This window comes from Pelobates fuscus, chromosome 7 (assembly GCF_036172605.1).
Source record: "Pelobates fuscus isolate aPelFus1 chromosome 7, aPelFus1.pri, whole genome shotgun sequence".
Classification (NCBI taxonomy): Eukaryota; Metazoa; Chordata; class Amphibia; order Anura; family Pelobatidae; genus Pelobates; species Pelobates fuscus.
In genome coordinates, this window is record NC_086323.1 from 138,680,031 (window position 1) to 138,824,209 (window position 144,179).

At 42.7% G+C, this 144,179-nt stretch overlaps 2 protein-coding genes across 2 annotated transcripts; one reads left to right on the forward strand and one right to left on the reverse strand.

Moving 5' to 3' along the window:
- The first annotated feature begins 16,643 nt into the window (after positions 1-16,643).
- On the forward strand, positions 16,644-29,282 carry MGST3 (microsomal glutathione S-transferase 3). Its single transcript, XM_063426697.1, has 6 exons — positions 16,644-16,751; positions 22,998-23,121; positions 24,688-24,761; positions 25,600-25,657; positions 27,004-27,076; positions 28,981-29,282. Exons 2-6 carry the CDS (start codon positions 23,005-23,007, stop codon positions 29,100-29,102), a joined length of 444 nt encoding a protein of 147 aa, XP_063282767.1. The 5' UTR covers positions 16,644-16,751; positions 22,998-23,004; the 3' UTR covers positions 29,103-29,282.
- Positions 29,283-29,607: 325 nt separating this feature from the next.
- ALDH9A1 (aldehyde dehydrogenase 9 family member A1) lies at positions 29,608-77,734 on the reverse strand. The gene is made up of 12 exons (XM_063426696.1): positions 77,655-77,734; positions 60,412-60,600; positions 55,445-55,590; positions 49,949-50,078; positions 37,416-37,550; positions 36,919-37,115; positions 36,413-36,553; positions 35,157-35,345; positions 34,758-34,845; positions 33,545-33,686; positions 31,021-31,133; positions 29,608-30,153 (listed from the first exon to the last, which is right to left on the reverse strand). The coding sequence occupies exons 2-12, from the start codon at positions 60,590-60,592 to the stop codon at positions 30,059-30,061; spliced, it is 1,557 nt and encodes a 518-aa protein (XP_063282766.1). The 5' UTR covers positions 60,593-60,600; positions 77,655-77,734; the 3' UTR covers positions 29,608-30,058.
- Positions 77,735-144,179: the final 66,445 nt, after the last annotated feature.

Below are 144,179 nucleotides of genomic sequence, written 5' to 3' on the forward strand. Positions count from 1 at the left end.
TGCCATCAGAAATTTTGGGGACCCTGACAAAGCACAAAGTCTGGGCCCCCCCGCCACCCGGGCCCGTCCATGCCCTACCTAGTCCGCTGACAATGATGCGGGACTGAATGCGGTGTGTATAGTGGAAGTGAATTAGAATGTGTGTAATGGATGTAGTGTTTGTGTGTATTAGATACTGTTTGTGCAGTGAATGCAGAGTGTGTGTTTGTGTAGCGGATGCAGTTTGTATAGTGAACGCAGAGTGTGTTTGAGTAGTGAATGTAGTGTGTGTATAGTGATGTAGTGTGTGTTTGTATGTTCTAGATGAAATGTGTTTAGTGGATGCAGTGTCTGTAGTGGATGTAGTGTGTGTATTAGACGCAGTGTCTGTGTATAGTGAATGCAGAGTGTTTCAATTTGTGGTGGATGTAGTGTGTGTACTGTGAATACAGGATGTTTGTGTAGTGGATGCTGTGTGTACAGTTAATGCAGAGTGTGTGTCAGTATAGTGAATCCAGAGTGTGTGCATAGTTTAGTGAATGCAGAGTGTGTGTTAGTGTGTAATGAATGCAGAGTGTGTGTTAGTGTGTAATGAATGCAGAGTGTGTGTTAGTGTGTAATGAATGCAGAGTGTGTGTTAGTGTGTAGTGAATGCAGAGTGTGTGTAAATGTGTAGTGAATGCAGAGTGTGAGTAAATATGTAGTGAATGCAGAGTGTGTGTTAATGTGTAGTGAATGCAGAGAGTGTGTTAATGTGTAGTGAATGCAGAGAGTGTGTTAGTGTGTAGCAGATGCAGAGTGTGTGTTAGTGTAGTGAATGCAGTGTGTTAATGTGTAGTGAATGCAGAGAGTGTTTGAGTAGTGGATGTAGTGTGTGTACAGCGATGTAGTGTTTGTATGTACTAGATGAAATGTGTTTAGTGGATGCAGTGTCTGTAGTGGATGTAGTGTGTATTAGACACAGTGTCTGTGTATAGTGAATGCAGAGTGTTTCAATTTGTGGTGGATGTAGTGTGTGTACTGTGAATACAGGATGTTTGTGTAGTGGATGCTGTGTGTACAGTTGATGCAGAGTGTATGTTAGTGTAGTGAATGCAGAGTGTGTATTAGTATAGTGAATGCAGAGTGTGTGTTAGTATATTGAATCCAGAGTGTGTGCTAGTGTGTAATGAATGCAGAGTGTGTCAGTGTAATGAATGTAGTGTGTGTGTAAATTTGTAGTGAATGCAGAGTGTGTGTTAATGTGTAGTGAATGCAGAGAGTGTGTTAATGTGTAGTGAATGCAGAGAGTGTGTTAATGTGTAGTGAATGCAGAGAGTGTGTTAGTGTGTAGCGGATGCAGAGTGTGTGTTAGTGTAGTGAATGCAGAGTGTGTTAATGTGTAGCGAATGCAGAGTGTGTGTCAGTATAGTGGATGCGGTGAGTGTGTTAGTGTGTAGTGTATGCAGAGTGCATGTTGTATTAGTGAATGCAGTGTGTGTATTGTATTAGTGTATTAGTGTATGCACTGTTTTAGTATATGCAGTGTGTGTGGTGTGTTAGTGTATGCAGTATGTGTGTTGTGTTAGTGTATGCAGTGTGTGTATTGTAGTAGTGTATTAGTGTATGCACTGTTTTAGTATATGCAGTGTGTGTGGTGTGTCAGTGCATGTAGTGTGTGTGTTGTGTTAGTGTATGCAGTGTGTGTATTGTATTAGTGTATGCACTGTTTTAGTATATGCAGTGTGAGTGTTGTATTAGTGTATGCAGTGTGTGTGTTGTGTTAGTGTATGCAGTATGTGTGTTGTGTTAGTGTATGCAGTGTGTTTTGTATTAGTGTATGCAGTGTGTTTTGTATTAGTGTATGCAGTGTGTGTTGTGTCAGTGTATGTAGTGTGTGTGTGTGTGTCAGTGTATGCAGTGTGTGTGTTGTGTCAGTGTATGTAGTGTGTGTGTGTTGTGTCAGTGTATGTAGTGTGTGTGTGTTGTGTCAGTGTATGCAGTGTGTGTGTGTTGTGTCAGTGTATGCAGTGTGTGTGTTGTGTTAGTGTATGTAGTGTGTGTGTTGTGTCAGTGCATGTAGTGTGTGTGTTGTGTCAGTGCATGTAGTGTGTGTGTTGTGTCAGTGTGTATGTAGTGTGTGTGTGTTGTGTCAGTGTGTATGTAGTGTGTGTGTGTGTTGTGTCAGTGTATGTAGTGTGTGTGTGTTGTGTCAGTGTATGTAGTGTGTGTGTGTTGTGTCAGTGTATGTAGTGTGTGTGTGTTGTGTCAGTGTATGTAGTGTGTGTAAATGTGCAATCTGGGGGGAGGGGGAGGAAGGGGCATTTTAACATAATTAAAAAAAAAAAATCATTAATAACTCTTGTTATTGCTCCCCCCTCCCTGCTTACGTTTGTCCAGGGAGGGGGGAAATTCCATCCCTGGTGGTCCGGTGGGGGGCCCCCTGGCTTCCCTGATACCACAGAGGGGGCCCAGGCAGCACACAGCCTCTTCTCCAATAACTCTTGCGAGACCCGCGGAGCGTTGCCATGGCAACCGGGTCTCGCAAGAGTTATTAGCAGAGAGGAGAAGAGAAGAGGCTGTGTGCTGCCTGGGCCCCCTCTGCGGTAACAGGGAGCCGGGGGCCCGCGGCTGCACACATAAATAGCGATATTCGCTATCTATGTGTGTAGAGAGGGAAAGTGGGGCCCAGGACTGCCAGAGCAGTCCGGGCCCCCCAGGGCCGCCGGGCCCGTGACAACCGTCATGGTTGTCACCCCCTGATGGCGGCCCTGCCAGGAGGGAGTGGTTCCAGGGCCCCAGTCAAGCCACGGCGACTGTGGGCAGAGGTGCTGGGGTTTTTCCCCTGTTCCAGCTAGGAAGTGGTCCTTGGCAGAGGTACACAGCCAGGGGTACAGGGAGCTCCGTTACATTTGCTATTACATAGGCTGAAAACAGATATGCATCCATCAAGTTCAACCTTGCTATTTAAAGATCATTTATAAACATGTCAAATAGAAGTGGTCCCAGAACAGAACTCTGAGGGACACCATCTACCAGTTTTTATCCAGCTTAAAAATTTACCATTAATGACAATTCTCTGACCTCTGTCTTTAAGTCAATGTTGTATGTTCTGACCCAAGAACAAGAATTTTCATCTAAACCAATTTCTTTTCATTTGAACACTAACCGATTGTGTGGAACTGTGTCAAACGCCCTGGCAAAATCCAAGTACATCACATTCACAACACCCCGATCTAGTCTGCATACTTCTTCATAGAATGCACTTAAGTTAGTTTTACATCACCTACTTCGCAAAATGCAATTAAGATAGTTGACACTGCAGATTTTTGCCAATAACAATGTTATCTCAATGAATTTCTGAATATTATCCCTTAATAACCCTTTAAATATTTTCCGAGCACAGGTCTATAATTGCCAGGCACAGATTTCGCCCAGTATCACACATTTCCCTGTACTATTATGTATCTCCAAATAAAAAAAAAAAACAAGTCCTGCGCTCACTCCCATCACTCCTGGGCAGCAGCAACGACCACAGTACACATCAGCCCCAATACATACAGTAAAAACCAAAGAAAAAGTTACCTGCACTCTCTCCTAAATCCCTATGTATATTTAAACAAACAGAGGTCATTTAGTTACTCCAATGGCTTACAATGCTTCTGCCCATCCCATGTGGGGGGGTCTGCCTTGACGTTGGCAGGCGGGCATTCCCTCCAAAGGCCATTGCAGTAACGAAATGACCTCCATTTGTTTAAATATACATAGGGATTAAGGAGAGAGCACAGGTAACTTTTTCTTTGGTTTTTACTATTCTGTATCTCTTCAGCCCTTTTGAGTTAGGCTGTGGCTATTTCTGATGGTTTTTATCAGAGGGATAGGTCTGGGGTAGGGATCGACCGATTATCGGTTTTACCGATATAATCGGCCGATATTCGGTATTTTCGGCAATATCGGTATCGGCCAATATAGATACCGATATTGCCGATAATACCTCCCAGGACCGCCAGGCTCATTACAAGCCCGGCGGTCCTGGAGGGGCGGGCAGCAAGCGTTTACTCACCTCCCAGCAGCTCCTCCAGCTCCCCAGTGTAAATCTCGCGAGACCCGCGGCCAGCTCTGACGCGAGATTTACACTGGGGAGCTGGAGGAGCTGCACGGAGGTGAGTAAACGCTTGCTGCCCACCCCACTTCCCTCCCCTCCCCCAGCTAAGCCAATGCCACTGGACCACCAGGGATTAACATATCCCCCCTCCCTGGCAAGGCAACAAGCAGGGAGGGGGGACAACAACAAATAAATGATAATAATTCAATATATAAAAAATAAATAAATAATTTAATATAAAAATTAAAAAAAAATGTTTTAATAAAAAATGCCCCCTCACACACACACTATTATTATACACATACACTACACAAACACACTGTGTTTATAATTCAGTGTGTTTGTGTAGTGTGTGTGTATATATAATGCAGTGTGTGTATATATAATGCACACTACACAAACACACTGCATTATATACACACACACACTATACAAACACACACACTGCATTATATACACACACACTGCATTATATACACACACACACACTATACAAACACACACACACTATACAAACACACACTGCATTATACAAACACACACTGCATTATATACACACTGCATCCACTACACACACACACTGCATCCACTACACACACACACTGCATCCACTACACACACACACACACTGCATCCACTACACACACACTGCATCCACTACACACACACTGCATCCACTACACACACACACTGCATCCACTACACACACTGCATCCACTACACACACACTGCACAAACACTGCATCCACTACACACACACTGCACAAACACTGCATCCACTACACACACACATACACAGCTCCCCTGTCTAAACACACTGCATCCACTACACGTGGCATGTATATTTTGTGCATTTACCTTTAGAAATAGTTTTTTATTTTCCAAAATGGTAAATGTACAGAATATCGGCAAATTATATCGGCTATCGGCCTGAAAGTTCACAGGATATCGGTATCGGTATCGGCTCTAAAAAAATCAATATCGGTCGATCCCTAGTCTGGGGGCACTAAGGGCATTATGTATGTGTATTTAACTTTTGTGTATGGGCATAGGGAGCGCAGTGCGCACGCGCAGCTCGAGTGCCGGACAAGTATAATGCGCATGCGCGGCTGACAATAGACTGCGTACACGTGGCTGTTTCAGTGCCAGCGATTAAGATGGCAGTATGATACTACACGCCATATAATGCGCATGCGCGGTAATAACTCACAGATGTAGGAATTAGCCATCGTTTAATGTTTATTACAATGTATATAATATTATTATGATATTTATGCATATATGTCATGTATGGTGTGTTTTTCCTAAGTATATTTGGTGTATTGTAGAAGCACCTGAAGTCATGTCACTTCCGGAGATGGTTATAATTTCAGCTGTATGAGGGCTTTAAAAGCAGACACATGAGAACTTGGATACAGGTACCCTTGTTGTAGAATTATTAAAACCTTTATTAAATTTACCCATTAACTCCATTAACTTCATTATATGACAGATTTTCCTAACAGCATTTAGAATATTAGAAAGAGAATGTATTTTCTAGAAGGATATGAGTAACACCGGAATTGTCAAGTTCCTGTAATAAAAATGTATGCCATAGTTAGATCATGAGAACTGTACTAATGAAATGTCCATTCACTAAAAAGCCTTGAACCTGACCTCGAATCTAACATCACTAACTACTCAAAATGGCGCCTAAAGCCCCCCTCCCATCGAGTAAAGCCTCGTGCTAGCAAGATGGCGCCTGGGCCATCGTGTCCACTCCCGTGTCCAAGATGACGCCACTCTCGGTGGGAGGTCATGTAGCCGACCACTTAACACTTAAGCCAATTAATAATATTGATGGGTGGGTATTGACATAGCCACTTAACACCTAACCCAATTAATGATGTTTATTTGTTGTTATCTTGATATTCTATGATGATGTAATATTGCTCTTATAAGGGTCTGCGAGCCCGCTTTTTAACCAGATGCCATTAAATTTTCTCGAAGTTCTTTTAACCTGAACTCCGTGTGTCAGTGTGAATTTACTTCTGCGTATACGCAATTTAATCATCTCAGATTTGGACAGGAACAGATAGTCATTCAAACATATTTGTTTGCTTAAAATAATCTATATCAATTGGCGCATCCAATGTGGGGCACCGGGTTATGGCCTTTGGCCGGTAAGCCGTCCCAGAAGACGCTGCTGGACGGAGGAATCTTGGGGGAAGGAAAGGAGACTGATCACCTCCCAGTACACGGTAGAGACTGCTGCAGAGCCTAGCCGGTATGTTCCAGACCCTTAGATTGACCCGTCCCAGTGTCTGTGACTGCTACCGGGAGGACATCAAAGTCAGGTAATAACTTGCCCGGTGCCTTATTGTTACCCACCTGTTTACCTGCATTTTGCCTATCTGTTGCCTGGGTGTGTTTGTATTGGTCTGTCTTTAGCTTAAGTGCCCGGGTAGAGTGTTTGCCTGTTTACCCCTTTTGGGATAAAGGGGGGTGGACCTGTGGTAGTTTTCCTGGGGGTCCTCTGTTGCCTGTTTACCCCTTTTAGGAGCCACGTGGCTGTGGCTGTAAGGAAAAAGGGGGGTGGACCTGTGGAAGTTTTCCTGTGGGTCTTCTTTTGCCTGTTTACCTCTTTTAGGTGCTGGGTAGCTGCAGCAGTAAGGAAATAGAGGAGGGGGGAATCTGTGGAGGGGTGTAGACTCACTGCTTCCTGGGGATTCCCCATGGTGTCACTTTGATAGCCTAGCTAGCCTCATTGTGCACATTGCTCTGCTTGCAGAGAGGTGGTACCCTCCAGCCTCGAGCGCTGAGGCTGGTGGCATTCAAATTTTATTTGTGGCGCGTGGATTCGGGCAGGCATTGCTGTCTCCATCACCACGTGGTAGTGAGACTTACGGGTGGGTCCGTAGGGGCACTACGGGAGTGAGGGAGGTGGTGGTCACGTTTATCGGTCCACTTTAACGGGGGAGGCTTACGGATCTCGGGCCGGTGTTAGCTGTTTTCCGTGGCCGCTGGTAGTGAGACTTACGAAAGTCGTTCTCCGAGCGGGGACACTACGAGGTTGGGGGACGTGGCTTAGGCCACATGAGTAAAGGAAAGGGATTACTGTTGAATTTATTTGAACTGTGATGCATGCACTGTATTTCAATTGAAATGTTGTCTTAATTGGGAGTCATTCAAACTCCTGTGTCTGTCTCTACTTTCACCCATCCCGTCATCGCCCCTGTTTGCCCGGTCCTGAATTCTGATGGATCTTTATTCTCCCCCCCCCCCATCATCCCTACAACTACCATCACCCTCATCCATCCCTGCACTAACTTCCCTGTCTAATCCAGCTATTTCATCCGTCATTCCTTCTCTACGCTCTCTCTCTGTCAATAATCCTACCCTAACACTTGCATCCACCCAGTCCACTAACCCCTCCTCACTTGCTATTACCCATCCTACTACACCCGCTTCGGTCCCTCCTACTACACCTGCCTCTGCTAATCTCTCTCCGTCCTCCCTTCTGCCCACTCCTCCCGCAGCCCAAGTTCCCGCCTCCCCACCTTCACTTCCCTACCCCGGATATCCCACCTCCCTTCCTAATACCTGCCCAGCTATCCCGCCCTCCCCAGGTTCCGCCTTAGCCCCTGCCCAGATGGCCTGGCCATACCCCTACCCCTACCCCGTGACCCTGTCCTATCCAAACAATCCCTACTTCCTTTCCCTAGCCACACCCCAGGCCCCGTTCACGCCCTTCCCGATACAGTCTGCCCCGGATGTGCCCACATCCAAGATGGCCGCCACTACCCTTCTTGACGCTAACGCAGCTTCCTTTCACGCCTCCAATATGGCGGCCCCCAGTGATCCAGCACCCCTAATGCCGGTACTTCCTAATGATTTCTCACCCCGAGCTCATAACCCATTGGCCACCCCGGCATCCGGGATCCCCTCATATCCCCCGGTCCTGACACCTCAAGTGGCTCCACTTCCCAGAGGGGTCCAGGTCACATACGAAGATGAGTATGAAGAGGCTGGCTCTCATGGTTACCAGGGCTCACCGGATGCCATAGAGCCTCAGCCTCGCTGTTCCCTCGATGATCCCTTCGGACATATGGGCCGGGGAGAGCAGGCCCCTCCTAAATATGTTTCTTTTAATCCCACTCAGGCTAGTGCCCTGATGAAATCACTCCCTGACCCAGAAAAGCAACCAATGCCTTTTTACCGAGGGATAGTTCAGATTCAAAAGACCTATTCCGCAGCATGGCGTGATTTACTAAGCATTTGTGCCATTAAGGCCGGAGATGCATACTGGCCTAGCATAGCCCGCCACCTCAGCACAAACTTGCTTGAGACTGATATTGATTACTCTTCAGGAATAGCATTCTGCAACCAGCTAAAGGACTGGGCTAAGGATAAACTTGTGGATCAGGCTGCTGGCCTTACTGATATTGTACAAGAAAAAGGAGAATCAGTGGAAAGGTTCCATGCAAGACTGTTTCAGGTGTTCACAGATTTGGGATTTGATCTTACTAATAAGATTCATTCTCAAATGCTGTCCGGTGCCTTTGTCCTAGGTATTAAAGAATCTATACGCAAGAGAATCATTGCTGCACGCCCTGAATTTAGAGTTGTTCCTCTGGATACATTACTCCAAGTTGCTAGGGGACTAGAATCTGCTCAGACTCCAAGAAAGCCCAATTCCCCTTATGGTGTCCTGTCCTGGCACTGTTCCCAGAGCAACCAGACCCGAGGATGGATTCTGCTTCAATTGCAAAGCAAAAGGACACTTCAAAAATGAGTGCCCAGAACCCAAGAAAGTGATCAAGTCTGCTCCTGCCCCCAAGGCCCCAAAAGCCATTCCACTTGTTGAGGAGCCAGATGATTAGGAAATTGGCAAGCCTGTGTCATTAACCCCTGTCATGGCAGTGTCTTCAGGGGATCAAGGGGGGCCACTTGCCACTGTGACCCTACCCATTGAAGGACAACCTACTACATTTCTTGTTGACACAGGTGCAGCCCGAAGTGTTCTACGAGAACAAGACCTGCCAGACCCTTCATTTCTGTCAAAAATGGATGTTTCCTGTGTAGGAGTGGATGGCCTACCAAGACAAAGTCCTTTAACAACTCCCTTACGGGTTGGCAACTATCCTAGCTTGCTTGCTCGTTTTGTGGTGTCCTCCACATGCCCCATTAACCTGTTAGGCGCTGATGTTCTTTCACGCCTGCAGGCATCTATCATCTTCACTCCAGATGGACAGGTAGAATTATCTACCCCTCTGTCTGTTTCTGACACCTCAGCCTTGTGCTCCCTGCCTCTGATGCTCCATTTAGAACAACCCCGTGGGGATGCAAAAGAACTGAGATCTAATTTCCCTGATTCACTAAAGACAGATGTTCCTGCAAAACTATGGTCCACAGGCCCAGAGGACATAGGTCACCTAAAAGTCCCAACTGTGATGGTAAAACTCATTCCAGGAGCAAAGTTACCAAGGAAATCACAGTACCCTTTGAAACCAGCACAAGCTGCAGCTATCACAATTCAAATCCAAGCACTCCTGGAGAAGGGTGCTCTTGTCAAATGTGAATCACCATGCAACACCCCGTTGTTTCCTGTGAAGAAAAAGACACCCAAAGGAGAACCAGAGAAGTACAGAATGGTCCAGGACCTCCGTGCAGTGAATGAAGCAACAGTCCTGGACACCCCTATTGTGCCAAACCCACACACTCTGCTCTCTGGAGTTCCACCTTCTGCAAAGTACTTCACAGTCATTGATCTGGCCAATGCCTTCTTCAGTGTACCCCTGGATCCAGTCTGTCAATACCTGTTTGCCTTCACACATGAAAAACCACAGTATACACGGACTGTCATGCCCCAAGGGGCACAAAATTCCCCAAGTCAATTTGCAAAGGCCATGTGTTCTATTCTTGATCCATGGCAATCTGACCATCCAGAGGTTGTCTTGCTTCAGTATGTGGATGATTTGCTGCTCTGTGGAGATGACATACCCACAACAGAAGAATGCTCAATTAATCTCCTTTGCTATTTAACAGAACAAGGATGTAAAGCTTCACGTCTCAAGCTTCAATTCTGTCAACCTACTGTTATCTTCCTTGGCCATTGCCTATCTCAGGGTACTAGACATCTCACCCGTGACCGAGTTAGAGCAGTACTGGATATTCCACCTCCAAGGACTTCAAAGTCTCTATATGCCTTTCTAGGCCTCATTTCCTACTGCCGTGCCTGGATCCCAGAAGCTTCTCTGCTCATGCAACCACTTTATGATACCCTCAAATCAGACCCATTCTGCTTGACCACAGAGGCCCATGACAACTTCTGCACTCTAAAACGTGCTATTGCATCTGCTCCTGCCCTTGGCCTTCCAGACTATACCAAACCCTTCAAGTTATTTGTCTCTGAAAGACAGGGCCATGCTACAGGAGTTCTTACCCAAGCACATGAATCTAGAGGACGACAAAGGCCTATTGGATTTTTCTCCTGCCAACTGGATCTTGTGGCCAGAGGAACCCCTTCTTGCCTTCGGGCCGTTTTTGCAGCCAAAGAACTAATTGAAAGAACTGCAGACCTGGTCCTTGGCCACCCTCTAGTTGTTTTGGCCCCTCATGACATTTCTGCCATCATCAACCAAGTACAACTCAAGCATGTCTCTCCTGCCAGACACCTCCGTCTTCAATGTCATCTCCTGTTACCTGACAACATCACCATCCAAAGATGTCAGGTTCTCAATCCATCCACCCTTTTCCCACTTCCTGAGGGGGGGTATTTACTATGGGTTTATCATGGATGAAACCTATATTTTCCTTCTTGCTGGCACCATCAAGAAGATGCATCCCGATTTATCCTTCTATGACGGACAAACACTTCTCTGTGATGGAGCAGGATATGCCTTCTGTACCATGTGGTACAAGCCAAACATCACTCCTGAACCTTGCTATGAAGATGAGCTCTATCATCTGGTAGAGGTGAAACTTACTTCACAAGACTTCTACTGTGACTCTGAAGGCAACAGCATGGTCTTGATTCATCTACCTTCAGAATTCAAACATTTGTATCATCATTGGGACATTGCCATTCCACATGTCCCTGTCACCAAGTTAAAGACAAGATCATGGAATGATCTTGGGCCCATGGCAAAATTATGGGCCACCATGAATGAATCACAGCTACAGGAAAATGGCGTTGTCAAATACCCAGCAACTGACCATCTAGAAGCATGGCCACGCCACTTCCTGGAAAATGAATTTCAAGATCTGGTCATAGTAAATGACTATGACCCAGAGACACCTCATGACTGCTTTGAACAGATGAAAATGGAGACAACACATCTACCAACCGTGCATGAGGATCCACTAGTAGATCCTGACCTCACTCTGTTTGTGGACGGCTCAAGGTATGCTGATGAAGAAGGAAAATACCACACAGGATATGCCGTAACCACAACAGATGAAATTATCAAGTCATCATCTTTACCACCAACAATGTCTGCACAAGAAGCCGAATTGCAAGCCCTGACTTCAGCGTGCAAGATCTCTGAAGGAAAGCGCGCCAACATCTACACTGATTCAAGATATGCATTGGGCGTGGCACATGACTTCGGATTAATTTGGAAAACAAGAGGATTTCTTACCACTGCCGGTACGCCAGTCAAACACAGTTCTGCAATCAAGGAACTAATGGATGCCCTCCTACTCCCAGAAGAAGTGGCCATTCTGAAAGTGAAGGCACACGGGAAATTGGATACAGATGAAGCAAAGGGCAACCATTTAGCTGATCAGGCTGCTAAGCAAGCGGCAAGAGAATTGCAGGAAGTGGATGAAGGGGTGTCCGGACACAAAGAAATTCCTATTTTTACCTTGCAGACTCTTCCTACTGACCTAAGAATCCTACGAGAACAGCAAGCTGCAATTGCCCCTGAAGAAATACAGAAATGGAAAAAGAAAGGAGCAGTCCTAAAAGATGGAGTCTACTACAACAATCTTAGATTCTGCCTCCCTAAGAATTTATATCCAGCAGTAGTCCAATTGGCACATGGACCTGCACATCTGTCAAAAGACCTAATGGCTGCCCTCATACAGAAGTATTATGAAGCACCTGGAATTACTACACTGGTCAACAACTTTTGCAAGGCCTGTGTTATTTGCGCAAAATGCATCCCAGGAAAACCAACCAAAGTGCCCTTGAAACACCTGGCTAAGCCTATGTACCCATTCCAGAGAATTCAGATTGACCACATACAAATGCCAAAGAGTGGTCCCCATGAATATGCACTAGTGATAGTGGATATGTTTTCAGGATGGCCAGAAGCCTATCCAGTGGCCAATATCACTGCCAAGACAACAGCAAAGCGTCTACTTGCAGATATTGTATGTAGATTTGGACTCCCAGAAGTTATTGAGAGTGACCAGGGCCCAGCTTTTACAGCAACAGTGACTAAAGAAATTTGGACTGCTCTGGGGGTGACCCTAGCTTTCCACACCCCTTACCACCCACAAAGCAGTGGCAAAATGGAACGCATGAATGGTACCCTAAAAGCTAGAATGTTAAAAATGTCACAAGAAACAAAGATGCCCTGGCCAGAAAGCTTGTCAATAGCTTTATTCAGCGTTAGACACACACCTAGAGGGAAGCACTCACTATCCCCATATGAGATTCTATTTGGGACTGCACCCAGACTAGGTTGTTACTACCCCCAACAGCTTCAGCTTCAAACTGATGTTTTGGTAGATAATGTGACTGAACTTGCAAGTGCTTTGAACAAAATACATGCCCAAGTTTTCTCTTCAATTCCAGATCCCGATTTTGATACGGGTACCCACAGCCTGCTTCCCGGAGATTGGGTCCTGGTCAAGAGATTTGTGCGGAAACACACCCTGGAACCAAGATTTGACGGACCATTCCAAGTTCTCCTGATCACTTCAACCTCCGTCAAGTTGGCTGGCAGGCCACATTGGATCCACGCTTCCCATTGCAAGAAGACTCCTGCCCCAGAGGAAGCAGACACCGCACAACCATGTACCCCTGGTACATTATCACCTTAATTAGCCTAATTAAGGCCCAACAAGTAGCCATTACTAAAGATGCCAGTGGGTATACCTTCTGGTACAATTCCTCATGTACCCGAGTGGCTACATATACTTTTGACTATTGTGACATTGTAGACTGCCCATTTCCTACGTCACAAATTCAAACCATCTATAGAGATATACCTCATGTAAAAGACCCCTATGTTTGTGTAGTTGACAAACAATGGGGGCATAACTGTAACCATTGGGGGGCTGCAGGGTGGAATGCTGGGCCTGCCTGGGGTTACAAGCCCAAAAGTGCCTTATCTAAGGTAGATGACCATGGTAGATCCCTCCTCCAAAGAATGACTTTAAGGAAACCTGGAGGAGGTACACCCATGAAATTCATTCTAAACATAGAGCATCCCAGTCCAACGGATGCAGACCAGTATGTAATGGGAATGTATTGGAAGAAAGGTTCCTGTAATAAATTAGGGCACTTCTACCTAAAAGATATGTGCCACTCTCCAGAGTGGCAAGGGGCTACCCACATGGTCTAAAACCCATTAAAACCACACATCCAGTCCTTTAAAGACATGATGGCCATTGCTAATCCCACCTTTGAAGATACCATGGCCGCTGAAACAGGTTTTAATGATGTTAATTTATGGTTGGAATGGATGAAATATAATGCCAACAAACATAACAGAACCGCATGCTATGTGTGTGGTGGCGCCCGGCCTCACCTCGGCACTGTACCCTTGACTTTGCCATTAGAACTAGAAAATTGCGTCTTAAGTCTTTTTGCCTACCATTACAATTATAACAGGTCCCTCTGCAAAGCATGGACAGTAGAATACCCCCTCCTAATCAAAGATGTCAAACCCCCAGATGGTATTACGATCTATAAGGGAAACTACACCTGTTATGCCAATTATGACGGAATTGGTAAGTTCATGGGTAACTTCTCCGAAGGATATTGTGCCACCTACTGAACTGTCCCTATGTACCTGTTACAATTCCATACTAGGTCATTAGGAGATATATACTGGTTGTGTGGGGATTTACAGTTAAGATCCAGAATGGACAAGGAATGGTGGGGGGAGTGTACTCTGGCTAAAGCCATCATGCCCATACATATTATCTCTGACACACACCCTGACATACATGAGTCCATACACACACCAGCCAAGGTTAAGCGTGAAGCCCCAGTAAGAGGCAGTTTTGACCCCCACATTTATATTGATGCCATTGGGGTGCCTAATGAATTTAAAGCAAGAGATGAAGTTGCTGCGGGGTTTGAATCACTTTTTACCATAGTTACTGCAAACAAGAATTTAAATTGGATTAATTACATTTATTACAACCAACAACGCTTTGTCAACTACACCAGAGATACCCTCCAGGGTTTAGCCGAACAATTGCAGGCCACATCCCAGATGTCCTTCCAGAACAGAATGGCCTTAGACATTATCCTAGCTGAGAAGGGGGGGCGTATGTAAAATACTGCCCGACACCATGACCTGTTGTACATACATCCCAGAAAACACAGGTCCTAATGGTAAAGTCGCCTTGGCCATAGAGAAATTAAATAAGCTCTCTGAAGAGTTAAAAAGGAATTCTGGGGTAAAAGATCCCTGGGAAAGGTGGTTTGGGTGGATGACAGGGTGGCAAAAAGCTTTAGTTCACATTGGTATGGCATTACTAATTTTTCTTTTTATTCTCGCTCTTCTCGTTTGTTGTGTCCTCCCCTGTCTGAGAAAAGTCCTACAGAAGACTGCAGACCAAGCGGCACCAACTTTTGCACATCTGACAGTTGATGACCAAGATTTCCAAGATTTCAATTCACCCTGTATACCGCTGCAAACTATCCCTTTTACTGATAAAGTGCAAGAGTTTTAGGTAGGGAACCAGCTTAGGGACAGCGTCCGTCTCTATGGATAGACTGCCGTGCGGAGATGTGGTGGGCAAGCCACTGCGGGATACCAGCGGAGTGAAGAAAGTTCCTGACCGTATTGACGGATGAGCTGCAGCCTATTAGGGACAGGAAGGGACAGAATTGCACTTTGCAATAACACCTAGCTAGCGGTCATGGGGTTTCTGTGCCTTTGGGCTAACACGTCTTCTGGTATTAACAAATAAAGTTTATCTTTTTAGTGCCTAACATTTCATAGGGGGGACTGTTGTAGAATTATTAAAAACTTTATTAAATTTACCCATTAACTCCATTAACTTCATTATATAACAGATTTTCCTAACAGCATTTAGAATATTAGAAAGAGAATGTATTTTCTAGAAGGATATGAGTAACACCGGAATTGTCAAGTTCCTGTAATAAAAATGTATGCCATAGTTAGATCATGAGAACTGTACTAATGAAATGTCCATTCACTAAAAAGCCTTGAACCTGACCTCGAATCTAACATCACTAACTACTCAAAATGGCGCCTAAAGCCCCCCTCCCATCGAGTAAAGCCTCGTGCTAGCAAGATGGCGCCTGGGCCATCGTGTCCACTCCCGTGTCCAAGATGACGCCACTCTCGGTGGGAGGTCATGTAGCCGACCACTTAACACTTAAGCCAATTAATAATATTGATGGGTGGGTATTGACATAGCCACTTAACACCTAACCCAATTAATGATGTTTATTTGTTGTTATCTTGATATTCTATGATGATGTAATATTGCTTTTATAAGGGTCTGCGAGCCCGCTTTTTAACCAGATGCCATTACATTTTCTCGAAGTTCTTTTAACCTGAACTAGTGTGTCAGTGTGAATTTACTTCTGCGTATACGCAATTTAATCATCTCAGATTTGGACAGGAACAGATAGTCATTCAAACATATTTGTTTGCTTAAAATAATCTATATCACCCTTGATTGTAATTTGCCTACTTATGAAAGTTTTGTATGATAATTGTGGTTGTTATATTGCGCATTCTGTATTATATATGGACCAAAAAGTTTTTACACCATGGCCCTCTCTGTTAGTTCTGCCACTGCATCCAGGCATGCATGGCATGTTGGAAGATGTGAATGGAGTCCAACCTGCAATCTTGCCAACGCCCTTTTCCCACACCCATTCCATTTAAAAAAAATAAAAAACTAGTATACAGAACAGTAAAACAATAATTAATGTGTTGGTTTAAACTCCTGTTTTTCAACTCCTACTTAAAAACTAGCCTAATTTAAAAACAAAAAAACAATTTTTAAACAACTTCAAATGAGTATAAATTCTCCACAATGCTCTTTCTAGTGAATAGATAAGTGGTTGTGGTCTGATGTGTGTGTGTATATATATATATATATATATATATATATATATATATATATATATATATATTATATGTGTGTGTGTATATATTTGCTTATAAATGAATCTCACTTTTATCGAATCATTGAGAATATATTTACCATTGGGAGAGGGAAAGAGCAACTCTTCTGTAAAAAAAAAAACCCGACATCAGTGATGGTTAATATTTGTGCCTCCAGCAGCAGTTAAGCGGCTGGCTGAGATTTATAGGGGTTGCTGGAAGGGAAGATGATGTCTGTCACAAACCAAAAGTAATAGCGTGGGAGGGTTTTGAATGGCTGCCTTTCCAGCCTTCCTTTATATCTCCGCCTCCTCTTCATGGTGTGACTAAGCAAGCTGTGCTTTTGCTTTGCTTGGATCAGACCAGACAAGTCACTAGTAAGTGCTTTATCTCTATTTGTACATTTAACAGTTTTTATGCCATTTAGGTGGAGAATTTTATGCATAGCATGTAAAGGGGTAGAGCGAGGTACTGTCCTTTAAATGGCCACCACTTTCTCTTTCCGTAACCTTGACTAATGTCACGCCTGCACTGTGCTCCATTCCCTTCCTGCATACTTGGAGAGATCATATGTCCCCTCTAACTGGTCATGCTTGGAGAGATCACATGTCCGCTCTAACTGGTCATGCTTGGAGAGATCACATGTCCCCTCTAACTGGTCATGTTTGGGGAGATCACATGTCCCCTCTAACTGGTCATGTTTAGGGAAATCATATGTCCCCTGTAACTGGGCATGTTAAGAGAAACTCTGCGCTGCAGAACTGCATTGCACTCACTGCTTGATGCATCCTTCATAAACATCCCTAGTTCATTTTAGGGGTTGCATGATATATGGTTCTGTGTGTAGATGGATTTGAACTAGAGAACTTGATAAATGGCCATATTTACCAAGGCAAAGTAGGTGATGTTCTAAATACAGTGAAACATTCTACTGATATATATATATATATATATATATATATATTAGCTCGTAAGAACTGTAGCACGCCTGTTTTTATTATAGGTGAGTAATAAAGCCGGTAGCTTTTTAACGTTTACCTTGCCAGAAATGTAGTAGGGTGCAGTTTTGGAAGCCTGTCTAAGCTGTTTTAGGAGTTTCCCAATTGGTTGCTTTCTAGCTTCTGTTGTACTTGTCATATGATGGGTGGTGGGAGTCATGAGGAATGTTTGGAGAATTTTGAGGCACCACACCTTTTTGTGTGAGGAGATTTATTTTATGGTACAAAGTGTTTTGCTATCAAATAAACTATCTACCTCCCCTTAAATATATTAGAATGGCTGGTGGTAATGTGGAAAAGTTACTAAAATTGCATGAGTTTGCATATGATATGGGGCTATGGTTGCCAGATTAAAGTTCAGGTAATCCAAAATAGCATGCCTCCCAAGTGTCCCTATTTAGGAGGGACAGTCCCTAGTATGGGCCCAAATCCCTCTGACCCTCTTACCTTGCCGGTCCCTACTGTTGGTGTGTATAATAACAGAGCTTCACAGCAATAATTCTCACAGTACAATAAATGTTTAGAAATCAGTCTGTGTAAATATGATATATTGTTTTTGTTCCAAATTATATTTTAGTTGCATAAATTGTACTTTAGTAAATCGCCTAAAATTTCTCAGCACAGTCTGCCCCTGGCCACACCCCTAACATTAAAGTGTCTCTCTTTGTCCATTTGAAATTTGGGGAGGTATGAAACGTTCTTTTCTATATAGGAATTCTGAGGACATGGAATCAATAGATAAAATAATTGACAAGGGAAGCCCAGGGGTATGTGGATTGTGAAGTGTGGAAGGAGGGAAGAGCAGAATGACAATAGGCAGTGTACCTCTCCCAAGATGGAGCACTGAATCCGGCCCTTATTTGGGATGTAGGAAGGGGCCCCAATTTAGCGTCCTGGCTTCTTGGGCAACTTTAATCTGGCTCTACCTGTTTTTTTTTTTTTTTTTCTTGATACGTTTTTGGCATGGTATCAATAAGCTGAAATGTAGTTGGTTGGGCACTCCCTTACAACTGGTTCCAAGCCCTATCTGCACCTTTTCCACAGGTTGTCATTGTTGGGACTGTCAGTGACTCAACACCTTTTTAAAAAACATTTATAAGTGATTTAACCCCTTAAGGACGGAGCCAAATGTACATGTTGTGAACGAAACAAAATGTTAACAAAACCTGGCATTTGCGCTATATGTCTGTCCAACCGTAATTCACCTCTTTCATATTAAATGCACCCCCCCTTATTATATATCATTTTATTCAGGGGAAACAGGGCTTTCATTTAATATCAAATATTTAGCTATGAAACATAATTTAATATGAAAAAAATGGGAGAAAATAAGAATTTTTTTTTTTTTTTAGTTCTACATGACATTTTAACTGTCAATGTCATAATACTGTTTGCTTTTACTGCAATAAAATACACATATTTGTATTCAGCAAAGTCTCATGTGTAAAACAGTACCCCCTATGTACAGGTTTTATGGAGTTTTGGGAAGTTACGGGGTCAAATATAGCACGTTACATTTGAAATTGAAATTCGCCAGATTGGTTACGTTGCCTTTGGGACTTTATAGTAGCCCAGGAAATAAATTTACACCCATAATGGCATACCATTTGCAATAGTATACAACCCAAGGTATTGCAAATGGGGTATGTCCAGTCTTTTTTAGTAGCCATTTGGTCACAAACACTGGCCAAAGTTAGCGTTAGTATTTGTTTGTGTGTGAAAAATGCAAAAAACGCCAATTTTGGCTAGTGTTACTGACTAAGTGTTCTGACTAAGTGGCTACTATAAAGACTGGACATACCCCGTTTGCAATACCTTGGGTTGTCTACTATTGCAAATGGTATGCCATCATAGGGGTAATTTTCATTCTTGGGCTACCATAGGGTCTCAAAGGCAACGTACCCAATCTGGCAAATTTTAATGTGAAAAAAATGAAACACAAGCCTTATATTTGACGCTGTAACTTTTGAAAACACCATAAAACCTGTACATGGGGGGTACTGTTGTACTCGGGAGACTTCGCTGAACACAAATATTTGTGCTTCAAAACAGTAAAAAGTATCGCAGCAATAATATCGTCCGTGTAAGTGCTGTTTGTGCGTGAAAAATGCAAAAAAAGTCACTTTTACTGGCGATATCATCGTTGTAATACATTTTACTGTTTTGAAACACTAATATTTGTGTTCAGCGAAGTCCCCCGAGTCGAACAGTACCCCCATGTACAGGTTGTATGGTGTCTTGGAAAGTTATAGGGTTAAATATTGTGCTAGCAAATTAAATTCCCTTTACTTTCGGCATGGGTTGTCAGGCAGGTCCCGCTAATTGTAATTAATTAATTAAGATACCCAATTATGTAAAAATATTACATAAATATATGTGTGTGTGTGTGTGTGTGTATATATATATATATATGTGTGTGTGTGTGTGTGTGTGTGTGTGTGTGTGTGTGTGTGTGTGTGTGTATATATATATATATATATATATATATATATATATATATATATATATATAGTGATATATACGTATATATTTATGTATATAGATATATATATATATTATTTCGTTCTGCGTGTTTTTTTATATAAATATATATATTAATATCACAATACAGTTAGAACGAAATAACACACATCTATATATTTTGTAATTATTTTTTATTATTTTTTTATTTTTTTAACGTATTTACATATTTTTTTTTATATTGCATATAAATATATATATAACAATAATTATATATATATATATATATATATAATCAGTATCAGTCTACGTGTAATTTGATATTAATATATATAATTATATATATATTAATAGTAAAATACACCTATACAGTGTGTGTGTGTGTGTGTGTGTGTGTGTATATATATATATATATATATATGTGTGTGTGTGTATATATTATTATTTTTTTACACTTTTAACATTTTTTTTTTATTTTCACCTGTCATTACAGGCAGCCCCCCTGCTGGCAATACAGAAGCCAGCTATCCCTGCCATTTGATTGTGAGGTCCTCGCAAGGACCTCACTCTCACATGGTCGGGGGGGGACCGGAGGAGGAAGATCTGCCGCGGGGGGGTTCCCTGGGAGTCCCCCCAACCGCGATCGTCGGCGTGGGACCGCCGGCGACCGGGTAAGTAAGGAAAGACCGGAGGGCGTACTATTACGCCCGGCGGCGTTTAGAGCCGCCTATAATAGTACGTAATAGTACGCCCTCCGGTCTTAAGGGGTTAAGAGTTTTCTTATGCAATAGCCTGAAACCTGTTGTGCTGGGACTCAGGGAGGTTCTAAATAAGGGACTGGTACACAGGACAATATCACTATTGATTGCTTTCCCTTAAAGGAACAATCTAACATTAAATTATTAAATTATTGTTAAGTTAGAGTAAATTTAGATTTGTCGCATGTCAAACGTGAAGACCTTCAAAAACGCAAGTTCTTAAAGGACCACTTTAGGCACCTAGACCACTTCAGCTTAATGAAGTGGTCTGGGTGCCAGGTCCCTCTAGGATTAACCCTTTTTTTTTATAAACATAGCAGTTTCAGAGAAACTGCTATGTTTATAATAGGGTTAATCCAGCCTCCAAATCCTCTAGTGGCTGCCTCACTGACAGCCGCTAGAGGCGCCTGCGTGATTCTCACTGTGAAAATCACAGTGAGAGCACGCAAGCGTTCCTATGAGACCGGCTGAATGCGCGCGCAGCTCTTGCCGCGCATGCGCATTCAGCCGAAAGGGGGGATCGGAGGCGGAGAGGAGGAGGAGAGCTCCCCGCCCGGCGCTGGAATAAAGGCAAGTTGTAACCCTTTCCTCATCACAGAGCCCGGCGGGAGGGGGTCCCTGAGGGTGGGGGCACCCTCAGGGCACTATAGTGCCAGGAAAACGAGTATGTTTTCCTGGCACTATAGTGGTCCTTTAAGGAGGAGTCGCCTCTAGTATTGGATTTTTAGCCAAACATATTGAGATTGTTCATAAAAAGACAGAAATGTGCACTCAGAAACAGGTTAATTCAATAAAGAACCACCAAAGTCTCAATTAAGTGGTCTGGGTGTGGTGATGCTGTCATTTCAACCATGCAATGTAAAACATTGCCGTTTTGTACAAACAGCAGTGGAAGGGATATCTACATCTTTTCCCGAAAGTCACCGTTGGGGCCTCCTCCTCTACAACGGAGTCGAACACAGTCCTGCAATCAAATGCTGCTTATAGTAGCATCCGATTAGAGGAGTGCAGCATTATGCTCAACATACTTATCTGTAATTCATTGCCGATATCTTTGAAGGCTGTATAGGTGGTTACAGCATAGGAATCTCTGTGCTGGAAATGAGGTAAGTAATCATTCTTTCACTTAATTAATTATTTATTTTTAAATATTAATGGAGGGGACAGAAGGGAACATATAGTCCGGAGAGAGAAAATGTTTTTGGGACTACAGGTTCCCTTTTAAAGTGTGAATTTATGGCAAATCAAAGTAAATGTAAAATATAAAGTCAAAATAGGTAAACCGGGGGGAAAAAAATCAACCTGGTTATTGTGGACTATAACTTGAAATTTAGTTTGAAATCCTAACAGTTCACATTTTAGTGAGTAACTGGGCATGTCACACCGCTGGTAAACCATGATTGCTTTTTGTGTATGGTAATTAGTTAGAATCACCCAATCACTGTTGTCTTGGATTATGACCTCAAATGTACATTTTTATTGAACTATGGTTTACGAAGATTATAAGAAAGCTGGTTTTCTCACAAATAGTAAATCGTTATCAAATATAGACATCAGGGTGACAAGAATACACAAATAGAAATGTTATTGGGGCTGCTAGCCTGGTTTCTGTGCTTGTGGGTGTTTTAACTCTCTACCAGCACAAAAGAAATAAGGTTTGGGTTAATTTTTGGCTCACTTGCACTAAAGCCAGTGAGATAGCACCAAGATTGGAGGTTATGTATAAAAAGTGATGCAACTGGTTTTACACCAAAATTTTATTCCATTTTCTATTTGTGTCATTTCTGAAGGGGTGAAATTTTTTCATTTTATTTTTTTTAATCAGGCTGCTGATGTTTTAAAAACTATTTGATTTGCAGTTTTTTTTTTTATTAATCTCATGTTTTTACAGACGAAAAGGTCAGTAGTTACAATTGTGGAAGGTCAAGGCTTGTTTTGCCAGTTATTGACGGTCACTTTTTATATAAAGTCTCATCTCCCCAATACCTGAATAGTCAAAGCCTCCATTACATTAGTCTATTCTGATAACGTTTTAATAATGAATATAATGTTGTCCTGTTTAACATCCATATTTCATCAAAAACCCGACTTTGACGGACATTTATCAAAGTGTTCTGTTGTTTCTGTGAAACCCACACATTCTATTGGCGACTCTACCCATTTTACATGTTTACACCGCTTTTCAAAAAAATTGATAAATCTCAACCAAAATACTCAAGATGAAAATCTGCTGAATTGTATGTTTTTGTATTAAATTTGCATTTTTTTTTTCTTCTACAATGTAGTCATATGGCCTGAAATTTGCTATTTGATTAACTATTTATTTTTTTTGTATTTCTTTTCCACCAGTTTGGTAAAAAAACAAAAAAAAACTTTAATTCTTAAGCTATCTGTTTACACTTGTTAGATTCAAGATGGTGGTATTATCAAAGGAGCATGGGTACGTGATCCTGACAGGCGCTGCCAGTTTCATCATGGTTGCCGACCTGAGCATAAATGTGAACAGGGCCCGTAAGCTCTATAAAGTAGAGGTGAGTTGTAAATTATTGTTTTTTTGTGTGTTTAATTTTTTTTATTTTTTTTTAGCCTCCAGTTTAGAGGTATCATAATATAATTTCTGAGAAGTAATATAGTGTATTATAACTTACTTGGAGTAAGTGAATAAATTAAAATGGATCACAAATATAAAATTTCTGTAAAATATACTTTGTTCTAGTTTGTGGGAGTGAGGTACAGTTGTAATCAAAATTATTCAATCCCGATTTAAAATGACCCTGACATACGATCAGCGCTATGTCTGGAGGAAGAAGAATGTAGCATACGCTGAAAAGTATACTCTGCCTACAGTTAAACACGGTGGTGGCTCGGTGATTATCTGGGGCTGTTTTTCATCTGCTGGCACTGGAAACCTGCAGGGTGTGGATGGCAAGATGGATTCATTGAAGTATTAGGAAATCCCATCTGTGGAAGCTGAAGCTTGGGTGTCAATGGACCTTCCAACAATACAATGATCCTAGGCGTACCTCAAATTCCACCTAGGCTTGGTTGAGGAAGAAGCCCTGGAAAATTCTACAGTGGCAATCAGTCACCTGACTTGAACCCCATAGAAAATCTCTGGTGGGATTTAAAGAAGGCGATTGCAGCATGCAAACCCAAGAATATTGCTGAACTGAAGGCTTATTGCGGAAGATTCCTCAGGAACGCTGCCAGGTGCTGTTGTCTGGCATCTTGTTTGCAGTAGGTCATAGCAGCGAAATAGTGCTCTACTAATTAATGAAGATGGTTGCTATGAAGGGGTTGAATAGTTTTTAAACTGGAGTCATTTATAAGTTGCATTTTCAGTTGAATTTGGAGATACTATTTAACCCTTTTACGGACTGAGCCAATTGTACAAGTTATGATCAAAACAAAACATAAACAAAACCTGTTCAGGTCGTAATTCACCTCTTTCATATTCTGTGCACCCACACTTATCATATTTAAACTTGTGCAGGAGAAACATGGCTTTCATGTCACATCAAATATTAGTATATTAAGCATAATTTAATATGAATAAAATATAAATAAAATGTAAGAACGTTTTTTAGTTCTGCATGGCATTTTAACTGTGAATGTCATAATACTGTTTGCTGTTACTGCAGTAATGTACACATATTTGTATTCAGCGATGTCTCACAGGTAAAACAGTACCCCCTATGTACAGGTTGTATAGTGTTTTGGAAAGTTACAGGGTCAAATATAGCATGTTTCATTTTTCAGTTTATACACATAGACATTTGCCAGACTGGTTATGTTGGCTTAAATTTGGAAAATAATTTTTAATATATTTTTTATTTTTTTTGATAAGTGTCACTCTAGTGAATATGAATTTATTTTAATTAAATTTAAACAAAAAAAAATAAAACCTGCAAAAATAGCTGATCTTTAAAAAGAAAATAATTCTCCTGCTCCGGCATAGTCAAAACATGACTATTTTTGCCTCTGGTTTGCCATTTGGATTTAATTCGGAATTTAGTGAACAACTCTTATAGTGTTTGTGAATTTCAGTCCTGCAGAGCTAACCATGTTTGTTCATTTATTTTTTTTTGTTTACTCAGTACCCCACTATGTACAGCAATGACCCAGAAAATGGAAAAATATTCAACTGCATCCAGCGGGCACACCAAAACACGTAACTCATTTAAATTTTTTTTTTTTTTAAATAATATAGTTTTGCTTACTCCTAACTTTTATGTTTTTCTCTATGAAGATTAACAGTTTTATACAGGTGATGGCTAAGCTTGCCACTCCAAGTATCTGACATACAATTTCATGATACATTTTTAATTTGTCTATAATTAAAGCCGAGCTGGCATAGAATATAAAGTCCAGATGTGCTGGGATTCTGTATGCACACACAGGGATTCACAGGAAAATGCATTCTTTTACACGTACACATATGCAGTGCATCTCTGGAATGAGCCAAGCGTTACTGCAGAGATATATGTATTATCTACTCCTGAATAAAATAGGAACTATCTTAATAGAAAGGTGACTGTTCCTCTTTGAAGTGGACCTTCTGATGTTTACCTGACTAAGGTCAGTGTTCTTGGCTTGGTTTCTGTATGATTTATTTATTCCAGCCCTGTGGTGAAGCTGATAAATTCTGGCGGGACAGCGGGAGGGAGGTGACCTAAGGACAGATGATATAATTGTGCAGAATTTAGATGCTGTGGGTTGTATTTAAAATATGTATGTATATATTATTATTATTTGTAATAAATATATTTTATTTTTCTGATTTAACCTAATCAATATAATCTATAAATGTTTTGCTGTTTTTACACGTATATCAACCTGGCTACATTGGTCTTAGAAAGTATTTGGTGTTTCATCACCACTTAGTGAAAGCCAGAAAAGTTTGTTACCTATTGTGTTACAGTGGTCTTCAGTACACTCCATCACTGTAGCGTTAAACACATTCTGTGAACAGACCTACCAAGAGCTCATGATTGTGTCGTGTCTTTCAGCCTGGAAGTCTATCCGGCATTCCTGTTCTTCCTGGTTGCTGGAGGACTTACACATCCGGTAAGAAAGTATGCAACAAATATTATTGACAAATAAGGCTAGAATTTCATTGTTAACACTAAAAGATGAGGCACATAAGCACTTCCCAGAAGCACGTGCACAATGTAATGAGTTATTTAAATTATTTTTGTTTTAAATATTTTTATTGTTATCACAATATAAATGCGGGTTTCAAGTAGAATACGGTTAAAGCGGGTAGTCGCCTACGCAGAGGCGTGCGTATTAAAGTTTCAGTTAACATGGGGCAAACATATTGCGGATTTGTCTGAATATCATGTAATCGCCTACGCAGAGGCGTACGAGTCATTGTAGGCATGTATTCACAAATATTAAGTTTACATAAGCTTTGCGGTGTTGGACATCAAAAACAAGAACATGCTGTAATGAGCTAGTATAATAAAGGGAGCGAGTTAAAAACTATTAACTGAAGAGTGTATCTTCGTTATGCATTTTAGACCGTTGCACAGTTGTGTGCTCCAGCAATATTTCCGGTTGCTTGTAAACAAATGGTCATATGGTCTGGTATTTAATGTTGTTGGCCTGCTGAGAAGGCTAGCGTCTTAGTGTGTGGTCTGTGTGTGCCTCAATCATATGGACCATATTTGTCAGAGAGTTCGGTTCAGATTCTGGTGTCTGTGTGTGTGTGTGATTTAAATTATTTTTGTACCGTAACAAAATTACCTTTAATTTTATACAGCACTAGCTGCTTTAAAATTAAATTTATAACACTTTTTTTGAGAAGTTGCTTTTCATTCTACGCCTTTTTAGTAATATCTTAAATCTATTAAATGCAGACTTTTAAAATATTTTGGGGTGAATATGTTTGGAATACATTTCTGAACAATGTGATCTTTTAGTAATTTAAACTTGTTTATTTGCTATCTAATATTTAATTGTTTAGCACCTCTGACCCTCTCAAAAGGGCATTCTGTGCTTCTACGTATTTGTCCTTTGACATACACAATTTTTACTTAGTATATTTTTAATTATAAAATGTATACACACACATCACAGGGCACTTCTCCAATGATATTCTCTTTGTTCAGGTAATCAATGAATATTAACTAACTGGGGAATGCTCGTGGTTTTTACTTCCGTGTGTACTTCCATAAAATATACCTTTTACAAAACATGCATATTGCTGTGATTGACAATTCAGTCCTCCATCCATGATTGAGATATAAATGATACCCCTTTTTAAAGAAAAAAAAATCAGGGCTTATTCTGTAGGGACTAGTCTGTAATGACCGCAAGTGTAGCTTTGAAAACATTGAATTGACTATTCCTTTTTAACTAAGCTTTGTTTCTGTCCTCACTCACTGTCTATACCTTGTTTTGTTTTATAGCGTCTAGCAAGCACACTAGGAGTTGCTTGGATTGTTGGTAGAGAATTGTATGCTTATGGATACTATACAGGAGGTGAGTATTGTTTTATTGTCAATCACAGATTTCAAAAACAGTTGTTTACAAGAGAAACTCTTAATTTAATAATCCCGTTCAGGCAGTGACTGACAGTGCTGAACTACGGTATGTAGAATCCATCAGCTCTTCTTGTGAAATCAACTACCAAGAGGTACAATCAATAATTAATTCATATCACATCAGAAGCATGTGAATTCATTGTAATGCTAAGCAGCACTTTAAGCAGAGCAACCTTCATACATTTTAAGCATTTTGCATAAATATGGTGATCAGGTTCTTAATTTTAAAGCTTCTGTTCTTGAGATGCCCCTACAAGGGAAAAAAAACTTTTTACATTAAAGGGACACTATAGTCACCAGAACAACTAAAGCTTAATGTAGTTGTGGTTAGTATAGTCAATCCCTACAGGCTTTTTGCAGTAAACAGTCTGTTCAGAGAACACTCCTCAGACAGCCACTAGAGGTGCTTCCTGTGTCAGTGCTGCACAGTTTGCAGCACTGATGTTCAGTGTCTGCATGGAGACACTGAATTTTCTTCACAGAGATGGTTTCAATTAATACATCTCCATGAGGAGATGCTGTTTGGCCAGGATTGCATTTAGCTCCATCTCCTTGGCTGAGATCATCCCTATGGGAAAACATTGTAAATGGCTGACATTATCACTGATGACCTCATCAGTTTTCTAGTTATGTGGGCCTAGCATATTTTTCTAACACTATAGGGTCAGATGTACTCCATTTCAATATTTTCTGTACTATACATTCCATAGCATGTACAACTGTTAAAACCTAAAAAAATAAAAAAATTATGAAGGTTCAGGAGGTTTTTGATTTCCACATGCAATGGTGAATAAACTTTAAAACTCATTGGCATTTCAAAGAACTGAAGGAAATCTTAATTAGAGCTACAGAAAGTGGTTGGGTGAGTATTTTTTTTCTCTAAAGAAGCACAGAGAGAATTTTGCAAAGTGCTGCCATCCAAGTTTTGTAGGTATTTGTCTCTGCTCCTCTCTTCTACTATGAAAAGAAAGAAAAGATCTTACCTACTTGAATCTAACCTGGGCATTACATCTAACTTATAGAGTGAGGAAAATATACAGATCTATAAGATTAGGAAGAAAGAGGCTAAGCAAGTTATAAGAGCTTCCATACACAGAAGAGAAAAGATAGCCACTAGAGACAGTCTTACATTGCATGATTAAGGGGACAGACATTGGATCCAGAAAACTTTTTTAAGATGAAATTGTCTGGGCCTATAGTGTCTTTAGTATCAGCAAGTTTGGAAAGAAGACATAGGTTTCGTGAGACATATTTGCTGAATAAAGAAGGAATCAACCAATATTGATTTTATTAAAAAAAAATAATTTTAAGAGCCGATACCGATAATCTGAACTTTCAGGCCACTAGCCAATAACTTGCCGATATTCTGTACATTTACCATTTTGAAAAAATAAACTATTTCTAAAGGTAAATGCACAAGATATACATGCCACATGTAGTGGATGCAGTGTGTTTAGACAGGGGAGCTGTTTGTGTAGTGGATGCAGTGTGTGTGTGTGTGTGTGTATATATATATATATATATATATATATATATATATATATATAAAATGAATGCAGTGTGTGTGTTTGTGTAGTGTGTATAGTGAATGCAGTGTGTGTTTGTCATGGGCCGGGCGGTCCTGATCGGCAATATCGGTATGTTTATTGGCCAATACCAATATTGCCGAAAATACAGAATATTGGCCAGACCGAGAATCGGTTGATCCCTAGAATAAACTATGTATAACCTAAGAAGTTAGAGTAGTGAATTGTTTCATTTATTTGTTCTATTCTAAATGTACACATCTCAATATTGATCATATGGAAAATTATTATTTTTTGTTTTAATAATTATTATTAGATCCCAGCAAACGGAAGAGGGGTGCAATTGGCTCATTTGCTCTTTTGGGTCTCTTGGGTACTACTTTCTGCTCAGCCTTCAAATTGCTTGGTTGGTCATTGCACCCGAAGACTTGGTGTTGAATGTGGAATCACTTGAAAGATAAGACCAGATTCTTTCAAAAAGAAGCCCGTCTGTATTGTTCAAACCCCTGTTCTATGTCCCTCCTCACTTAAAGGAGTGCATTTGCCAGGGCCTACAGGTCTTTAAATCAATTTTGCCATCACAAATTTGTATTTTCTAATTAAAAATCTTGAAAATCACTTTGTTTGATAAATTGTTCTATGTTATCTGATACAAAGTTAACTCCATATGTTTGTGTAATGAGCGAAACTATAGGCACAAAAACAACTTTTAGCTTAATGAAGCTGTTTTGGAGTATAGATCAATCATCTGTCATATAGGAATTAAATAATTTTGTTTATTCAAGTCTAGTCACACCTCCCTGTATGTGTGACCCGGTTTCAGTACTCTACTGCAATAATGGAATGAATATAGTGTCTTATTTACAGTTTAGTAGCAAATGCTGAGGGTAAACTTCAAACACCAGATATGTGAACAGAGAGACAAGGATAGTGCACACAGAAACCATTTGAAAAGTGTATACTGTTTATTTGAATTGCACTTCCAAAAATAAAATGTAAATTTTATCAAAATAATAGAGTATTCTAAGTGTTAAACAGCCTATCTTGTCAGACACTTTAACCCAGTCTATGGTCCAGATGTCACTCTGAAAGCAAGGAGCTGCTCCTCATCCTATAAATCATGAGCGGGTAAAATCAATGGGGTTCACAAAGTAAAAACTGTAGGGAACTGACTACAAGAGCCGGGCATTTTAGGCCAAAATGGAAACATTATCCAGTTCTGTTTTGATATAAAATTTATAACACACTAGTCCATTCTCTACAATTTGGGTTTATTGAATATAACTTGATTACTACTTTTTTAGACCTATGAAACGTTACTGGGATGGTGCATTTGTCATACTATCTCATAGCAGTATTAAGATCGTGTTCAGAGAATATGAGCATGCCCACATCTAGAAAGCCGACTCCACTTTCCCCATCTCCACACAGACTGTCTTGAGCTGGGAGTAGTATTCAATGGCAACTTGCCCATTCTCCCGGCCAAAACCTGCAAACACAGAATTCAATAGAATTAACAGCATTCCAATATACTACAAACCTCCAATAAGCAAAAGCCTATTCCATGATAACATTTGTATTGTTTAAAAAGGAAAATACTTGTAACTCTGAATGGACATAAAGGAGCACATCACTGTTTATTGTACACAAATGCTAGTAATTTCGAACTGTTAATTGTTTTTAATATGGTTTTAAGTTTTATTGGATTCATACAATGCATAAAACAATATAACACTGCTTACTGCCTATTATACATAACAAGGAAAACGGTGCACCATGTGGGAGGTTATGTTGCCAAGAATTTGACAGGAATAAATTACACTAGTGATGAGAGAAGTGCTGGAGGCTCAGGTGTTTGGCCCGGGATGTGGCCCAAACCATCTCTTGGGGTGGAGGACTGAGGCTTCGCAGATCCCTGTGAGGAAGAGGGGGCATCCATGGTCTGCCATGTTGCCCGTGGTATTTTATATGCCTTAGAAATCAGCAGAGCCATAATGTCATTATTTTACCTATGCTCACTGAGGACACTAATATGAGAACCTTGATTACGCGTGGTAACAGAGGAAAAACATACCGCATAAGATGAGGAGCTTGGATCATACAGGAGCCCCAAAGTATGGATTGTTTGCATACCGCATAAGATGAGGAGCCCGTATTATGCTGGGGCCCCAAATTATGGATTGTTTGGCTATTCTGGCCAAAAATATTACATTGATAACTGAATTCACTTTGTTATTGTACTTCACTAATTGCACTATACATTGCACATGATTCCCAGGCTATTACTGAGAGCTGGAACAGAATAGAGCTGCTGCAAAATACAGACACAAGACCTTGCCGAGAGGATTGTACTTACCAGACCTCTTATATCCTCCAAATGGCAATTCCACTGGGCTCACATTGTAGTTGTTTATAAAGCACATTCCAGCCTGCAGAGCAGCAACCACTCTGTGTGCACGTTGGATGTCACTGATGGGAAAGAAATGCCCGGGCTTTATATTATTATATTTATAAGGTGCCAACAAATTCCGTAGCGCTTTTCAATGGGTGGACTAACAAACATGTAATTGTAACCAGACAAGTTTGACGCACAGAAACAGAGGGGTTGAGGGCCCTGCTCAATGAGCTTACATGCTAGAGGGAGTAGGGTAAAGTGACACAAAAGGTAAGGAAAGTAGATTGGTAGAATAGTATTCAGTGAAGACTTAGTGTGGGGTTTTAGAGCCATTAACAGTTTAATTGATATGATTTTGTGAAAAAGTGAGTTTTTAATGATTTTTTTTTTGGAAGGAGTGGAGACAAGGTGAGCATCTAACGGAAAAGGGAAGGGAGTTCCACAGGAACGGAGCAGCCCAAGAGAAGTCTTGAAGGCGAGCATCAGAAGTGGGAGTACGAACAGAGGATAGACGCAGGTCTTCGGCAGAGCATAGGGGCCTAGACGGGACATACTTGTGTATTAGGGAGGATAGATAGGTGGGAGTAGCATTATTATATATATATATATTTTGTGTATAAAGATATGTGTTTAACAATGTAGTGACTATCCACTGACTTCAGGTGGAACGAGTTTTCAATCACCGTTTCCCTCCATCATAACTATTGGTTTGTGCTCCACAGGTAACTCCAAGCCTTAACCCCTTAAGGACCACACTTCTGGAATAAAAGGGAATCATGACGTGTCACACATGTCATGTGTCCTTAAGGGGTTAATAGCAAACCAGTAACCAACATATCAGCTGTCCATGAGTGGTTCACTGGCTTTGCACCTCTTCCTGCATTGCGTTTTAAAAGCTGTTGTGTACAGCTGACATAGACTCCAAGGAATCCATGTATAAAGCGAAATAAATTAGGCCAAAAGGTGATTATTGAACTAATTTGCATATGTCCACCCAGAATCCTTTGCAGTAGTAACAGCACTGCAAATTTGAGATTTCTGTGGGGGAAAAAAGCAAGTCTTATGGCTGGTGTGTGCAGAAATGTGTTTAACAATGTATTTAGTATCTCTCTCTATAAATATAAATATTTATTTTTTTGCATTATTTGTTTTAAGTGATATGATCAATAAAGTGAGTGTTATTATTGTACGTGTAATAATAATGTGAGTTATGATAAGAATAGCAAATAACGAGGGTACAGCCAAAGCTTCCTATAAGAACAGTTAGATATTTATTTTTTTGTCAAATATTTTCTACCAAGAATTGGCCTTTGTCTATTATTTTATTCAAGATCTGTGAAGCAAACAAGAATTGGTTTACTAGCTTTTGGTGCTATGCATGATTACAAACACTACTATTGTACTTCCTACTTGGATTTACATCAGGAAGCTTGGATTTGCATCAGGTGTAATATGACACCTGTCTATAATTATGAGACTACATTATATGCAGCCAAGAAAGAAGCAGGTAAGGGGGCTGCTTGCTAGAATGCTGATGCTACCCCTGCCAAACCATACTTAGTTAATTTCTCAAGTGTAGCAGTTTTAACATAAGAATATGTCAGAGTAGACTTAAAAGGGCACTATAGTCACTAAAACAAGTTTAGCTTCATTAAGCAGATTTAGTGTATAGATCACACTTCTGAAGTGTTGCTGCTAAATTCTCTGCCCTTTTACGAGTTAAATCACTTTTGTTTCTGTCCATGCAGCCCAAGTCACTCTTTCCCTGGCTGGGACTGACAGCCAGAATGGGAAAAAATTGTTCAATCAGATGTTAACTTACTTTAGAAGATTAAAAAAAAAACCCTGCTCTGAAAATTTAACTTTAATCACACACAGAAGGCTCAGACAAGATCTAGCAGACCATTAAGAGTGCATGAGATAAGAAATTCTAGATGAAACAAACTGTGCAATGAAGTAGGTTAAAGCATTATAGGAACTTTAATGGGATACGGCTGTACAGTCTATGGGGGGAACATACAAAGAAAAAACAATAGTGTGATACAGTATATACAGTGAAAATGTGCGCTTAAATGGATGCACTCACGAGATAGTGGAGATAAAAGAGCATTCAAGGTGCCTCCCCAAGAAATATGGGGGGATACTGGTATCCTTTGATAATGTCGAGCAGCCAATGGGACACAGGACTCCAGGTGAGTAGTAGTAGAAAATATTCGTAATTTTATTCTCTTTAAAAGGTGATACAACACCATAAAGATAAAATATAAAAGTGCAGCAATAGGTCACTGTTTAGGAGGGCTGTGCTAGTCACATGCAGGGTGTTGTGACTAGGGCTGCTTAAACAAAATGATTTAACTCCTAAATGGCAGATAATTGAGCAGTGAGACTGCAAAGGCATGATCTATACACCAAAACTGCTTCATAAAGCTAAAGTTGTTTTAGTGCCTCTAGTGTCCCTTAAACAGTATGTAAGCATTGCTCAAACCTGGTGAATACTCCTCCAGCCAATCCATAGGTGGTATTGTTGGCCCTTTCCAAAGCCTCTTCCTCTGTTTCAAATGAAAGGATAGACATAACTGGCCCAAAAATCTCCTCTTTAACACACGTCATGTCATCCCTGCAGTTGCCTGTTAAAAAAACGTGAAAAAACAAACCTATCACATAGTGCAAATTTATTATGTTCACTTATATGTTCATACTTCTTTCCCAATAATGTACTGACATTTCATAATGCTATACATGGATACAGAAAATACAAAAACACTATGCATGACATGACTGGTTCATTTAAAGCTCCAATATCCAACCTATGTCATTTTAAGGTGGACGAGCTAGACTTGAAAGGAGTGTTTGGAAATTGGAATGGACTTGAAGATAAATTGAGAAGTATGGGAAAAAACAGAATTATTAAAATTTAGCAGGTCATGAAATTAGGAAGACTTGGTATTGAGGTTGTATTTAAATTACCCTATACGGTTATTTTTTTTTTTGTTAAGTACTTTGGTACTCATGAGGTTTAATACACAGTAGACATGTGCATAATATGAGATGGGACCATTCTAGCAACTGGGCAGCAATGTTTAGTAGATATGCCCCTACCTGTCATATCCTTTACAGTAATATGGGAGTCATATTTCACCCCATAAATATGCTAGCAAGCTCTAAGCGCTACGACTGTATTTAAATTACCCTGTACTGCATTTTTTTTTTAATGCAATGTTTGAAAAGTACTTGGGTACTCATGAGGTTTAATACACAGTAGACATGTGCATATGATGAGAGACAGCCACTAGAGGAGGATTTAACCCTGCAAGGTAATTATTGCAGTTTATAAAAACGTCAGTAATTACACTTGCAGGGTTAAGGGTAGTGGGAGTTGGCACCCAGACCACTCCAATGGGCAGAAGTGGTCTGGGTGCCTGGAGTATCCCTTAAATTTGGGCTAACATTTAAAATTCACTTGGAATTCCTAACAATTCACATTTTTGTGGTTAACTCGGGTAGAAAACTCAATTTTCTTCATTATCTCTATCTTTTTCTGTTTAGAAGAGTGTATAACTTTGAAGTGCTTGCAGGACCATCTCATTTTTTTTTCACAAAACAATCCAATCTTGATCTTTTTTTTTTTAGTTAGCTTGTAACAATGTAATAGTTTTGCATTTTCACATACAAAAGCACATGAAATGGGGAAATTATACCTAATACACAGGGGGATATGTAATAACCTCCCTTCAGTTTAGGATCCTTAGGGGTGTAAGGTTCTCCACCAATCAGTATCTTGGCACCCTAAATTATCAGAAAAGAAAAAAAATAAAATATAAAAGAACATTTTACATTGTTTTACATTTTACTCTTATAAGGTCAGCTCACTCAGCAAGTTACGGTAGTAAAACTGTAAATGGAATCTTGGGGAAAGTATAGCAGGAATCATATGGCATTATGGGAGGTGACAGCTACAGCAAGCAGGAAGTTCAAGAATGGGAGTTACCATATGGGTATTAAGCACTGTTTGGATCTTTTACGTAGCTTTACGTATCCTAATAGCAGCCCCCCCCCCCCCAGGTATTAGAAGTAAACAGATGTCCAATTTGTTTTACCTGCTCCCGAGCAGTTGTAAGAAATCCAAGAACTTTTTCCATATGGGGACGGTTAATTAGAGGCCCCATCCTTGTGTTTTCCAAGAGAGGGTCTCCAATTTTAATTGTTTTCACCTTCTTCACCACAGATTCAGTGAATTTCTCCAGGATGTCTCGGTGAACAAAGACACGAGTTCCATTGCAGCACACCTGAAAGCCCATAATGACATAAAAGCTAAATCTCTTAAAAGCTAGTTTGGTCTGCCAAATGAATCTTGGCACAATAGAGCCATGCTGCAGTAACCAATTCTGGACACTAACATAGAATGTATTGAGGAAGAGCTTGAAATGGTGAAAGGGTTCATCTTGTTGTCACATATGCAATTTTCTCTAAATCCCATTGTGTTCAGAGGTTATCCTTTGGCAAGAAGTACTATGTTAGGATTATGCAATGCCCTACAGTGCCAATTTAAGTAATGTCTTTAAATTCCACACAAGATAAGAATATTTAGCAACACATAATTCCCTGGTGAAGGTTAAAGGTGATCAGGTGATAGATTCTACACTCATACTCATACATTTAGAGCAGACTAAGCATTTCTGAGGGGTTCATACCCAGAGAATGAGGCTTTTTTAATAACTCAAAATCTTGACGATTAGTTGCACAGCGTCTCAGCACTATCTCTAGCCTTTAATAAACGTTAGAGGAAACTGCAGATTTTGTTTTTTTTATTGCAACAAAAGCTGGAAAGTGTTGCCCCACCAGCACTGATTGACCAATCCTCCAGGGTTTGTGTCACATCAAAATCTTGGAAAGTAGCGCACAGATGCAATTAGTTTGAATGTATTCAACATGGAGCTTTCTGTCTGTATTGGATCAATGTTTTGGTTCCCCAAATATGTTCTCAGTACATTACCTTGGTACCTTTAAAAAGCTACTAATATATTCATGGCCGAAAATATTGCTCAGTATAAGCTTACGGGTGATCTTCAGAGTTCAGACATAATGGGCATTGATGTATTATTGTAGTAAAATCTGCCATTATACAAATTAAGACATTACCTCTAAGTTGTGCATGCCCCTCTTGAATTTAATGACTCACTCTATGACCAAGTTCATTATCTACAATGTATCATGAAACCAAAAAGAGCACTTTTTCACATTTCAGCCCTGACTGAAATAACATCTCTACTTATCAAGGCCCAAGACCTAATCTTGTGACCCAAAGTTTTTCTGGTGCAGAGATATCCTTGTAACATTCCATGGCATTATTTACCTGCCCCTGTGTGAGGAAGTTTGCCATCATAGCTCCATTCACAGCATTTTCCAGGTCACTGTCTGGGAAGATAATGAGCGGAGACTTTCCACCAAGCTCCAGGGTAACAGGTTTGATACCTTGAGAAGCCATTTCCATGATCTGTGGATAATCAGAAATAATTCTATTTGTAGCTGGTTTCAGAGCATAATGAGCATATTGATAGTTGTATCTAGCTCTGACGGATGCAAGCATATTCAAAGCTAAGGGTAGGTTGTAGGCTAGTCTAAGAGACCGCTTAACCTGTTGTAATTTATAGGAAGAAGTTAGAAAAGAAACATAGTGTAAGAGGGTGAGCATAATGACTAGCGCCAAGGCTGTAAAGAGCAAGTGCTTGGTATTAAAAACCCTCTGACCACACTGACAAATTTAGGTTAAATAATTAATTTGACTTCTTTAATAAGAGCAACATTGTTCCATTATGATGAAGGGAATTTCGGATTATGAGCTGTGAAGAATGCGGTCACCTTAGAGCCTGTTGGGACACTGCCAGTGAAAGACACCTTGGCCACATCTGGGTGTTTGCAGAGGAACTCCCCTGTGGATGCTCCACCTTGAACTACATTAAAGAGACCAGTTGGAGCACCAGCTTCTGCAAGGATCTCAGCCAGCATAACCACGCTGATGGGAGTAAAAGGGGATGGTTTGTACACCATGGCATTACCTGGAAAACAATATGGCAATCAAGAGCTTGACTTCACATGTCAATTCTATGTTAATACAGTATTAAAGTTTTGGAGTAAGACAAGAAAAACACGTAATATACCCGCCAAGAGCCATGTTTTATATCACAGACATTCAGATCAGGTGTTTGAATTGCATCCAACTCACATCCTCCAGACGTTGAATGTCAGGGTCAAGATTAACCAGTTATATGATAGCTGAAACTAAAAATTAAACTCAACCTAGTTGAATTTAGGCCCACATCAGGATAATTAAGACAAGCTGAAAGTGGTAGATTTACCGCATGCCAGGGCAGGGCCTGCTTTCCAACATGCGATCTGGAAGGGGTAATTCCAGGCTCCGATGCCTACGCAGACCCCTAGAGGTTCCCGCCTTGTGTATGCAAACGATCCCCCTGGGAGCTGCACATGTTGCCCTAGAAAAATGAAAGGAAAAACACAATCTGATTTTATTGAATTTGTTGCTGAATGCCTTGTCTGGGGTTGCAGGTTTTGCAATTTTTCATGGAATCAGATTACAAAGCATGCCAGGAAACATGTACTAATGTACATGCAGCCACACATAAAATACCAAGGGTAAAAAAGTAAATATCCAAATAACAGATAATCTAGACATTCACAAGCTATTCTGCTGATACAGCCTGTTATGAACAAAATATAGAGTTATATAGTTGCATAGTAATCTAGGTTGAAAGAAAGACTAAAGTCTATCAAGTTCAAACTTGAAGCCCATTCTTTTATGCTTTTGATCCAAAAGAAGGCAAAAAAAAAAATACTTATTAACTCCATACTGGCAATCCAATTTCTCCTTGGATTAACAACCTGTTCACATACATATCAATTATATCCTTGAATATTCTGTTATTAAGCAGCAAGGCCTTTTTAAAAATATATATCTGTAGCCTTAACAACCTTGGAATGCAATGATAGGCTGAAAGTCCTGGTAAACACCCCCCCAGCTCTCAGCCTATCATTACCATTTAAGGTTGGACGCTTATGCACCTGATCATGTGGAAGTATTATATGTACATTATATGCACAAGAAGCTTTGTGTGCAACAAAGCAGTTTAACGTGATATCGTAGAACAACATTATTAGTACCATAGCCACTGCACTGAGCTGTAGTGCTTATGGTGCTTAAAGAGTTTCCTTAAATTCTAGCAAGGGAATATTTTATGATCAGCAATGCTGTTTTGTAAATCCATAGAGGTCTTACAAGTGATGTGGGATTATTTAAAAAACCTTATTGTATTTGTATTCAATTATTGCACTAACTCCATTTTAACTTTATACTGTGACAATCCTCCATTTTGTCCCCCTAACCTGACTTCTTCAATCCTCCATTTTGTCCTCATAACCTAACTTGTTCATTTTAAAATCACCTTACATGACAGAATTTCCCAGCACATCTAATACAATAGAACAAAGACTGTATTTTCTATAAAGATATGATTAACACAGGAATTGCTGACTTTTCCTTAGATTTGCAACAAAGTATAATTTGAAGGCCATGCGAACACAGTAGTAATGAAATGTTCTATTCATAAGAGACCTTGCACCTGGCCACGAGGCCTGAGATCACCGACCGTGTAAAATGACGCTCAAGACCCCTTGTCCCCCACCCGTGTCCAGAACAATCCCACCTCTTGGTGGGTGGACACGGGATTAACCACTTAGTCTTTTGAGCCAATTAATAATATTGATAGGTGGACACTAATCCCGACACTTGACAATTAATCCAATTAATGATGTTTATTTACTGATATTCTAATAAGCAATGATGACGTAAAATGTCTCTTAAAAGGACCTGCGTGTCCGCTTTTTAATCACTTGCCAATAAATTTTCTCGAAGTTATTTTAACCTGAACCTTGTGTGTCAGACTTAATTACTTCAGCGTATATACGCAATTTATTTTATTAATTTGGACAGGAACAGATAGACATTTAAACATTTTGGTTTACTGCTAAAAAGTACCATAACAACTTGGCGCCCAACGTGGGGCATCGGGCTATGTCCGGCCGGTGAGCCGTCCTAAGGAAGACAAGGGTGGACGGAGGAATCCAGGGGGAAGGAAGGGAGATTGATCACCTCCAGATACACGGTAGAGACTTCTGCAGAGCCACCGGTACGTTCCGGCCCCTTTGATTGACCCGTCCACGTGTCTGTGACTGCTTCCCGGGAGGACATCAAAGACAGGTAATATCTTGCCCGGTGTCTCGTTACTCATTTGTTTACCTGCATTTTAGTCTATCTGTTGCCTGGGTGTGTTTGAATTGTGTTTGAATTGTTTGCCTGTTTCCCCATTTTGAGATAAAGGGGGGGTGGACCTGCAGGGGATTTGCCTGGGGTTCTGTCTTGCTTGTTTTCCCCTTTTTGGGATAAAGGGGGGTGGACCTAAGGGGATTTGCCTGGGTCTTCAGTATATCTGTCTATCTGTTTGTATTTTGCCCCTTTTGGGATAAAGGGGGGTGGACCTGAGGGGATTTGCCTGGGTCTTCTGTTGCCTGTTTTACTCCTTTTAGGAACCACGGTGCTGTGGTTGTAGGGAAAAAGGGGGGTTGGCCTGTGGATGTGTTCCTGGGGGTCATCTTTGCCTGTTTACCTCTTTTAGGAGCCTCGTGGCTGTGGCTGTAAGGAAAAAGGGGATTGTTGGAACTGTGGATTTTGTGTAGACTCATAATTTCCTGTGATCCTTCTCGTGACACTCTGAGAGCTTAGCTAGCCTCATTGTGCACGTGGTAACCCACAGTTTCGAGTACTGGGGCTAGTGGAATTCCAATTTTGGTAACCACTGTCCCGAGTACCGAGGCTGGGGGGATTCCAGTTTTGGTAAACCTCAACTTCGGCTGGGGGGATTCCAGTTTTGGTAAACCTCAACTTCGGCTGGGGGGATTCCAGTTTTCTTTTGGTAACCACAACCCTGAGCGCTGGGGCTGGTGGAATTCCAGTTTTTTTTTTTGTTTTTTTTTTTCTGTTTATTTGTGGTAGTGAGACTTATAAGTGGGTTTTTATAGGGGCACTACAAGGGTGAGGGTAGCGCAGACACCATTAGTGGGCTGCTGTGACGAGGGAGGCATATGGATTTCGGACCGGTGTTAGCTGTTATCCTTGGCCGTTGGTAGTAAGATACTACGGGATTGAGGGAGGTGACTTTGGAGTAAGCACACGAGTAAAGGAAAGGAATTACTGTTGATTTTATTTGAACTGTGATGCATGCACTGTATTTCAACTGTATTGTTGTCTTGGTTGTTTAATGAGGAGTCTCATGTACTTCTGTGTCTGTCTCTAAGGATTTTTCCTTGCCTTTCATCTTTTTCTACACTTTCTATATTATTATACTATCCACTCCCATTCCTCTTAAAAGGGAAGTGATTGGTCACACACTTCTCACCTCGCTCCAATCCGTGTCTACCACCCCGGGTAGGCGGATTCAGTGACTAGTCTACGTTTTGGGAAGACGCACCTGAGAAAGTCCCACGATTCTCGGGTGGCAGTCGAGCATTGTAGACGTTCTTGTTCAAATTTCCCTCTCTCTCTCTATATCTAGGACGCTGGTATAGGGGTAAAAGGACTATGGGACAGGATTTAGATAAGCCCAGCAAGGGCTGGTTAGCATGTGATTTGGTAGAGAACAGAGAGGGTGAAGAGATGGTTAAAGGTGTTGAAAAGATTGCAAAAGTATGTAAAATTGCTGTACCGACATGTGGGAGATTGCAACCAGAAAGTTGGCGCAAGTTACTAGCAGAAATGAAAGGCAAGCTTACAGATAATGGTTTATTAAAGACTGCTGAAGCATGGTACAGAGTAGCGAAGGCTATTCAGTTAGAAGGTTGGGTTGAGGAAGAAGTAAATCACAAAGGTGTAAAATTGTTTGTGTATCATGAAAATTGTGTTGCTGGGGTTTACCCTCAGCCAGCGCCCCAAAATGGCGCCCAGGGGATGTCCGTCCCCAAGGTTCAGTCAGCCATAGGTGATAGCCAGCTGACTATGTTCCCCACTCCCGATCCTCCCGAATCCCATCCCATCACCTCCCCTGTCTGCCCGGTCCTGAATTCTGATGGATCTTTCTTTACCCCTTCCCTTTCTCTAACGGTCCCATCATCCTCAGCCATCCCCACGCTTCCTTCCATGCCTAATCCTAACATCTCATCTGCCGCCTCCTCCCTGCAATCCCTCTCTATGGTTAATCCCCTTCCATCAGCACCCATCCAGCTAACTACCCCTCCCTCCCATGCTACGACTCCTCTTTCTGCATCCATCCCTACTAATCCTGTCCTGTCTCCTCCGATAACCAGCTCCGCCCCAGTCCAATATCCTACCTCCTTAACCGTACCTACCCACCCTACTCTTTTGCCCTCCCCTGCCTGGCCCTACCCCTTCCCATATCCCATGGCCCTGCCCTACCCCGGTTACCCTCCCTTTCCCCAAGCCGCTCCCCAGGTTCCGGTCATGCCCAGTCCGGCCCAATCTGCCCCGGAAGTGCCCATATCAAATATGGCCGCCGCTTCTTCCCTTAATCCTGAAGCAACTCCTTTCCCCGCCTCCAATACGGCGGCTCCCAGTTCAGCCCTGATGCCAGTAATTCCCGGCGACTACCTGTCCCCAGGTTACGACTCGCTAGCCACCCCTGCATCTGGGGCTCATTCCCAGCCACCGACCCTTTCACCTCACGCGGGACCTGCACCGCGTAGAAGAGTCAATATCATAGAATTCGATGATGACGAGATGGACAGGGTGTCCCATGTCTCATCGGAACTTGCTGCGGGAGCCCCATCTCATCGTTCTATCGATGATCCCTTCGGCCACAAGGGTCGGGGAGAACAGGCCCCTCCTAAATATCTAGCTTTTAACCCCACTCAAGCTAGTGCTCTGATGAAATCACTCCCGGACCCAGAAAAGCAGCCTATGCCCTTCTACCGAGGGATAGTTCAAATTCAAAAGACTTATTCAGCCGCATGGCGTGATTTATTGAGCATTTGTGCTATTAAAGCAGGGGATGCGTATTGGCCAAGTATGGCCCGACACCTCAGTACAGATCAGCTCAACAGTGATGTTGATTACCCCTCTGGAGTAACTTTTTGCACCCAATTAAAAGAATGGGCTAAGGACAAACTTGCAGATCAGGCTGCTGGCCTTACTGATGTTATTCAAGATAAAGGAGAATCAGTGGAAAGGTTTCATGCAAGACTGTATCAAATGTTTACAGATTTGGGGTTTGATCTTACTGACAAGATTCATTCACAAATGTTGTCAGGTGCGTTTGTCCAAGGTGTTAAGGACTCTATACGCAAGGGAATCATTGCTGCACGCCCTGAATATAAGGTTGTTCCCCTGGACACCCTACTTTTAGTTGCTAGAGGTTTGGAATCCGCTCAGACCCCAAGAAGATCCACTTCAGCGCCTCTCATGGTATCCCGCTCCACCCCAGTCCCAAAAGGTACTAGACCGGAGGAGGGGGGACATTGTTTTAATTGTGGAGCCAAGGGGCACTTTAGAAGTGACTGCCCAGAACCTAAAAAGGAGCCAAGGGAGCCCAGAAAGCCCTCCAAACCTGCCCCAGCTCCCAAAGCCACCAAACAGGTTCCGATAATTGAGGAACCAGATGATTAGGAAATTGGCAAGCCTGTGTCTGCAACCCCTGTTATGGCAGTGTCTACAGGGGATAAGGGGGGGCCACTTGCCACAGTGACTTTGCCCATTGAAGGCCACCCTACCACATTTCTAGTTGACACAGGTGCAGCCCGTAGTGTTCTGCGAGAACAAGACCTGCCAGACCCATCCTTTCTGTCAAATATTGACGTCTCTTGTGTTGGAGTGGATGGCCAGCCAAGACATAGCCCTCTAACAACTCCATTACGAGTTGGCTCTAGCCTGCTTGCTCGCTTTGTGGTATCCTCCACATGCCCAATTAACCTATTAGGTGCTGATGTTCTCTCACGCCTGCAAGCATCCATCACCTTTACCCCGGATGGGCAGGTAGAAATGTCCACGCCTCTATCTGAATCAGACACCTCAGCCTTGTGCTCCTTGCCTCTGATGCTGCATTTAGAAAAGCCCCGTGAGAAAGCAGCAGAATTAAGGTCCAATTTCCCAGAGGCATTAAAGATACAGGTGCCCGCCAAGTTATGGTCCTCAGGCCCAGAGGACATAGGTCACCTAAATGTTCCCCCTGTGGTGGTAAAGCTCATTCCAGGAGCTAAATTACCAAGAAAACCACAATATCCATTAAAACCAGCACAGGCTGCTGCCATTTCTACCCACATCAAGGCACTCTTGGAGAAGGGTGCCCTGGTGAAATGTAAATCTGAATGCAACACCCCATTATTCCCTGTGAAAAAGAAGACTCCCAAAGGTGAGCCAGAGTTCAGGATCTCCGTGCTGTTAATGAAGCTACCGTCCTGGACACCCCTCTTGTACCAAATCCCCATACTCTGCTCTCTGGAGTCCCACCATCTGCAAAATTTTTCACAGTCATTGACCTAGCAAATGCCTTTTTCAGTGTTCCACTGGACCCATCCTGCCAATACCTGTTTGCTTTCACCCATGAGATGCAACAGTATACCTGGACTGTCATGCCCCAAGGGGCACAAAATTCACCAAGTCAGTTTGCAAAGGCCATGGCCACCATCCTTGACCCATGGCAAGCCGAGCACCCAGAAGTTGTTCTGCTTCAGTATGTGGATGATTTGCTGCTCTGTGGAGATGATATACCCACTACTGAAAAGTGCTCAATTAGCCTGCTTTGTTATTTGGCAGAACAAGGATGCAAAGCTTCACTCATCAAGCTACAGTTCTGCCAACCCTCAGTAATTTTCCTTGGACATTGCCTATCTCAAGGTACCAGACATCTTACCCGGGACCGGGTAAGAGCCGTACTGGATATTCCAACTCCAAGAACTTCAAAATCTCTCCATGCCTTCCTAGGCCTCATTTCCTACTGCAGAGCATGGATCCCAGAAGCCTCCCTGCTCATGCAACCCCTCTATGACGCACTTAAGTCTGACCCTTTCTGTTTAACTAATGAAGCTCTGGACAATTTCAATGCTCTCAAACGTGCCATTGCTTCTGCTCCTGCCTTGGGCCTACCTGATTACTCCAAACCTTTCAAATTATTTGTCTCTGAAAGACAAGGCCACGCAACAGGAGTTCTCACCCAAACTAATGACTTAAGAGGCCGCCAGAGGCCTATTGGATATTTCTCATGTCAACTGGACATTGTGGCCAGAGGGACTCCTTCCTGTCTCAGGGCTGTTTTTGCTGCAAGAGAGCTCATAGAAAGAACCTCAGACCTGGTCCTTGGCCACCCCCTGGTTGTTTTGGCCCCTCATGACATTTCTGCCATCATCAACCAAGTCCAGCTCAAGCACGTGTCTCCAGCCAGACACCTACGCCTCCAGTGCCATCTTCTTCTACCTGACAATATTTCCATCCAAAGATGCCAAGTTCTTAATCCATCCACTCTTCTCCCACTCCCTGAGGGGGGTATCTATTATGGATTTATCACAGATGAAACCTACATTTACCTGCTTTGTGGATGTATCAAGAAAGTCATGCATCCACATTTGACATTTTATGAAGATGAGAAGCCTCTCTGTGAAGGCCCAGATTACGCCTTCTGTACCATGTGGTACAAACCAGACATTACTCCCGAACCTTGCTATGAAGACGAGCTTTACCACTGGACTGATGTGAAGCTCACTGCTCAAGATTTCTATTGTGACTCTGAAGGCAATAGCATGGTCTTAATCCAACTACCTCAACAACTTAACTACCTCTACCGCCATTGGGATACTGCTATCCCACATATTCCTGTTACCAAATTGAAGACAAGGTCATGGAATGACCTTGGGCCCATGGCAAAGCTATGGGCCACCATGGATGAAGAACAGCTACAGGAAAATGGTATTGTCAAATACCCAACAACTGACCTTCTGGAAGCATGGCCGCGCCACTTCCTAGAAAAGGAATTCCAAGATCTGGTCATAGTGAATGATTATGACCCCGAAACACCTCATGACTGTTTTGAACAGATGAAAATGGAGACAGTACACCTACCAACTGTGCATGAGAATCCATTACAAGATCCAGATTTTACCCTGTTTGTGGACGGCTCAAGATATGCTGATGAAGAAGGAAGATATCATACAGGATATGCCGTAACCACAACAGACGAAGTTATCAAATCATCATCCTTACCGCCAGCAATGTCTGCGCAAGAAGCTGAATTACAGGCTCTGACTTCAGCATGCAAAATTTCCGAAGGAAAACGTGCCAACATCTATACAGATTCAAGATATGCTCTGGGTGTGGCACATGACTTCGGCCTAATTTGGAAGACAAGAGGATTTCTTACCACCGCCGGTACACCAGTCAAACATAGTACTGCAATTAAGGAGCTAATGGACGCCCTCCTACTCCCTGAAGAAGTGGCCGTTTTGAAGGTAAAGGCCCATGGGAAACTGGATACAAATGAAGCAAAGGGCAACCATTTGGCTGATCAGGCTGCTAAGCTAGCAGCCAGGGATCTGCAGGAAGTGGATGAAGAAGTGTCCGGACAAGAAGAAGAAGAAGAAGAAGTCCCTATTTTTGCTCTGCAAACTCTTCCTACTGATTTGCGAATTTTGCGGGAACAGCAAGCTGCAGTCACTCCTGAAGAAACCCAAAAATGGAAAAATAAAGGAGCTGTCCAAAAGGACGGAGTATATTACAACAACTTCAAATTTTGCCTTCCAAAAAATTTATATCCAGCAGTTGTCCAATGGGCACATGGGCCTGCACACCTGTCAAAGGAATTGATGGCCGCCCTCATACAGAAGTATTATGAAGCACCCGGAATCACAACATTGATCAGCAGCTTCTGTAAGGCCTGTGTTATTTGTGCAAAATGCAATCCAGGAAGACCAATCAAGGTGCCTGCAAAACACCTGGCAAAGCCCATGTACCCCTTCCAGCGAATTCAAATTGACCACATCCAAATGCCCAAGAGTGGGCCCCATGAATATGCACTAGTCATAGTAGACATGTTCTCAGGATGGCCAGAGGCCTACCCAGTGGCCAATATCACTGCGAAAACAACCGCAAGACGCCTACTTACAGAGATAGTATGTAGGTTTGGACTCCCAGAAGTCATTGAAAGTGATCAAGGCCCAGCCTTCACAGCAACAGTGACTAAAGAAATTTGGACTGCTCTAGGGGTGACCCTAGCCTTCCACACCCCTTACCACCCACAAAGTAGTGGTAAAGTAGAGCGCATGAATGGCACTCTAAAAGCCAGAATGTTAAAAATGTCGCAAGAAACAAAGATGCCCTGGCCAGAAAGCCTGTCAATAGCTTTATTTAGTGTTAGGCACACACCTAGAGGGAAGCATTCACTGTCCCCATATGAAATTCTATTTGGGACAGCACCCAGACTAGGTTGTTATTATCCGCAGCAGTTACAGCTCCAATCAGATGTTTTAGTAGATTATGTAACTGAACTTGCAAGTGCCTTGAACAAAATACATGCCCAAGTTTTCTCTTCAATTCCAGATCCCGATTTGGATACAGGTACCCATAACCTGCTTCCCGGAGATTGGGTTCTGGTCAAGAAGTTCGTGCGGAAAAATACCCTGGAACCAAGATTTGACGGTCCATTCCAAGTTCTCCTGATTACCGCAACCTCCGTCAAACTGGCCGGCAGGCCAAATTGGATCCACGCTTCCCACTGCAAGAAATCTCCAGCTCCTGAGGAAGCAGATACCGCACAAGCATGTACCTCTGGTACACCTTCTCCTTAATCAGCCTTATAAAGGCCCAACAAGTAGCCATCACCAAAGATATTAGTGGGTATACCTTCTGGTACAATTCATCATGCACCCATGTGGCTACTTATACCTTTGACTATTGTGACATTGTAGAATGCCCGTTCCCCACATCACAAATCCAGAGTATTTACAGAGATATCCCTCATTCAAAAGACCCATATGTTTGTGTAGTTGACAAACAATGGGGGCACAATTGTAATCATTGGGGGGCAGCGGGATGGAATGCCGGGCCTGCCTGGGGTTACAAACCAAAAAGTGCCTTATCTAAAGTAGATGAACAAGGTAGATCCCTTCTCCAGAGAATGACTTTGAGAAAGCCTGGGGGAGGTACACCAATGAAATTAATCCTTAACATTGAGCATCCAAGCCCAACGGATGCCGACCAGTATGTGATGGGAATGTATTGGAAAAAGGGTTCCTACCGTAAATTAGGGCATTTCTTCCTAAAAGATATGTGCAACTCTTCCGAGTGGCAAGGGGCCACCCATATGGTCCCTAACCCATTAAAACCTCATATCCAGACCTTTCAAGACATGATGGCCATTGCTAACCCCACCTTTGAAGATACCATGGCCGCTGAAACAGGTTTTAATGATGTAAATTTATGGTTAGAATGGATGAAATATAATGCTAATAAGCATAATAAGACTGCATGTTATGTGTGTGGTGGTGCCCGGCCTCACCTGGGTACCGTACCTCTAATCCTGCCAGTAGATATAGAGGAATGTGTTTTAAGCCTTTTTGCCTATCACTATGATTTTAACAGGTCCATATGTAGTGCATGGACAAAGGAGTATCCTCTCCTAACCAAGGATGTCAAACCCCCAGACGGTATTACCGTGTATAAAGGTAATTACACTTGTTATGCTAATTATGATGGAATTGGTAGATTCTTGGGTAACTTCTCTAAGGGATATTGTGCTACCTACAGGAGTGTCTCTATGGACTTGTTGCAGTTTCACACCAGGTCATTAGGGGATATCTACTGGTTGTGTGGGGATTTACAGCTGAGATCCAGAATGGACAAGGAGTGGTGGGGGGAGTGTACTTTGGCTAAAGCTATTATGCCTATACATATTATCTCTGACACACACCTCGTCACCCATGAGTCCAGGCACACTAAGGTTAAGCGTGACGCCCCAGTGAAAGGAAGTTTCGATCCTCATGTTTATATTGATGCTATTGGGGTGCCTAGGGGGGTGCCCAATGAATTTAAAGCAAGAGATGAAGTTGCTGCAGGATTTGAATCACTTTTTGCCATAGTTACCACTAACAAGAATTTAAATTGGATCAATTACATTTATTATAATCAACAGCGTTTTGTTAATTATACCAGAGACGCCCTCCAGGGGTTGGCCGAACAGTTGCAGGCCACATCCCAAATGGCTTTCCAGAATAGAATGGCCCTAGATATGATCTTAGCCGAAAAAGGAGGGGTTTGTAAAATTTTACCTGACACCTTGACCTGTTGTACCTACATCCCAGAAAACACAGGCCCTAATGGTAAAGTTACATTAGCCATAGAAAAATTAAATGACCTGTCTATAGAGTTGAAAAGGAATTCTGGGATACAAGATCCCTGGGAAAGATGGTTTGGTTGGATGACAGGATGGCAAAAGGCTTTAATGCATATTGGTATGGCTATACTAATTTTTCTTTTTCTCTTTGCTCTTCTCTTTTGTTGTATCCTCCCATGTCTGAGAAAATCCCTCCTGAAGACTGTTGACCAAGCGGCACCCACTTTCACCCATCTCGAAGTTGATGACCAAGAGCTCCAAGACATCAACTCACCCTGTCTGCCGCTGCAAACAATCCCTTTTGTTGATAAAGTGCAGGAATTCTAGGAAGGGACTAACTTAGGGACAGCATCTGTCAGTGAATGGTAAAGACCCCGTGTTGGAGAAGTGGTGGGTTAGCTGCCATGGGATACCCATGGGTGTGAAGTGTTCGAGAGCCATACTGACGGATGAGTTAGCCTATCAGGGTCAGAACTAGGGACAGCCTTGCACTTTGCATTAACACCTAGCTAGCGGCCACAGGGTTTCTGTGCCTTTGGGTTAACACGTCTTCCTGGTACTAACTTAATAAAGTTTTATCTCTTAGAATCTAACATTTCATAGGGGGGACTGATGTGGGATTATTTAAAAAACCTTATTGTATTTGTATTCAATTATTGCACTAACTCCATTTTAACTTTATACTGTGACAATCCTCCATTTTGTCCCCCTAACCTGACTTCTTCAATCCTCCATTTTGTCCTCATAACCTAACTTGTTCATTTTAAAATCACCTTACATGACAGAATTTCCCAGCACATCTAATACAATAGAACAAAGACTGTATTTTCTATAAAGATATGATTAACACAGGAATTGCTGACTTTTCCTTAGATTTGCAACAAAGTATAATTTGAAGGCCATGCGAACACAGTAGTAATGAAATGTTCTATTCATAAGAGACCTTGCACCTGGCCACGAGGCCTGAGATCACCGACCGTGTAAAATGACGCTCAAGACCCCTTGTCCCCCACCCGTGTCCAGAACAATCCCACCTCTTGGTGGGTGGACACGGGATTAACCACTTAGTCTTTTGAGCCAATTAATAATATTGATAGGTGGACACTAATCCCGACACTTGACAATTAATCCAATTAATGATGTTTATTTACTGATATTCTAATAAGCAATGATGACGTAAAATGTCTCTTAAAAGGACCTGCGTGTCCGCTTTTTAATCACTTGCCAATAAATTTTCTCGAAGTTATTTTAACCTGAACCTTGTGTGTCAGACTTAATTACTTCAGCGTATATACGCAATTTATTTTATTAATTTGGACAGGAACAGATAGACATTTAAACATTTTGGTTTACTGCTAAAAAGTACCATAACACAAGCAGTGATATTCTCTGATTTAGATTAAAGAATTGTGGCATATTTATGTAGGAAACCCTTCAGCAACTCTTTATAACTGGTCAACCAATGGCCAAAGCCATCCCAAAATTCACCTTACCTGCCATAGAACCTGCAAGACCTGCGTAATACTCCAGAGTCAGCCATGAAATTTCTATATCCACTCTGGCTTCAAAGATTGATTTTCCATTATTTATGGTTTCTATGGTAGCAAGCTCTTCAGTGCGCTCCTGTGGAGTAGTAAGTAATCAGCATGATTTCAAATTTCACAGAAATAATTGGCATGGAAATAAACTGATTGTTTTTACTCTAACATGTCAGTGATTTGAATCACACAGAATGCCAGTAATATTCACATTGTATTACCATATACTTGACACTAGGCAGTGCCATTTCCTCATTACATGCAAACCCTGTGTAAGTTGTCTAAGACCAGTATTCCAAATGAAAGTTGCTACTTGAAACTCGTTTGGCTATTTATAAAATGCAAATGTGTCTATTTCAGGCTGTTTTGCTGGCACTTAGCTGTTAAAATGGACCCAATCTTTACATATTTAAAAAAAAAAAAAAAAAAAGAAATACCTGCGCATTATCCCCAAACCCTATGCACGTTTAAATAACTGAACTTTTTTAGAAGACTATCTATATGTGTAGCTTTGCAAACTCTCTAAATGGCCTAATTGTAACTGTATAACCAGGGACGCTGCAAAGGTAAAAAAAAAAAAAAATTAAATTAAAAAAAAAAAAAAATTAAATTAAAAAAAAAAAAAAAATTGCCAGGGCTTGAGCCCCAAACAAAATTTAGTGACGTCCTTCCCTAAGCTCAGTAAAAATTTAAAAATGGGGGGAGAAACTAAATTTTCTAAAATAACTTTTATGCCAGAGACACTAAACCTGACCTCTGCCATTCTGATTAACTACAACTGCAATATGGACTTTCTCCCCTCACTCATTTAATGGCTCAGTAAATGTTTAACAGCTTGGCTTCTAGCTGCACCAAGTACTTTGGCCTTAATCTTAAATAGAGGATTGCAGCATTTTATTGTATTTCATAAATTACCCCACTAACATAATGGTATCTTTATTCCTGGTGTAGTGCAACACTAAACAACCTGGAACACATTTATTTTCAAAGTAACATAACAGACCTTTTAACACTGCACACATATCTGGAGGCATCCAAACTCCACCACTTTGCAAATCATTTTACAACCCTTCTCGTGTTTGTCTGAAAGCGAATATTGGTCATAAATTAATGAATGACCAAATTGGTTAGCTGAAAGGAATTCGTATGGCGGCATTCATTTATTCAGTGAACGCTGTTGCAGTTCTGATTGAATGAGCTCATTTGTCAATGCTGCTTTCCCAGGAGTACTGATTTTATTTTCCTGTTTTTATTAAGATTTTTCATAGCTAGATTCCAGTATTATACATGATTTAATTTAAATTCCATGCCCTTTCTATTAGTACCTAGTGTTCAGTGCTCATTTACGAAGCTCTATGATTGTCTCTCTCAATCTACTGTACATATCTTCAATGAAGATATCTGTGATTGAGACAATGCATCAATAGTAGAGAGCTTTGTATATGAGAAGTAGGAAGGTATTTAGTGTATCCAGGAAGCCAGGTGAAGCTTTGACAAATGAGCTGGGCTTCAAACAAAAGATATATAAGAACGACTAAAGTAAATGGAATATCCCCCTTTTCAGGGGATGTTCTTGTTGTCACTGCCACCTTTTATTTCCACAAACTCTGTAGGACTGACATTTGTTCAAATACATTTTTTAAAATGTAGGTTTGACAGAAACTATACTAAAAGAATGTCAGATGAACGAAAAATAGAAATCACCATTGAGGAGCAAGGTGATCTGACAAGGTCCAAGGTACAAAAAGAACATAGAAGGTCCAGGATTTAGAAATGCAATATTCTAGAGTTTAACACTTTTTCTTTGAGTGGCTTGCAGATGAATATTACAGAACATAACAGGGTTATTACTAGTTCGAGGGGCTCAGTATCAAATATACTATATGGAATGCTTTTATAAAGGCCTTTTAAATCTTGAATGGTCAGTGAATACTGAGCCATCCAAGGACCAATAGTTGATTTTTTTAAAAACATTATTTTTTTCCCAATAGTTTTTTGGGGGTAGGGCTGAAAAATTATTATAGAAGAAAGAAGATTTATTGGACGCCCTCTCATTTTTATTAGAGTGAGAGGAGTAGGATTATTTTCTGGGGAAGGCCCCTGGCTACCAAGAATGAGCAACAAGGGACCATGATGTGGGGGGGTGGACTCCTGGCATGCCAGCCCACAATTATATTAATGCCCCCCTGACCTGATGGGCCGGGGAAGACAAATACATTTTCCCTCCCTGGATCTTTTTAATAATTCTCATCTGCTACCCATGCATGGGGCTAGGGAACAATGGCATGTCCCTTCATTTGTATTTATTTTATAGACCCCCATTTGCATTTTTATTTTCAATTTTAATGTTTAATAGGGTGTGAAGCATGTGCTCCCTTTAAAATATTTACATTTACTCCTGCTACCCAGAGATTCTCATTATTAGAATACTCCATCTCATTGCCCATGGCATAAACTCACAGGGTAAGGCAACCATCCACCATCCAGATGTTGTGGACTACATCTCCGATAATGTCCCTTATAGCCATAATGCTAGCAAAGCAGCAAGGGAGATGAAGTCCACAACATCTGGAGTGCTGAAGGTGCCCGAAAGGTAGATCCCTGGATGTTTTAAAACTACAGCTTTCATGATGCGTTGTCATTCTAATGACATGCAAAGCATCATGGGAGTTGTAGTTCTACAACATCTACGTTTTTGGGCACCCCTGGCCTAGATTATTAATGGTTGAGCAGCATCTGTCTGCTTACCGTGCAGGTGCCATGCACCCACTTGATTTTATCTTGTTTTTAGATAAATAAAGGGTATTTTGACTTCCAAATGCTTTTTTTTTTTTTTTTTTTTTTTTTAATGGTGGCAAGCTAGAGAGAATTGGCCAGCCAGTGGTCAAATAGTCCAGATTTTTAAATAATGGTTCTGCATTTCAGCAATCCAAAATTAATATTCAACTTTCTGTTCCAGCCGCTTGATTGCATCTGGACAGGATAAAATCTGGACTACAGTCAATCTAACTCATATTGCCAAATCCTGATAAGGTCTGGATTTTGCAATCTGAATGCACCTGAAATGTCTTAGATATTTGCTAATCCAGACCAGAGAGCATTTGGATTTTATTAACCCTTACAATATTAAACTGTCTAGTCAAGAGATTAGCTTAAAAGGAACACTAACATTGGAAATACAAGCGTGTATTTCTAATGTTAGTTTCCCTGACATTTTAGGTTATTGGGCCCCCTCTGGAATATTATATTTTCACTTACCTTCTATCCCATGCTGCGCTGGTTTGCCTGGTGCCACCACACAACAAATGATGATGATCTCAGCCAATCCACTGCTTCGCCATGAGGTAGAACGGAGGGGCTACTGCATATGCATGGCAATCACCGTGCTAGGCGAGTCAGGGTCTCCTCATAGAGATACATTATAGTAATCCATCTCTATGCAGAGTGTGAAACCGCTGAATGTCCGTACTGCAAAGACTGCAGGACCACACTAGTAGTAGCTGCCTGCTTATAAGGGACGCCTCTAGTGTCTTTCACTCAAAGTAAACGCTGACTTTTTTTATTTTTCTTTAGAAAAGACAGTGTTTACTCTGCAGAAACTTCATGGACATAAAAAGGACACTCCACACACCTAAAGCACTTTTGCTTGCCAAAGTCCCTTAGGTGTGAAGAGTGTGCATTGTACATTTCAGTAGAAATGGTCTCTTCTATTAAAGAGAAACTGTTATGCCTTACCTGGCCCTCTGCTCCCCTTCTGCAAGCTCATTAAAGAGGTGGGTGTTACAGCGTGCTGGCGACTGAATGGAGTATCATATGGTGGGGAGGGGAGAAATGAGGCACAAATAAGAGGAGCTGGGGGAATGAGGCACATATGGGGGGAAAGGGGAAGAATGTGGCACATATAGAGGGAGCTTGGGGAATGAGACAAATTAGGGGTAATGAGACACATTGGGAGGAATGGGGGAAATAAACACATGGGGACTGCAGGAAATACGACACTTGGTGGACTGGGGGAATGAGACACATGGATGGGCTTAGGGGAGAAAATTACACAATAATGGAGGGACTGGGGGTAAATGAGACACATGGAGAGACTGGGGTTGGACACAGAGACCTTGAGAGGCTGGGGTTAAAAGAGACAAGGTGCTGGGGGAAAGAGAAACACAGAGGGGCTGGGAACAGGAGAAAGACACACAAAAGGGGCTTGGGATAGAAAGAGACACACAGAGGTGCTGGGGAAGGTGCAAAAGAGACAGACAGTGACTGTGGAAGGTAGGGCTAGGGGGTAGACACAGAGGAGCTGGGGGGGATAAGGGTGGGAGTCACATAGAGCGACTGTAGGGAGAAAGAGACAAGCTGCTGAGAGAAGTTACACACAAAGAAACTTGGGGGATAAAGAGACATAGAGGGGATTAAGAAGAGTAGAAAGAACCCCTATCCACGACCAGTCCCCCCTCCATATAGGAAATGAACGGTTAGATATAATGCCCAGAACGGACCTGCGAGTCCAATTATAAGTGGGGCCTGCGAGCCCACATGTTGTTTACCCATGTTACGGCTGCTAACTCTGCCACCGGCCACCACAAGGCACAGTACTTACTTGCTACTATAATGACTTTGAAATTGGAGACTTGTGAGTCCCTCCCTGTTATTCTTTGTGATAAAAGAAAAATACAAATGAAAAAATATTTACAAAAAAAAGAAGAGTAGAAAGAGACACACAAAAAGGGGTAGGAAATTCAAAAGGGGGATTAAGGGGCACACAGGTAAAGATGCATTTTTTTGGGGTGGCTGGGGTGGGGGCATAGCAAAATGCATCCTCGCCTGTACAGCTAAAATCTTTGCACAGGCTCGTCTCCAAATGTATACATTTGCTAGCAAAACTGCTAACACAATGCATATATTGAATTTAATGCTCTTTTAATAAAGCAAACATTATTTTCTTCCATGACAGGTTCCCTTTCATGAACCTTGTTACACCCACCTCGCTGTCAGACAATTGGCTCTGTTTAGCTCAGGGAGGCTAGATTCAAGAGAGAGGCTATTGCCCAGAGCACCTGCCTTGCAAAGACTTCTCATTGAGCTTCATTGGGAAGTCTGTGATTGGACAGCCACATAAATTCTGGGCAGGGTTAGAAGGGAAAGGCTTGCAAATGCTACAGACAAGAGATAATTACCTTTTGCAAGTGTTTTTTAGATATAACCCCAATGATAAAAATGTGTAATTAAATGCATACATGTTTTCATTGGGGTACTTTGTTATGAAATTGTTAAAACAATTAATTATTTTTTCCCATTTGAATGTTCCTTTAACCCCTTAAGGACACATGACGTGTGTGACACGTCATTATTCCATTTTATTCCAGAAGTTTGGTCCTTAAGGGGTTAAGCTATAGTGGTTCTGATACTTAAGAGAAATATTTTGATTTAATACTGGATACTCCGCCATACCCTGATGATCCGGGCTGCCTCCAGCATTACTCTGCCCCGTTCCATTCCGGATTTTTGGCTCCATTGCTTGAAAGCTGACTTTGCACTCTGAATAGCTTCATTTACTTCCTTCTCTCCAGAACAATTGAATGTTGCAATAACACGACCTGTCAGACAGCAGAAAACAAGCCAGCGCAATCATTACTAATTAACAAAACTAACAGAAAGGACCGAATTTGCCGTTTGCTAGCACTATAGTTGGGGACAGATCCAAAAACAGGACGCTTTACTATGCCTGAATGCCAAACTCACTGATCTGGTTACCAAGGAACCCAGACCGATGGCCAATGGAATGCTGTTCTGAGACATTTTCATATGGGATCTGAACCACCAGGGCCGGCCTTAGGCATTTTGACGCCCTGTGCGAAAAATCTTCACAGCGCCCCCCCCTCCCCCTCCCGTCATCCATGTATGCTGTAATGTTTGTGTTGTCTGTGTATGTGATAGTAGGTGTGATGACTGTGTGTGATATGTATGCTATGTGTGATATTTGTAATGGGTGTATTAACAGTGTGTGATATGCGTGTATTGGTTGTATGTGACACACACACACACAGAGTCAGACGGCCATACACACACACAGGAAGACATCCACACACACACACAGGCAGACAGTCATACACACACACAGACACACAAAGGCAGACAGTCTCACACACACACACACAGACACACACAGGCAGACAGTCATACACAGACACACACACACAGGCAGACAGTCATACACAGACACACACACACAGGCAGACAGTCATACACAGACACACACACAGGCAGACAGTCATACACACACAGACAGTAATAAACACAGGCAAAGAGTCACACTCACCTGACAATCCCACAGTTACCTGTGGAGTTCATTGTGGAGGCAGTGCAGCTCCTGGTGACTGTTTGGTGGGGAAGCAGGGACTCCTTCCTGCTTCCCCTGCAGCAGTTTTCCGACGCTTTTAGCTCCGCCCCCGCCGCACGGTAAGCTCCGCCCCCGCTGCAAATTTAAAAAAAAAAAATTCTTTTTTTTTTTTTTTTTTTTAAATCCACGGCGCCCCCTGCTCCATGGCGCCCTGTGCGGCAGCACAGCTCGCACACCCCTAAGGCCGGCCCTGTGAACCACCATGTGGCATTAGAATCTTAAACTACATAAACAGCACAAACCACTTACAGCAGTGGCTCCTCTACAGGTAAAACATGGCACCGTTAATTTAAATTAAAAAAAATGAATCTAACGTTGACAAAGTATACATAGACAGTAATGTTCTCTTAAACTAGGTCAGGACATCATTTAATATGGACATGGAGCATTGGACTGTATCCACAGTCAACAAACAAAAGAATTAGGAGTACCTGCCAAATATTGCACAACTTTTTGAAATCTTGCCAGTACTCTGGAGTTCATAACATCCATCTGAACAGAATCAGGCATTCTCGAAAAATATTTATGTATCTTTGCCTACTGCAATCAAGGCATTGTAGCTCCCATAATTACCACCCTTTGCCACTGGTCCTTTTCCTTTAAATAATTCTCTCTTTTATGGTGATCAACCTGGTATCTTTTTAACGAGCCACCATGTTTACTTCTCCCCTGATTATGTGCATTAAGATTGTTTTATCTACTTAAGAGGCTACTGAAATCCACTGGAATATTGCTCAGCACTCTTGCTGCACTATTAGGCTCGACAAAGAGCTAATTTCTGTATTTTGTAAACTTCAGTCTATAGAAGGAAACTTGTAAACAGTAATAATAATAATACTAATGTGTATATATAGCGTAAAGAAAAAAATAATTAGAAGTTAATTAAAAAAACAAAAAAAACAGTGATGGCAGCAGATGATTGGTATATTTCGCTAACATTTAAAGAATATTTATACTAAATAAAATACACATATACATGGTTATTCACTAAAGTGAGAATTGGCAATAAAAAAGTTAATTTCAAATGTTAGGACAAAATAGCCAGACTGGAAAAAAGTCTTCCATGCTTCCATTTCAGCCACTTCGGCCTTAAATTTGAAATTCCCTTTGAGATCCTGACAATTCTCACTTTAGTGAATAACATTGTTATTGAAAAAATTCTAAAAAGTCCAAATCAAATTATCCTCATTAGTTTCTGTAAGAAGTCGGTGGAGTGAGTCATAAGGGACCTTTGAATATGGATAAGAAACATTAACCTACTGGCACAAAAAACAAAGCTTATTTCCTTTTAGGCCAATTTCCTTGCTGAACTCAGACACAAAATTATATGCAAAGATCTTGGCCAACAGACTTATTGTAATTCATCCGGAAATTACTTCACTAGAGCAGGCAGGATCTATCCCCTCTAAGCAAGCCTTGGATAACACCAAATGCTTATTGGATGTTTTAAATGTAGTCACAAAGCAAAATTCTGCTAGTTTACTGAGCTTGCATTAGATGCCAAAATACTTTGATAGGATTAATTGGGTATACATGGCAGAAACAGTGCCCATTAGATAAAACACATCCCCATTAGATAAAATTATGAATGCAGGTTTTTTTTTTCCTTCTTATAGAAACAAAGAATGTGACGGCAGATAAGAACCATTCGGCCCATCTAGTCTGCCCAATTTTCTAAATACGTGCATTCTTTTGAAATAACAGAACAATGCAGGGCTGTCTACTTTCCCCACTAATTTTTATTTTTGCTATTAGATAGACACCACCAGAACATAAACAGACTATTTGCCAATTATATTCTTTTTTAATTGAAAACTCCAAGCAACTCTCTCCCCAAACTGTTGGATGGCGTTGCTAAAGTCCCCTACTATAAAAATAACACATGGAAAGCCCAAGCTTTGCTTTTAGGTCTTCCAGCCAATGGTGTCTCCCTCTTGCAGTCCAATTAAAAATTGGACTCAAGAACGACTTCTCTTATCTTGGATTTCAATTAACTAGACAACCCATACCATAATTACTATAATAACTTATCCATAAGATCCAGTGTATCATAGAATCCTTGTCAAATTTGGAGCTGTCATGTGTGAAAAGATTCAACTTTGTTAAAATATTTCCTTTAATCCTCTACCTATTGCCCATCCTAACTCTCTAATTTCAACAGTTGATTAATGCCTACATTTGGAAGAAAAAACACACCTAGAATATCTCATTCAGCCTGCTGGGTGTCTACTAAACTAGAAGGTTTTGGGGTTTATGGATGTCAAGAAATATGATATAGATTATTATTACTACTTATAAAGCGCCAATAAATTCCGCAGCCCTGTATAATGGGTGGACTAACAGACATGTTGGACATACAGGAACAGAGAAGGTTGAGGGCCCTCCTCAATAAGCTTACTTGCTTGGGGGAGTGGGTATAGTGAGACAAAAAAGTAGTGGTAGCGTAGAAAAGTAGGTTGCTAGAATAGTGTGCACCAAGGGCTTAGGGTTTTATTTATTTTGGATGAAAAGTTGCAGGAGAGGAAGCAAGATGTCGGGAGGGAAAACTACTAACAGTTTAACTGATATGCTTTCCAAAAGAAGTGAGTTTTCAATGATTTCTTTTGAAGGAATGAATACTGGGTGCGAGTCTAATGGAGCAGGGAAGAGAGTATTATTAATTTGCCCAGACAATGTGTCTAATATTGGGTCACTCTACTGCTCCCTGGGCATCACTAGAAAATATGTATATATGTCCTTACAAAATTATCCAACAGTTATGGTTCCAAAGCATCTTCTTCTCCCTAATAGAAACATTCTCACCACAACATTGCTGAACATGGCAAACTTGGACACCACAACTGTTGAATGCTTATAAACCACTAATAGTAGCATTGCTGTCTTTCTTGAAAATTCCAGGCATTAACTTGAACCCAAATTCAAATGATATTCAATTTATTTGTCAACTTTACCAAGAAGGTGATCTGCCCTTTACCCCCAACATTCAACTAGCCTCCAATTACAACTTATTGGGCGTTTATACTTAACTCTGCACCAAACATGCTCTATCATCGTAATACTTATCTGTAGCCCAGGATCGGGTTGAGGAAAATTTATATACATGCAAGAGCAAAGCAAAGTCTTTATCTTTGTTACACTCATATGGCTGAATACTCAATATCCACTAAACTTTCCAACATGTTCCAATGGGAAAGGGAGTTGGGACAGGAATTTTGTTTAGTGACATGGACATCTGCAACTAGTCAACTGTGCAAAGCCTCAAAGTGAACCAATCATTGGGAAGCAAGCAAAAACATGTTTACACATTGGTATTTCGCGCCTAACCATCTACCACGCATTTACCCGGGTTCCCAAGTGACCTGTTGGAGGTGTAAACGGATAAGTGTTACGTGTTTTTGGTCCTGACCTTTACAGAAAAACAAAAACAAATAAATTATATCTTTAAACATAATTTAGTGGAAAAGTCAGATTACTGGGTGAAAAAATGTAAAGGAAAAAACAAAACAAAAAAACAGTTTTTAAAATGCTGCCATAGAAATTGTAGTTAGTAACTTTTTTTTGATGGAACAAATAAAGGGGGTTATAACTGGGGACCCTGTGGGAAGGTCATATTAAAATAAGGGTCTTAAACTTCGGTAGTGATAGACTCTCACTCATTACCCTAACCGTAAGGCTGCTGTAAGCTCTGTCATGATAAAAGATACACATTTTTACTTCTTAATGGTGGTTACTGGTAGCAAAAATATTTTATTATTTGTTATACCTCTTCTTGCATCTCTAAACAGAACTTCTTGGGTCCAATACCAAATAAATATACTTTATGGTTTTTTTTTTTGGAAGGGGGGGGGAGGGGCACACACCCCTCTCCCCCATGTCATAAGAAGGTTCAGCAATATGTGAGTTGCTTAGGAAACTTTTTTTTATCTATTTTTTTTTCATAATGAGAAGCTTGTGCAAATTTTCAATCAGACTGTAAGTAAGTATAGCAATAAAATAACATTGCACAGTCATTACTCACCTGTTGATGGCTCATACGCTTGCTCTTTTCCAACTGAGTCAATAGGCTGCACACGTTGGCCCCCACGGTAATTGAGAGGCAGGGAGTTTTGGAAGGTTCCGGTACTGAGAGAACGGCTCATTTTGAGTCGGATGTTGGGGATTAGTAGACGTAAAACGGGACCAACTTGTGGGAGTTTCATTCAACGGTCTGTAGAATTAACGATATTGAATTAGAAATCAAGCCCTCCTTTTTTTGTACAGACGCTGATGCTGATACAGACACATTGTATTACTACTGACTGTTACTTGTTTTTAAAATGGAAAAGTATACTAAATAAAGATTGTCAAAAAAAAAAAAAAAAATTAAGAAATCAAGCCCTTTCACCGGACAATCTAAATTATAAAATTTGAGTAGATCAGCCTGATGCCAATTTTGGCATTTGTCCCAACAGATTTACCAACTCAAATACCGCCGAAGCACAGTAAATAATACTTCATGTATTATGAGAATACTAAGCAGACAGCACTAGCAGTTTTATTAAACTACTATATATATATATATATATATATATAAATATATATATATATCTAATAGAAGATAAAGGGAGCACACTAGGACTTCTTCTCAGTGGAAAAAAGGAGTCTTTACTGTATCATCAAATAATACATATCCTGTGCAAAGTGCAAAAAAAAATAAATTGACGTTTCGACCCTCCTTGGGTCTTCATCAAGATCAGAAAATATACAACAGAACATAGTGTAATCTGTATATAATCACAATAGTATGAAAATTTATGAGCTGAAACCACTCACACATTTTTGAGCCGTTTGGAAGTTGGCTCAGAACTTATATCGCCTTTATGTCACTTTCAAACTTTTCCTCCTCTCAAATGGATCCAACTTTTCCTCCTCTCAAATGGATCCAATTATTGCAGTAACCATTTGGTGGAAAGTTGGAGTCAGGAGTCAGGAGTAGAAGACTGACTCCTGACTCCAACTTTCCACCAAATGGTTACTGCAATAATTGGATCCATTTGAGAGGAGGAAAAGTTTCTTAATGTCCTTGAAAGTGACATAAAGGCGATATAAGTTCTGAGCCAACTTCCAAACGGCTCAAAAAAGTGTGAGTGGTTTCAGCTCATAAATTTTCATATTATTGTGATTATATACAGATTACACTATGTTCTGTTGTATATTTTCTATATAGGAAATTTGTACCATGTACTTTTGAACATATCCTTCACACATAAGGGAGGAAAACCTACTAACAGTTACCAGTTATCACATCTAATCGCAGGTAACTAATTCTTTACCCTTTGGTGTGCGCTTTTACCTTTTTGGAATTTCTTTCCTGTATTGGATTGTTCACCTGCTGTACTGTATGTAAACTGTGGAATTGAGCACTAGCCCTCCCTTCACTCCAAATGATCCACCCCAGGAACCCATATTAAATTGCAAAATTGCTCTCACTAAAACAGACAGACCTTCTTCCTGGGGCTATTAATTAACATATTCCAATACTTTTGGAGAAATATACACTCCATCCATAACAATGCCTTGCACTCTGTCACAATATATATATATATTTGTGGTCGGAACTTAATTCGTATATGGAATAGACGAAAGGTAGAAAGTTGGTAGGGTTGTGCCGAAACCAACATACAGGTAGGCCTGTATAAACCAGGGATAATGTGATAATAAGATAGTAGAGGGAGTGGTGGGTGGGGTCACTTGAACAGGAAACAGTATAGGTAAGTAGGGGGGGTTGCGTTTATAAAGGAAAACTCCTCCCACAAATTCAGGCCTATGGCCTTTTACTTGTGGTCGTAACTTAATTAGTATATGGAATAGGAGGAAAGGGAGAAAGTTGGTAGTGTTGTGCTAAAACAAACGTATGGGTAGGCCTGTATAAAGAGGGCAAAAAGGTATCGTGAAAAACACTCTTCTTGTATACTTACAAAGATAACCTTTTAGTGATTCCCTGAGCTCTATTAATGAAGCGGAATCTAAGAGCTGAAAACAGGGATAGCTGTCTATTCGATGTAATGATGTGGATTGGGCCGTGAAGAGACTGCAACAGAGTTAGGTGGAAGCTGTTGTGTATGAGTAAGCGTGTATCTAGTGTGGTGACATTCTGTCATCAAACTAATGTGGTGACCAGGGGTCATGTGACCAAGCTCAGGTATGCCTTTTGTTACAGGGGGATACGTTTTATCCTTTGGTATGGTAATTAGGTAATTCAATACCTTTACAAGTCAGGGAAGAGATAACCACCTCCCTCTATTGTCATTCCTCCCTGTTCCTTCTTGGCTGGGCTACTGAGCAGACACGTGAGCAGACATGGGCTAATTTTTATCATGGTGAACTGTGAGTGGGATCTGATGACTTTATAAGGTTTAGTTGTTATTGTCAGTTAGTTAGATTGTGGTTGTTGTTGTTTTAGTTAAGATTGTGTGTCATTATTTGTATGTTGTTGTTGTTTTGTCTCTGAATAAATATTTGTTAAAGAAGACGGACCAGAGTTTATATGTGTATGCGTACATAATTTATAGAGTTTGGTAATACACCACATTTTGGCGACCACAAAGGGACTTCTACAACAAATGTTTGTGAGGCGCAATAACTACCATATTGATACATAATCTAAGAGCTAGTGAGTTTAGAGCATAGGATTAATTTTGTGGAAACAAATATACATATGTTTGTTGACTGTTTTGAATATGTGCATTGTGACTGATAGAACTAAACTGAATCTATTGTAAATGTTTCTTAGATGTTACATTTTGTGGCTTCAGTGCATTCTAAGTTTAAATAGCAAAAAGGTTTTTTTTTGTTATCTCTTGTCTGTTTGAACTATTAAATTCTGGGTAGGAGCATAGTGTTTACATGATAAAGGTGCAGCAAAAACCGAACAGAAAAGCCTGCATGAATGGAGTGAAATTCAGCGTATGCTGAAACGAACAGTGAACCCTGTACCAAGCCTTATGGTTTACACAAACATACAAATGGTGAAATTAAGAGAATGCCCAACCGAACGGTTTTAAACTAAACCTTAAGTGTCAGCAACTAGGTAGGTTGAGATTTAAACGAATGAACGCATGATTCAAACAACGTACGGACATGACAAAGTAAATACATGTATGACTTGAACCAGACGATTTAACAGGATAAGTGAACGAACAGGCTGTATGGGAACAAGCAGAAACCAGCAAACAAGAGTATTAAGCAAAGGAATGTTTAAACGAAAGCAAACAAACGGTACGCGTGTATGCGAACGTAATGGGAGCCAATCACTGAGTTTGGTAGGCCCGTATGTGGAAACACCGCGAACGGGTTCCCACGAGTACATATATAAGTGTGCCGGGTCTTGTGGCCAGAAGCCGTCGTCTTGCGATATGGGAGCAGGGTTGGAGACGCTGAAAGCCATGTCCATGGGCTGCGGGGTCCGAGCAGTGAAAAATGTCGGGAAGAACCAGAACGGAAGTGCTTGTTGTCGTGGCAACCTGGTCACTTGCACAGGAAACGGCATAGGTAAGTAGGGTTGAGTTTATATAGGAAAAACACACAAATTCAGGACTATGGCATTTACACACTAAATGTTTTTGTAAAAAAAAAAAAAAAAAAAGATGCATAATGGGATGCTGGACATGTGTTTACCTCAGTAAGAACAAAATGACTGTCAATGTGGCTTTCATGTGTGTGAGTGGACTAGTCGCCTTACCAGCATGCCAACTAGGACAACACATAGAGCACTGAAAAAACACTCTTACAGGGCTGTGGGAAAACCAGCACTACTTCAGAAGTATGGAAGGCAAATACTGCCGGGGCGTATCCGGCTTCGACGCCAGGCTTCAGCAGCGACTACGGGATGTGCTGCGCAGTATGGAGTACCCTATCCCAGAGGAAAGAGAGACAGAGTGGAGGGTGGCGCTTCAAACCGATCTCTGGAAGGAGGACCTCAACAAAATTCAACTCTTCCGGAGCAAGAAATTCCCGACCACCAACCAGTGCCAAGCGGAACAGCTGGAGCTGTGGATGCCATTCCTAGGAGACCAGACCTCAGAGGAATGGGTAAGGGATGTGGTTAGATGATTCATACCGGGCCCTGCGGTGACATGCCTACCACCTCTACCCGTGGCTGGTCCAGTATAAGTGTACTGAGGGGGGAGACTACGATGGCCCTGATTTGTTTTGGGAGGCTTTTGAAACTAGTCTGGGATTAGGAGAATCCGACAGTGCCCACTTCTGGTCCATCCGAGCTGAGCGGGCAGACAACTGGGACCTTACTAAGATCGCTGCCATACAGCCAGACCTATCTTTTCTGGCCAACTGGGAGTGGGAACTAAAACAGGATTATGTTTGCCTATTCCAACTGGTAATGTCGCCTGTCTCCGAAATGATGGGGTTTATGACCTGTGCAACACCGGGATAGTGGAGTTTCATCCCTCCTCCCCAGCAGCTGTGCCCATCATCAGGAGACAAGGCACCTAGCCCGGATGGTGCAGATGGGACCGTGGTCTCTGTGCCTGCCGAGCAGGAAAGCTGGGTGGCTGACCCAGACCTGCCACACTCCAGGTGTACTGTACTCCCTGTTTTACTACCAGTTCCAGAAACAGGTGACCTGGTAGACTGGTCCTGGGAAGACCCCCAGTTGGCAGGTGGAGATAGGACCGAGGTCTCTCCACCGGCCCTACAGGGATGCTGGGCAGCCTGCCCAGATCTCCAATCACAGATGGAGAAATGTTTAGAGTCTCCATGCAGAGTGTGGATACACTTAATGGCAGTGCTGCTTACTGTGCAGAACTGCCACAGGAAGCACCTCTAGAAGCCATCTGAGGAGTGGCCACTAGAGGTATCCCTAGGCTGTAATGTAAACACTGCATTTTCTTAGAAAAAATACAGTGTTTACTGCAAAAAGCCTGAAGGGAATGAATATACTCACCAAAACAAATACAATAAGCTGTAGTTGTTCTGGTGACTAGAGTGTCCCTTTAGTACACTGTTTTAAAAAGTGCAGGTATGTTTCTATGTGTGTAGTGCAATCTTATACCACAGTATGTATCGCGCTACCTTATAAGCATGTATGAGCCTTGGTTCTTTTTAATACTTACTAGGATGTGTGTTTTGCAACCTCATACAATGTTTCCCTTATTATCTGCCACTGCGCAACTATAATAATAAACGAATACATTTAAAAATGAACTGGGTTCAAAAACAGCTTTCACTTCCTTCCTGAAGATATCTATAATTTCTGTTAGGCTTATTTGCCAAGAAGTACTCAAACTAACTCTGAAGAGCAGGATCATTTTACAAGTTTGCATAATTATCCAGTGAAGTGGAGAAGATTAGTGCAAAACTATTGCCTATGCATTTGGAAAGGAACATGCTGATCAACTCCTCCAGGAGATCCAGAGGCTCTCTGCATAGAGCCAAACCCAATAGTCCAGCTCATTGGCTGAGAGTGATCAGCTGACACTCTTACCAGACAAGCTGGCCCTGCACAGCACAGTTTAGCTACCAGAGCTATCAGAAGCTCCTGTGCAGAAGCTTCTGGCTCTCAGTGCAAGACGTGACTGGCACCCAATGGATCCCAGCTAAGTTGTCAACCATTCGAAAATTATTTGATTAGTTACATTGGAGGGCACTAGAGCAATTATGTCTCACTGTAGTAGTTATGGTGCTTTGAGAGTTATCTTGAGTTGCAGCTGTAAAGCCATGGTATGTGAAGGGGGATTGTTAGATAAACTCCCCTCTAGAATCTAAATCCCTCTGTACATTCTGTACATTCTACTGTCACTGAGGAATTAAAACAGCAGTGATTTGTATCATTGGAGCCCAGTTACTTACTATATGGACCCACAAATCCCAGCTAGAGAAATGTAGAGAGAAACATCACACAGACATGAAGCAAACGGTATCCATAGGGAGGTCAGACTGGAAATCACAACCAATTTAGACACTCCAGATGTTTGCTAACTACATTTCCCAAGATGCTCAGCCCATCATGTAACATCTGACAAAGAAATATATAAAAGTGGCGTTTGATGATCAAGATAATGAATGGTGCTGCTATACCCAAGTATATCTCCACTATGTATACTTAGAAAGAATTCAGTAAAACATAAAAAGGTAAAAGCGCACACAAAAGAAAGGAGGTAGTTACCTGACGTATAATATAATATTTAGTAACTGATGATAGATATCTCCTCCTTATACATTTGCTGTATATAAAGAGGAGATATCTATCATCAGTTACTAAATATTATATTATACGTCAGGTAACTACCTCCTTTCTTTTGTGTGCGCTTTTACCTTTTTATGTTTTACATCATGTAACATCTCCTGCACTAAGTTTAGACACCTATAGATGTAATGAAATCTGTAAAATCCTAAGTGCCTAAACCAGGGCGCGCACACACACACATCTGTTGTTGCAAAACTACAACTCACATTATGCTAAGTCAGGCTTTAAGCTGTCAAATCATCATGAGATTTATCTTTTCTATAACATAAGCTCCAACGGAAAGTATCAACCATTTCCACTTGCATTGCATTTGATCATCTCCTTGGGAACATATTTTCCTATTCCCTCATATAATAAACAGAATTCCACCTTAGTGTTTTTTCCTGTGTACCTTATACAATGAAGTTTTATAAAGTTAAAAATCAATTTTTGATTATGAAAACCATTGTCAACAAATCTAATTACCAATTAGTTGTCGCTGCTCTACTGTAAACCCTCCCAATGCCCCCGGGTAATGTCTGGCTCCCTAGTACATAATGATCCCAGGCACTGAAAAAGAGCAATACAGTAATTTTAGGGATGTGAGAGGGGTCCAGGGATAGGGCTATTTTTTAGATTCCCAACTAATAAAAATGTATACAATTAAAATGTAATTTAGAACAAGAACAATGTATCTGATTTACACGGACTGATTTCTTAACACATTTATTGTAGTTTAAAGACACATTACTGGGAGTATTATTGCTGTAAAGCTCTGTTATACACTCAGACACAACAATATGGAGCTCAAAGAAAAGAGGGAAAGGGGGGCGGAGCTAACCGGCAACCTGAACGGCCGCACACTGCATGAGCTCCTGAGCTGCAGGGTCCAAACTCGACGATTAATGAAAAACTACCTGCTGAAAATTTCCACAAGTGCGATATCTGAACGGGTGAAACCAATACGGACATGCCGACATCAATCACGACACCCAACTCAGCCGGGTACCGCAGCAGCCACACGAGGCCTATCGGAGGCATGGGGGTAGGATGGCCACCTTCCCGCCAAAAGCTTCCCGCACGGAACGAGGGCTATGCACTTACCCCCCCCCCTGAGGACCGATGGGGGTTATCACGGTCTCCGCCGGACGGGGTACCCCGTGCACCGCATCAAGCGACGGACACCATAAACCCCCAACATGGAGCGGAGCAAGGGGTCACCAAGATGGCGGTTCTCTCTGACACGAGAGTGTCGGACAAGCGCTGGAATCAGCTTACTACAACAGGAACTATAGACCACACAAAGGACTCTATTGCATTAATCTTTGACCACTTCTGGGCCAAGTTGGAGGCATACTTACAGCCTGAGACACCGAACCGGACCCCACCCGCGCAGGTCAGAGCCGTCAGCGGTAGGGGGAAGGGGGATACTCTAAAACCACGCGTCAAGGCCCCTCCCGGACCGGGAGCAACACTGGGTATATCCCAGAGGTGCCAGCCATACTGGCGGAGAACAATGAAGCGACTACGCAAGCGACCGACTACATACCTCCGTACCACCCCAAAAGGGGCGACCCTGGGCCACACAGGACTCCAGGCTCATGGCTCACGAGCACCAGCCCCCACGAGGTTCCGGGGCAAGGGCGGACCCCCACACCTAACATGGCAGGGCTACACCCAGCAGAGCCAAGCCCCAGGCACCAGACTGGGGTCTAAGCGGCGCCCGACACTCACCGAGAACCAGGCCCGCAGCACAACGCTCAGGAGGCAAGCCGGAGGGGGACACACCGACCAAGACCCCTGCACAGCCAACAATCCACATGGCCTGAGAATACAGGGCAACCTCAGCACCACGACGACTCACCTGATCTCACTGGACTCGAGGGACTTATCGATATCCGATCTGCCAGAACCGACCACGGGTGTAGGCTGATACCCACTAACTCTCGTTGCCGCACGGCGGCCTGGACTGCCGACATGGCTCTACATCTAAGCAGCCCTTGTGGACTATGTCCCTCCAACCTTTTATTTTTTATTTTTATTCATATACTGGTATATCAATGCTAAATTTTATTTTATTTCATGGCTCTCTTAGGTCTAAAGCTGTTAACAATGTCGTCGAAATGTATAGCATAGACAGGTTGTAACTACCAGAATCAAGCTGCACAGCATGTTTAGCCAGACGCAGCAAATCACTAGATAGATACGTAAGCTTGAACAAACGAATAACACGCACTGTTATCTATCACTTTTATAACCAGCCTGTAGTTAATCCGGCTTTGTAATTTTACCAAAAAAAAAAAAAAACGTAATCTTAATAGTTCTTAACATAGTTCTACATTTTTATTGAATGCGCATTGTATTTTTCAGGAGCCATATGAAACAAAAAGCAGGCATTGTATCTCTATGACCGGTCATACAGCAATGTTATTTAATGTTAAATAGCGGGTGCCGACAGTTGTGACATGGCACGAGTACATATGATTGTTAATCCTCCACAGGCACACGAAAACACAGAATCTCAAAAATATGCTGCTGACGACACTGTTAGGCTGAAATGTGCCTGCATACCTAGATTCAATCATTTTTTATAACTAGTCTAGCAACGACAAGAGCAGAAGGTTTTTCATTTGTTTTGCATTTATTTACCTCAGTTAACTCTTGATGATGCAATTGTTTAGTTCACACTACCTGTATAACTGTTACTTTATGCGTGCAATTAACCTATTGAAAAATTTGCTTAACATAAAATATAAAATGAGGCTGTCATTCGAAGGAGATGTACTACTGTGCTAAAGCGAACCCACTCTGTACGAAAACTGTGCATCCCCTTTTCTTTATTCTGTACCCCATCTGACTCCTGCCTCAATAAAAGAAAGATTGACAAAAAAAAAAGAAAAGAGGGAAATTGGATTCAATTGGACCCAAAATAGGAACTGTCCCTCTTAAATAGGCATAGTTGTGAGAAATATATATATATATATATATAGTATGTTAGTGTTTTTTATTCCGAATACAGTCAATGTTTTGCTCTAATAAGTGGTTTTAATTACTAGAATAATCACAATCACAGTAGAAATTAGTTGAACCAGCAGAAACATTCCATTGGATGTTTATGCAATCTTGCAGTAAACCAGGCAGCAACAAATTCACTTACAAAGCGCACAGGTAGTTCAACCGAAACATTAAAGGAATACTATAGTTCCGTTTAGGTGACTAGGACCCCGTTCCGCAGCGGTTAAATGGTTAATTAACAATTTATTTGCTTACCTTAATCCAGCGCTGGGCTCCCTCGGCACTGAGTGGAGCTGTATGCGCATGCACGCAGGCACGCATTCAAACCAGCCCATAGGAAAGCATTACTCAATGCTTTCCTATGGGGATCTTTTTTGACACTGGACTCCATGAGGATAAGTGCGATTTACTCTGTGTAAATCGCGGAAGAGGCCTCTAGTGGCTGTCAGGGAAACAGAGCAGTTTCTCTGAAACTGTTATTTTTTCAGCTGCAGGGTTAAAACTAGGGGGGCCTGGCACCCAGACCACTTCACTGAGCTGAAGTGGTCTGGGTGCCTATAGTGGTCCTTTAATTCTAACTCTTATTTATGTGCTATGTGAAGTTAACCCTTTCCCTGTGTTCACTTTTACTAAACCGACAAGTTAACTCTTATATGCCAGTATGTTACATTGTTAAAACTTGTTCCTGCCTTCCAATCTACAAAATGTACCTTCTTGATTGTGTGCCCTGCGTTATTAACTTGTTCTTTGCTGCCAGTTATTCAATGTAATTATTGTAGATTGGTAGGCACACTATCCCTCAACACTTTGGATGGTTTGAAGCAGAGTATGAAGAGAGGGACATGGGTGCACTGGAGTGAGGTGAGACAAGGTTGATGTGCTCTCAACACAAGAGAGTTTACCTTGCATTCCTATGAAGCATTTTATCAATCATACACAAGTGCAAACATTGCTTTTTTATTTGAGGCATCTCATGATGTTTAGTCAGCAGGGTTGGATTGGCATACTGGATAATAAGGAGATGTCCAAGATGGCCAATTGAGTCTGCTACCCGTGAAACCTTTAAAAACTAAATTTGAACAGCCGTATAGTGGAGCCACCAGTGATGGAGAGCTAACTGTGCCACATTGACGGCTGCCAGGATACATCACCCAGCATTATACCCGTCACATTCACTGTGCATATAGAGAGAAGGGGTGCAGTTGCAAACTGGGTAAATTCTCAAACCTCTTGCCAACCCAGTAAGGGGTCTAGGCAGCTGTTGGTAAGGAAAAACTTTAAAAGTTTAAAAGTTCTGTCATGGGAATTTTTGTTTGCCCCCAAAATCTATTCCTCTAGTTCCTATTTCCCCCAAGCATATTTATTTGTGTAGGTCTTTGTTCTTACCTCTAACCCCTCCTCTCCCTGGTTTAGGGCAGGATCTTCTTCCTGTCTGCTACCATCTGAAAACACCTGGCAGTGACATCTTCTCACTGCCCTTCATTTCTCCACCTCCCTAATCTCACGCATGCCCACTCCCATGTGCTAGGGAAAGAAGAGGTTAGCTTGTGAAATTACAGATTATCGGTTCGATGTAAAGGTGAGAATTGTGGGAAAATTATGCTTGACAAAGTACCAAGTGGAGCTTGCCCTAAGCTTCACCCTTGGTATGGATTTGTCAACCGTAGGAAAAATACAGAAGACAAAGTAGACCCTACTTTGTCTTATGTTTTCAACAGAAATAGATCAGTAAAGGACAGATTCATAAATAGGAAATGAAAATGTGTGTGAAAGTGTGCACATGGGGTAATGAGTATGTATCATCTAAATATTATGTTATTATGTTAGCTCCAGACTCTTACTCTAATTCCGAGGTTGTGACTTATCACATGAATGTTATATGCTTGCATTATTTTGCTTTGTGACTTCAGATGTATATTTCTGGATTGATTTATCCATCTCCAAGAGTATGCTAGCAGTGTGAGTAAGTCTTGATGTGTATGTATTTCCTCCAGTAACTATCCCTTCAACTACCTTAATAGAGTGTTATGAATCACATTATAAACAGTGATTAATGTTAATTATCAATAAATAAAAGGTATATTAATACATTTTTGTTAATTCTTCTTCTTTTTAAGGTGAACATATCATGACAGATTTACTTTAACATGAATCTCCCCCAAATGTATTGAACACATGATCAGTAGAATCTGCTCAAACCTTGGGGTTAGTAGGTTCAATACCTGGCAGGGTTGACTCAGCCTTCCATCCTTCCGAAGGTAGATAAAACGAATACCATTAAATTGGGTAATAGCAACATCCCCTGGATGTTGGTAAAAAGTAACATCCCCAGGACGTACTTGGAAGCCAGAGAATATCTAAATATACCTTTCCTAGTTAAACACTGTTATTATTCTGATATATCACAGAGATACATGATGTATTCAATGTAAAGTTTTGAGATTTTCACTCATCATACATCTAACCCAGCGCACCTGGCTGTTAATCTGCTATGGCACCCACCTCAGCTTCGCCCCCCATGATCTGCCCATAGTCATAACTGATTTGCCCTGCTTGGGGGCACTTTCTTTAAAGAATAGTCATAGAAGTCTAAGAGAAGAACAGACCCCAACATTGACTTGACCTGCAAAGGCCTCTTCCTGTGGAGATCCCCTGATCCAAGCAACATTCTTCTTCTGGTAGAAACATGCCCACATAATTCACAAGGTTTTTTTTATTTTCTCTATAGAGAACTATAATACCATCTCTAATAATATGACCAAAGCAGCACAGTTCATGACATCTCTTTGTTCAGCTTCAGTCCAGAATCTCTTACTGTGTGCAGTACATGATGCAGCCGCTGATCATGACTATTACAGTGCCCTCATGATCTCTCAGGAGGGAACTCAGCTCCTTTTTGAAGATCTCAGGGGAAGAAGACACTTTCCGAAGGGCAGTCTGCAGAAACAAAACCGACCTACCAGTGTAATAATGGTAAAGCAGTATCTGACAGAATCCGCTGGCAACACCAAACTTGGAAAATAATTTTGCCCATGACATCCTATCTTCCAATATTGGCAGCACATATCTCTCCATCTTCACAGCCTTATTCAAGCATTTTAAATCCACACCAATGTGAATTTTCCCATTTTTCTTAGCATCAGGCACAATGGGAGCACACCAGTCAGTTATTTTAGTGATTTCCTTAAAGGAACACTATAGTCACCTAAATTACTTTAGCTAAATAAAGCAGTTTTAGTGTATAGATCATTCCCCTGCAATTTCACTGCTCAATTCACTGCCATTTAGGAGTTAAATCACTTTGTTTCTGTTTATGCAGCCCTAGCCACACCTCCCCTGGCTATGATTGACAGAGCCTGCATGAAAAAAAAACTGCTTTCACTTTCAAACAGATGTAATTTACCTTAAATAATTGTATCTCAATCTCTAAATTGAACTTTAATCACATACAGGAGGCTCTTGCAGGGTCTAGCAAACTCTTAACATAGCAGGGGATAAGAAAATCTTAATTAAACAGAACTTGCAATAAAGAAAGCCTAAATAGGGCTCTCTTTACAGGAAGTGTTTATGGAAGGCTGTGCAAGTCACATGCAGGGAGGTGTGACTAGGGTTCATAAACAAAGGGATTTAACTCCTAAATGGCAGAGGATTGAGCAGTGAGGCTTCAGTGGCATGTTCTATACACCAAAACTGCTTCATTAAGTTAAAGTTGTTCAGGTGACTATAGTGTCCCTTTAACAATATTCATACATTTTATTCCTATAAGTTCCGCTTCAATCTGTGGCATAAGTGGGAATGGAATTCTACGAGGTGTAGAGATACTGTATGGGATTGCATCAGTCTTAATCTTTGGGCCGACACACAATTCAACAGGCCAAGATCTCCAAACGTATCCTCTATGACCTCATGCACTCTCGCAACAGAGCCCAGACTGCAAGCTGGGTTCCATCTCCAAAGGTTATTAACACACAGTCCTCTGATTACTTATACCCACAGAGTAATGTTTTTTTTTTTACTTATACTCAGTGCTAGCAATAAATTGCGCAGCACAATGAATGTGAGCTGTAGGGCATCGAACCTTTATCGTAATGCCCTCAAGTTGTGATAGCTATCAAGTTGTGATAGCAACGTAGCAGTTTCATGAACATTGCACGAGAAATTACATGTAATGTCCACTCCCGAATCAATCTTAAAAATCCATTCTTACAGCCATTACTTTGAGTGTAACTCACTAATTGGATTAGAGCCGGACTGTTCAATCACAAACCCTACAAAGGACTCCTCTGGTCACTATCCAGGTAAATTTCCTTAACAAGGAGAGACACAGATAAGGTGGCATAGATGGTGAGACGCAGATTGAGCTGGCATAGAAGGAGAGCTGCTGATTGGCTGGCCTAGAAGAAGAAACACAGATGGTGTGGCAAGGACGGATCTCTCCATGAGGCTGGCATTGGAGAGACATAGATGGGGTGGCATAAATGGAAAGATACTAAAGTGATGGCATAAAAAGAGAGACACTGATGGGGTGGACTAGAAGGAGACCCACAGGAGGAGTAGCATAACAGCAGAGACCAATGGGGTCGCACAAAAGGAGAGATGCAAATGAAGCTGGCATAGAAAAATAGTTTTTCTCACTTAACATTTGCTTGTAGCGAACTAAAAAAACCAAAACAAAAAACACAAAATTCAAGGCATTTATAGCCATACTGAGACTATCAACCTTGAACTGGAGCATTTATACAAATTAGCTATTTTGGCATTAACCTTGTAGTTTGCTTTTCATTTAGGTACACTGATTTTTTTTTAGCATAGGGCAGTACTTTTCAAACTTTCCATGTTGGTGAAACACTTTTTAGACATGCATCATTTCGTTACACGATAAATCAGTTTTACTAGCAAACCGATTTAACTACTACTAACCCCTTATAATAATAATAATAATAAAAAACTTAATATTGAAAAGATTATGCTCACATTGAGCTACTCATGGTTTTAACTGTGTGTGCTATTTGTGATGGTTATTTAATTCAGATTAAAAAATAAAAATGCATGTAGGTCCATGTATGAATGCAAATGTGTATTTTTGCAGTCCCTCAGTCAGGTGCACACAGTAATACACATACTGTCATATGCAGCAACATGCACACAGTCCCAGTCACTCACACACAGTCACACAAACACAGGTACAAGAAGACACACAGTTACAGGCAGAGTCAAACATACACACTCTCTCTCTCAGACAGTATGGCCTGGAGGGGGAGCAGTGGCATTGCAATCTCATTGGCACAAACACACATACACAATCAAGCTTATACTCACCAGCTCTGACACACACAAGCGGACTACACAATTTCACTACAGCCAATTTACACTCACACACTCAAACTCACTATGGACAAGCTCACACTAACACACACAAGCTCACACTGACACACACCCAAGTGGTCCTTTAAGTTTTCTGTGACACTAATTATCCGTGTATGCATCTTAAACAGGGTTTCCCAAAGTGTGGGTCGTAACCCACTGGTGTGTGACCAGCTAATTTTGGATGGGTCGCGCTAACTCACGCATACATAACACATTTGTGGGGCCCTATCAGGTGGCACAGCCTGTCACTTCCTCCTCACTTCATAAGAGAGTTCCACGCTGGAAGGAGGAGCAGGGGGAGGACAACCTGGGGTGGGCGGCTACAAACCCCTGCACCCACTTCAATCGATCTTAGCCAGCAGGACTCCAAGCATGTCCTGGACACAAAAGGTATGCCAAGAGGAGAGTGGCTGCAAATATGCAAATTATGACATTTCTGTGTGTATGTGTCTATGTATGTAATATTGTGTGTGTATATGTATGTGTCAAGATGTGTGTATATATAACAGTGTGTGCCTCTGTCAAGGTGAGTGTGTGTATGTGCATCTGTGTGTCAAGGTGTCAGGTTGTGTGCATCTGTGTGTCAAAATGTGCACCTGTGTATCTGTTTACACGTCAGGGTGTGTGCATGTGTCAGGATGTGTGTGCATCTTTGTGTCAGGATATGTACCTGCATATGTATGTGTGTGCATCTGTGTGTCAGGGTGTGCATCTGTGTGTATATGTCAATGTATATAACTGTGTGTCAGTGTGTATCTGTGTGTGTGTGTGTGTGTGTATCTCATTGTGTATATGAATTTGTGTGTTTTATTGTATGTATCTGTGTTAATGTGTATGTATATCAGTGTAGCTATGTATGTATGTTACAGTGTATACATCCAATCAGTTAAACACCAACACAAGATGCAAACACACTCCTGCAATCTAACACAAGTGTTACATCCAAACACACCCCTGCATTCAAACACCAATACTACACACAAATCTACATCAACGTTTAAAAGGCAACATTACATCCAAACCCATCCCGCAATTAAACGCAAATATTACATACAAACACACCCCTGTATTAAAACACTAAAATTATATACAAACACACCTCTTCATTCTAACATTAACACTAGACACAAAATGTAAAAAAATTAAAAGTCAACACTACAAACACACACCTGCATTCATGCGCAAACACTACACACAAGTACACCACTACATTCCAATCGCAACAGTACATACAAATACACCCCTACATGCACACATACACTTCATATAAAAACATGCTTACATTGAAAAACGCTCAAACACTGCTCACAAATATAACCCTGCTAGGATGGGCAAATCCACAGCTGGCATAGTATCATTGGAATTGTAAGACAGATGGGGATCTACCTTTTGCCACACTTGCACTAGAGGGGGCCCAGAAAACTTTCTTGCAACAGGTACCTCTCTAAATTAGTTCCGATAATGTGCCAAGTTTATTCATCTAAAGCTGATGCAAAAACGTACCATTTTCGAAAGTGGGTCTCGGCCCCTAAATTTTGGCCAGCCCTGATCTAAAACATAATTCAAAACAAGAACAATGTATCTTATTAACACAGACTGATTTCGAAGTACACTTATTGCTGTGTGAAAGCATTTTACTGTGCGTATTATTGCTGCAGACCTTTGTTATACATATTGACATACCAACAATACGAAGCTCCTAAAAAAAGAGGAACATTAAGATAGAAAAAGGACAGAGGGATTTGGACTGAAAATAGGATCTGCCCCTCCTAAACAGGAACACTTGCGAATGTATGTATATAGGGTAGTCTAGTCACCATAACCACTACAGCCCGCAGTAGTATTTATGGTGCCAAGAGTCTCCCAGTGCCATAAAACAGTCAAATTTTTTTTTTTTTTATTGGTTTGACATTTACCCAGGTCCTTTGGAAACCTAAGTTACTTTTAGTCTTTATCAATAGCAATGGTGTCCCTATTTGGACATCAGGATGGGGTTAACATCATGGTGATAATGTGCAGAGCAGTCGATGGGGGTAACTGGCTGCATGGTAAGTTTGTATATGGGAATGAAAAGTTTTGATTGATTGGCTGCACAGGATGGGGTTAAAGCTGTGATAGGGACTAAGAGGTAAATGGCAGTATAGAAAGTTACTGTAAAGGGGGTGGAAATTGAATTACTTCAGTGGAAGCTCGGTCTAAACAGAGCAAGAAAGGATGAATACAGTTTGTGATAGGAAACAGCAGGGAGGATGTTGGGAAATAAATGGTTACATGAAAAGGTTTTAATGTGAGGACTGCACAGTGCGGAGTATGAAGGGTGACTGCACTGAATACGTTCAATAAGAGATTAGACTTGAAAGGTGGACATGAGGGGCAATGTACTGTATGGGAAGGGTAATAGAGAGTATGTGGTGACCATGGTTAGTATGAGAGGTTAATATGGACATTTAGGAGTTCATGACTAATATCTATTTTATTATTCCAATAAATCATGTAACAGTAGCCCATTTTCTATTCAGGAAGCCGTTGTAAACATTGTAAATAAATGGTCAAGAAGGCCTTGAATTTAAAATTCTTCATATTGACTAAAATACTGTACAATAAATTATTGCCTATAGATAGAACGCTATAACAGTGAAACAAGTTAGAATGCTTACCGTACTGCTGCAGCTCCCCCAGATCTAGAACTCAGCACTGAGCAGAATCAGTTAGTAATCCACACAGTATAGACCGCCCAGCAAATGTCTCCCATCCTATTAGATAGCTCTCTCCACCCCTCAACATGCTCTATAGCTCTGCCTCTAGGGTTGATTTGTTTTTTTCCTGACTGGAGGTCATACACTCATTGAAATGATAAGTACTAAACTTGAAACCTCGAAAACTCATTGCAGGGTTCTTCTATGTGAAAATAGTTTAGGTCCTGCTCGAGTGATTTTCATATTTTTGTAGCAGTTAGGTTTTTCTGCATCTGATGATTTATGTTTTAGGACAAAGGTTTGTTTTGTATTGTGTGGATGTAAGATATGGAATATAAAACTTCAAGAAATTCACAAATTCACTTCAAGACGTGTGAACATTTACATACTGATTTTTAAAAAGATGGTTTTCATATAAGACTGGCAATTTGGTGGTTAATAAAGTTAAAAGGTTAAAAGCTTATGTTATAGGTTTATTGTTAGAAAAGTTGTGGTTTTAAGCCCCTTAAAGGATCACTATAGTGTCAGGAAAACAAAGCGGTTTTCCTCACACTATAGTGCCCTGAGGGTGCCCCCACCCTCAGGGTCCCCCTCCCGTGGCGCTGAAGGGGTTAAAACCCCTTCAGCCTCTTACCTTAATCCAGCGCCAGACTCCCTCGGCGTTGGTGAGCTCTCCTCCTCTGCCGACGTCAGCTCCCCCGTCCGACTTCACTGGAGCTAAATGCGCATGCGCGGCAAGTGCCGCGCGCGCATTCAAAGTGTCCATAGGAAAGCATTTCTCAATGTTGGAGAAATATGCCTCCAGCGTCGCAGATGCGCCTCTAGTGGCTGTCCGGAAGACAGCCACTAGAGGCTGGATTAACCCCAAATGTAAAGATAGCAGTTTCTCTGAAACTGTTATGTTTACATGTGAAGGGTTAAAAACCTGAGGGACCTGTAACCCAGACCTCTTCATTGAGCTGAAGTGGTCTGGGTGACTATAGTGTCCCTTTAAGCTTTGAGTAAACACCAGGGCCAAGCCTATTGAAAAGTAAATAAACTGTGTCTGTGTTAATTGTGTGTTCTAAATTTATTTATTTAACATATTGCCCACTATACATATGGAAATTCTCAGTGCTCTGTATTAATGCCCCTGTACTGTATGTATGTTGCCACTGCATTTGATCCCTACACTTGCTAATTTAAAGTGTTCCTGTTATGTTAGTGGGCTGCTGGGTACTCACCCAAGCAGCTGACAGTTTGTTTTGCTGACGTTTACTGGCTTAAAGGGAATCTCCAGTGCCAGGAAAACAATCAGTTTTCCTGGCACTGCAGGATTCCTCTCCCTCCCACCCCCCAATCCCCAGTTGCTGAAGGGGTGAAAACCCCTTCAGTGACTTACCTGAGGCAGCGACATGTCCCACGTCGCTGCCTGCTCCTCCCCTGCCGCTCCACCTTCTGCCTACCTTCGGCCGGTGGGCATTGCCGCTCATGCGCATTAGGTCTCCTCGGCCGGTGGGACTGATCCCGGCCGAGGAGACCTAATGCGCATGCGCGGCAATGCCGCGGATGCGCATTAGCGCACCCCATAGGAAAGCATTGAAAGCGATTTTCAATGCTTTCCTATGGGGAATTGAGCGACGCTGGAGGTCCTCACACAGCGTGAGGACGTCCAGCGACGCTGTAGCACAGAAAACCTGTGCTATAGAGCAGGAAGTTCCCTCTAGTGGCTGTCTAATAGACAGCCACTAGGGGAGGACTTAACCCTGCAAGGTAATTATTGCAGTTTGAAAAAAAAATGCAATAATTACACTTGCAGGGTCAAGGGTAGTGGGAGTTGGCACCCAGACCACTCCAATGGACAGAAGTGGTCTGGGTGCCTACAGTGTCCCTTTAAGAATTTGTTAATAAAGCTGTGGCCATTACCCTTATCCATCTGAATAAAATGTGTCGTTATTTGGATGGGGTGGATTTCAAAATGGTATGGGAATGTGGGAGCAGGTAGTTCTGTAGTCATATGTCACAGGACCCACTTTGTTGGGAATAAAATTTCATCTGTGGATTGGGTTAGTCAAACTGCTAAAACGTACAGAGAAGTAAAACTATTTGCCTATAAACTATACGCCTTTGTATTAGCATAATGTTGTAAGTAAAGAGATTAAGAAGACTACATACACTGATAAGCCACCACATTAAAACCACCAGCTTAATATTGCGCAGGTCCCCCTCGTGCTGCCAAAACAGCTCTGATGCATCAAGCCATGAACTCCAAAAGACATCTGAACATGTCCTGTGGTATCTGACACCAACACATTAGCAGCAGATCATTTAAGTCCTGCAAGCTGCGTGGGGCTTCCATGGATGGGATTTGCTGTTCCAGTACATCCCACAGATGCTCAGTCGGATTGAGATCTGAGGTTGGAGGCCAAGGGAACACTTTGAACTCTCTGTCATGTTGCATAAACCATTCCTGTACAGTTTTTGCAGTATGGAAGAGTGCATTATCCTGCTGAAAGAGGCAACTGCCATCAGAGAACACTCATGAAGGAGTGTACACGGTCTGAAACATTCTCTAGGCAGGTATGTCAAAGTAACATCTATAGCAATGCCAGGACACAAGTGTTTCCATCATGGTCACCAAAAGGTTTTTCAGAAATTTGAGGTATAGTAGTTCTGTAGACTGTGATGGGACCAGACGGGCTAGTGATCGCTACACAAGTGAATCAATAAGCCTTGGGCACCCATGACACTGACACCAACTCACCAGTTGTGCTCCCTTGCGCTACTTTTGGTAGGTACTAACTACTGTATACTGGGAACACACCACAAGACTTGCCATTTTGGAGATGCTGTGCTTGTGAGACAGTTCTCTAGCCATCACTATGGGGACCTTGTCAAAGTCACTCAGATCTTTTAGCTTGCCCATTTTTCCTGCTTCCAAAACATACAATTCAGGAACTGACTATTCACTTGCTGCCTAATATATCCTCTTGACAGGTGCCATTGTAACAGAACAGTATAATCAATGTTATTCACTTCACCTGTCAGTAGTTTTAATGTTGTGACTGAGCAGTGTGTATGGAACTCAATTAATGTGGCAACATTTCACAACTGTTAAAGAAACTCTTACCATTACCACTACAGCCCTTATGATGCCAGTAATGCTCTGGTATTCTTCCAGGGTAAGTAGCCAAACTGTTAGAGAATGGTTTGACAATTTACCTGGTACCTACCTGCTGCCATTCATCTCCCCCTGTGCCTCTGGAAGCAGTAGCAAGCCCAGAAATACTGGGTTAGCTCATTAGCTGAGAGCGCTCAATTGGCACTCCTAGCCAATGAGCCAGCCCTGCATGGGAGGGTTTAGCTCAGTGGAGTTAACAGAAGCTCCTTATAGGGAGGTGGTGACTAGGGTTGCCATCTGGCCCTTTTGTTTTACCAGCACAGCCGGTATTTTATGCTGTGTGCAAAAATACAGACTAATAATACAATTGTGGGTATTTTTCTGAGGATAAAGTTCTGCAATATTGGCACCGGCCACCAGGGTGCGTGGTGTTTGCAGGATGTGCAAGGAAGACTCGTCGGTACCACAGCTGTGTGGAGAGGACACAGCATGTCCCTGCCCTCTGCACAATGGAATCCGCGTGGGAGGAGTGGGTGCAGCAGGAGCTACAGGACAAGGAGATGTAAGCATCATGGAAGCAGGAGTTCTGACAGCAGGTACCTGTGTGTGTTTTCAGCACCTGTGTGTGTGTGTATGTAGCAGCCTGTATGTGTGTCTATAGAGCAGTCTCTGAGTATGTATTCAGCAGTGTGTGTGAGTGTGTATGTATTCAGCCATCTGTATCTTTGTTTTCAGCTACCTGTGTATGTATTCATCAGCCTGTGGTTATGTATTCAGCAGTCTGTATGTATGTACTCAGCGTTCTGTGTGAGTATATTCAGCAGTCTGTATATATGTACTCTGCGTTCTGTGTGTGTATTCAGCAGTCTGTGAGCAGCGCCGGACTGGCCCACCGGGATACCGGGAAATTTCCCGGTGGGCCGTCGGCACCTGGGGCAGGGCAGACAGCTGGGTCTGCTGGCGGCCGCTGGCTGGGGAAGCTCTTCTGGCGACCGCTGGGGGAGCAGGCTGTTCTGTCTCTGCTCCCCCGCCCTCGCGCGCTAAAAAGAGACCGGGGCCGGAATATGACGTCATATTCCGGCCCCGGTCTCATTAAGCTGCGCGCGAGGGCAGGGGAGCAGAGACAGAACAGCCTGCTCCCCCTGCGGTCGTCAGAAGAGCTTCCCCAGCCAGCGGCCGCCAGCAGACCTCCCCCAGCCAGCGGCCGCCAGAAGAGCTCCCGCCGCCAGCGGACCTCCCCCTGCGGCCACTAGCCCACCCAGCCGGTCACCCACAGGTAAAATGTGTAATTCTGTCAGTGTGAGTGTATGTGTATGTGTCATTGTGTGTGTCTGTGTCATGGTGTGTGTGTGTCTGTGTCATTGTGTATGTGTGTCATTGTGTGTGTGTGTCTGTGTCATTGTCTGTGTCATGGTGTGTCTGTGTCATTGTGTGTGTCTGTGTCATTGTGTGTGTGTGTCATTGTGTGTGTGTGTGTCATTGTGTGTGTGTGTGTCTGTGTCATGGTGTGTCTGTGTCATGGTGTGTCTGTGTCATGGTGTGTCATTGTGTGTGTGTGTGTGTCATTGTGTGTGTCATTGTGTGTGTGTGTGTGTGTGTGTGTGTCATTGTGTGTGTGATTGTGTGTGTCTGTGTCATTGTGTGTGTCTTTGTCATTGTGTGTGTCTGTGTCATTGTGTGTGTGTGTGTAATTGTGTGTGTGTGTCATTGTGTGTGTGTGTGTCATTGTGTCATGGTGTGTCTGTGTCATGGTGTGTCTGTGTCATTGTGTGTGTGTCTGTCATTGTGTGTGTCTGTGTCATGGTGTGTCTGTGTCATGGTGTGTGGGTGTGTCTGTGTCATGGTGTATCTGTGTGTCTGTGTGTATTTAAAAAGTGTTTTTACTCACCTTTTCTTTTTCTCCCCCACGCCGTGCTGGTCTCCCCTCGACTGGCCCTGCCTCTATGGCTGAGATCATCAAGCATGATGATCTGAACCAATCCAATGCTCTGCCATAGGATTGGCTGCAAAGGCCCTGATAGTAGGTGCTGCACACTGTGCAATCACGCTGTGCAGCACTGACACAGGAAGCACCTCTAGTGACTGTCTGAGTGACTTCACTAGAGGTGTCACTAGGAAGCAATGTAAACACTGCATGTGAGTATGCTTAATGTATAATTAAATGTTTTACTCTAAGAAGACCAATATTATATATTGGAAAAAGCTATATATATATATATATTATTCAACCATCTGGGGTGGCAAGACATTGCCTTACATATTACATACAGCAATATATGGCGCAACGACTTGTGGGGCTGGCATAGATTTTTTTTTCCAGGGCTGCTTTGTATCCCCAGTCCGGCCCTGTCTGTGAGTATGTATTCGGCAGTGTGTGTGTGAGTGTGTATATACTCAGCAGTCTGTATGTATGTTTTCAGATGTCTGTGTGTGTGTTTTCAGCTACCTGTGTGTGTATTCAGCAGCCTGTGCGTGTGTATTCAGCAGTCTGTATGTATGTACTCAGCAGTCTGTGTGTGTATTTAGCAGTCTGCGTGTATGTATTCAGCAGTCTGTATGTATGTAATCAGCAGTTTGTGTGTGTTTTCAGTAGTCTGTGTGTATGTATTCTGCAGTCTGTGGGTGTATTCAGCAGCCTCTGGTTGTGAATTCAGCAGACTGTATGTATGTATTCAGCAGTCTGTGTATTTGGCAGTCTTTATGTATGTATTCAGCAGTCTGTGTGTGTGTATGCAGCAGTCTGAGAGTGTTTTCAGCTGCCTGTGTCACGCAAATTAGCACGGCAGGTATTTTTTCTCAAAATAGGTGGCAACCCTAGTGGTGACACAATTGCTCCCAGCCAAGCCCATATAAGTTCAAAATACAGATTAATGAACACTGTACACAAAAAGGTTTTACATTTAATAAGGCTACTGAAAAATCACCTCTTAGCAAACACATATGGGGATTCAGTTACACCATATGGCCATATTGTGTTAAGCCCAATTCTACTTAACAGTACCCCAATAAGGGTGGGATCCTCATCATTGTCACCTCCAAAGGAGCACCTGGAGTAAAGCAGTGGGATCCTCAACCTAAATGAATCTCCTCTGGATTTTAAATATACAAAGAAAAAAGGGGAATTGGGGGGCACCCATAACATGCATTTCTTAGCATTGGTGATGCTGTGAAGACCAAAATATATATAAAATACAGAACAGCTCACACACAAAAGAAAATATGGTTTAAAATGTTATAAGGCTACTTAAAGGGACACTATAGTCACCAGAACAACTACAGCTTATTGAATTTGTTCTGGTGAGTAAAATCATTACCTTCAGGTTTTTTGCTGTAAACACTGTCTTTTCAGAGAAAATGTAGTGTTTACATTATAGCCTAGTGATAACTTCACTGGCCACTCCTCAGATAGCTGTTAGAGATCCTTCCTGGGTCATGTCTGCCTAAAATGCATCCAAACATTCCGTATCTACTCCCACTGCATGCAGACACTAAACTTTCCTCATAGAGATTCATTGATTCAATTCATCTCTATGAGGAGATGCTGATTGGCCAGGGCTGTCTTTGAATCATGCTGGCTCTGCCCCTGATCTGCCTCTTTGTCAGTCTCAGCCAATCCTATGGGGAAGCACTGTGATTGGATCAGGCTACCACTTCTGATGATGTCAGCAGACTGCTTGTTTTTTATTTGAGTCTAACAGCATGCACAGCTAGTTACAGCTTCAGGCTTGAATACAGTAAGATTTTTTACTAAATCTATGGAGGCATGAGAGGCCCAGGGGGGCTAGATGGATTTTTTAACACTATAGGGTCAGGAATACATGTTTGTGTTCCTGACCCTCTTAGCAAACAAATATGGGGATTCAGTTAAACCATATGACCATATCGTGTTAAGCCCACCATATAGTGTTAAAGGGATACTGTAGGCACCCAGAACACTTCAGCTCATTGAAGTTGTCTGGCAGTGTCCCTTTTGCACTTTTGCCATTTTGCACTTAGTGCTGCAATGTTAAACATCCAGAGAAATTGCAATGTTTACATACAAGCTCTAAGTCTACCAGCCAGCCACTAGAGGGCTTCCTGAATCGAAACAAACCTTGGTTTGGTATCCGCAGCTGGATGTCCTCACGCTCTGCATTAGGACATCCAGCGTCAGATTTTTCCCCATAAGAAAGCATTGATTCAATGCTTTCATATGGGGAGGTCCGTGTGCCATCGGAGGGGATGGTGCATGGGCCCAGGGATGACGGACATCAGCACTGGTAAAAAGTAATTTAAATAAAGGGTTTTTAACCTGTTTTTTTTTACGTGAGGGAGTTGGGAGGCAGAGGGAGCTATAGTGCCAGAAATACAGCTTTGTATTCCTGGCACTATAGTATCCTTTTAAGCTCAAACAGTTGAAAATCTACCCTGGGCTGACACAGAGCTCTCCTGGCACTATAACCACGACAACAGGCTGTATTGACTATGGTGCGCTAAATTGACCTTGATGTGTCTTTTTCAGGTTAACTATGAAAGGGATACTAAAGGCACCCAGACCACTTCATCTCAATGGAAAGATCTGGAAGCAGTGCTCCTGTTGTTTTAGTCCTACTATCTAAAATATTGCTTTTAAATGGATAGAGTAATGTTGTGATTGCAGGTAATGAAATGCTGATCATAGGGTAGCATACGATTAAATGAACACGGTGCACTGTATTGGACAAGAAGCCAAGAAAAAGATGCCCGCGGGATGACGAGGTGGTGGAGGCAGCAGCACTCTGTGTGTCTCGGCGCAGGAAGAAACTCAAGTAAAAATATTATATAAATTTTTAACATTTAATTAGGGGGGTGGGGGCTGAAATTATAATAGGGAGAACACTTTAGTGTTAGGAGTACTTGTTAGTATTCCTAAGGCTTGTATTCCTTTAATTCTGTAACTAAATGGGTAATTCAAAACAAATAACATTTGGGATGTCCATGAGTCTAAGCTTGTTCAGGATATTTTTGGTTTACATTTTAATACTACTCAACTGTCAACATAAGATATTTTTTTCCATTAAACTGGGAATTCTGTAGAACTGACAAGAAAATGTTTTAGAACCCTAAACACTGAGCTAGAAACACAGCTGAGTTGGAGATGTTTGAGCAAGTTGACTATTGTGAATTAAATTGTGCAATTCCCTTGGCAGCTCTTTGCATTTAGATTCCAGTGAGTCAGTTTAATCTGGAAATCATATTTTCATTGTGTTGGCTGAACATCTACAGAATGCACAGATTTGCAGATACTGTAGATCACTTACTTCTCCCAGAATCCTCTGCAATATAATCTTGAAAAACATGGCTGTTAAGACCTGCAGTGGTTATGGTACTGTGATCTTCTATTCCTTTCCCAATAGCTGAGCATAAGTGATTATAGCCACAGCAGGGAGTAGAGGAATAGTGTAGATGAATGCCGTTTCCAAGACTATTCTCCCCAGCAAATAGAATATTCCCCAAACATGAGCCTAGACTTCATGAAGGGTGTAACAGGAATGAAGTTTATTGAAAACACACTGGCTTTTATGAGAAATCCTCCTGCAAGACCTCCCACAGCAAACAAAGACAATAACCAATCACCATACAGTTTTACAGTAATACACGCCTTCCCTCTGCCTGGGAGATATTGAGATAAGTTAAGGAGTAAATCAATTATCTCCAGGCAGAGGGCACACAATTTTCCCAAAAGTTGGAACACCCCTTTCCCCACAAGGTATCCCCATATCCCCTGATAGCCCCGATCTGAGGGACAAACATATCCAAATCTCACCCAGATCGGTTCAGGGGTTCTTAAAAAGTATGGAAGTCATATTTTACCGACCACACACGAGGCTCCTGCCCAAAACAGTTCCACGAATTCAGCATGTGCGGTCGGTCAATTCAGAAAAAGGTAAAAAACGAACAAAGTACCGAATGGATCCTCCTGGCTCATAGGAGCGATTGCTCCCCTTGTCCGTACGAACAAAACTACCGAATGGCGCTCTCCTGGCTGTTCGGTAACTGAAGGAAGCAGGCGTTCGGTAGTTTCAGCGGTGGTTCGTGAGGTTGAGTGTTCGATTTTAGTTCCAGACACTCGACGACCAAGACTCCGCTCGTGCGAACAAGATGGCCGCCGTTTTCTATTCCACGTGGCGTTCGGCTATACGAACAGCGGCCGCCCAGGGAGCACTTAATGAAGTTAATGAGCCAGGAGGGTGGTCGGTGTTCGGTAGTTTCAAACTACCGAACCAATATTCAATATACATGCAGCAAATGGAGGAAAAAGCCAGAACAAAGAAGAAAATATTAAATAGAAGTCTATTTTCTTCACAATGGCAGATTATTAGAAAATACATTCTGAGGGATCTACAATGCATACCTCAAAAATTTGGCAGGTATGGGATCAACACGGGATGGCCCTAATGAAGGGAGCATGCCAGTGATACAACTTGCATCAAAAAAGAAAAAGAGGATACCACACTCTTACCGTGATCCTGGTGCAACAAGACCTGGGGCTGGCAATCCCCACTATGATAGTTGAACAAAATTGTAGTCCAGGCAGTCAGGGTTTATTTATGCAGCAGATTTATTGGAAAAAGTGCGAAGTTTCAATCGCAGAGAGATCTTTCTCAAGTGACACAACTTGCGTCACTAGGGATGCCCAAAATGACCAAACCCACCCACAGAAGGAATGTGTCGGTCTGGCATGAATACATACAAGTGCAACAAAAACTGTACAACAACAAGTGCAAATACAGTGTTGTGTATAATTACCAGCAGGATGATGAGCTCGTAGAACTCACATAAAAATAAAAATCATAGTGCAAAACAGCTTTAATTTACAATAGATAAAGACAGAATAAAAATGGAACACTCACAAATAAAATGGCACAATTGACATATTACAATACAGCCCATGAAAGTTTTCGGCAGCTAGCTAGAGGCATCAGAATCAATGAGACTGAATCGCTGAAACCTCCATAAAGACTGCTGCATCTGGGGTAACAGCCTATTACAGGCTTAATACGCTTCTGCACATATTGTTTTTATGTCAATTGTGCCATTTTATTTGTGAGTGTTCCATTTTTATCCTGTCTTTATCTATTGTAAATTAAAGCTGTTTTGCACTATGATTTTTATTTTTATGTGAGTTCTACAAGCTCATCATCCTGCTGGTAATTATACACATCACTGTGTTTGTGATAGTGGCGCCCCACACTGTATTTGCACTTCTTGTTGTTGTACAGTTTTTGTTGCACTTGTCTTTGAAGGGATATAGGGAGTGTGTCCCATTTGTAGTGGCTTGCCTACACTCAGTGTTTTCGGTCATCTCACTATTTTTATCTTGTATGAATACATGCAAAGCTGACTGACAGCCACGTGGCCAGCCCCAATCAGGGAAGACTTTGCAGAGAGAGCTGCTGGCGCACTCTCTGCATGCTCTTGTGCCCTCAGCATAGCGTAAGTGCTTCTATTGATGCGCTCACACTGTGCTAACTGGAGACAGCTCAAATAAAATCTGAATTAAGAACAAAATCCGAATGACGGGACATGATCCTGAAATTGGGTCTGTTCCACCATAACTGGGAAAGTTGGGAGGTCTGATCATGTGTCTATGTTGCAATGGACTATGTGCAAAGTGGAACATACAATAGCATGATTTAATAATCTCCAGTTTAGATTTCCCCTGGGCCCCAAGAACAAAATGTTGCAAATTTGCACAACCACAGACCTTGGCTCCCGCCCAGCTCCTTTGTTTAACACACTGGTGTGGTATATAAAGTTATAAAATCTGTAGTGTATATGTCACTGTAACCCTATGATAATCTAAACAGTTTTTCAGCAATAATGAAAAAAGCAAAATGAGGGCAGGCTACGTCTTTGGCATATTTAATGGGAATTGTACTGTGGAATGTTACATGACAAATTCAATCTGCTTCTTATCTACGGATGGAAACCAGCAATGAATTTTGGCTGCATACTATTACATGAGAGAATGGCTCTGTATTGTAGTTCCAAAATCATCTTAAAAAGGCTTTGTGCTAATAGATCATTGTCACGCCAACAACATACAATGTGTGATTTGTGTAGTGCCTTCATGAATTGGCTACCTGGTACAGGTGGTATGGCCAATTTCAGCATGAGAGGGGTTAATTTGATTGTGTAGGAAGGTTATAGATGTCAAAAGGTTTAGCACAAAAAAAAAGCAGGGTCCCCACTCAGATCTCAAGCTGCTTTTAGCTCATCTTGTGCCATAACAAAGAGAATCTAGGCTATTTGCATATCAGACTGATCTCACCTATAAGGTCGGTCCAGATCCAAAATGCAGGCGGGTTTTCTCTGCACGAGAGATACAAGAACCCCAGAAAATCGTTTTGGTCATGTTAGGCCTCAGGTATAGCTGATATGTCTACCATCTTTTCGTACTCACACCCAGGGACGTTTTAGCCGCGGCTAACTGACATGCCGGCAGGCTGCTGGGCGGTCGGGGGGGCTGGCGGGCGGTTGGCGAGGGAGCACTTCCTCTGAGCACTCTGCTCAGCTCCCTCGCGCGCCGCAGAGTGAGGCTGGGAGCCGGAATATGACGTCATATTCCGTCTCTCAGCCACAATCTGCGGCGCGCGAGGGAGCTGAGCAGAGTGCTCAGAGGAAGTGCTCCCTCGCCAGCCACCCACCAGCGCTCGCCAGCCACTGGACCACCAGGGAGAAAGATAACACCCCCCCCCTCACCCCTGCATTCCCAAAGGTAAGGAGGCTGGGGGGGTTAAAGTAAAAAAAAAAGTGTTAATGTGAGTGTGTGTGTGTGTCTGTTAGTGTGTGTGTGTGTCTGTTAGTGTGTGTGTGTGTGTGTCTGTTAGTGTGTGTGTGTGTCTGTTAGTGTGTGTATCTGTTAGTGTGTGTGTGTGTGTGTCTGTTAGTGAGTGTGTGTTTCTGTTAGTGTATGCGTATCTGTCAGTGAATGTGTGTGTGTATTTAGAAGGCGGGGCGGGGGGAACGGTTGGGTGGGGGTGGCCCGGGGGAGGGGGGTGGGGGGGAAAAGGGCGCCTGAGTTTTGTCCTGCCTAGGGCAGCACAAAACCAGGATACACCACTGCTCACACCTCTGATGCTCGGCTTCAGGACTTCTCTAGGGCTGCACCGTTCCTGTGGAACTCCTGATACCGGAGAAACTGACGGAAGCCAAGCACAGAGAGATGGACACAGGTTTCTTCAGGAAGGAAGAGATTCTTTATTCGGTTCACCGATCGGGACTCGGAGGGACTAATGTCACCAAAATACAGCAAGTTCTGAGCCCCGGACAATAGTGCAGGCTCCTTATATAGGCACATAACTCCTCCCATATTAAGCTCCACCCGCACATTCTCTTGACCAATCAATACAAATAAGAATTAACTTCGTGCTTGACCGCATGGCCTGTCCAGCACAATGGAGGAGGGGAATACTACATCCTGTATTCTCGCACATGCTCCGTACACTACTGATCGTATCTTGCCTCGTGCAACCAACTGATCGATACGTCAGCATATGCACGTACACATGCCACGTGGTAATCTCGGCCTACTAAATTTATTTTTACCGAGATTCCACCACATTCCCCCCTTTGATGCCTCTTGATATTTCACAATTACTTGAGGCATCACTTAACCTTGGTTTGCACACACCGCAAGTTACCATGAACCAGACCAGACTTGTCTATGATGTGAATCTTTCAACACTCATCTTCCTGCATTGGTTCTCCCTGATCTAGAGCCTTATATTTATAAATAGCCATCATCTGTGCAGCAGCCTTCCTCTCTGCTATATTTTCTATCAGGCTTTGCCTGATATAGGGGTTCTATAACCAAAGGTACCATCCTCTGCCCACGTGGCTGGCCCATAATACTCTATAATACGCTGGGGAGGCCATTCATCATCTTCCCAAGCGCCTATCTCTATGGGTCCCCTTTTCTTCCTATGATTCACATCATACACTTTAACACCTAAAGTCTCACCTGTTTCAATAGGTAACAAGAAGAAGGATGGCTTGAGCATACCCAACACACATGCCCCTTCCCAGTCCTGTGGCACCTCCGAATAGGCTTTCTTACCACAGATCCAGTACAAATTTGCTGGGGCTCTCCAACAAGATGTGATGGATAAATCAAACCATACGTCCTTTAAATTGGCATATCTTGCAAACGGGTTAGATGGTTCTGAGACATTTAAAGCCGACCACCAAGTTGTATTCTTTGTATCATCATCATAAGCTTTTTGCCCTAGACAAGTTAACTCTCCTACAGAAGTATTATACATCATTCCTTTCCTTGCTATGCAAACATAACCTATGATGGAGGTCTTTAATCTCCACTCAGATTTACCTCTAACACTCATCTGATAATCGGCTTGCGAAGATATGGATTGTTCAACTGCCTCAGAACCGGACATTACCTCCCTTGCTTCCCAAGGCCATTGGTCTCCCATGTTAGTACCTCCACACACATAGCAGTTGGTAACATTAAGACTACCGGCAATACTTTCAGCTAAATCAATGAACAGGTTTTTAGCGTTATGGGGGATCTTATTATCTATACTCATTTCTTCATAGAAGGAATGGTATACCTGATGAGTCTGGGAGGTTACCGTATCAGTCTCTATCCCTATAAATAATATTGTCCCAGGGTCTAAACCCGTCCCGTATATTTGAAACCCAAATAAATTACCATATTTATCTAAGAACTTGTCGGGGTTATTTATAAGAATATGGACCGGATTACATTCCATAGACTTACAGTATGGATTGGTAGGCAACTTAGTCACAATCATGTCCTTGTCTGCTGTCTGTCCCCAAGTTGCCCACCCCACACAAGACCAATATGGGCAAAAGTTATATTCTCTATTTGGGCATCTAGGACTCACATACTTATTTTTACTACTGGGACAAATATATTTATCATTAGACCCATACGTTCTCTCCCATCTAAGATCCCCACATACATTCCATGGCTTTCTACCACTTGATATCGCCTTACATGCATCAAATAGCAGAACACCCGAAGAATGTACGGATTCTAACACCGTTTTATTAATTAGGGTCCCCTGAGGATCTCCATTCCTGAGAGTCAACCAAATTGTACGGGGTTGATACTCTGGACTGAAGCACCTAGGTTCTCCTACTCCTAAATGGCACACACTATATTCTATATTTAAGTATCTACATCTTGATACATCTCCTTTACACTCGTATTGCGAATGCCAAATTAGGGTCTGGGAAATATGGTTACCTGTTCTTGTAGTCTTAATGCATACCTCACAGCTAGGAGTGTCGGTACCTCTACCTTCCTGAATATAAAAATACACATATAAAAACATTATCAGAAACACATCTTTCGTCGGCATCCTCAGTCTTCGTCCGTGCGATGGCACCTCAGCTTCCAGGATGTAAGGGCTGCAGGGAATGGAGTTCTGCTCGTCTTCACAGGGGTCTCTTCGAGACTTTTCCTGACTTTTAAATTACACGTCGGTGAGCGGACAGGCTTTATTATGGCCTTCTCACTCACTTACTAATCTCTGAAACAATAAAATTTGTAATCCACAAGGTTCCTCGTCACTCCGACTGAGTCGTGCGCTTTAACCAGATCTTGCAGGGATTCTCTGGATCTGCTGTAGCTTGCCAAGAATCGACTGCTGCTGGTTTAACCCTGGAGTGATGTATCCACGGAGTCACTTCGGCCACTTTTATCGCTGTAGGGTTAGACAAAAGAACAACATAAGGACCTCTCCACTTGGGCCCTAACGGTACATTATTCCACTCTTTAATCCACACTTGGTCTCCTGGGTGGTAACTATGAACTGGGGGATAAATATTCACAGGTAATCTATCTTGTACCCATTTCTGTACCTCCTCCATAGTCTTACCCAACTCTACAACCTGCTGCCGGGTAATTCCTTCTCCCAACTGACTCAAATCCCCCCTTAAGTTACCAAGTACGGGAGGTGGTCGCCCATACATGATTTCAAAAGGAGAGAGGCCCATCCTTCTGGTAGGTGTACTGCGGATTCGCAATAGAGCTTTGGGCAAAAGAACGTTCCACTTAAGTTGGGTTTCCTGACACATTTTTGCCAACTGGTTCTTAATAGTTCTATTCATTCTCTCTACTTTACCAGAACTTTGAGGTCTATATGCCGTATGAAGCCTCCACTTTATACCAAGCATTTGAGTCAGTTGTTGTAGGCACTGATGAACAAAAGCTGGACCATTGTCCGATCCTATAGAGCAGGGTAGTCCATATCGGGGTATTATTTCTCGTAACAGGAATCTCACAACTTCTCCTGCTTTCTCTGTACGAGTAGGACATGCTTCTACCCAGCCTGAATAGGTGCACACAACTACTAGTAGGTAGCGATGTCCACCAGATTTAGGCATTACTGTATAGTCAATCTGTAGATCGGACATGGGGAGTCCCCCCATAAACTGAACTCCTGGTGGCTTTACTGGTCCTTGCCTTGCATTATTTTTAGCACACGTTACACATCTTCGTACAATGGCTTGAGTCAAGTTGGACAATCTTGGTATGTAGAAATGTTTTCTGAGAGATTCTTCTGTGCTGTCTCTCCCAGAATGTGTCCCGTTGTGATAGTTTTGGACAATTTCTACCGCTAGTGATGCTGGAATAACTATTCTCCCATCTTCTAACTGATACCATTTGTTCTCCAAATACTTTCCAGGTTCAGTCTTTAACCACTCCTCTTCTTGAGCTGTATAAACTGGAGTCCATTGAGACAGTGGAGTTGGTATAAGAGCAGCTATATGCTCCACATATTCCTGTCTTTCTGATTCAGCGGCACGCTTAGCTGCATTATCTGCCATCCGATTTCCTTTGGTTACATCACCATCTCCTCTCAGATGCGCTCGACAATGTATAATTCCAACTTCTTTCAGTTCCCATACTGCTTCCAGTAGTTGTAGGATTTCAGCTGCGTACTTAATTTCTTTGCCCTCTGAATTCAATAGTCCTCTTTCTTTATACAAAGCTCCGTGGGCATGAGTGGTTAAAAACGCATACTTGGAGTCCGTATAGATGTTCACTCTTAAACCTTCAACCAATTGTAACGCTCGTGTCAGTGCTATCAATTCTGCCTTTTGTGCTGATGTTCCTTTTGCCAGTGGCCGAGCTTCTATCACCTTGTCTATTGTTGTTACTGCATATCCTGCATAGCGGATCCCTTCTTTCACATAACTACTGCCGTCGGTGTAATATTGAACATCGGGGTTCTGGATGGGAAAATCACGAAGATCTGGTCTACTTGAAAATACTTCATCCATTACTTCCAAACAATCATGTTGACTTTCAGTAGGTTGTGGCAAAAGGGTAGCTGGATTTAAGGTATTAACAGTCTCTAAATGCACTCTTGGGTTTTCACACAACATTGCTTGATTCTTGGTCATACGGCTGTTACTAAACCAATGATTTCCTTTGTAATCCAACAACGTCTGTACTGCATGTGGGACTCGTACATAAAGTTCTTGACCCAGAGTGAGTTTATCGGCTTCAGCTACCAGCAGGGCGGCTGCAGCTACGGCTCTTAGACAAGGTGGAAGTCCGCTGGCCACTGCATCCAATTGCTTAGACATATAGGCAACAGGTCTTTGCCATGATCCCAAGTACTGTGTCAATACTCCCACAGCCATTCTTCTTTGCTCGTGTACATACAGGTAGAATGGTCGTGTGTGATCAGGTAGACCTAATGCTGGGGCACTCATCAAAGCCTTCTTCACATCTTCAAATGCCGTTTGTTGTTCTTGAGTCCATAAGAAGGGGTCGTGCTCTGTACCTTTGATAGCTGCATACAGAGGTTTTGCCAATATCGCGTAGCTGGGAATCCATATCCTACAGAAGCCTGCTGCCCCCAAGAATTCTCGCACTTGTCTTCTATTCTTGGGTGTTGGTATTTGGCACACAGCTTCTTTTCTCTCTGGCCCCATAATTCTTTGACCTTCAGAGATATGGAATCCCAGATATTTGACAGTTGGCAAACACAACTGAGCCTTCTTTCTAGACACCTTGTATCCTGCCTTCCAGAGAATGTGTAGTAGATCGTGCGTTGCTTGCTGACATATTTCCTTTGTAACTGCTGCTATCAACAAGTCGTCTACATATTGTAACAATACACACTCTCCTGGGATGGACTTGAAATCCAGTAGATCTTGACTTAGGGCTGAACCGAACAGGGTAGGTGAATTTTTAAACCCTTGGGGCAGTCTTGTCCAAGTCATTTGGCGTTTTGAGCCCGTTACAGCGTTTTCCCATTGGAAAGCGAAGATACATTGGCTTTCTGCGGCAATTCGGAGGCAAAAGAAGGCATCTTTGAGGTCTAAGACCGTAAAATAGGTAGCCCCGCCCGGAATTAAAGCAAGCAGGTTATACGGATTGGGTACAACTGGATGTATACTAACAACCGCATCATTGACTGCTCTCAAGTCCTGCACAGGTCGATACTCATCTGTACCGGGCTTTTGAACAGGCAGCAATGGGGTGTTCCAGGGGGAAGTACAGAATTTTAGGATACCATACCGTATGAACTTATCCAGATAAGATTGAATGTTCTTCTTAGCCTTCTGCGGGATGTGATATTGCCGTAGGCTCACTGGATAAACCCCAAGTTTTAGTTCGATCTTAATAGGTGGAATATTGCGGGCCAGTCCTGGTGGGTTGTTCTCTGCCCAAACTCCTGGTATGTTGAATAAGGATTCATCACTCCTAGGCTTTTGGCTAGTCAACACTGTATAAAGTCGCCACTCTTCTTCCTTTGGTACGGATAATGTCATAATAACTGAAGGTCCATTAAACTTTAAGGATGTTGTTCCGTTTGGTAGGAACGTAATCTGCGCTTGTAATTTGGAAAGCAAATCACGTCCCAACAATTGGACTGGACATTCAGGCATGTAAAGGAATTGATGTTTTACTACGTGGCCTCCCAATGTACAGAGTCGACTTTTAAGAACCGGTTTTGCAGCACTTCTTCCAGTTGCTCCTATTCCGGTAATAGTTCTTCCAGATGGAGGAGCAACTAGGTTAGTCACCACCGAATGTTCAGCACCAGTGTCGATCATGAATGCACTCCTTTTTCCCCCTATTGATACATCGACCATAGGCTCCGCTCGACCAAGGGGGATGGAGCCCGGTCGGTATCAATAGTCCTCCATGACCGTGTCAGCCAATCCTACAAAGTCCCTACCTTCTCTATCGCGGGATATTACCTATCTTCTCTTACACTTCCTCTGTTTCCATTACTTCCTCTATTACCATTGCTCCCTCCGGGGCCTCCTCTACCTCTCGCTCTGCCTCTAAAGTTTCCATAACCTTCCCTGGGTGGATCTCCCTCGTACTGCTCTCTTTTCGGACACTCGCTTCTCCAATGCCCTTCTTCCCTGCAATACGCGCACTGATTCCTACTCAGGGGCTCCCTATTCCACCTACTATCGCCTCTATCTGGGCCCCGTCTATCTACACCTGTGATCGCTACCGCTAGCATATCAGCCTTTTTACGCATCTTGCGCTCTTCCTCTTTCTTACTTTCTGACTCCCTATTCATGTACACCTTATTTGCTACCTCCATTAGTTGGGTGATGGACATTCCTGCAAACCCTTCTAACTTTTGTAGCTTGCGCTTAATATCTCCGTAAGCTTGGCTGACAAAGGCAGAGTTTACCATTCGGGAATTATCAGCGTCTTCCGGATTAAAGGGGGTATACAAGCGGTATGCATCCAATAATCGGTCATAAAAGACACTGGGCGCTTCATCACTTTTCTGAATCACCTCAACTGTCTTCGACATGTTTATGGCTTTCTTCCCTCCGGCTTTCATGCCAGCAATTATAGCATCTCTATAGGCTTTTAGGTGACGCATGTCTGCGCCATTAACGTTCCATTCGGGATTGGTATTAGGATATTGAGTTGCGGCCCATGCTGCTGGATTGGCTTGATTTAAAGTACGGGCTTCATCCTCTAGCGCTTTAATGGCCGCTTGGCTAATCCTAGTCCTTTCCTCATTATTGAACAATGTCATTAATAACTGCTGGCAATCAGCCCATGTCGGATTATGTGTCTGAACTATCGAGGTGAACAGATCAGTCATAGCTTGTGGTTTCTCAGTGTACGAGGAATTGTGGGTCTTCCAATTCAAGAGATCAGTAGTCGTGAACGGGACATATACAAAGACTGGGTCAGCATACACCATTTGACCTGTGGCATCAAGATAGGCTGACCCAGGATTCAAACGAAGAGGCATCTGATAATGTTTGGGTTGTTGGGTACCGGTCAGTTGTCGGGTTAGTATAGGGCTACGTGGAGGGGCGTCGGTTATGGGTTCCGGTCGGGGGGTAGTAAGACGTGGGGATGTAGAGGCTCTATTGTGGGGAAGGCCGGTGAATAGAATATTCCGAGCCGAGCTAGAAGAAGCTTGACCGGAAACTTGAAGTGGCGCCAAATCAGGATAATTGGATCTAACGGGGGTTGGTTCCGGAAGGGGAGGTTTAGTACGGCGGGGGGTGGATTCTGAACTGGAGGAGGAAGCGGAAGTGGATGGGGACAATGGGGGAAGGGGTGTAGAACTTCCTGTACTTGTATCACTTCCTTCTACAGGGAAGTAAGGGGGCGGCATAGGGATCTCGGACTCAGGGGGCGTGTCCAAAATGGGCCTAACCGTAGTCCTAGTGGACAAACAAGTTCTGGCCACCATGAGGCGACATTGCTCCTCGTGGCATATCCGAATCCATCTTGGCGAGTCGTTTACGGCCTGTCTCCAACAATCAATATATGGAAACTGTCCGTAAAGTTCAGGCCTACCTGATACAGCCACGTGTACACGCTGTACCAGAGTTGGATCCAAACTGCCACGTGGCGGCCATGCCGCAACCAAAGTAGGCCACTCCCTAGTGCACAAAGTGACTAAACGTACAGGGGACATTTTAACCCCAAAATCACGTTGTAAATCCCTTTTTAAAATTCTTTACCATACAACCTAAGGGATCCAAAATCGTCGACTCCGACGCACCCATACTTATCAATGGAGCGTCGTTGACAACGAATACTATGCACACGTTCTATTCAACAGTCACACCTGTTTCTTCCGGCAACAGCACCACGTGGTACAGTTACCAAGTGAAACGTAGACAATAACACAATAAACACTCAGGGAATTCCCGTACACACACAGCTGTTACACCAGTCACTAAGTAATCAATATTATGCCCTTTGGCGAAACTATACAGTCACCCACGCTATAATTCTCTATATATGAATTACCCGTCTATAACACACCCCAGTAACATCGTCTTTTACAAACAGCGGTTACAGTACGGTTAGCATAGGTCAAAGCACAATTTAAGGTCACAATACAATTATTAGTGGTTATGGTGTTAAACATGCAATAGACGACAATGATTAGTACTTATATACAATGTCAGTAAATATACATGGTTATGGTACCGTGCACTATAATACAGCAACACACTATTAACACTCTCGCTAGACGGCTGAGCTCGCGCTATCTAACAAGATATACACTTTACTAACAATCTTTAACACATATACAATCCCAACTAAACTATTGGCCAGTACCTTGATGGACTACCTAAAACTATCTACATCCGTTTTGGTTAGCCACACTGCCCAAGCTCCACATATAGCGAACTAGAGGGCGGAATTTACAACAGAACCCTTTTAGTCTTTCTACTCTATCAATAGTCTAGTGGGTTCCAAATTTACACGCCTTCCCACTTAGCCAAGATAGGTTGAGATCTAGCAAACGATAATGTACATCAGAGTCTGCTTAGTCTCCCGGTCCCTCCGACCTAGCGAACAAATTGTACACCCTAGAACGCTAGTCTAGACAAGACACCGGTGTCCGGCTAGGGCTATTTACACAGAACCCCGCCTGACTCCAAACCAAATCAAACGGTCTTACTAAAGTCCGGTGCAGATTCCATACACAGATTTAAACCCCTTATGGGCCTACCGCACAATCGGTATACCCCTAGTGGGTCCGCCGTCTAAAACAGCGGTCGTCTTACCTCCTCGTTCCTGAACCTGAGTTCACACTCATCGACGGGGACACCCCAGCACTTCTTACGTAGAGGCCGATGATCTCCTGGACAACAGACCAGTGGCGCCGAGACGAAGGGAGGTCCACGCAGGAGTTCAGGGGTGCAGCCGTAGAGAACGTGGGCAAAGATAGACCGTCTCACGCCTCTGCCTCTCAGCTACCGTTGAACGATGAGCTTCCCAGCCAATGCACCAAATGATACCGGAGAAACTGACGGAAGCCAAGCACAGAGAGATGGACACAGGTTTCTTCAGGAAGGAAGAGATTCTTTATTCGGTTCACCGATCGGGACTCGGAGGGACTAATGTCACCAAAATACAGCAAGTTCTGAGCCCTGGACAATAGTGCAGGCTCCTTATATAGGCACATAACTCCTCCCATATTAAGCTCCACCCGCACATTCTCTTGACCAATCAATACAAATAAGAATTAACTTCCTGCTTGACCGCATGGCCTGTCCAGCACAATGGAGGAGGGGAATACTACATCCTGTATTCTCGCACATGCTCCGTACACTACTGATCGTATCTTGCCTCGTGCAACCAACTGATCGATACGTCAGCATATGCACGTACACATGCCACGTGGTAATCTCGGCCTACTAAATTTATTTTTACCGAGATTCCACCACACTCCCTTCCCCTTTATGTTAGACATTCACCCAGTCTCCACTCCAAAAAAATAATTGAAAACTAATTTCTTCAGGAAAGCATATCAATTAAACTGTCAATAGCTTTACCCCCGTACACTGATTTCTCTCCTGCAACTGTCATCAAAACACTAAGTCTTTAGCAAATAGTAATCTACCTTTTCTACTCCTACCCTTACCTTGTGTCACTCTACCCCACTCCCTCTAGCATGTAAGCACATTTAGCAGAGCTCTAAGCCCCTCTGTTCTTGTGCATCCAACTCTCAAAGTCTGGTTACAATTACGTGTTTGTTAGTCCACCCATTGTACAGCACTGTGAAATTTGTTGGCGCTATATAAATAATAATAATAAAATACCCCTCTAGGCACCGTGATCAAGGGTCCACGTCTCGATTACCCTTTAAACTTAGAGCAAAAATTTTTTTTAAAAACAGAGAGCAAAAGGTTTAAAACATGAATTCCTATCATATTTTGAAGCTGTGACTCCAACCAGAACTCCTCTGCAAGACATAAAATGTTACATTTGATTTGCCTCTAGAGGTCTAGATTCAATTGTAGCTAACTGGCTAATCTATCATGTGCCTGTATCCCCTTATAGATAGTGGATTCTTGATATGCTACGTGACCATTAGAGGTCAGGAGATCATTGTGTGCTAGAGTCATATCCAAAGAAAGATTAGTAATAACCCAGAGATTCATAAATATGCCTCCTTTTGTGCCTCTTACCAGCTATACGATGGGAGCGTTTGTTAGACTGCTATATGATGGACATTTTAATTTTTGATAAACAAGGACTGGAATTGTTTTAAGGATATAGTAGTGAAAATATTTGTCTGCAGTGGCCGAATTTTCTATTTATTTTGCTGATAGTCTAATTTGCTTGGGGGACTGGGGCACCCCATTTATAAAGTGTCTTGGTGGTGGCAGCGTTATGATATTATTTATATTATTATAATTAAGTGTAAGTGGTGGTAAAAGGTGCTTTATCATTAGACAAATAGTGAATGTTAACCCTTTCACCACCAGAACTAAATCACTCCCATGTGTGGAGTAGTATGCGTTCATGACAGTCATCTTATTCTTTTGACTGTCCTGAAACATTGTCCGAACTATTAAATTATATTAAACTAGATTGGGATTCAATATTAAAGGAACACTATAGTCACCTAAATTACTTTAGCTAAATAAAGCAGTTTTAGTGCATAGATCATTCCCCTGCAATTTCACTGCTCAATTCACTGTCATTTAGGAGTTAAATCACTTTGTTTCTGTTTATGCAGCCCTAGCCACACCTCCCCTGGCTATGATTGACAGAGCCTGCATGAAAAAAAAATGGTTTCACTTTCAAACAGATGTAATTTACCTTAAATAATTGTATCTCAATCTCTAAATTGAACTTTAATCACGTACAGGAGGCCCTTGCAGGGTCTAGCAAGCTATTAACATAGCAAGGGATAAGAAAATCTTAATTAAACAGAACTTGCAATAAAGAAAGCCTAAATAGGGCTCTATTTACAGGAAGTGTTTATGGAAGGCTGTGCAAGTGTCAGGGTACCTGGAGTCTCTACCTTTGAGAGAGGTAGAGACTTAGAAGGTTATCCGTCCGGACGCCATGTCTCCTCGGTCTCCCGCGGTTCACTCGGTCTTGCTAACGCCGGCCGCGAGGGAGTCACTTCCTTTTATAACAGAAGGACCGGAGGTAGACGTCATGACGCTAACCCGAAACATCCTGCCACTCTAATCTCGGGAGACGAATCAGGACTCGCCGGAGGCGTGTCCCCTCTCCCTAGCCAGGATACTTAACGGTGGTTCTCTCATTCACTCATTGCCCTGTCGTGGTTCTAGTCCGCCTAGTCACACAGTGCTTTATTATTCACTTGTCTTTTGGTTCTGACCCGGCTTTGTTGTTTACTCTCCTGCCTTTCTGTTATCCTTGACCCGGCTTGTCTCTCGCTTACCTGTCCTCTGTTATCCTCGACCTCGGCTTGTCTCTGACCATTCTATTGTAGTTATACGTTAGTCCGGCCATTCTAAGGACCGGTACACGTATCAGCTACTCTTTGTACTCTGCGTGTTGGATCCCTGACCCGATCCTGACATTACGACAGGGACATGGATCCTGCAGGTACAAATTGTCAGCTTGGTTCTCCTGATCCTAGGTTTGACGCCATGGATCATAGGATGGATCAGATGGCTCTGGCACTACAGGCGCTGCTGTCTCGCCCTATTAATCCACCTGAGGAGAGGCGTAACACTTCTGCTTCTTCTGTGGGTTCAGGGTTAGAGGTAGCTACTGTAGGTGCTTCTTCCCGAGTTACCCCACCTGTACGTTATGCTGGTTCCCCTGAGAGGTGTCGTGGCTTTTTGAACCAGATCAGTATTCATTTCGAGCTACAGCCCCGTTCATACCCTACTGATAGGGCAAAGGTGGGATTTATTATTACCTTACTCATTGAGAAAGCTCTGAGATGGGCGAATCCGTTGTGGGAGAATGATAATCCATTAGTCTATAACTATAATTCCTTTGTAGCTGCTTTTAAAAGAACTTTTGACCCTCCTGGCAGGAAGGCCAATGCAGCCAGATTACTGTTGCGCCTTAGACAAGACAACCAAACACTTGTGGATTATGCACTAGAGTTCAGGTCTTTGGCGGCAGAGGTAAAATGGAATGAACAGGCCTATATAGACGTATTCTTAAATGGATTATCTGATGTAATACTTGATGAGGTAGCTACAAGAGAACTTCCCGAGAATCTGGAGGACTTAATTTCCTTTATCTCCCGTATTGACGAACGCCTAAGGGAGAGACAGAATACTCGAGATAGAACCGCTAAATCTTTCTCTAGACTAGTACCATCATTTCAAGTTGCTGAAACCAAAGATCCACAGGTCTCAGAACCTATGCAGTTAGGCCTTACTCGTCTCTCAGAGGAGGAGAGACAGTACAGGAGAAGAGAGGGACTGTGTATGTATTGTGGGTTCAGAGGTCATGTACGTTTGAGCTGTCCCAGCCGTCCGGGAAACGCTCGCACCTAAGTTTCTCTAGAGGACAGACCTTGGGTGTTTCGATTTTGTCCTCTACTCATAACTACAAAGAACATAGACTCCTATTACCGGTCTTTTTAACTTGGGAGAAGGGAACTTTAGAAACTATGGCATTGATAGACTCCGGCGCTGCTGAGAGTTTTATCGACCAAAAGTTTCTCACCAAACACACTATCCCATCCCAGTTAAGGAAGACACCCTTGGCTGTTGAAGCCATTGATGGTAGACCTTTAGTTGAGCCTGTGATTTCCCGGGAGACCACACCTCTTTACTTAACTATTGGTATTCTACACAAGGAGGAAATATCCCTACTACTCATTTCATCCCCTTCTGTTCCCATAGTCCTGGGATACTCCTGGCTTAAGAAACATAACCCCGTTATAGATTGGAGATCAGGGGAAATAGTTTCTTGGGGCCAGAATTGTCAAGAGAGTTGTTTAAAGAAAGTGTCACCTCTTTGTAGTGTCAACCCACTTAATAACGCTACTGACTCTACCAAAGTACAGATACCGTCCTTGTATCAAGATTTAAAGGCAGTATTTGACAAAAGAAAGGCTGATACCTTACCACCACATAGGCCTTTTGATTGCAAAATTAATTTACTTTCTGGTACCATGCCCCCCAGGGGTCATGTATATCCTTTGTCCACGAAGGAAAACTTAGTTCTAGAAGAGTATATTCGTGAAAACCTAGACAAGGGGTTCATTAGAAGATCCTCCTCTCCTGCTGGGGCTGGATTCTTTTTTGTTAAAAAGAAGGATGGTTCTTTAAGACCTTGCATTGACTACCGAGGTCTTAACAAGATAACCATCAGAAATGTTTATCCGATTCCCTTGATCACCGAGCTTTTTGACCGATTAAAAAGTTCTAAAATTTTCACTAAGTTAGACCTTAGAGGTGCTTATAATTTGGTGAGAATCCACGACGGTGACGAGTGGAAAACTGCATTCAATACTCGATATGGGCACTATGAGTATACTGTAATGCCTTTTGGTCTCTGCAATGCTCCGGCAGTATTTCAGGACCTTATTAATGAGGTTCTTAGGGAGTTTCAAGATGACTGTGTAATTGTATACCTTGATGATATTCTTATACATTCCAGGGATATTGAGACTCACCACAGGCAAGTCAGGAGGGTTTTACACAAACTTCTTCAGCATGGCTTGTACTGCAAACTAGAGAAATGCAGCTTTGACCAATCCCAAACTACGTTTCTTGGTTATGTGATTTCTGGGGAAGGGTTTGAAATGGATCCGGAGAAGCTCCAATCCATACTAGACTGGCCTTTACCTCAGGGTCTCAAGGCTATCCAGAGATTCATTGGTTTCTCTAATTACTACAGACGTTTCATTAAGGGATACTCCTCTATCATTGCTCCCATCACTAACATGACCAAACAAGGGGCTGAGACTAAGAATTGGTCTACTGAAGCTCTTCGGGCTTTTGAGACACTCAAAGAGCTGTTTGCTTCCGCACCAATTTTAGTTCACCCTGATACTACTCTACCTTTCCTACTCGAAGTAGACGCTTCTGAGACAGGTATAGGTGCTGTTCTGTCCCAAAGGTTGGGTGTAGATAAACCATTACATCCTTGTGGATACTTTTCCAAAAAATTGTCCGGTACTGAAAGCAGATATGACATTGGTGACAGGGAACTACTAGCGGTTATAATGGCCTTGAAGGAGTGGAGACATTTATTGGAGGGTACTTTGCATCCTGTTACTATTTTGACGGATCATAAAAACTTATCCTATATTGGGGAGGCTAAACGACTATCATCTAGACAGGTTCGTTGGTCCATATTTCTCACTCACTTCAACTACGTACTCACATATAGGCCAGGTTCTAAGAATTCTAAAGCCGACGCCTTATCTCGCCAATATGAACCTGCTGCCGTATCTGAGCCGGTTTTGTCCTCTATAGTACCCAAGTGTAACATTATCGCTAACACTACTCTCAAAGTTCATTCCCCGCTACTTGATCAGATAAGGAACTTGCAGCATCTGGCACCTAGACTGACTCCGGTTTCCAGACTTTTCGTTCCTCCTGAACTTCAATTGGAGCTCTTACAGTGTCTTCACGAGAGTAAGGTGGCTGGTCATCCGGGTGTCCGCAAGACGTATTCTTTGATCTCCAAGGATTTCTGGTGGCCGTCGTTACGGAAGGATATTAAGGATTTTATCGGGGTTTGTGTGGTCTGTACTAAAACCAAACTACCGCATACGCTTCCTTGTGGCCTTCTACAACCGCTGGAAATTCCTGACAAACCTTGGTCCTGTGTGGCAATGGACTTTATTGTGGATCTGCCGGTTTCTAAAAAACACACTGTTATCCTCACCGTAGTCGATAGGTTTACCAAGATGGCACATTTCGTACCTTTGCCTAAACTCCCGACTTCTCCTGAATTGGCGGAGGTCTTTGCTAAAGAGATTTTTCGTTTACATGGGATTCCTTCTGAGATCACTTCTGATAGAGGCTCCCAATTTGTTTCACGTTTTTGGAGGTCGTTCTGTTCTCAATTAGGCATCAAATTGAATTTTTCGTCCGCCTATCATCCTCAGTCTAACGGAGCTGCTGAACGAACTAACCAGAAGATTGAGCAATACTTACGTTGTTTTGTTTCCGAACACCAGGACGATTGGGTCGGTTTGATTCCTTGGGCAGAGTTTGCGCACAACAATCTTGTTTGTGACTCCACGCATTCAAGTCCCTTCTTCATGAACTATGGCTTTCATCCATCCATTCTTCCCCCGGTTTCTCCTTCCCAAGGAGTGCCGTCGGTTGATGTCCATGTGGCCAACTTGAGGAAGTTGTGGGATCAGACTCGACAGATTCTTCTACACAATTCTGTACTGGTAAAGAAACATGCTGACAAACGTAGAAGGGCGGCTCCGAATTTTGTTCCAGGCGATAGAGTGTGGTTGAGCACTAGGAATATTCGTCTTAAAGTTCCTTCCATGAAATTCGCTCCTCGTTATATTGGTCCCTACAGGATCTTGACTCGAATTAACCCAGTGGCATATCGTCTAGCTCTTCCAGCTACTTTACGCATCCCGAACTCCTTTCACGTGTCATTGTTGAAACCTCTAATCTGTAACAGATTCTCCTCCACAATCGCCCCTCCGCGCCCTGTTCAGGTGGAGGGTCAGGAGGAATATGAGGTTAACTCCATTATTGATTCTCGTGTCTCCCGGGGACGAGTACAATATTTAGTTGACTGGAAGGGATATGGTCCTGAGGAGAGGAGTTGGGTACCACAAGAGGATGTTCATGCTCCTCGTCTTCGCAGGGCATTTCACTCCCGCTTTCCATCTCGCCCCGGCTCCTTCCGCCCGGTGGGCGTATCTGAGGGGGGGGGTACTGTCAGGGTACCTGGAGTCTCTACCTTTGAGAGAGGTAGAGACTTAGAAGGTTATCCGTCCGGACGCCATGTCTCCTCGGTCTCCCGCGGTTCACTCGGTCTTGCTAACGCCGGCCGCGAGGGAGTCACTTCCTTTTATAACAGAAGGACCGGAGGTAGACGTCATGACGCTAACCCGAAACATCCTGCCACTCTAATCTCGGGAGACGAATCAGGACTCGCCGGAGGCGTGTCCCCTCTCCCTAGCCAGGATACTTAACGGTGGTTCTCTCATTCACTCATTGCCCTGTCGTGGTTCTAGTCCGCCTAGTCACACAGTGCTTTATTATTCACTTGTCTTTTGGTTCTGACCCGGCTTTGTTGTTTACTCTCCTGCCTTTCTGTTATCCTTGACCCGGCTTGTCTCTCGCTTACCTGTCCTCTGTTATCCTCGACCTCGGCTTGTCTCTGACCATTCTATTGTAGTTATACGTTAGTCCGGCCATTCTAAGGACCGGTACACGTATCAGCTACTCTTTGTACTCTGCGTGTTGGATCCCTGACCCGATCCTGACAGCAAGTCACATGCAGGGAGGTGTGCCTAGGGTTCATAAACAAAGGGATTTAACTCCTAAATGTCAGAGGATTGAGCAGTGAGGCTGCGGGGGCATGTTCTATACACCAAAACTGCTTTATTAAGCTAAAGTTGTTCAGGTGACTATAGTGTCCCTTTAAATAAGTAGTTTTTTTTTTTATTTCCTGTACAGGCTTTGTTTTTCTGCTCATGACAGCTATGTGTCCATTCCAGGCTTTTATGTACTTAACATTGTATTATTGCTTGTGCATTTGGTTTCAAACAACTTTAAAGGAACACTGTAGAGTCAGAATTCAGTTGACTTACAGATACCTACCAATTCCAGTCAGTCTATATTAGAAACCCTTTCAACATGCGTCACCCTGTTCTTTGTAATCCCCGATTCCTGATTGCTCAGTACAGATGTTTCAACTGTTATGTGGTGGTTTTTCTGAGGCCTTACCTCTACAGGCAAATTATTGTTACGTAGTAACATAGGTTGATAGGAATATAAATTATTGTTACTTGGTAACATAGGTAGACAGGAATATAAATTATTGTTATGTAGTAACATAGGTAGATAAGAATATAAATTATTGTTACTTGGTAACATAGGTAGATAAGAATAAGGTTGAAAAGAGAGTGACACTTCAGAGAAAGATCACAAGGATGTACCTTTTGGCAAGGTGAAATCCGCTAATCAAGAGGTTGTCACTAATTTAGTAGCTACAATAGTCAGAGAAGCTAGGCACGCCACTTTTCGTGTTGATAATGGTGGCTCCCCGCAAGAGCCTATGTACAGATGGATGAACACTAACTTATACAAAGTGGCAAGTTCAGCTCTCCATCCTGCAGCTACCCTTCTGTCTCTCCAGGCTAGTGATGTCCCGAACGGTTCGCTGGCGAATAGTTCCTGGCAAACATAGCTTGTTCGTGTTCGCCACGGATGGCGAACATATCCGATGTTCGGTCCGCCCCCTATTCATCATCATTGAGTAAACTTTGACCCTGTACCTCACAGTCAGCAGATACATTCCAGCCAATCAGCAGCAGACCCTCCCTCCCAGATCCTCCCACCTCCTAGACAGCATACAATTTAGATTAATTCTGAAGCTGCATTCTTTTTTTTTTTTTAGACAGAAGTGTGTTATATTTGAGCATGCTAGGCTGAACGTGCGTATATCATGGCTAGTTGCACTGAGGGTATGAGTATATAGCAGTACATTGTTGTGAAAGATGGCTGTCCTGTTTAGGGTGTAGCTTGCACGTTATCAACTGTGTATTTATATCAGCAGCTCCACCACTAGTTATAAATCAAGTGTGAGTCGCCCCATGAGATGAGACTAGTGAATAACATAATACATGAATGGTTAAGGTAAAGGCATGTAAGGAACTACGACAATAAACTCTTTAGGAGGTGAAATAATGACATGTAGGCTGTTGGGGCGGAGCCTAACACCGCACCGGAGCAGACGCCATTTCTCGGAGCTCCGAGAAAATAAACGACAATCCGCCGACATCGGGTCCACAAAACAACACCCGTGGTCTGAAAAGATACCGCAGCATATGGGCAGACCTACCAGCTAGGCTGATGCCATTTTTCGCGGCACCCGGAGCGAAATCCCGAAAACGAGGCGTTAAGGCCTACCGCACGGGCGGACAGCACAGAGACCGAGTGGAGTGGGACTGGCCGTGGCACTTACCTTCCACAGCAGACCAACAGATCAGCCAGCATAACGCAGGTGAGATGGGACGGAAAACCCCAAAACCGACCCCAGTCACAACAAAATCACGGCAGGACATTGGCCAACTGCTACAAACACCCAGGGTGGTAAAAACACCCACTCCCCGTGAGGCCTCACCTGCGCCCTCAGACGAGGACTATATCCATGACAGTCCCCCACCAGGCCCATATAGACCAGAACCCTCTCAGACACCAGAGGACAGCACCCCAGCCACGAAGGGTGACATCCAGAATATGCTGTCAGGCCTCCAACGTAATCTTAAACAAATGTGGGAAGCTGACTTGGCAGCGCTCACCACTCAAGTGCAAGCAGTGACAGCACGCACTCAAGCAACAGAGGGGGACATAACGGACTTAAAACACAGCATACACACAATGGACAACAAGATTCGACAACTGCAAACCGCCCAAGAAAATCTCTCCAACCAAGTCCATTTACTGGACGACAGGAGCCGACGCAAAAATATAAAAATCAGAGGGGTACTGGAGACTGTACCACTAGAGGAACTGCCCCACTACATTAGACGCCTGGTGTCAGAGGTATTGCCGACAAGGCAGGCTAAATCTTTTATATTTGATGGGGTATACAGGATTTCCAAATCGCCACAGGCCCCCAGCGCAGCCCCAAGGGACATTATACTCAGATGTCAAACAATGTCAGACAAACTTGGGCTACTGGCGGCACTTCGGGGGAAGACCCCATTGGAATTTGAGTCTTGCCGACTCTCATTTTTTCAGGACTTAAGCAGATCCACACTCCTGTGGCGCAGGGACATGCAACCGGTAACCAAACCACTTCACGCAGCTGGAATACCTTACAAATGGGCAACCCCCAGAACCTTATGGGTGACTGTAAATGGAGTACAACACAAGGCTACGACCCCCCAAGACGGTCACACTATACTGGGCATACTGGGACTCTCAAGTCAAAACGACACGACAGCTCCACATCCTCGCCCTCAACCGAAGACAGCGGACAAAGACACAGTCTTTCGACCCAGGACAACGGGGCCTCCACAGACATGAAATGGGCCACCTCTTCAGCATCGCCCGTGCGATCCACTGGTCTAATTCCGACCATACAGAACTGCTCTCTCTCTTAATACTGTTTAATAAGTTTACTTTAATTTTCATTATGCTTTAGAAACTGCAAAAACATTGCTCCCCGAAGGCGGAGAAATCACCCTCACAGGGCTGACCTTAACTGCTCCGGTGATAAACCCCCCACCTCACCCCTGGGACATGGGGACGAGCACACTTGGAGCCATCAATAGCTAACACACACCATACCGCAACTAGCGCTATAGCGACTTAGCGGCGTGCACCCCTAGGCTCCACATTACACAGGGTTGAAATAGATGTACCTTTTCAAAATCGACAACAGCGCTAACACATAGCCCTAGTAATTCACGAGGACACACACCGACCCCACCGCCATCACTCGTTATGACATTTCAGTATGTACTGTTACGTTCTCTGTTATGTTACTATGTTATATCTCTTGTTTTATGACGTGCCGCACACACAGAGAAGTCTCTCACCCTAACCAGCCCTCACTCTAAGCAGCATACATATACTCCCTATAATAGTGTAAAGCAGACGACACTAGGCCACTTCATCACGACCTGACCTCGTACAAGCTCTAGAAAGGTACGCAGAAAAGTACCAGGTAATAAGTGACTCATGTGTTATGCTGTATCATGTATCTTGAATCTATTATATACCAAAATGTGCCATATTTAATCACGCTACACCACTGTTGTATCCTGATGTACACAAAAGAGTATGTGTTAGTTGTTGTGGCAACGCAGACTCTGATGTATTTCCGTGCACGAAAAAATAAAAATTTACAAAAAAAAAAGAAATAATGACATGTTTAAACGCTTGCTACTTTATGATTAGTTAATGTGCAGAGAGCAGTTCATGTGATCAAAGGCATGGTGTGGAGGATCGGCTATAGTGGGACATGCTTGGCAGGCTGCTGTTTACTGCTTGTGCTCATCCGATCCCTTCTGGGCGCCAGGTGCAGACCCTGGGAGTCCCTGATACCTGGAACAACAAAGGCAAGTCTCTGGCTGAGTGCCGGGTTCGCGGTTTGAGGTGGTGGAAGCTTGTTTTGTCGGGTGGTCGGATCTGTCCCGGTGAGGTGGTGCTTCACGTCCGGTGCGGGATTGTGGTGGCTTAAGGTGGAGGCGAGTGCTTGACGTGGGGCAGGCTTTGCATTTCTGTTTGTGCCTCCGGTCCCGTCTTCGACGCCTTTTGCGTTGGTGGATTTTAAGTGGGACTGCTTTGCTTAGCTGTGGTGGAGCTTGTTGGGGCTGTGGTGGAGATTGTTGGGGCTTCCTGCTTGTTATTTGCTTCCAAAATTGATTAAAGAGTCTGTCCAGCTTAGACTCAATATCCTACCATGCTTTGCTGGTACCAGGAGGACAGGCGGCTGCCGCCATATTGGGAGAGTCGCAGATGAGTATGTCAGCCTGGGCGGCTGTGCTTTGTGCGTCCATTAGCTCCAGACAGCCTCTCAGGGGTGGACCGGGATAACCCCCACCGGTCCGAGGGGGGGAGGGTAACGGAGCTCCTGCCGGGAAGTAGCTGCTCCTGGGCATCCCAGGATCGGGAGATCGGCCTCCTCTCCCGCCCGGTGAGCACCAGGCCACACTTGCCACGCGGAGGTAAGTAAGACTCTGTCGAGTTGCTGACCGCTATTAAGCATGTCGAGTCGGTCAGGTAGGAGCAACATTGCTGGGTCATCCCCTTCATCCCAGGGGGCTTGTTGTCACCTTTCAGGGACCCTTGGTGTTGTACGTGGCTGGGTGGAGGAAGAGCCCTTCAATGACATCAGTGAGGACAAGGAACGGGACATGGCTAGCTTGGTATCCAACCTTGTGCAAATGCGGTTGTGCAAATGGACTGTTTGCGGTTGTTTGCGGTGCGTTAAACGGGGAGTTTGGTCTGTCACTGTGAAGCGGGCGTAACCCTTACACTACCTGATCGATACAACATCATACCTGATGTTTTAAAGCACGTTATTCCAAACAATTTAGGAATGTTAGGTGATTTATGCCCTTTATGGATTAAAACCAGACTCTGCATCAACCATGTAATTTTCCATGGGAGTTTTGCCATGGATCCCCCTCCGGCATGCCACAGTCCAGGTGTTAGTCCCCTTGAAACAACTTTTCCATCAATATTGTGGCCAGAAAGAGTCCCTGTGGGTTTTAAAATTCACCTGCCTATTGAAGTCTATGGTGGTTCGCCTGGTTCGCCCGTTAGCGAACATTTGCGGAACTTTGCGTTCGCCGTTCGTGAACGGAAAATTTTATGTTCGCGACACCACTACTCCAGGCCTTTAAGGTCTGGATTGACAACCTGGAAGAAGACATTAAGTAAGAGTGGAGTTAGTAAATCAAGACTGCTGGAGGACTTTTAAGACGTTAAAAAAGGGTCTAATTTGTGATAGATTCAACAGTGGATTTGGTAACAGCTGTTTCTAGGAATATGGATTTTCCTGTTTGGGTTAGTTCAGTGTTTATGTGTCTGCCAGTAAGTATGTGTGTCTGTCAGTAAGTGTGTCTGTGTCTGTCAGTGTGTGTCTGTCAATAAGGTGTGTCTGTCAGTAAGTGTGTCTGTATGTCAGTGTGTGTGCATGTCAGTGTGTGTGTGTCTGTCAGTGTGTGTGTGTTTGTGTCTGTCTGTCAGTAAGTGTGTCTGTGTGTCTGTCAGCGTGTGTCTGTGTCTGTCAGTAAGTGTGTGTGTCAGTGTATGTGTCTATCAGTGGGTCTGTCAATGTGTATGTGTGTGTGTCTGTCAGCAGGGCCAGCCTTTGGGGTGTGCAAGCTGTGTGGTCACACAGGGCACCATAACAACAGAGGCGGCCAAACGATTCCCTGGTGGTCCACTGGTGTGCACCAGCAGTAGGTTTAGTCAGATTATACCCTCTCCCTTGTGGTTCCGGTTAGTCAGTTAATGAGCCAGAGCACAGCCTCAGGGACACTCAGCCAGTGCTCTGAGTCAACATTAAACACTGGAGCTATGAAGGAGGCCTCCCCAACACTAGACACTAGGGACCCTGGCCTCCTCTTCTCCTCCCGGTACTCAATACGGCAAGAACTGTGTGTATGTGATTGTGAGTGACTTAATTATATTGTGTGAGTGTGTATGTGTTTATGTGACCAATACAGTGCCCATATGGCTATGTGAATCTGTGTGTATATTGTATTGTGTGTGACTGTCTAGGTATGCACTGGGCTGTGTGTGTGTAATTATATGACTATGTATGTTGTTATTTAGAACGCTGAGTGCTGGAGTTTTTTGTGTACCACATATTTCTGGAGATGTGGTTACCTTCTTAGTTTTTTTTTTTTAATTTTAAATTCTTTATTTTGTTGGCAAAGGCGGTTCCAGGCATAAAGAAAATGCCACAACAGCATTCCAAAATTGGGTAACAAGATTATCACAGTGACATTGCATAAAAAGGTGCACATTTTTTGTTTATGTGTTGAGGTAAGCTAGAAATGGCAGTAATTTCAACAAAGTTAGAGATCGTGTGGCATATGCTAGGAAAACAGTATGACAATAACATGCTCTTGAAATATAACTATAGCGTAGTGAGAATTAAGTTGGCATAGCTGATGTGGGTGTACCAGTTATCTGTATGGGCTTAGGTGACCAGGGATGGAGGTTTGGAGCCGGGTGGTTGTAGCGTATCTTCTTACGCTGGGGCCATGCTACGTTGGGGTAGGTCTTGCTATGTTTCATAATGTGGGGTCGTAGTGCCTGTGTGTGCTATAGGGTCGGTTCACGTGTGATATTTCCAATCCTCCCTGTGTGGAGCGCTAGTGAGTGGTCTGGTGTCCCCTTCTGCCGTCGTCGAAAGGGCCCCTATTACCCTGGGGAGAGGGGGGGGTCTCAAAGGAGCTATATGTGGGTGGCCATAGAGTGCCCATGGCTACATGTACTAGTGTTCAATAGCTAAAAGCTGCAAAGAAATATGCTTAAAACAAATGAAACAATTAACGATTAAAGGTTCAACAGGTTTTCAAGTTCAGCAGATATAGCAATTAGTGTTGCTGAAGTATGGTGGCACTGGCTGGTAGGCCAGATAACTTTTGGGTTTCCTCAGGTTTTGGCTGCTGCTTTGGTTGCTATCGCGGCTTGTCTGGGTACAAATGGGACCACTGTTGCGGGGTTCCAGGTGGAGCCTTGTGCCTGCGCGGAGCTGGACTCCATGGGGAGATGAGGGATCGGCGGGATTCCCAATGTTGGCAGCAGTTCACTGGCCTCTTGCATGTCTCTGATGGTGTGGGCCATATTCCCGTGATTGATTAGGAGCGTGCGTGAACCTCTCCAGTGATAGCTGATCTGATGCTGGCGTAGGAGGGTTGTAAAGGGTTGGAGCGTGCGCCGCCATGCCAGAGTGGATCCCGATAGATCCGCGTAGAAGGATAGCTGCATGCTTTCAAATGGGTATGTTGAGTGGTTACGGGTGGCCTGCATTATTGCCCTCTTGTCTCCGTGGTTTTGAAAACGCACCAGGAGGTCCCGTGGAGCTGTTTGCGGGGCCTTGGCTGCTCGTGGCAGGCGAAACATGTGGTCTATAGGCACCATCTTGGCTTGCTTGGGCGGCATAAGCGTCTGGATCAGTCTCCGCAGTGTGTGTGGGAGCTCAGACTCGGGTATCTCCTCTCTGATACCTCGGATTTTAATGTTTCTGCCACGGCTCTGGTCTTCTAAAGTTGCTATGCGCTGTTCAAAGGTAAGGTGCTGGTGTATGAGGTCCTGGACCGATTGCTGTAGGCGTTGTGTGTGATGCTTGGTGTTCTGGGAGTCTGCCTCCAGTGTGCCTAAGCGGCCCGTCAGGCCCTGCAGGTCCGTTCGCAGTTGGGCCATGTCGGCCTGTATGGATAGCCGGAGCTCTGCCAGGAGGTCTTTCATGACCGTTACTGTCACCGGTGAGGAATCTGGTTTCGGGGGGGACTGGCGGGGCGGCTTACCTGCGAGTGGATGCTCCATCTCCCCCTCTGTAGTGAAGTCATCGGACACTTCTGAGCTGTAGCTGTCGTAGGCGGCCATGTTTGGGCCTTGGGCGCTGAGCGCTTGCTTCCACATGTCCCCTATGCTTTGGTGTTGCCGTGGGTTGTCTGGCTTCGGCTTTTTAGATTTGCGGCCCATGTCGTTTGCGGGCGTCCGCGGGTCGGTTTAATGCCGGTTTTGTTGGGTTAAGGTTCTGTTAGTGGGCCCAAACAGTTTGTTCGCTGCGGAGCTCGCTTAACGTGCGGCCATTCAGGTCGGCTGCTTGGCTCCGCCTCACCTTCTTAGTTTTAAGAATCAAGTTTTTGTTTTTGTTTTGCTTTTTAAATCATTCAAAAGAAATGTAATTCTGTGGTTGGAGTGCAGTCACTTTTATGAATATTTATGGGTTCAGTTTGTGATTATGGTTATGCCCGTATGTACATATGTTTGCCTGTGTAGGCATCTATGCATGTGACTGTATTTAAGCAGGGGCAAAAAAACCAAAAGGTTTAAAAGGGATTAAGAGACACACAAGAAGTAACAGTGGGCTAAGAGACAAGACAGTAAAAGTAAATAAGGTGGAAAGAGGAGATTAAAAGAGACATTCATGCACAAGGGGCTGAGGAGATTTGAAGTAACACACAAAGTTGGTTCTAATCTAGTGGCTTGGTAAGGACTAACCTATTCCAAAACAGCTGAACTGGAATCCAAAATATACAATTCATTTCTTCTCAGATCAGCTATATTGTCCAAGATATATTGTAGTGGCCTAGATGTTGCAAGACCTTTAGGTAGGGCAAAGGAAAAGACCAGGGAGGGCAGCTCTGTCTGTCAGTGTGTGTAACTGCCAGTGAGTGTTTTAAATCAGTGAGAGTGTGTCTGTCATTGAGAGTGTGTGTCAGTGTGTCTGTCTGAGTATGTTTCTGTCAGTGTGTGTGTGTGACTGTCCGTGAGTGTTTTTAAATCAGTGAGAGTGTTTGTCATTGAGAGTGTCTGTCAGTGTGTCTGTCTGAGTATGTTTCTGTCAGTGTGTGTGTGTGTGTGTGACTGTCAGTGAGTGTGTGTCTAGAAGGAGATGTGGAGTCATTGCCATAAAAACATGCATGTCTGCACTGGACATTTGCAAAGGGGAGGGGTTAAGATGACCACTCCCACACCCACCTGGGGGAACCAAAAACATTTTTTAACCCAGGCCTCTATGACCCTAGGATCGGCCCTGTGTGGGGGGTCCAGTCGGTGTCTCAGGCCCCAAATTGCTAACATAACTGCTCCAATTGTGTTAATTTGGCAGTTTTTCTTGTCCTGACACTGTATTCAGTTTTCTGGTTTACTAGACCTGGCTACGTTTCTGACTTTTGCCTAGTCCTGGTACTTCAGTCATTCCATGTACCTGACTAAGCTTGTCCTCACTTAATGTTAGCTGTATATTCTGGCATAATCTCCTATCCTACTGTAACCGTGGCTGGTTCCCTTATTTACCACTATAATGTCTTAAAGCATTGAACTTAGCAGGGCTAACCATACAGATATCTTAGCCATAATGTTATATAGTTAGTAAGAGATCCTCTATTTAACATATGTAAATAATTGAGAATACAATATAAAATAAGGATTGTCTTGGAAGCAATAGTTTTGTCTTTTAGATATTTATTATATAAAAATATAAATATAGACATATAAAATCCATTATAGCAGAGTTTATAAGATGAAATGAAATGCTTGCAAATATCATTAATAGGTTAACATACCCTTCTGAACATGTCATCATGTCAGCCTCTCAGTCATTTTAAGATGGAGCAGCGTCTGTCTCCAAGTCTCTCCTCTGTGTCTTAACATTTGAAAGTACACCTATTTATCTCCATTTTACGGTCACTGTAGTTCATATATGAAAAAGTAACACTTCTTTTACTTTATTCATTTTAGGACCTCCCTTAATTTGGCAAACATACAAGGCCATAACTAAAGGGTGCACACGTCATGGAAATTTTCTTGACTCAGTTCAAGATGGCATCTTAAAGTCTGAATAGCTTATCTGTTGTTTATACTAAGACGTAAGTGCATAGTCGTGGGAGATTCCCGGATTTGGGGAAGTTCCATTAACATGGGGTTACCACAGTATATTGTGTACTGAAAGAGTCTTAGTATAGCCTTGAAGCTTGTTTATGCATTATTGTTATTGTAATTCGTCTGGGACAAAATGGCACAAACATTATGCACTGAGGTTATTGCTTAAAGAAACATCTATGAAAAACAATATGTTCAATTTCTAACACCTTGTCAACTTGCAATATCTCTTAAAGACAAAGTACACAGTTTAAGAAATACAACATTTCATTCTAAAACTTGTAATATTTGCATTTGCCCATAACACCCTCTCCATTAAACTGTGGACATTGTAGACCATTTCTTCCTTAAATTAGTGAACCAAAGTTCTCCAACAGTCTAGTTTTTTTGTGCTCCCAGCATCTTTGATCATTGTTGTAACAGTAAAACATCCGTAGTGTGATCTTTGCCTGTAAAGGTGGTTGATTAAAATGAGCAAAGCTTTTGTCTAGGAAAGAATTGAAAAGAACACCAGGTTCCAGAGTAAGATATTCTCGGATGGATCCGGATACGAATTTTAATCCAAAGTTAAAAGTAGTAATTGTATTTGTAATCCAAAGTCTGTAAAGGCCTGTAGAAGTTTACATTCCTTAGATACATTGCTGGAGGTTATGTTTGTAAAATACCCGGGTATTTGTTATAGAGTATAGGTTGTAGAGTCCAGCTTGTAATATTTGCATTTGCCCATAACACTACTACTCTGGAAGCGTTAAGCCCAGCCCTAGGTTTGGTAATATGTTTTTCTATCTTTCCTCCTGTTTCTTTGTTAGGATGCCGAGTTATATGTTGCTGAGGATCTTACCTGTATCCTAACACATTGATAATGTGGAATTATTAAGTGAAATTTATCAATATATCTAAGGAGGGTTGGGCTCCGGGCACCTGAAAGAGCCTCAGTTTACGTTAAATAATTCCTAAATAGTTTACCATTGAATTGAGGGGTAGGTCAAGGATACTCTAGGCCAGGGGTAGTCAACCTTTTTCTATCTACCGCCCACTAATGCATCTTTCTTGATAGAAGAAATGTTCTTACCGCTCACCAGTTTCCGCGCAAGTGCTGAATATTTTTTAGAATGAGGATGTTTTTAAAAAAATGTACATACATTTATCTTTTTTTTTTTTTTTTTATTCTTTATTTTTGTAGTGCATGAAGGTATAACAATGTATATGTGGTACCCCGACGGCATTCCACACACTTTTCATTTGACATTTATAACATTGGGGTACACAGGTAAACTTGCACATTTTTTTTTATCAGAATGAGAGGTCAGCTTTATGGTCAGTAGCTTAGAGGAGGGTTCAGCGCTTGAGATAATGGAGAGCTAAGGAGAGTCATGTAAAGTTATGCATCAAGGCTGGCAAACAAGATTGTCATACAGTGGCAAACAATGGGTCCCTGAGACCTGTTAACATTTGTAGCTGTGCAGTTTAGTAGAGGTTAAATTCTATGGCTGGACTAAAGTAAAGCAAAGGCTTAACATATTCAACAGAAACAGGTTACTCTTACTCTTAACTAAGGCGCTGTACAGACATTTCTCGCTAAAACAAGTGAGCATTATGTGGGCAATTTAAACAGAGAGGCTAGGATATATGTGGGTATGTGCTCAAGATTGCCTATATGTAGCATTTTTAAGTAATCAAGATAATGCAGACGCTTGTGGTTCGTTATCTGCAGAATGTATGGGTGTAGTGAGCCTGATCCAGCAGTTATATGCAGACAGTTCCTGTCGTCTCTAGACAGTGGAAAAAGCAAACTAATGTATGCAGTGTAATCTATATTTTGGATACCGTTGACTATAAAATAATAAGCAAGGAAGTACTTATTGAGATCTGCTCTGTTGACCGGAGTGGTGGCAGGGAGAGAGGCTACTGCAGACCTTCACCCTACGCCACTGGTATGCTGGAGCAGGTAGTCCGTGCAGTGACTTATCCGATTGCCGTTAATCCGGTCATCCGTGATGGGGACCCGAGGTGTGGCAGGATGTTGTGGGCTTTTGGATCTTAGTGCAGCCAAATGGTGATGATGGGAGTAGCTGTCCCGGGAGTCCGTGAGCAGGCAGCGACCCCTCCGTTTCTCGCCATGCGGTTTGCCCCAGGTTGAGATGAGGGTTGAGGCGTTGGTGTTCCGGCGGTTGGTGCGGCTGCGGGCTGTAGACAGCTGCAGGCATGTCGTTGCTTGCAGGCTGCGACGTTCGGGGGTTGGTAGTGCTGCTGAGTGGTAGGTGGGTCGGGTTCGTTTGACGGTGTTGCTCAGTTGTGTGTGAGGGTGGGTGATGGCGCTTGTAGAACTTGCCTTTGCCTCCCGCCGACCCACTCTCCGGCACAATCTCCTTCTGGGAGCTGCTCTAGGGGCGCGGTGTGAGTTTCTGCACAGGCGGCGCCGCGTGGCGGGACGGATCCATGCTGCCAGCCCCTTCACCATTAAGTGGAATGGCCGGCCCCTGATGCAGTGTCGTGTCCATATGTTGGTGCAAAGCCGATGGAAAAATTCCTGGACATGTTCAGGCGGCTTTGTGAGGGTGCGTTGCGTCGCGGGTCTTGTACGGTCCGCCATCTTAGTTAGGCCCAGAGAGGCCTGGTTGCCTGCTGGTTTTGTTGCTTGATTGAGTCGATTATAGGGGGTAATCGTCCCCAGCGAGGACCGGGATATCCCCCGCCGGTCCAGAGGGGGGGGTAGCTGGGCCGTGTTGGTTGCACGTTTGTGAGTGGGTCCCGTACCGGGAGATCGGCCGCCTCCCCCAGGCCTCAGGCTCCACTCTGGATTAGGCCGCATGGACGGTTCAGACGATTTCTTTGATTTTCGGTGCGGGACAGATATCATTCTGTTCCCGGCGTGATTCTGCGTCGCTCTCTGGGTACTCCGTGCCGCTGGCATTAATATTTCGGTCAAGATTAGTGTTCGTTTAGCCCGCTGGTGCAGGAGCTCACCAAGAGTACGTCTGGCCATCTTGGCTGTCAGGCCCCGCCCCCCCATACATTTATCTTTTTATTTCTACTTGATGCATGTTTATAATGTTTTAAACTTTATAAAGTTTAATGAGAAAAACAATAAAGTAAATTGAAATTACCTTTACTAGTGATTAATGAGATCCTTGAGGCTTATGCTGCGAGACTAAATATTTGATATCTGGTTTGATTTTCGTAAGGAACAAACAAAGGTCCCCTCTTTCGGTGATATTCAGACAATTTCTCTGTTTGCTCATAATATGATTTCTCATCTGTGCGTCAGCTCCCCTCCTCTTCCTCCTCAATTCCTCCTCCCCACCTTTTTTCCCTCTTTTTTCTATTTTTTTACCTTCCTTATAGCAATGCCCAGCAAGAAGGCTGAGCTAGGTAGCCCACTTATTATTATTAGCCAAGAACAATTCTCTCCTTTTTCTTTTTATATTTTCCTTCTTTCTCCTTTTTACAAGTACTCTGCTGCTTCTTTCTCCTATTCTACAAGTACACTGCTCCTACTTTCTCCTACTCTACAAGTACTCTGCTCCTTCTTTCTCCTATTTTGCAAGTACTACACTCCCTGCTATCGTGTATCACCCTACCTACTCCAACTCCTCCCCTTCCTCTACCCGCGTGTTACACTCGTTCACGAGCACACGCATTCGTATGTGCATACGCCCGTGCGATATGGGCGCATATGCACGTTCAGGCACACACGCTCGCGCTTTCATGCACTCGCACTTCCTGCTTACCACTAAGTGCACAAGAGATGAATAAAGTGTTCATCTCTCTAGATGGAGGGAGGATTCTGCTACCGCCCACCTGGAATCCCAAAACGCCCACTGGTGGGCAGTAGGGACCAGATTGGCAACCCATGCTCTAGGCAACTGTGCCCCTATAATTACACCAGCCATGCAAATATAGCACATTGCATTAACATAGCATGACATTTGATGTGTACATTCAGCTATGGTAGACATATATCATAGACCAGGTACAGACAACCTTCAACATTCCAGATGTTGTTAACTACACCTCCCATAATGTTCTTACAGCCATAATGCTGGCAAAGCATCAGGGGAGATGTAGTCCACAACATTTGGAGTACCGGATGTTGCCTACTCTTGTCATAGGCAATTAACTGGTCTGATCTACCTCTATGTCCTTCTGCCCTTCCTACTGATACCGGAGAAACTGACGGAAGCCAAGCACAGAGAGATGGACACAGGTTTCTTCAGGAAGGAAGAGATTCTTTATTCGATTCACCGACCGGGACTCAGAGGGACTAATGTCACCAAAATACAACAAGATCTACTAAAATACCGCGCTATAAGATTTAGCCCTAAGGCGCATGAAGCCTAACGCAAATGCCCCCCACATCATACGCCTCATAGTAGCCCACAGATGAGCCTGGGTGTCTTAGCCCATAACCAAAAAATTGAGTAGGCTTAGCCATGTGATGTATAACCAGCTATGACATATTGTTAACCAGTTATTCACGTGACATGTTGTATTCTCTGCATAAACTCACAAAAATAAAGAATTAAAAAAATATATATATATATTATATAGGCATGTAACTCCTCCCATAATAAGCTCCACCCACACATACTCTTACCCAATCAATCGAACAAGAACTAACTTCCTGTTTGACCACATGGCTTGCCCAGCACAATGGAGGAGGGGAATACTATATCCTGTATCCTTGCACATGCTCCGTACACTACTGATTGTATCTTAGCCACGTGCAACCAACCGACCGATACATCAGTATATGCACGTACACATACCACGTGGCAATCTCGGCCTACTAAATTTATTTTTACCGAGATTCCACCACATTCCCCCCTTTGATGCTTCTGATATTTCACAATTCCAGATGCATCACTTACCCATAGTTTGCATACACCTCAAGTTGCCATGAACCAGACCAGACTTTGCGACTCCCTAAAGACATGAATTCCTCTTCCTGTACTAGTTCTCCCTGATTTAGAGCCTCATACCTATATATAGCCATTATCTGTGCAGCAGCCTTTCTCTCTGCTATATTTTCTATAATGCTCTGCACAGACCTAACTACTAAAGGAATAAGACATGGCAGGAGAAGGCACAGCATTGTCACGTCTACATTAATTGATAAGGAACACAACTGCAGATTTCTTAGGACTTCGGTATTTTATTAGGACACTTAGAAGGTACTGAGCCTTCAGTTCCAGAATTACAGGTACTGTATCTTTAAATAATAAACGGTTGCATTCAGTTTGCAGTGAGCAGGTTCTGAATCAATTAGAGTCTGTTATATTAGTTAACAGGTTAAATGGAAAGCAGTTATAAGAGATTGTTCAATTCGAAGTTATCAGTAGCAAGACAGGTGCGGCTGAACTTGAATATTAATATGAATTGAGGAACGCTGTAACTGAATTGTTTGATAACTTGATAGCAGACTTTGGTAAAAGAAATAAAGGCTTAAGAGATGGTAACTCTTAACACAGAGGCTATATGTTACTTAGCTTCCAGAAGTAGGAAAACAGGTTCCCAAGCTCTCCTCCGAGGAGTTTGTTTCCTGAGAGAGGTTGAAGAGAGTTCAGGCACTAGTCGAGGACGAGGAGAGATGAAGAGGATGTGAATAGTCTTCCAGTCCGGTCCGGTAACATATGGTGTTCGCAGAGAAGTTTTGAGCCGGTTAGTAAGTGCGGTACGCATTTCAATAATCCAGCGTCTATCAGCTGGTGCGGTCGCATAAAGTAGGAAGACTGCGTCAAAAGGGGGTGTGGCTAAGCTCCATTAAACCCGGAAGTACGAGGAGATACCGGGAGGGTTTAAGGCATGACAGTACCCTCTCTGTAATGAGCAACCTCAGGGTGCTATTTTAACATGGTTTAGAAGGGTAGCGTTTGTGAAAAGCGGAAATTAATTTGTCAGCATGGATCCCAGAGGAGTTTTTCCAAGTATCTTCATCAATTCCATATCCCTTCCATCTAATGAGGTATTGCAAAGAGCCACGATGAATCCTTGAATCCAGAATTTTCTGAATCTCGTATTCTTCTTCACCCTGGACTAAAACAGGATCAGGAGAAGTAGTTACATCTCTACGGAAAGGGTCAGGATGATGAGGTTTAAGCAAGGACACATGAAAAACAGGATGGAGTTTCAAAGTAGGTGGAAGCTTCAATTTAACAACATTACGGTTGATAATCGATATTATTGGAAAAGGACCAAGAAAAAGGGAACTTAACTTCTTAGATGGTCGGTTTGTAGAAATGTTTTTTGAGGAAAGCCAGACAAGATCACCAATCTCATAGGTGGGAGGAGGTTGTCTTTTAGTATCAAAAAACTTCTTTTGATTGGATGAGGCCAATTCCAGATTTTCATGTAATTTTTTAAATAGGGAGGACATGTGAGAGATTTGATTCGAAATGGAGGGGTTAGACGAAGGAATTGTCTGAGCAGGAAACGAGGAGGGATGAAATCCATAGTTGGAGAAAAATTTAGTCATTTTGCTACTAGTATGATAGGAGTTGTTGTCAGTGGTGTATCTTGGTTTTGTGCTGCCCCAGGCAGGACAAAACTCAGACACCCCCCGCGCGCGCGCGCCACCCCCACCCAACCCTTCCCCCCTGCCCCACCTTCTAAATACACACACATTCACTGACAGATACGCATACACTAGCTAACAGACACACACAGTCGGACACACACACACTAACAAACACACACAGTCGGACACACATACACTAAAAGACACACACAGTGAGACACACACACTAACAAACACACACAGTCGGACACACACACACTAACAAACACACACAGTCGGACACACACACTAACAAACACACACAGTCGGACACACACACTAACAAACACTCACAGTCGGACTCACACACACTAACAGACACACACAGTGAGACACACACACTAACAAACACACACAGTCGGACACACACACACACTAACAAACACACACAGTCGGACACACACACACTAACAAACACACACAGTCAGACACACACACTAACAAACACACACAGTTGGACACACACACTAACAAACACACACAGTTGGACACACACACACTAACAGACACACACAGTGAGACACACACACTAACAAACACACACAGTCGGACACACACACACAGTCGGACACACACACACTAACAGACACACACAGTGAGACACACACACTAACACACACACACACACACACTAACAGACAGACACACACTAACAGACACACACACTAACAGACACACACACACTATCAGACACACACACACACTCACATTAACACATTTTTTTTTTATTTACTCCCCCCCCCCACCTTTGGGAATGCTGGGGGTGGGGGGTTCTCCCATTCCCTGGTGGTCCAGTGGCTGCAGGACGGCACTGGCGGGCAGGCTGGGCGGCCGGCGAGGGAGCTCTTCCCCTGAGCTCTCTGCTCAGCTCCCTCGTGCGCCGCCCGCAGAGTGAGGCTGGGAGGCGGAGCCGGAATATGACGTCATATTCCGGCTCCCAGTCTCACTCTGCGGGCGGCGCGCGAGGGAGCTGAGCAGAGAGCTCAGGGGAGGAGCTCCCTCGCCGGCCGCCCAGCAACCAGCCCAGCATGTCTGTTAGCCGCAAGGCTAACAAGACATTTGCCTTGGGCATTTGGGGGCGGCGTTTTTTGCCGCCCCCTGGAAAATGCCGCCCAAGGCAAATGCCTTGTTTGCCTCGCGGCTAATACGCCCCTGGTTGTTGTATGCAAATTCTGCCATGGGCAACCATGTTATCCAATCGTCTTGTAAGTGAGAACAATAACATCGTAGATATTGCTCTAAGCATTGGTTGACTCTTTCAGTTTGTCCATCAGTTTGGGGATGATATGCGGATGACAGTTTACGTTGGATATGAAGAGAAGCACATAATGCGTTCCAGAATTTGGAGGTAAACTGAGTCCCTCGGTCTGAAATGATTTCGTCAGGCAGTCCATGAAGTTTTACAATATTGTCAAGAAATAATTTTGAGAGTTCAGAGGATAAGGGTAACTTCTTTAAAGGGATATAATGGGACATTTTCGTGAAGCGGTCCACTACCACTAAAATGGTGGTATGATGTTGAGAAGGGGGAAGTTCCACCAAGAAGTCCATAGAAATGGATTGCCAAGGCCTTTCAGGAATCGGTAGGTTCAATAATTGACCAAATGGTTGATGATGTTCATGTTTGGATCTTTGGCAGGTTGAACAAGTTTTAACATATGATTCAATGGTTTTGTCTTGGCGAGGCCACCAATAGTATCTCTTGGACAATTCAAGGGTCTTTTTTATACCTGGATGACCTGCCAGAGGGGAATCATGAATAAATTTGAGTATTTTATTTCTGAAAGCGGGAGGTACGTAAATTCGGTCCTTGAAATAGTAGAGACCGTCTTTCTTTGATAGTTTAACTGATGTAGGAAGTTCAAGGGCATCTTCACTGAGGTCTTTTATGTCGTCTAGAAGGGAAGATAAGATCCCAACGACTGTATGAGGAGGAGGTTCCAATTCAGTGTCTGTATGGATTCTGGAAAGGGCATCTGCCTTTTTATTCCTAGAAATAAAAAGGAGAAGTAGATGGCGCTTACACAGTAAAATCAAAACACAGTACTGGAGTGGAAAAAGGTGTTCCCCAACACCCTAGAGTCAAAGTAATAAAATAGAGTATTGAAAGCAACAAGTGCCAAATACACACACCACTCCCTGTGTCTAAAATAAGAGATAATAATACTTATATATATACAGGTACATATGGAAGATGTTCCATGTAGTCAAGTCCTATAAAGACAAAAAATACATAGTATAGACTGTATATATAAAAAGAAATATATGAAAGTGATAGAATACACTCACGGATTCCAGAGCCGTGCCAGGCTCTGTATATAGTGCCCAAGGGTGCCTTAGAAGGCTATATGGAGAATCTTGGATGGTGTCCCCCAGAAGCAGGAAAAAGCAGCAAGTGATGATAAAAAAATATTACATTTATTGTAAATAAAAGTTTAAAAATAACTGTGCAGGTCCCATATGGTGACACACAAAATCACAGTAAATGCAGACGCGTTTCAACTCAGTCCGAGTTTTCATCAGTGCATAAAACATCCAGCTGCTGTTCCGTTTTAAGTTCTCCGCTTTTCTGATTGCCGGTCACATGGGCGGAAGTTCGGGTGGCCGGCGTCTGACGTCACTTCCGGTATTTTCGGCGCTCGTTTTCTGGCTTCATTCTGTTCAATGCATTTACCCAATTGAAGCTGGAAACTCCACATTGTGAATGGGCACCTTGTATAGTCCTTAAAGTGCATACATATAAGCAGTAGCTTGTAATAGGGAAAGTGACATAGTTATATATGTATATATATAGTTATATATGTATATATAACTATGTCACTTTCCTAGACCCAGGTCTGAAAACAATTTGAAAATTGAACCGGGAAAAAAAAAGATTCCATCGTACTTGTCTGGCAGAAAGAGTCTTGTTAGAGTGTAGATATTAAAGATTTTTATGGTCAGTGTAAACTATTAGGGGGTTCTGTGCACCCTCAAGAAGGTGTCTCCAAGTTTCTAGGGCTGCTTTGATACTTAATAATTCTTTTTCTCCTATAGGATAATTTTTTTCGGCAGGAGATAATGAACGTGAGAAGAAAGCGACTGGATGAAGAGGTTCTTGAGGAGTTTTATGTTGAGAGAGGACAGCTCCAATTGCAGTTTCCGAAGCATCCGTTTCAAGGACATAAAGACATGTGGAGTTTGGAAGTTGAAGAACAGGAGCTGTTGTAAACCTTCTTTTTAATTCATCGAAGGCATCTTGAGATTTCTCGTTCCAATTGAAAGGATGTTTTTTACTGTTAAGTTGATTGAGTGGATGAGCTACCTCCGAGTAGTTTTTAATACATTTTCTGTAGAAGTTGGCGAACCCCAGAAACCGTTGCAATTCCTTTACTGTAGAGGGAACGGGCCAATTGAGGATACAATCGATTTTTGAATTATCCATGCTTATTGAATGAGGGGAAATAACGTAACCTAGAAAGGTTATTTCATTGACGTTAAAGAGACATTTTTCTGGTTTAGCGAATAATTTGTGAGTTCTGAGTCTGGATAATACCCATCTTACGTGTTTTCTGTGTTCCTCGGGAGTGTTGGAGTATATGAGAATGTCATCTAAATAAATGATAACACAGACGTCCAAAAGATCTCTAAAGATGTCATTTATAAAATGTTGAAAGGTTGCAGGGGCGTTGCAGAGGCCAAAAGGCATCACCAGATACTCGTAGAGGCCGTATCTTATTCGGAAAGCAGTTTTCCATTCATCGTTAGCCTTTATTCTGATGAGGTTATATGCCCCGCGAAGGTCAAGCTTAGTGTAGATGGTAGCAGTTTTTAATTGTTCAATCAGTTCATTGATCAGGGGAAGAGGGTAACGATTTTTAACTGTAATTTTGTTTAAAGCTCTGTAATCTATGATGGGACGTATAGTCCGGTCCTTATTTCTCACAAAAAATATACTTGAGGCAGCAGGTGAGCTGGAGGGTCTAATGAACCCCTTCCGGAGGTTTTCATTCAGGTATTCTTTGAGAATTTGTAATTCAGAATCAGAGAGAGGGTAGATGTGCCCGAAAGGTATGGGGGCACCAGGTATGAGGTCTATAGGACAGTCGTAGGAACGATGAGGTGGGAGCGTTTCAGCTTCCTTTTTACTGAAGACATCCGAGAAGTCCGAATAACAAGAGGGTATAGCTGGTTCTTTAGTGGTCTGAAAGATTGGAATATGTTGTAAGCATGTTTCCTTACAATAATCGGAGTTAAAGGTGAGAGAAAAGGGAGACCAAGAGATTTGAGGGTTGTGGTTCCTTAACCAGTTGATCCCTATTATAACAGGATAAAGAGGTGATGGAATAACATCAAATATAAGATTTTCAGTATGAGTATGATTGGTGGTTACTTTTAGAGGGATGGTTTCATGAAGTATCGGCCCCGAGGAGATGAGGGAGCCGTCGATCACTCTAACAGGAACAGAAGTGCTTTTACGAACACATGGAATTTTATTCTTTGTTACAAAGGCTGAATCGATGAACACCCCATTTGCTCCGGAATCGATGATGGCCTCGGTCATAATTCTTTCTTTGTCCCACTGTAGTATGAGAATTATAGGGGAGAACTGAGTAGTTGTTATAGAGGGGAGTGCATTTAGGATGGAAGAGGCATGGGCCTGCCTACCGCCCTTTGTCCGTTTCAACAAGGGGCAATCAGGGACCAAGTGATCTTGAGAGGCACAATACATGCAGAGGTTTAATATACGTCTTCGGTTTTTCTCTTCAGGAGTGAGAGGACTTCTTATTACCCCTATTTCCATAGGTTCGGTTGATAAGGATGGTTTTTCAGAAGTTTTCGAAGGACTGAATGATTTTTTCCCTAATGAACTTGAGAAAGCTTTTTCGGCCTTTCTTTCTCTAAGTCTTCTGTCGATGCTGATTGATAGTTGAATCAGAGCGTTCAAAGTAGTAGGGAGTTCGGTTCATTGGCGGATCCAGGGGGGGGGCAACGGGGCAATTGCCCCCCCCGAGACTCCCCCCTGCCGGCTAGTGCAGGGCTGGCATTCCCAAGTGCCAGCCCTGCAATGTGCCTGCGGATCGGGGAGAGTGATCAGTGATCTCCCTCCCCGGTCCGCAGGCACTGTGCTGACAGCCGACAGGGGAGGGAGAGAGGACCCGGGAGCTGTTACCAGCAGCTCCTCCGGGTCCTCCTCTCGCGAGATTTGGAGCGTTGCCGCGGTTACCACGGCAACGCTCCAAATCTCGCGAGAGTGATCTCTAGCCCTGGAGCGCGGGCTAGAGTTCACTGGAACCACTGGACCACCAGGGATTCCCCACTGGGACCACCAGGGATCCAGAAATGTCCCCCCTCCTCCTCAATAAAGGTAAGAAGGGAGGGGGGGCATTAATATATTTCATTAAATACATTTTTTTTTTCATTAAAAAGCCTCCCTTCCCTTCCCCCCATGAGGGGGGCATAAATATATTTTATTAAATACATTTTTTTTTTAAATTAAAAAAGCCCCCCTTCCCTCCTCCCCTCCCCCCCATACACACTGCCCCACATACACTGCCCCATACACACACTATACACACACTACACACACTGCCCCCATACACACACTGACCCCATACACACACTGCCCCCATACACACACTGACCCCATACACACACTGACCCCATACACACACTGACCCCATACACACACGGCCCCCATACACACACTACAAACACTACACACACTGCCCCACATACACACACTGACCCCATACACACACTGCCCCCATACACACACTGCCCCCATACACACACTGCCCCCATACACACACGGCCCCCATACACACACTACAAACACTACACACACTGCCCCACATACACACACTGACCCCATACACACACTGACCCCATACACACACTGCCCCCATACACACACTGACCCCATACACACACTGACCCCATACACACACTGACCCCATACACACACTGCCCCCATACACACACGGCCCCCATACACACACTACAAACACTACACACACTGCCCCACATACACACACTGACCCCATACACACACTGACCCCATACACACACTGACCCCATACACACACGGCCCCCATACACACACGGCCCCCATACACACACGGCCCCCATACACACACGGCCCCCATACACACACTGGCCCCCATACACACACTGACCCACATACACACACTGACCCCATACAGACACTACACACACTGACCCCATACACACACTGACCCCATACACACACTGACCCCATACACACACTGTCCCCATACACACACTGTCCCCATATACACACTGTCCCCATATACATACTGTCCCCATACACACACTGCCCCACAAACACTGCCCCATACACACTACACACACTTCCCCCTTACACACTGACCCCATACACACACTGCCCCACATACAAACACTACACACACTGACCCCATACACACACTGTCCACATACACACACTGCCCCCATACACACACGGCCCCCATACACACACTACAAACACTACACACACTGCCCCACATACACACACTGACCCCATACACACACTGACCCCATACACACACTGACCCCATACACACACGGTCCCCATACACACACGGCCCCCATACACACACTGGCCCCCATACACACACTGACCCACATACACACACTGACCCCATACAGACACTACACACACTGACCCCATACACACACTGACCCCATACACACACTGTCCCCATACACACACTGTCCCCATACACACACTGTCCCCATATACACACTGTCCCCATATACATACTGTCCCCATACACACACTGCCCCACAAACACTGCCCCATACACACTACACACACTTCCCCCTTACACACTGACCCCATACACACACTGCCCCACATACAAACACTACACACACTGACCCCATACACACACTGTCCACATACAAACACTGCCCCCATACACACACTGCCCCCACATACACTGCCCCCATACACACACTGCCCCACAACCACTGTCCCCATACAACACTGTCCCCATACAACACTGTCCCACAAACACTGTCCCACAAACACTGTCCCCATACAACACTGTCCCACAAACACTGTCCCCATGCACACACTGCCCCACAAACACTGCCCCATACACATACTGCCCTGCACACTGCACACCCATACACACACAGTGCCCTACACAAACTGCTGCCCCCATACACACATTGCCCCAAACACACACACACGACCCCCCCATACACAGTGCCCCCCATACACACACTGCCCCACACATACATACAGTGCCCCCATACACACACTGTCACCCTTACGCACTCACACTCACTTCACCGCTCACACACACACACTGCACCTTTCACACACACTTCACCCCTAACACACACCACTTCTCCTATGCCCTATATCCCAGCAGACCCCAGGTAAGTTGTCAAACTGTTCTTAAACGGTATGACTACTTACTCTGGGGTGGGATCCTGGCACTACTGGCACCATAACTACTACACTGAGCTGTAGTGGTTATTGTGCCAGGATTATTTTTTTTAAATAATCTACAAGTGCCCCTCCCGAGATCAGGCTCTGGATCCGCCACTGGTTCGGTTCTGGATAGTTCATCCTTTACAGCTTCAGATAAGCGAATTCGAAACTGGTTGCGCAATGTGATGTCATTCCATTGCGTTTCAATTGCCCATCTTTTAAATTCAGCAATGTAATCTTCAACGGGTCTATGTTTTTTCTGTACTGTTCTAATTGTTAAATCAGCTGTAGATTGTTTGTTAGGATCTTCATAGAGAAGAGACATGGCTTCAAAAAATTCATCCAGTGAGTCTAAGATGGGGTCATCGTTTTCCAAAAAGGAATGGGCCCAGGACATAGGTTCACCTCTCAGAAAAGAGATAACTGAACAAACCTTAGATCTTTCTGTGGGATAAGATCTGGGTTTTAAAGCAATCAATAATTTGCAGGCATTAAGGAACTCCCTATATTTGGAACGATCACCAGAGAACTTTTCGGGGTTACATACAGCAGGATCGCTAGCTGAGTGCAGAACAGTATGAGGAGTATGTGTTTGTAAGTCTCTGACATAAGTGAGAATTCTTTCATTTGTAACCTGCAGGTCTTGCACACCTTGGGTAAGTGTATCGACTCTTTGATTCAGCATATTTATTTTAGAATCGAAATCTGCTGGATCCATTACAAAGGCTGGATTATTCTGTCACGTCTACATTAATTGATAAGGAACACAACTGCAGATTTCTTAGGACTTCGGTATTTTATTAGGACACTTAGAAGGTACTGAGCCTTCAGTTCCAGAATTACAGGTACTGTATCTTTAAATAATAAACGGTTGCATTCAGTTTGCAGTGAGTAGGTTCTGAATCAATTAGAGTCTGTTATATTAGTTAACAGGTTAAATGGAAAGCAGTTATAAGAGATTGTTCAATTCGAAGTTATCAGTAGCAAGACAGGTGCGGCTGAACTTGAATATTAATATGAATTGAGGAACGCTGTAACTGGATTGTTTGATAACTTGATAGCAGACTTTGGTAAAAGAAATAAAGGCTTAAGAGATGGTAACTCTTAACACAGAGGCTATATGTTACTTAGATTCCAGAAGTAGGAAAACAGGTTCCCAAGCTCTCCTCCGAGGAGTTTGTTTCCTGAGAGAGGTTGAAGAGAGTTCAGGCACTAGTCGAGGACGAGGAGAGATGAAGGGGATGTGAATAGTCTTCCAGTCCGGTCCGGTAACATATGGTGTTCGCAGAGAAGTCTTGAGCCGGTTAGTAAGTGCGGTACGCATTTCAATAATCCAGCGTCTATCAGCTGGTGCGGTCGCATTAAGTAGGAAGACCGCGTCAAAAGGGGGTGTGGCTAAGCTCCGTTAAACCCGGAAGTACGAAGAGATACCGGGAGGGTTTAAGGCATGACAAGCATCAAAATTAGCATGACTCCACCTACCAATGCCTTAAGTCCTCCAAACTGCTCATACCAGTTACCAAACCAACTACTTGGATTATACCCTTTCCATACCTGAGTAGGCACATGCGCTAGTTTAACCATATGGCTAGTAAGCTCAGCTATCGCGTGCCCTTCATCATCTATTTGAAGACAGCAATTGCTTAGGTTAAACTTCCCACATACACCTCCCTCTACTGCCAATAGGTAATCCAAAGCCAATCTATTTTGGTAAACGGCTGTCCTCATCCTAGTAATATGTTTCGCTAGGAGATTGAGCGCTTGCGATGTCTCGTTGGTAATTATCTCAACCACTGCCTGTAACCTTATAATACAGTTCAGCATATATATTGGGGTTCTATATCCAAAAGTACCATCCTCTGCCCATGTAGCTGGCCCATAATAATCTATAATACGCTGGGGAGGCCATTCATTATCTTCCCAGGAACCTATCTCTAGGGGTCCCCTTTTCTTTCTATGATTCACATCATATACCTTAACTCCCAAAGTCTCTCCTGTTTCAATAGGCAACAAGAAGAAGGATGGTTTGAGCATACCTAACACACATGCCCCTTCCCAGTCCTGTGGTAATTCCGAATAGGCTTTCTTACCACAGATCCAGTACAAATTTGCTGGGGCTTTCCAACTAGATGTAGCAGATAGGTCAAACCACACGTCCTTTAAATTGGTATAACTTGCAAACGGGTTAGGTGGTTCTGAGACATTTGAAGCCGACCACCAAGTTGTATTCTTTGTATTATCATCATAAGCTTTTTGCCCTAGACAAGTTAAGTCTCCTACAGATGTATTAAACATAATTCCTTTCCTTGCTATGCAAACATAAGCTATGATGGAGGTCTTTAATCGCCACTCAGATTTACCTCTAACACTCATTTGATAATCAGCTTGAGAATATATTATTTGTTCAATTGTCTCAGAACCAGAATACATTACCTCCTTTGCTTCCCAGGGCCATTGGTCTCCCATATTAGTACCTCCACACACATAGCAGTTGGTCACATTAAGACTACCAGCAATACTTTCGGCTAGATCAATAAACAAGTTCTTAGCATTATGGGGGATCTTATTTTCTACACTCATCTCTTCGTAGAAAGAATGGAAAACCTGATGAGTTTGGGATGCTACAGTATCGGTCTCTATTCCTTTAAATAATATTGTCCCATGATCCAAACCCGTCCCATATATCTGGAACCCAAATAAGTTTCCGAACCTATCTATAAACTGTTCAGGATTATTAATAAGTATATGGACTGGGTTACACTCCATAGACTTACAATATGGTTTGGTAGGCAACTTAGTAACAATAATATCCTTGTCTACTGTTTGTCCCCAAGTTGCCCACCCTACACTAGACCAATATGGACAATAATTATAATCCTTATTTGGGCATTTTGGATCTATGTACTTGTTCTTACTACTGGGGCAAATATACTTATCATTAGACCCATACGTTCTTTCCCATTTAAGATCCCCGCATACATTCCACGGTTTTCTACCACTTGATATCGCCTTACATGCATCAAATAGCAGAACACCCGAAGAATGTACGGTTTCTAGTATTGTCTTATTTATTAGGGTCCCCTGTGAGTCTCCATTCCGAAGGGTCAACCAAATTGTACGGGGTTGATACTCTGGATTGAAGCACTTAGGTTCTCACTTAGGTAATCTATACCTAAGTATCTACACCTGGATACATATCCTTTACACTCATATTGTGAATGCCAAATAAGGGTCTGGGAAATATGGTTACCTGTTTTAGTAGTCTTAATGCAAACCTCACAGCTAGGTGTGTCGGTACCTCTACCTTCCTCAATAATTAAAAACACAAATATATACATTATAAAACACATCACTCCTGACATCTTTGTCCTCATTCTTCATCCGTGCAATGGCACCTCAGCTTCCAGGATGTAAGGGCTGCAAGGAATGGAGTTCTTCAGGTCCTCTCTTCCCTTCACAGAGGTCCCTTCAAGACACTCTGGCTATGTCATGTGGGTAAGTGGTCAGGCTTTATTATGGCCGTCAAAACACCTACTTGCTGATCTCCTTAATTACGCTTGAAGTCCCAATATCTCCTCGTCACTCCGACTGAGTTGTGCGCTTTAACCGGATCTTGCAGGGATTCTCTGGATCTGGTGTAGCTTGCCAAGAATCTACTGCTGCTGGTTTAACCCTGGAGTGATGAATCCACGGAGTCACTTCAGCCACCTTTATAGCTGTAGGGGTAGACAAAAGAACAACATAAGGACCCCTCCACTTTGGCCCCAACGGTACACTGTTCCACTCCTTTATCCAAACTTGATCTCCTGGATGATAACTATGAACAGGTGGATAAATATTCACAGGTAATCTATCTTGTACCCATTTCTGTACCTCCTCCATAGTTTTACCCAACTCTACAACCTGCTGCCGGGTAATTCCTTCTCCCAACTGACTCAAATCCCCCCTTAAGTTACCAAGTACGGGAGGTGGACGCCCATACATGATTTCAAAGGGTGAGAGACCCATTCTTCTGGTAGGTGTACTACGAATACGCAACAGAGCTATAGGCAAAAGAACATTCCACTTAAGTTGAGTCTCTTGACACATCTTTGCCAATTGGTTCTTAATAGTTCTGTTCATCCTTTCCACTTTCCCAGAGCTCTGAGGTCTATATGTCGTATGAAGCTTCCACTTAATACCGAGCATATGAGTCAGTTGTTGTAGGCACTGGTGAACAAAGGCTGGACCATTATCCGATCCTATAGAACATGGTAGTCCATATCGGGGTATTATTTCTCGCAACAGGAATCGCACAACTTCTCCTGCTTTCTCTGTACGAGTGGGACATGCTTCTACCCATCCTGAGTAGGTACACACAACTACTAGTAGGTAGCGATGTCCGCCGGATTTAGGCATTACCGTATAGTCTATTTGAAGATCGGACATAGGGAGTCCTCCCATATACTGGACTCCCGGTGGTTTCACTGGTCCTTGCCTTGCGTTATTCTTGGCACATATCACACATCTTCGTACAATGGCTTGAGTCAAGTTGGACAATCTTGGTATGTAGAAATGTTTCCTGAGAGATTCTTCCATACTATCTCTTCCAGAATGTGTCCCGTTATGATAATTCTACAGCTAGTGATGCTGGAATGACTATTCTTCCGTCTTCTAACTGATACCAATTATTCTCCAGGTACTTCCCAGCTTCAGTCTTTAACCACTCTTCTTCTTGAGCTGTATAAACTGGAGTCCATTGAGACAGTGGGGTCGGTATAAGAGCAGCTATATGTTCCACATACTCCTGTTTTCCTGATTCAGCGGCACGCTTAGCTGCATTATCTGCCATCCGATTTCCTTTTATTACATCACCATCACCTTTCAGATGCGCTTGACAATGTATGATACCAACTTCTTTCGGTTCCCACACGGCTTCCAGTAGTTGTAATATCTCAGCTGCGTACTTGATTTCTTTACCCTCTGAGTTCAATAGTCCTCTTTCTTTATACAAAGCTCCGTGGGCATGAGTGGTTAAAAACGCATACTTGGAGTCCGTGTAGATGTTCACTCTTAAACCTTCAGCCAATTGTAACGCTCGTGTGAGTGCGATTAGTTCTGCCTTCTGTGCTGATGTTCCTTTTGACAATGGCCGAGCTTCTATCACCTTGTCTATTGTTGTCACTGCATATCCTGCATAGCGAATCCCTTCTTTCACATAACTACTGCCGTCTGTGTAGTACTGGACATCAGGGTTCTGGATGGGAAAATCACGAAGGTCCAGTCTACTTGAGAACACTTCATCCATCACCTCCAGGCAATCATGTAGACTCTCAGTAAGTTGTGGCAAAAGGGTAGCTGGATTCAAGGTATTAACAGTCTCTAGATGCACTCTCGGGTTTTCACATAACATAGCTTGATACTTAGTCATGCGGCTATTGCTAAACCAATGATTGCCTTTATAGTCTAGCAACGTTTGTACTGCGTGCGGGACTCGCACGTAGAGTTCCTGACCCAGAGTGAGTTTATCAGCTTCGGCTACTAGCAGGGCGGCGGCAGCTACGGCTCTTAGACAAGGTGGAAGACCACTGGCCACTGCATCCAGTTGTTTGGACATATATGCAACAGGTTGTTGCCATGAGCCCAAGTTCTGTGTCAATACTCCCACAGCCATTCTTCTTTGCTCGTGTACATATAAGTAGAATGGACGTGTATGATCAGGTAGACCTAATGCTGGGGCACTCATCAATGCCTTCTTCACATCTTCAAATGCCTTTTGCTGTTCAGGGGTCCACAGGAAGGGATCGTGTTCTGTACCTTTTATAGCTGCATAAAGAGGTTTCGCCAATATCGCATAACTGGGAATCCATATCCTACAGAAGCCTGCTGCCCCCAAGAATTCCCGAACTTGTCTTCTATTCTTGGGTATTGGTATTTGGCATACAGCTTCTTTTCTCTCTGGCCCCATTATCCTTTGACCTTCAGAGATATGGAATCCCAGATACTTGACAGTTGGCTGACACAACTGGGCTTTCTTCCTGGACACCTTGTATCCTGCCTTCCAAAGAATGTGTAGTAAATCATGTGTTGCTTGCTGACATATTTCTCTTGTAACTGCCGCTATCAACAAATCATCTACGTATTGTAATAGTACACACTCTCCTGGGATGGACTTGAAATCCAGTAAGTCTTGACTTAAACCTGATCCAAATCGGGTAGGTGAATTTTTAAACCCTTGGGGCAGTCTTGTCCAAGTCATCTGGCGTTTTGAGCCCGTTACAGCATTTTCCCATTGGAATGCAAAGATACACTGGCTTTCCGCAGCAATTCGAAGGCAAAAGAAGGCATCTTTGAGATCCAAAACAGTGAAATAGGTAGCCCCGCCCGGAATTAAAGCAAGCAGGTTATATGGATTGGGCACAACTGGGTGTATACTTACTACCGCATCATTGACTGCTCTCAAGTCCTGCACAGGGCGATACTCATCTGTACCGGGCTTTTGAACAGGCAACAATGGGGTGTTCCAGGGGGAAGTACAGAATTTTAGGATACCATACCTTATGAACTTATCCAAATAAGATTGTATATTCTTCTTGGCCTTTTGTGGGATGTGATATTGTCTTAAGCTCACTGGATAAACCCCAAGTTTTAGTTCGATTCGAATTGGTGGAATATTGCGAGCAAGTCCTGGTGGGTTGTTCTCTGCCCACACTCCTGGTATATTGAACAAGAATTCATCACTCTTAGGGTTTTGGCTAGTCAAGACTGTATAAAGTCGCCACTCTTCTTCCTTTGGTACTGCTATTGTCATTATACCTTGTGGGGATATTTATGGGATAATAATTGTAAACAGATGAGAAATTGCCCACGATTTTCAATTCTCAGATCCCAAAGAACGTTATCGTAATAAGTGAAATGTAAAACCATGTAATTAAAATCACAAATTGTTATAAAAATAGATAATTTATTGTGATATTTTAAAATAATAATGATGAGTAACATGCATGATAATAATCAATGACATTTTCAGTATAAAGCAATATGCAATACAATATGGTAATTTAAAACAAACATTTCCTAATGACTAAGATGTAGTTTAAAATCTAAACATTAGGTCGTCAGGACAGATTTATGATGGGCTGCTTCACAGAGAAGGATACAAAGTTTTACGGAGAGACAGAGCATTCCTTAGAGCTGCAGTAAAAACTTTCAGCTGGCAATTTAGAAATAACCCTTGCAATGCTGGCTAGACCTCCTAAGTAGTTAAGATCTACTCCTATGTAATTTTAAATAAAATAACATTTAACCAGTCATCAACCACTTCCTTGATCCAATGATATGTCTACATGTATATAAGCAAAATTTGGCTAACAGATATTTTATCTTATATTAGAGCAATCAATACAGCATTGAATAATTGTCACGATATTCTAATTTGTGATTAATCACATAAATACATTAACGATTATATTAATCCCAGCTGCAGATGGGATGCTATAACCATATATATATTCTTAGTAATTAAGATTTCTAAATACATGAAATCTGATCGTGAATTATTCAGTCATATATCATGCTATTAATTTTTATTAATTTAAATTAATTAATGGAAGCCAATATATTTACCAGTTTAAGTATATATTTTCTCATCAGATATTCTCAGGTAGCTAAGTGTCAAGGAATGTTTCTCTCTGGCTCTGCATGGAGTGTAAGAGTTTCTTGGTTACTCTGATCGCCCGATTCTGCCTGGATCTCTCTGAATCCCAGAGTGTTGTAATGTTCCTCTCTTCAATCTTTGAATGTCCGAATTCCCCTCTCTTCCCTTGTCTTAACTTTTTAAAGGGGAAAATTCCTTAGGTGATAGCCAATCACAAATGTGGGGTGTGGTTGCCTTCTAGGTAACCCTTTTAGTATTTGGACTCAAGAGGGCAGTATTGTCCCACTACACATACCTATCCAGGAAAGAGTTAACTTTTCCTGGTGGCTATTTTTGACGTCATTTTCGTTATCTATATGATGGCTATAACTTTATATTTTCTGTCAGATCAAGAGGATTTCTTCAGACTATGCGTCTCCATTTTCTGTAGTAATTCCTAATATGACAGCTTATAACACTACATACATGGGTGTAGGAACCCACAAAAATCTGGGGGGGACAGCATTTTTTGCTCGCCGGGTATATTCTTATTCAGTAAACTGGGAGTTGTTTATAACGTTAAATTTTAAGAGTGTGTGTGTGTGTGTGTGTGTGTGTGTGTGAAATATCTCACAACAAAAAAATATGCAAAAGGAACAGTTCTTTATTTATCAGGTCACAGAAATTAACCAAACGTTTGGCATATATTTCAGTTATTCCACTTAAAACTAGTGGTAATAATACTTTAAGTAATGCACTATTGCCTGATTTTAACAAAACAAAAGATCTTGTATAAATACAATTAAATACTATAACTATATAAATAGACCCAATATTCTCAAAAGATACTGTATAAATACAATTAAATACTATAACTATATAAATAGAACCAATATTCTCAAAAGATCCTGTATAAATACAATTAAATACTAAAACTATATAAATAGAAACAATATTCTCAAAAGATCTTGTATAAATACAATTAAATACTAAAACTATATAAATAGAAACAATATTCTCAAAAGATCCTGTATAAATACAATTAAATACTATAACTATATAAATAGACCCAATATTCTCAAAAGATACTGTATAAATACAATTAAATACTATAACTATATAAATAGAAACAATTTTCTAACTGCAGACAGGGTGAGAACCTCCAAGCACCACAACCACTGCAGCGTACTTCAGCTAACTAGGTGCAAGGTAGCTGTTCCTGTAAATATGTGCCTGCCACTGCCAGCTCACACATTAAAGAACACAAGTTTTTAAAATCCAAAAACTTTTTTGCGGCGATCACAACACATTGCAAATTCCTTTGCTATGGCTTCAATGTCTAGTTTATCCATTATGTCTCTATGGATGTTGCATATAGCAACATGGTTCAAACGTTTCTGGGTCATTGTGGACCTTAACCAGGTTTTTAATCTACGCAGTGCACTAAAACTTCTCTCAGCTTCACAGGAAGAAGCAGGAATAGTTATTAGGATTCTGACAATTTTTTCTACTTGAGAGAAAAAGCATCTTTCTCTGGCAGGCATCTTTCGCAAAATGTCTACAACCTCAGAGACTGAAGTGTACTTGTAAACACTTGATAAGGTGGTTATCTGGGCAGAGAGAAGATGATATTCAATCTCTGGATACTGGGGAAGAACATCACTAGCTTGTCCTGTTAACAGATAATTTTCCAGTTTTTCATATACAAGTAAGCCTTCTTGGTCAAAGCGCTGCATTAACTGTGTCAATATAATATCCATTATTTGGAAATATTGAGGACAATAGTATTCCTTCACAGTCTTTGCATGAAATTGTTCAGTTGGCCCATGTTGAAGACGTTTAGGAATGTTAGGTTGTCTTGGTACAGTAACCTCTTTTAGCTGGTATTTTTCCACTAAATTAATAGTGGTAGCAAGAACTCTTTCAAAGGACGTGTCACATCGTAACTTTTGTATAGCATCATGGGTCCGTTGTACACTTGCTAAAAGTCCTGATATAGTTTGTTCTCTGCCTTGCAAGGCTACATTCAGGCATTCTAAGATCTCCATGACGCTAAGAGAGATTTGAAGACCTAGTAGAGTTTTCCCTTGCCTAAACTGTTGTAGTAGGCCACGTGCACGTGGATTTATATCTCCACTACTTCTGGTATTTGCAATTTCTTCAAGTGTTTCCAAAATCAGCTGGTAATTATCCAGAACTTTTTTCACAGGCTTCACTCTAACAGTCCAGCGTGTTGGGCACAATGGTTTAATATGCAAGACTTTAATAGGCCCTTCAGCTTCACGATGCACAATTTCTGAAAATGTGTTTCTACATTTCATAGATTGCCCAAAGAGTTTGCCAAGATCTTGCACACACATAAGTGCATCTTCCATTATTGGACATTGATGTGCTGCGGCCTGAATAACTAAATTTGTGCAATGTGCACCGCAATGGACATAAATGGCAAGTGGTTGTTCTTGCTTGATTAATGCCTGGGCACCATGATATTTACCAGCCATATTTGAAGCTCCATCATATGTTTGCCCTCTCAACATTGACATACAAAGCCCATTACGGCATAAAGCATCCTTGACAATCTGTGCGATTGCAGATCCACTTGTTTCATCAACTTGATATAGGCCTATGAAGTCCTCATGTGGGTACAAGTCTTCATCAACATAGCGGATACAGAAACTTTCTTGTTCTTGACCAGATATATCTTGTGTGCCATCAACAATAATTGCAAAGGCATTATTCCCAATCTGTTTCCGAATAAGGCGTAATACGGTGTGAGACAATAACTTCAAAATCTCATTTTGAATGTCGGGACTCATGTATTCTGCTTTGTGTGATATCCAATTTTTTAGATAAGACACATCATCTGCTCGTGCAAGCAGAAACTGTTTAAAATTGCCATCATTGTCTTCATGGCCACGAAGAGGGAGACCTTGTTTTGCCAACAGGGCTATTGTTTGTACTATCTTGATGAGACACAGCCATGCATCATTCTGTTGCTGTTGAATTTGTAGTGAAAGCTGAGTATTAATGGGTTGCGAATCTTTATGATGCAATAGTTGCTTCATGGAATATGTATGAGCAGAACAACTCTGATGTTTTTTAAACTTTTCAATAGCTTTTTTCCAATTTTTAAAGCCTACACACACAAATGCTGGCTCAGTGTTCTTTTCGAGTTGAGTCAGATTCAGGACAGCTGCTTTAGCACAGTAGAAACATAGTACCCCTTCAAGAGTAAAACTATAGTGCAGCCATGGAAAGCTTTGGAACCAGCACTCTTGAAAATGTAGAACACGCTTCTTTGCCTTTTGCGTTACAATGGTCTGAGCTGGAATTGTTTTGTAGTCTGGTTGATTTGGTACCACTGCCGCTCGTAATGTTTTCTCATCATCAGCTGGAAGATAAATGCATTTTCCTTTCGTGTAGGTTTTAGATTTACTATGAACATCTTCTACAGTTTTGATTGCAGGACCACACGCATGGTCTTCCTCACCATCACTACTTGAGTCACTCATGAGGCCAACTGCTTCTAAAGACACTGTCTCAGCATATTCCTTTTCTGGCTCAACAAAATGATGCCTGACTGGTGATTTAGTGATCTCTTTTTGTTGACATGCTTCTGAGCTTGATGAGGATGTATTTGCTTTACTAGGCTTTGTAAAAAACTTGCGGATATCCATTCTGACTTTCTTCACTCAAACTGACTTTTAAGCATAAACTAAGGTTCTAGAAAAGACAAATTATAAAGAAGAATGATAATACTGAATGATAACAAAAGATTTAAGAATAACATTAACTTTTTAGTTTCTCTACAATAATTTGTTTATTATATCTAGCCCATTTTCTGACATAGCATCTTTAACCTAGTGCGTGTTCCAGAATTACTGCTAGTTGCCCCCCCGGCAGCCGGCATACGTGACTTAGGCAGTCTGGAACTGTTCTAGGCATAAAATACATCTGTCATCTTAGCACACAGCGCACTGGTGACAGATGTAATGACATTCTCCCTTGCAGGTAGCGCTCCCAGTGCTGCCTGAATAGGAAAGCCTAGCTTTCCACTCCCTCCCTCCCACCTCACTTATGCAGATCCGTATCTCAAGCCAATAAATCAAACTATTAAAGGACCACTCCAGGCACCCAGACCACTTCAGCTTAATGAAGTGGTCTGGGTGCCAGGTCCAGCTAGGGTTAACCCATTTAGAGAAACTGCTATGTTTAGAAATGGGTTAATCCAGCCCTCAAAGCCTCTAGTGGCTGTCTCTTTAACAGCCGCTAGAGGCGCTTGCGTGATTCTCACTGTGAAAATCACAGTGAGAGCACGCAAGCGTCCATAGGAAAGCATTGATAATGCTTTCCTATGAGACCGGCTGAATGTGCGTGCAGCTCTTGCCGCGCGTGCGCATTCAGCCGAATGGGAGGAGAGGAGGAGAAGAGCTCCCCGCCCGGCGCTGGAATAAAAGGTAAGTGTTTCCTCTCCCCAGAGCCAGGCGGGAGGGGGACCCTGAGGGTGGGGGCACCCTCAGGGCACTATAGTGCCAGGAAAACGAGTATGTTTTCCTGGCACTATAGTGGACCTTTAAAGCAATCCAGAGAGGGTAATCTGAAGAGCACTATCCAGCAGTAAAAATCAACCCACATAGTAAAAATCAACAAATCAAGCAATGCTGAAATGTTAGTTGATTTTTACTGATGCTCTGATAGCATCAGTAAAAATTAACCGACATATAGCATTAATAAAAATTAACCGACATATAGCATTAGTAGAAATAAACCTACATATAGCATTAGTAAAAATACACCCACATGGCACCAGTAAAAATTAACCGGTATAGAAGCAGTAAAAATAAACCGACATATAGCATTAGTAAAAATACACCCACATGGCACCAGTAAAAATTAACCGGTATAGAAGCAGTAAAAATAAACCGACATATAGCATTAGTAAAAATAAACCCACATGGCATCAGTAAAAATTAACCGGTATAGAAGCAGTAAAAATAAACCCACATGGCAGCAGTAAAAATTAACCGGTATAGCAGCAGTAAAAACAAACCCACATGGCATCAGTAAAAATTAACCGGTATAGCAGCAGTAAAAACAAACCCACATGGCATCAGTAAAAATTAACCGGTATAGCAGCAGTAAAAATAAACCCACATGGCATCAGTAAAAATAAACCCACATGGCATCAGTAAAAATAAACTGGTATAAAACCCCGGACGCATCGTCCACAGGCAAGGAGGCGTTATCGCCGCAAGCGGCCAAAGACCAGCAGGCCCTCCATTGCCCCCGAGAGGGGAAGCAACTCAAGCTCCAGTAGTCTTCGAGTTCGTGGCACCGAGATGCAGGCCTACAAAACAGCCTGGGGCTGGAAGGATGTCACCACACTGCGCACTGCCACCGCGGCCTTCAACATCACACCAACCACCACTCACTGTCCCACAAGAGAAGGCATCGGCTGATAGAGACTATCACTGAACCAATTGTATGGCGGCAGCCTGCAGAATCCCAATGACGAACCCAAGGTGCCTTTACCACGCCACTTACCAAGCATATGGACTGTACCGGGCAGCAGGACACTCTAGAGTCACTTGAGTATACCCCAGACAACAATGAACACTTATTATGGGACTCATCCAAGGCTAACTAGTTTCTTGAAAAATATTATGTTTTGCACTGCTAGCTAGTCTCTCCCCAAATTGTTAAGGAGCTCAGCTGAATATAGCTGTGTCTGCTAAAAGTGACCCTGCTAGTTGAAATCTTTATGTATGCCTATATTAACCCTTCTGCTCCTAAGGAACGCTACATGTCTTAATGTTCTAAGCCTGTAACTAACCAGCTTGTATTTAGCTTCTATACACCTTTAAAAAATTGTGCGACACTCAGAATGCCATGTAACTGTTAACTAATAATTGTTTACAAATTACATGTGATTACTATTGTGGCATTGCTAACATGCATATGTTCTTTCGTGCACAACAAAAATAAAGAATATAAAAAAAAAAAAATAAATAAACTGGTATAGCAGCAGTAAAAATTAACCGGTATAGCAGCAGTAAAAATAAACCCACATGGCATCAGTAAAAATTAACCGGTATAGCAGCAGTAAAAATAAACCGACATATAGCAGCAGTAAAAATAAACCCACATGGCATCAGTAAAAGTAAACCCACATGGCATCAGTAAAAATAAACCCACATGGCATCAGTAAAAATAAACCCACATGGCATCAGTAAAAATAAACCCACATGGCATCAGTAAAAATT

Bases quoted from the DNA above. Each gene is read 5' to 3' on its own strand.
- MGST3 (XM_063426697.1), top strand. From the start codon at position 23,005: ATGGTGGTATTATCAAAGGAGCATGGGTACGTGATCCTGACAGGCGCT. The intron at 24,762-25,599 runs GTAACTCATTTA...CGTGTCTTTCAG, and splicing joins CAGCGGGCACACCAAAACAC to CCTGGAAGTCTATCCGGCAT. The intron at 27,077-28,980 runs GTGAGTATTGTT...AATTATTATTAG, and splicing joins TTATGGATACTATACAGGAG to ATCCCAGCAAACGGAAGAGG.
- ALDH9A1 (XM_063426696.1), bottom strand. From the start codon at position 60,592: ATGAAACTCCCACAAGTTGGTCCCGTTTTACGTCTACTAATCCCCAAC. The intron at 37,551-49,948 runs GTAAGGTGAATT...TCATTTTTCTAG, and splicing joins TCTTGCAGGTTCTATGGCAG to GGCAACATGTGCAGCTCCCA. The intron at 35,346-36,412 runs GTAAATAATGCC...ATGGGCTTTCAG, and splicing joins ACTTCCTCACACAGGGGCAG to GTGTGCTGCAATGGAACTCG.